General features: G+C 45.1%; 5 protein-coding genes across 6 annotated transcripts; 1 reads left to right on the top strand and 4 right to left on the bottom strand.

The window, feature by feature from the left end:
• Positions 1-10,879: 10,879 nt before the first annotated feature.
• Positions 10,880-21,447, bottom strand: CHAF1B (chromatin assembly factor 1 subunit B). Its single transcript, XM_062515237.1, has 13 exons — positions 20,564-21,447; positions 19,229-19,361; positions 18,979-19,096; positions 18,476-18,579; positions 17,507-17,603; positions 16,285-16,369; positions 15,300-15,393; positions 14,224-14,293; positions 14,037-14,128; positions 12,872-13,034; positions 12,161-12,613; positions 11,364-11,455; positions 10,880-11,001 (listed from the first exon to the last, which is right to left on the bottom strand). Exons 1-13 carry the CDS (start codon positions 20,714-20,716, stop codon positions 10,880-10,882), a joined length of 1,776 nt encoding a protein of 591 aa, XP_062371221.1. The 5' UTR covers positions 20,717-21,447.
• Positions 21,448-24,454: 3,007 nt separating this feature from the next.
• Positions 24,455-44,846, bottom strand: MORC3 (MORC family CW-type zinc finger 3). 2 transcript variants are annotated; one of them, XM_062488199.1, is made up of 17 exons: positions 44,802-44,846; positions 39,606-39,678; positions 38,271-38,403; positions 36,417-36,631; positions 35,972-36,119; positions 35,544-35,691; positions 35,325-35,456; positions 34,968-35,087; positions 34,470-34,567; positions 32,409-32,513; positions 32,182-32,304; positions 31,996-32,070; positions 31,416-31,458; positions 30,300-30,484; positions 28,962-29,796; positions 28,683-28,846; positions 24,455-26,115 (listed from the first exon to the last, which is right to left on the bottom strand). In XM_062488199.1, the coding sequence occupies exons 1-17, from the start codon at positions 44,838-44,840 to the stop codon at positions 25,962-25,964; spliced, it is 2,790 nt and encodes a 929-aa protein (XP_062344183.1). In that variant the 5' UTR covers positions 44,841-44,846; the 3' UTR covers positions 24,455-25,961. The 2 variants fall into 2 exon arrangements, with proteins under 2 accessions (XP_062344183.1, XP_062344184.1); XM_062488200.1 differs by lacking the exon at positions 44,802-44,846 and adding an exon at positions 44,510-44,548.
• A 3,807-nt stretch (positions 44,847-48,653) lies between these two features.
• On the bottom strand, positions 48,654-95,284 carry DOP1B (DOP1 leucine zipper like protein B). Its single transcript, XM_062488201.1, has 37 exons — positions 94,851-95,284; positions 92,347-92,513; positions 85,494-85,675; positions 85,168-85,338; positions 83,020-83,209; positions 82,414-82,512; positions 81,299-81,422; positions 80,705-80,805; positions 80,152-80,266; positions 78,395-78,515; positions 77,846-77,965; positions 77,184-77,289; positions 76,912-77,103; positions 75,118-75,811; positions 73,639-73,907; positions 73,315-73,467; positions 72,623-72,723; positions 70,529-70,719; positions 63,887-65,453; positions 63,390-63,501; positions 62,848-63,036; positions 62,575-62,700; positions 61,945-62,079; positions 61,497-61,552; positions 61,058-61,162; positions 60,911-60,977; positions 60,047-60,188; positions 59,759-59,841; positions 59,381-59,490; positions 58,560-58,706; positions 58,210-58,271; positions 57,416-57,544; positions 56,370-56,506; positions 55,996-56,051; positions 55,366-55,515; positions 54,123-54,252; positions 48,654-51,301 (listed from the first exon to the last, which is right to left on the bottom strand). Exons 2-37 carry the CDS (start codon positions 92,482-92,484, stop codon positions 51,044-51,046), a joined length of 6,828 nt encoding a protein of 2,275 aa, XP_062344185.1. The 5' UTR covers positions 92,485-92,513; positions 94,851-95,284; the 3' UTR covers positions 48,654-51,043.
• A 910-nt stretch (positions 95,285-96,194) lies between these two features.
• Positions 96,195-104,948, bottom strand: LOC134041421 (carbonyl reductase [NADPH] 1-like). Its single transcript, XM_062488202.1, has 5 exons — positions 104,849-104,948; positions 103,443-103,762; positions 101,104-101,211; positions 99,880-100,312; positions 96,195-96,735 (listed from the first exon to the last, which is right to left on the bottom strand). The coding sequence occupies exons 2-5, from the start codon at positions 103,726-103,728 to the stop codon at positions 96,732-96,734; spliced, it is 831 nt and encodes a 276-aa protein (XP_062344186.1). The 5' UTR covers positions 103,729-103,762; positions 104,849-104,948; the 3' UTR covers positions 96,195-96,731.
• Positions 104,949-106,144: 1,196 nt separating this feature from the next.
• Positions 106,145-113,473, top strand: SETD4 (SET domain containing 4). Its single transcript, XM_062515239.1, has 10 exons — positions 106,145-106,214; positions 106,658-106,753; positions 107,548-107,585; positions 107,810-107,898; positions 108,617-109,046; positions 109,837-110,011; positions 111,123-111,204; positions 111,462-111,542; positions 112,679-112,802; positions 113,067-113,473. Exons 1-10 carry the CDS (start codon positions 106,145-106,147, stop codon positions 113,199-113,201), a joined length of 1,320 nt encoding a protein of 439 aa, XP_062371223.1. The 3' UTR covers positions 113,202-113,473.
• The last annotated feature ends 28,008 nt before the right edge of the window (positions 113,474-141,481 follow it).

The raw sequence follows: 141,481 nt of genomic DNA on the forward strand, positions 1-141,481 counted from the left end.
ACTTTCCTGAAACTTTCCTGAAACTTTCCTGAAACTTTCCTTTCCTTTTCCTTTCCCCTTTCCTGCACTTTCCTGAAACTTTCCTTTCCTTTCCTTTCCTTTCCTTTCCTTTCCTTTCCTTTCCTTTCCTTTCCTTTCCTTTCCTTTCCTTTCCTTTCCTTTCCTTTCCTTTCCTTTCCTTTCCTTTCCTTTCCTGAAACTTTCCTTTCCTGAAACTTTCCTTTCCTGAAACTTTCCTTTCCTTTCCTGAAACTTTCCTTTCCTGAAACTTTCCTTTCCTTTCCTGAAACTTTCCTTTCCTGAAACTTTCCTTTCCTGAAACTTTCCTTTCCCTTTCCCTTCCCTTTCCTTTCCTGCACTTTCCTTTCCTGCACTTTCCTTTCCTGCACTTTCCTGCACTTTCCTTTTTTTGATATACTAAGAGACATTATCCCTTCCTCACACACCTCACTTTGCCATATAACATGAGAGATTTTTTTTTCACCTGTTTTCTTAAAACTTACAAATACAGCTCAGTCCCCACATTCCTATTATCCACATTTTCTATTCTTATCACTAAAGGGGCACCTGGACATGTTGAGTCCCAACTTAATTCGGATCATCCTTTCCACTTCTTCAGTCCATGGCATCAGAAATCAGGTTTAAACCGTTCAGTGAGAATCCTGACAGTTCTTCAGACAGTTTCTCATAAACTCAAACATCTGAATGGGTTTAAAATGCTCTATGGACAAGAAAGGCAGGATAGACCCAACATCCCTCCCTTTTCCTGGGGGAAAATGTGGTTAATTTTATTTTCTGCTTTGAGCAGGAGGAAAATACATTACTTTCATTAGCTCACACTTCAAAGATGTTTGGTAAGCAAAGTGTTGGAAAGTGGAGTGAATCAATGCAGAGATTTGACCTGTTGAGAGCACATGTACAGACTTCATAGAGATGTGTGGATATTTAAAATGCTGGAATTCCAGCTCCATTGACTTCCCCGAGGTCACAATTTCACCCATAAGCTCATTATTATTGTCAATACTCCCAAATCTATTAGAGAGCTTTTAACTAAAAGGCCTCCAGAGCAAAGAGAATCAAAGTCAGGGGGATTTTGCCCCCTCAGAGGGATAGGGTGGCAAGGAAAAGCTTTTGTTGGCCATTTCACAAAGTGTTTGGTATTGAGCAGAGCAGCTGCAACCCGTGGGATGTATGAGGGAGTTCTCCCTTCCACTGGAGTCAAGGACAAGCAATTTTATTTTAAAAATGTCGTAATCACTGGTATTGATCGGCAGGGGTGCTCCCAAACCCATCCAGCCTCGGGCTATCACCGCTATCCCTGGCAATTCCAGCCCAATTAATGCCTTGCTAATGAACCTCAGCTGCTTTTCATGGCTGTCTGTGGGAGAAAAGGGCTCACTGACAGAGCAATCCCAGCCTTCCACCCTGCCCTGAGCTGCCTCTTTGTTTCATTTGGTCACATTTTATCATTTCGTGGAAAACACAGAGAGCAAAAGTTCAGAAGCATCAATAAGCCCTGAAAATCAGAGTTAGGACTAAAGTGCTTGGGAGAGGTTGTGGCTGCCCCTGGATCCCTGGAATGTTCAGTTCCAGGTTGGACACTGGGGCTTGGAGCAGCCTGGGACAGTGGAAGGTGTCCCTGCCATGGACCTGGATGATCTTGAATGTCTCTTCCAACCTGGATAATTCTGTGGAAAACATGGTAAAGAGCAGATAAAATAACTGCAGATTTGGGTTACATCACATTTGCAGTTAGATCATTTAAAGTCCACTTACTCTCAAAAGGAAGTTGAAGATGAAGAATCTGGAAATTGGGACAGTTCAGGAAAATATTTTTCTTGCACTGAACAGTATAAAGTCAGGGAATCAGCTTTGCACTTGTTGATGCTTTCTGGAGTTTTGTGGAATTGGTATTTGCTTCCTCTACAAGGGAAAACCATCAAGTAAGTTGTCAGCAGGAGAAAAGCAGGAACAAAGACAAGGAATTCCCATCCCCAGTAATATCCAAGTGTTCTTCAGTGACCTGAACACAGAACAAACGAGGCTGTGCTGGATCCAGACCCCCACAGAACTCCTGGCACCATGGGCTGGCAGATGCCCCACCAGAAGTGCCACTCCCTTACCCCTGGGGTGGAGCTCTTTGGAATTCTCATCTCATCCAGGCTTTGGAATCTGGATCCAGGCACAGGGCCCTGTTTGGGATCTCTGGCATGTGGTGGTGATCCCATGTCCAGCAGCACATCCTGAGCACTGCAATATGCAGTGCAACCAGCAGAACCCCAGTGATGGCACTACAGCCTCAACTCCTCCTCTCCCAGAGTCCCAAAGCAACCTGGGCTCTTCCAGCTGTGCTTTGGCACCTCCTGGCAGAAGTTACGTGGCAGGCACGAGCAAACTGATTCTTAAAAGCAGAAATGGGCTGTGAACAGAACTTCTGAAATGTCTCGTTGCTTCCAAGGCCCAAATAGGAGAATACTGGTCTTTAGAGAAGCTCACACTCCATGGACACAACACCCTCCCTTCCTCTGGAGGTTTTATGGTCCTGGGGCATCAGCTCCAGCTTTCCCTTAGCGTGACCAGACCTGCAGCAATTTCTCTTGACCCAATCTACTGCAAGATCTGCTTCTGTTTAACCAGCCAAAGTTTCCTCTACTCCTCCTGCAACACATTTTAAAGGTGTGTTTTGGCCAACTTTGTCGTATTCTTTGTTTTCTGCTTAATGACTTCCATCACCTCCTGAGAGGTGTCCCTGCTCATGGCAGGTGTTTGGAATGAGATGACCTTTAAGGTCCCTTCCAACCCAAATAATTTTGTGATTCCATGATTTAACCTCAGAGCACACTCGGAAGGGATGCAAGGATTGTTATCCCTCCTTTTTTTATGATGACTACCAAGAAAAATAAGAGTTCAGTGAATGCTGCCAAGTCCACTAGAGGGGTTTTAAAAAGTGGCCACTGTTCAGCACTAACAAGTGACCCCCAGTCCCTTGTGGGTTGGGATGTGGCTGAACCCTCTCATCCCCCAAACCAGCCTGAGATGCCAGAGCTGACTGGGAACAGCAGGGGCCAAACAGGGAACCTCTGGAGCTGATCCCAGAGTTCTGCCTGGCATGGGAGACTCAGGGAGATTCACCCTCAAAGTTCACACCAAGGACTCCTGGGCATCTCAGCTGGGGCACAGCGGCCTGAGCCTCCCTCCTGAGTGCAGGAATCACAGAATCCCCAAATCCCTGAGGCTGGCAAAGCCCTCCCAGCCCCCGGAGTCCCAGCTGTGCCCCACGGCCACCTTGTCCCCAGCCCAGAGCACTGAGTGCCACGTTCAGGTGACACCTCCCCCACCAGGGGACATCAAACCTTCCTGGGCAGTTTTTCCACTGCCTAACAACCTTTTCCATGGGGAAATTCCCCCTGATGTCCAACCTGAACCTCCCCTGGCACAGCTTGAGGCCTTTTTCTCTCTTCCTATCCCTTGTTCCCTGGAAGAAGAATCTAATCCCCCACCTCACTACAGCCTCCTGTCAGGCAGAGTGAAAAGCCTCCTTTTCTCCAGGCTGAGCCTCCCCAGCTCCCTCAGCTGCTCCTCACAGGATGGACTCTCCAGAACTTCACCACCCTCACCAGGAAAGATCCATATCTAGAACAGAGGCAGAGACTGAATCTCCATCCCAGCTCCAGGTTGTCTCCAGCAGCTCCATCTCCCCTATCCAAAGGAAAAGCTCATTTCAGTAGAGAAATTATTTCAGGATGAGCTGAATTATCTGCAACGTGTGATTCCAACTTCACTTCACTCCAAGAGAGCCAACTCCCATTCATGTTTCACCTGAAAGCCTCTGGAAAAAGCCACCTCCAGCTCCCTGTGGGTTAATCACACAATCCCAAAGGATGCAGCCAATAGCTCTTTCCCTATTTAAACACAGTCTGAATTGGGTATTAACTACCTGCTGTGTTTGGCAGCTCTCTTATTCCAAAAATAAATAACTGTATGAAAAGTAATAAACTCTATATTGGACTTTTTCATTAAAAAAAAAAGAAAAAAAAAACAGAAAAAAATCAAAGCACTGTCAGGATTTTAGCAGCCTCACTTCTTGCAGTAAATCTGCTTCCACAGCTGTTCCTGCTGTACTGTGTCCTTCAGCCAAGAGTAGCTGCAGTCCAACATTTCCTTCTTAAGTTATTCCTTACCCAGAGCAAAGCCAAGGGAATTTTGGACAGGGCTCGCCTGCTCAAAATTATGAATGTGCTCTTATTAGAGCAGGTTGCATGTTTTATATTAAATTTTCATTCAAATAACAATCCAGCAAAATGTTTGTTGGGACGAGAGTTACTTTGGATGAAAGGACACATTTTTCTTCCAGTCTCCACCAAAACTCACCCATATTTATCATGTTCAGGATTTAAGGGCATTAATGAAGATCTTACTTAAGTTTGGTTGAGCTCCTTCAGCAGTGCCAGATCCTGTTCTCCTGTTTCACAGTTGCACCAGTTCAGGAATTGCTTGGTTGTCACTTGGGAAAAGCCTTTTACAAGTTACACTGCAGCTCATAAAAAGGGGGGGAAAGAAAAAAAGGAGGGGAAAAAAAGAAAGAGGAAAGTGGCATTTTCTCCTCCTGTCTCTTAAAAGCCTGCCCGTGTTGAGCTGAGAGCCATGGAGTGTCTCATAAGGTGGTTTGATTTCACGGAATCATGGAATGGTTGGGGTGGAAGGGACCTCAAAGATCATCCAGTGCCAGCCCTGCCATGGCAGGGACACCTTCCATTGTCCCAGGCTGCTCCAGCCCCAGTGTCCAACCTGGCCTTGGGCACTGCCAGGGATGGGAAGTCCACAACCTCCTGGGACACCTGTGCTTCACCACCCTCATAATCAAGAATTTCCTCCCCAAATCCCATCTGTCCCTGCCCTCCCTCAGCCAGAAGCCATTCCCCCTTCTCCCATCACTCCATCCCCTGTGAATTGTCCCTTTCCAAGTCAAACCACGAAAAGAAAGGTTTCCTCTAAACCCCCGAGAACTTCAGAACTCCACACCTCACTCTGAGCCCAAGCACAGCTCCGGGAGCTGCCTCCATGAACAAAGTTAAAGATTAGCAACGTTGCCATCATGTGGCTGCTCCCAGCAAAGGCTCAGGCATGAGCCTGAATTTATTAATCTGAAAGCAGATTCCATCTGGATGCTGCTGTCAAAGCTCAGAGACAATGCTTCAAGTTGTTACTATTACAAGATATAATTAGAGTAATTATTTTTATAGCAAGAACGTGTGTGCAATGGATAAGGTGATATCACACCTCTGACTGTGCTCCTTATTCTCAGGGATTTATAGATCATATTGAAAACCTCACTCCAAAATTCATCTTGAGTTATCCAAGCAGAAATTCCAGGAGTAAAAATCCTCTCTTCCTGCAGAAAGGAGAAGGAAGAAAAAAAACAACAAGGTATCAGTGTCAATACTCCTCATATTTGACACGGGTTGAAAGTGAAATTTTAACGTTCCAACTCTTGATTTACTTTATCCTGACTGCTAGAATAATTTGTGATTTTCAGTGGGTTTATTATATTTTTTATTATATTTTATTATACTTCTCTGCAGTATCGCACCAAGTTCTTCTACACTGATAAGAAAAATCCAAGGGCAGGAACTCCCACAGTCACATCAGAGCAGCTGTGGCTGCCCCTGGATCCCTGGAAGTGTCCAAGGCCAGGCTGGACATTGGGCTTGGAGCAGCCTGGGACAGTGGAAGGTGTCCCTGCTCACTGGATGAGATTTAAGGTCCCTTCCCACCCAAACCATTCCATGATTCCGTGATTTATTTGGAAAATTTCTTCCCTCCTTCTGGGAAGCCGAGAGTGAACAGAAACAATGGTGAATTTACCACCCCAGCTGCTCCAGGAACCAGCACATCCCAGGTCCTGGCAAAGTTCTCCAATTTTTTTGGTGGAAAACCTTGCCTGGGCATAAAGTGCAGTTGATTTATGCCCACCCTTTCCCACTCCCCAGGGTTTCCCATTCCAAGGAATAACTGCCATGGACAATAACCCAGCTTTTTCCTGGACTGCCTTCTCAGAATTACATTATTTTATCCAGTAAAATATTGCAGCAGGAAAGTGTTTTGTGCTATTTCTGCTGATCCAAGCAAGGAACTCTGATTTGGCTGTTCCTGGCTGTCAATTTTTCCTTCTTGTAATAATCCATCCCACAGCAGAGATGAAGGTTTTTTTAGGGATTTCAAATTTCCAATATTGGAGCACACTGCTAACACCTCTTCTCCTTGCAGAGTAAACCCACACCTTCTTCCCTGCCCTGCTACTTATCTGTAAGCACATCCAGTGGTGCAACCCTACTGGAAAAGGGAAAACAAAAACATCCTGAGGCTCCTGCAGCTCCTGGCTTGCAGGGGGAGCACTCAGTGAGCTCAAAGTACCATTTTGAACAAGATCAACTGAACAGGCTGAGAACCCACAGTCATTCCCATTCCAACCTGGCCTGTTTCCATTTCCCCCAGCAAACAACACTTCAAAATTCCTTATTTCAGCTTGGCAGAAATCAAACAAAAAAAAAATTCCTGCCCAGCTTATTTATTTACTTTTAGTGGCTGAAGGGGAGAAATTTATGCTGAGACAAAACCTGACATTATCTAACATCAAAATTTAGCATTATTGTGCTTAAAACTCAAATCTCGAGAAGGAAAAATGCAGAGAAATAATTCCCTTCAAAATGACGCCTTTCTGCAAGGAAAACATTTTAAGTGGAAAACACAAATAATTGGAGTACAAACAGGAAGATTTGGGGGTTCAGCCCTCCCAGAAAAGAAGGCAACAACTTAAAAGACACAAACGGGTTCCTCTCCTTTCAGGAGCACCAGGATCAGGTTTTTCCAGGCATTGAAAGAGCCCAGATTTGTGCCCAGTTTCCAGACAGAAAGAAATCTGTGAACCTTTTTAATTATTCATGCTCTGAGAGGCAAATGCTCTCGGGTTGCAGGCACAGAGGCCTCCAGGCCGTGGCTTTTCCTGGGATTTTTCAGCTGAGGGAATAAGCAGCAGGATCCTCAACACTATCAATGTCCTTGGACTGGAAATTTGGCAGCCACAGGAGGGAAAACTGCTCCCAGTTTGCCCATTCCAGCTTTTCTGCTGGTGTTAGAGATGATGAGCATGGAAAAGCTTCTCCCAAAGGGATTGGGAAGGAGGAGCAGCCTCAGCATCCCTGGTCCTCTCTCTCTGGAAGAGGAATGGCAGCATCCCAAAGTCCCACACCTAAAGAACAGAGCTGCTGTGTGGGGTTGGGGTTGCTTAGGGAAAGGGATAATTGGGACCAAATGTTGGGATTTGACTTTGGAGATTATTGGTAAAAGCACTGCCGAGCGAGGGCTGAGATCTCCTGAGCAGAAACGTCCAGAACGAGCAGGGAAAAATCCCTGGGAAGGACAGAGGGGTTTAAAATTCAACTTATTCCAACACAAAACATGGGCAGGGACACCTTGCACTGTCCCAGGCTGCTCCAAGTCCCATCCAGCCTGGCCCTGGACACTTCCAGGCACCCAGGGGCAGCCACAGCTGCTTTGGCCACCCTGTGCCACCCTCCCAGGGATGAATTTCTTCCCTTTATCCACCCTAACCCCACTGCTTTGTCATTTCCCCTTGTGCTGTCACTCCTTCTCCTCTCCCGTCACCTCCTCCAGGCACTGAACTCTCTTCCCTTGGTGGACTTTTTTCCATAACCCCAAATCCATACCAGTCTGTCCATAAAGGCTGCCAGGACCTCTGTGGGTCGTTCCCACAACCAGAGCTTCTGCTGGATGTGGAGTCCTGGGAATGAATCTGTGCCAGCTCAGCCCATGGCTAAGCCAAGGTCTGTGTTTGGAGACTCTGCAGTGCCAATTCCTGCTGGAAAAAGCCTCTGGATTCGCTGAGCAGGAGAGGCTGTGCTGTGTTCACCTCTTGATGGAAGCCATCCTGCTGTGTTTTCCTCCTGCAAGAATTCTTCCCTGTAGAATCCTATTTGCTTCTTCACCATGCAGAAAGAAGTTTGAAATTATGATTGTAGAACAAAAAAAAAAGTAAAGAGGATGAAGAGCATCTGGAAGGATGGAAGTCTGGAGTGGAGGGGAGTTTCTTCTCTGCTTGCTTTGCTTTAGGGAATGCTGTCACCTGCTGGCAGGAGAGTAAGAAATCGGAGTTTTCTGGCAAAAAAAAAATTAAAAAAAAAAATTTCTCCCATTCCAGAGAAAAAAAACCCACAAAAAACTTCTCAGTTAAAACCCAGCCTGAAAAACGAGGTGTTCTTGGTTGAGAAGGATCCTCATTGGGCTGAGGGTCCTGCACAGGAATTCCCAAAAATCCCAGACTCCCTCCCATCCAGTTCTGTCCCTCAACCACCACTTTTGTCTCCTTCTGCAGCCTCTCTCCACATCCCATCTCCAATAAATCCATTCCTGCTCCTTTTCTTCTCCCAGCCACCTCCATTTCCATGGATAACCCTCCTCCTTTCCACGAATTTCCCACTTTCCGCGTGGCCAGAGAAAATCAGGAGCTCCCACAGGGCAGGAACATCTCACACCTCCTGACTTCCACGATTTCCATTTTTCACTGAGAGATTTGGGAGTGCCAAAAATTGTCCCTGTGCTGGACACTGCAGGGCTGTGGCCACTTGAGATTGGATATCAGGAAAAATTCTTGCCTGGAAAAGGAAGGATGCCCAGGGAAGTGGTGGAATCACATCCCTGATGAAAATTTAGTTCCTGACATTTTGTTAGCACATAATTCACCTGGCCTCTTCTCCAGGATCCTGCAGAGTTCCCAGAAAAGTCTGGTTTTTCTTGATTAATTCGATGGTCTTTATGGTATTTATTTGATAACAAAGTTCATATAAAAACAGGGAATTTGCAGACAAAATGGAGAAGTTCTGTCTGGAATCCATGGGCAAAATTTTGACCAGGAGGCAGTGGTTAATGAATGACAAGATAAATTAGTATTGACAGCTGGTAGCTAAGAATTAAAACTTGAACAGCACAGGAGTACAAGGTCTGGCTGTCTAAAAATTAACCATTAAAGTCTTTTCAGGAACAAGACAATCGTGAATCCTCACCCAGCTAAAATGTTACAAAACCTGTTTGAAAGCCATCTGAAAAACTGCAATTTCTATTTGAAACCCATGTAAAAAATGATAAATTCTATTTGAAACCCATGTAAAAAATTATAAATTGTATTTGAAACCCATCTGAAAAACTGCAATTGCTATCTGAAACCCATGTAAAAAATTATAAATTCTATTTGAAAGCCATCTGAAAAACTGCAATTTCTATTTGAAACCCATGTAAAAAATTATAAATTGTATTTGAAACCCATCTGAAAAACTGCAATTTCTATTTGAAACCCATGTAAAAAATTATAAATTGTATTTGAAACCCATCTGAAAAACTGCAATTTCTATTTGAAACCCATGTAAAAAATTATAAATTCTATTTGAAACCCATCTGAAAAACTGCAATTTCTATTTGAAACCCATGTAAAAAATTATAAATTGTATTTGATACCCATCTGAAAAATTGCATTTTCTATCTGAAACCCATTTGAAAAATTGCAAAAGCCACTTGAAACTCACGTAAAAATGACATATTCTGTTTGAAACCCATCTGAAAATCACAAAATCCACCTGAAACCCATCTAAAAATTACAAATTCTATTTGAAATTCATCTGAAAAAATTGCAATTTCTATTTGAAACCCATCTGAAAAGCTGCCAATTCTATTTGTGAAGATGTTAAAAAAAAAAGCAGAATGAGGATAGAGAAATCATCTTTTGAAAAAAATCTATAAGCAAGCCAGAGAAATAAATATAAGAATTAACTCTTTATAATTCTTCACTAGAAGAAAACCCAAGTTTAATTAAGATGGATCTAATCAAGATCCATCCTCATCACAGTGAGAAAACAAAGATCCCATCAAGTTTCCTACAACTTTTTGCTTTATTAATTGTTGAAATTTAACTGGAGGCAAGAGTTCACTTGCCTGAAGGACTGACAGAGGTGTTTGTTAATATTTCCTCCCCGTGAGACTTCTGTGAGTCACTTCTGGAACATTTGTATTTCTGCTTTTATGAAGTATCAAATGCTAAAAAGGAATTTCAGGTGAAGAAGTTTCCCATCCACTGGATTGTGTTTTATTGGCTAAGGGAGTTAAGCTGGGGGAAAAGGAAAGGGGAAATTTCAATGTACACACTCAAATCCTGCTGCCTCAGGAAAATCTCCCACCTGCATTTCTTTTTTAAGTCCAGAAATGAAACAATAAGAACTTTCTGCTGTTTCATTCTTACAGCAGTTCTTCAGAGGATTTCTTCTTTTTGCTTTCTCCTTTCTTGCAGTTCAATCTTCCCATTTCTGCTTCCACATCCAAGTCCTGAGCTTTGCTGCTGCCTTCAGAGTGAACCAGCTCCACCCCACAGCTACTAGAGAGCATTATTTTACACAAGAAATAAACCAAAATGCTGCAATGACACAATTTCCTCCTTTTTTTTTTTTTTTTAGGTCTTGGACCAGATCTAATCTTATGAATGCATTTGATGCTTTTTGCCAGACAGTTCCTGGAAGACATAAGGCTTTCTAAACATGGATTTAGTGACTCTGATGGAGACTCACATCTTACTGGAGGGATTTTTAATCCCCAGATTTCCCTGATTTCATTATTCTTGAAGTCACTTCCCAACTACTTCTCCTGCTGCAGAACCACATTGCTGAAATCTGGGTCTTCTACTGTCAGTTTCTTCACAGTTCTACATCAAACATGCACAGGGAACTTGAACTGGGAATTGAGGATGGAATTTTTGCAACAAGAAATGCACTCAGACATGGCTGCTTTGACTTCAGGCTGTGAGGGCTCTGCTCAGCCTTTATTTGTTGGGTTCACAGCTGGTTTGGTCTCCAGCAGGTGCAGGAAGGGACAATTCCTCAATCCTGGCACGTTTTGGTGCTGGGGGAGCTTGGAGGCTCTCATCAGATGGCAGTGGCCTCTCTGGAAGAAGCAGACAGGAAAATAATTTGAAATGAGTAATTCAAATTTAAAAAAAATCCCAACCCTGGTCTGAGAGAGTCCAGCACCTGCAACAACGATCAGCTGGAAGTACAAAGGAAAAGCTGGAAAATTTATCCTTGGTTTCACTGGTACAAAACTGGAGGGACAGTCACCATCTGCTGCCCCAGAGCAGGGAGAACACATTTCATATTGCCCAAAGCACCCTTCAGACACACCAAAACAACAAAGAAGCTTTAGAATTTGCAATTAAGAGTGAGGATTTTTTTACAATACAAATCTATAATGGAAAAATCTGTCTGGGAAGAGACTTGGCTGGTATTAAGAGTTCTTGTGGAACTCACCATGTTCCTGTTCTGAGGAAGGAGGGATGGGAGCTGGGTCTGGATATGCAGAGGCTGGGGTGTCTGGCTTCAAGGAAATCAAGTTTATTCTCCTTTAAAAGAGCAGAAAGAGTTCAACTGCTTTACAGACATCATTTCTATGAGTACTTCACATCAAGATTAAATTCATACAGAATCAGTTAACTGCAAAGGTAGTTCAGATTTTCACGTTTTACAAGTTGAATGGAGCATTATCCACTTCAAACCCCCTGCCATGGGCAGGGCCACCTTCCACTGAAGCAGGGTGCTCAGAGCCCTGATACAGTCAATACCTGGATTATTGGCAATTTCTAAAAAATTACATCACCTAATCAATGCTTTAAGTCCCACACTGAGGGCCTGTCTAGACTTGCACTCTTCTTAAAATCCTCTTTGGCAAAAGGCGTTTAAACAGTTCTTGGCAGCTGAAGGCTTCAGGTACCATTTTTGTACAGAAAACTGCACCCGAAGACAGAATCACAGAAGGATCTGAGCTGGAAGGATCAAAGTCCAACTCCTGGCCAAGATACCTCAACTGTGAAGGATCAGGTGTAATTGCTGCTTCACATTTCAGGCAGAAACCTAAAATTTAGATGTTTTGACCTCTCATTTGCAGCACAACAACAACAACAAAAAAAAACAACTCCACATCAAGAGAGTTTCAACTCAAGAGCCAGGGCTGGGAATTTGTGTGCAAAGATCAGCCTTTAACTGTAGCACAAGTACAGCTTTTTCTTGGCCCCTGTATTTATGACTGGAAAGGGCACCATAAATCTCACCTGGGTGTTTTGAAACAGGACTGCAGAGTGGTGAGGGTGACCCTCCTGGGCTGGGGGGCTCTGCTGCTCTGGGTGCTGGCCTGGCTGCTTCTCCTCTCCTCTGAGGGTGGCACTGGAATGGTCTGGATGCCAGCAGGGGAGGAAGGGGATGACACTGGAGTGGTTTTGATGCCAACAGGGGTGGAAGGCAGCTCCTTCCCAGCAATGTTGGGGGTTCGGGCTTGGAGTGGGGGATCCTTGCTGGGAGGGGTCCCCTCTGCCAGCCTGGAGCCTGGGGAAATCACTTTGTGGGATTGGCTCTTCTTGGCTTTCTTGTCTGCTGCTGCACCAGGAGTCCTGACATGGATCTGGGGCTTTTCCTTCAGGGGCACTCCCAGCTCATCCTCCTCGAAGGTGACGAAGGAGCAGTAACCGTCCGTGGAGGAAATGGCCAGGAAGGATCCATCACTGGACCTGTTTGGGATTTATTTATGTCCATTAAAGGCCAAGATTTTATTTCAACCCTCACCCAACTGATTAAGAGCTGTAATTCTCTAATTTACTCAGCAAAAAAAAAAAAAAGGGATGGATTGCTGCTCAGACACTGAGTGACCAATGTGTGTCATAAATGAAACAGAAACCCAAAGCAAGACCCAAAGTGCTGTGCAGAACTGGACATGGAAAAAGGACATTTCCCTCATCACAATAAATCTTAGGAATACAATTCCTTACCATGAAATGTCACTCAGGGTGTGGTAATGGATGTTGGAGACATAACCAAAGGGGAAGGACTGCTCAGTGTCATAGAAAAGCACAGAATCTTCAGAAGCAACAGCAAACACCAATCGATAGGGGAGGTTAAACAGGGCAGGGGGGGATTTGGGACTGATTTCATCTGCAAAGAAATGAACAGTGAGAATTCTCTTGTATTTATTGCAAGGTGGTGACTGCACTTAGCCATAAATTTGAATAAAATTACATCATCAATCAGTACGAACACTGAGCAGAGAGCGCTTGCATAAAATGTAAAATTTAACATTTCTGAATGTTGTCTGAAATTTAGTCTTTATTTTCTTAGTTGGAAAAAAAATTGGCAGCTTTCTCCCTCTGGATTGCTACTGCTTTGTTTTGCAATTTTTTCCCTCTATTTTCCAGCTGAAATTTTTCAGCACATTTACATGAACTTTAATATTAAAGTCTCCCTTTAGAGGAGCTACAGAGACCAAGTGCAGACCCTCATCTCCTTCCTTTGCAACACCACAGATTTAAAATCATGATGGAAATAGAACAGGTAAATCCTGTAAGGAATACTACACATTTAACCTTTGAAGAAAGGAGCCAAGCTCTGCCTTCCCACCTGACTAATGCCAGTGTTGCTAAAACATAAACACTCTTGGACCCACAATAAAGCTGGGTTCAATAAATAAAAAATAAATTCTCGTGCAACTTCACACAGTCCTGTCCCCAGCTCAGAATTCCTGTTCTGCCCAGTAACACCAGCACTGCTTCCTTGAATAAATACCAGTGGTTGTGGCAAACTGTTCCAACTCTCTGTGATGTGGCCAGTTGAGACTAACAGGAATTACTTCACTGCATTGCTCCTCTGGTGCTAAACCAGATTATTTATTTTGAACACAAAATGGTTAACAGTTCAAGGAAAATATTTCACAGCGTTTCTGCAGCCTGAGAGGCCAAGGAACAACATTTATCCACTCTACCAAAAGCCACTCACGAGGGACTTGAGGTGAACTCAGGACCTCAGAAGCAGGAAACAGCTTCTCAGATGTGGTACAGCACTGTCTTAGAGGAATGCTCAAAGGCTGGGGCATTAAATATTGTCCAGCCACATCTTTTCCCAGATTTGCTGGGATTTCCCAGTCCCTGAAGCTTCCCATACCTTTAGCAGAGGCTCCTTTCAGCTCGAAGTACACAGGACAGCAGCGAACAGCCAGAGTTCCCTTGCCAGGACAGGGCAGGTGACCCACGGGCCTTCAGAGACATCCACGAGTTCAGAAAACAGATTTGCACTATTTGAATCCTTGGTTTTTAAATAAACCCAGATTTTTATCTCACTAAAGCCCTACCTTTTAAGATTGTTTCTGCAGAAAACATAGGTGGTGTTTGTAACGTTCTCTCCTGATTCCACACAGCCAGCTGCAAAAACAGAGGTTCCAACATTACTCATCACCTCAGAGAGCTCCTGAGCACACACCCTGTGTCCAGAAACATTCCAGCTCCTGGGAATTAGGCTTCTCCAGGAACATTCTCATTCCCACGAGTTAGGTTTGTCAGTTGGGCAAAAGCAGAATACGACTTTAAAAGGCATCCCAAATATTTATTTAGGGCTGGTTTTGCTTCCCTTACACACTTCTCTGTTCAAAGTTGCTTTCTGATGTTGCCAGACATCAATAAAAGCAGGGTTTGGCCAGGCACACACACTGATCCCTCCTTGCAGAGATGTTTTTACTCTGAATGCAAAATGTTCTGAGGGAAGGACCCAAAGAGAGACCAGTCAAAAATAAAAAAAAAACAAAAAAACCAAACCCCCATTGTCCTTCCTTTCTATCTTAGGACTTCTGGTGTTGAAATTTATTCAGCAAAATGCCATAAATATAATTTCTATCACAGGAGAAAGTTGATGCTGTGGATTGTTGAGTATTAGGGAGTTTTGTATTTTCTTCAACAGAGAGAATAAGGAATGGCTTAATTAGGATAAATCAGCATTCCTGAGATGTAGGAAATACTAAAGAACATTCAAATTAGGATATAATAAATTTAGGGAGCTGGGAAAGGGGCTGAGCCTGGAGAAAAGGAGGCTCAGGGGGGACCTTGTGGCTCTGCACAACTCCCTGACAGGAGGGGCAGGGAGGGGGGGTCGGGCTCTGCTCCAGGGAACAGGGACAGGAGCAGAGGGAACGGCCTCAGGCTGGGCCAGGGCAGGCTCAGCTGGGACAGCAGCAGGAATTTCCCCATGGAAAGGCTGCTCAGGCCTTGGCAAGAGCTGCCCAGGGAGGTTTGCAGTGCCCATCCCTGCAGGTGTCACCTGGATGTGGCACTCAGGGTGACAGGGTGGCCGTGGGGCACAGCTGGGACTCCAGGACCTCTGGAATCTTTTCCACCCTGAGTGACACAGCCCTAGTCCCAGGAGATGTCCCCACACCTGGAGTGAGCAGGTAGGAGCCATCAGGAGTGAAGCTGAGCCTGCGGAAAAACGACTTCATGCTGTCGTCGTGAAACATCCGAAAGCTCCTCGCCTGCAACACAGAAAACAGGATTGTGGAAAAGGCCAGGAATGTCCCAGAGAGACAAAACATCCACTTGGGCCCTCCAGCCTGATGGAACTTTTCAAATGAAACCTTTTAAAAGCCATGGCTCCTTCAAGATCTCTATAAATTCTTCACAGCTAAGGAAAATAGCTCCTTGATCCCTCTCGAGCTGCAAAGGAAAACATTCCCAGAGCTGTCACCTTAAACCAGCCACCAAAAAAGTCATAACCTGGAGAACAACATTATTTAACACCCAGTGCTGCTCAGGCAGCTCGTTCTAAGCCCAGGATTAGAGGCTGAAAGAGAACTTCTGAAGAACTTCTGTTCTTCAGTGTCTATAAAACTCTTAAAAATATTTTTCCCCCCCAAAAGAAAAGGAGTGAATAGAAGGAATTAACAAAGTTATAGCCAGCTTGAAGGTGTTATTTTACTATCACTTAAAGCTGCTTGGGAGGGAAAAAAAAGCTCTTTGTTTTCTCTCTTAGGGTTAGAATTTCCTAAATTATCCCTAATTCATATTTTTCTTCAAAATCTAACTACCTTCTTGAAAATTCTAGGCTGTTAACTTTCAAATATTATTACCCTGTCACATCTATCAATGAACTCCCAGCTACTGCCAGTCATATTTGAAGTTTTTCCTGTTAGGAACTATTTTTTTCCCCACACTATTTTTAACTTTTACAACTAGGGGATTGTGCTACTGCTTTAACCAGCAAGAAGTTTTGGGGGCGATGATGGTGGGAGTGGATGAGGGCGAAGGTCACTTCCAACCTTGATGATCCTGCAATACAGGAATTATTTGAATGGAAAATATTCCATCTTTTGGTTTCATGGAACAGAAAAGTTGAGATAATGAGAGCTCCCAGCCTCACCACATACCTCTCCCTCAGCTCCTGAGCCCGATGGCATCTTGGTGACATTGAAGGCCACTCGCTTGGTCTGGGTGCTGTAAACTCGCAGGACCCTGTGTGGGAGAGCAGGCTCAGCCAGCAGGGAATCATGGAATGCTTTGGCTTGGGAGGGACATGAAAAATCTGCCATTTCCATAGGCAGGGACACCTCCCACTGTCCCAGTGTCCAACCTGACCTTGGGCACTGCCAGGGATCCAGGGACAGCCACAGCTGCTCTGGGAATTCCATCCCAGCCTCTCCCCACCCTCCCACGGATGAATTTTTTCCCCAGTATCCCATCCAACCCTACAATCTTTTAGTCTGAAGCCATTCCCTGTGTCCTGTCCTTCCATCCCTTGGCAATTGTCTCTCTCCATGTTTCCTGCAGCTCCTCCAGGCCCTGCAAGGCCACCCTGAGCTCAGCCCAAAGCTTCTCCTGTGCAGGTGAACAATGCCAGCTCTGCCAGCCTTTCCTATGAAGAGCTTCCTTCCACTTCAGGTCTCCCAAAAATGCCCCAGCACCTCCCTCCTCAGTCTGCTATAAATCTGGACCACCAATTAACCATTAATTAAAATTCTCCTCATGAGACACCACCAGAGGGATGTGTTTTAATGACTAAAGAACCAATGAACCCCTCGCGATGCCTGGACTCCACAAGGTTTGGGAAGTCCCAGCACATGGATTTATGGAGGAATAAGGGAATTAGGAACCAGGGAACTGCCAGGCTGTTCCTTCCTGCACTATAGGTTCTCAAGAGTGGGAACTCACCTTAAAAATAAACTACATCTCCATCAGTCATATCATCATGGAATGCTTTGGGTTGGAAGGGACCTTAAAGATCATTTAATTCCAGCCCTGCCAGGGCAGGGACACCTTCCACTGTCCCAGGCTGCTCCAGCCCCAAGGATGGATTTATCAGCTCATTAACACAACCATGCAGCACTCTCTTAGCAGTGTCAATAGTGATCACTAACATGAAAACTTAATTCCTAAAGGAACATTCCTAAAAAAATTTATTTGCTGCTAAGTGAGACTGCAGGAATCGTTTACCACAAGCCAAAAAATGAACTAAAATATCATTTTACTTTCAGATCAACTTGCTTATACAACAAAAAAACTAAAACCTCATGTTTATCTGGTATCCTTCCTTCTAATTCATCCTCCTGGAAAAAGGAATATTCAGGGCAAACACTCAGAGCAAGAGCTCACCTGTCACAACTCAGGGTTGCAATATACTGGCCTAGAGGATCCCAGGTTACTCCTTGGACATAACTCTTGTGCTCATTAAATATTGAAACTTTCTGTCCTGAAATTACAAATAGGTTTCAGATCATAAGTTCAAATGTGTCTCCAAATATTTCAGACATAAAACAAGACAAAAAAAATGCTTCAAGACAAAACAAGAGAAAACAGACATAAAAAAGACAAAACATACATTAAAAACAGACATAAAACAAGACAAAAAAAACCAGATATAAAAAGAAGACCAAAAAAGGACCAAAAAAAGGGAAATAATTTTTAAACATAAAAGTGTTAATTGGATGGTGGCTTATAAGAGTATCAGAAAAAGTTGCTTTTCAAGTGCTAGTTTAAGGTTTGTTCACTGCAAACTTAACAATTAATGAGAATTATTATTAAATTAATATCAGAACTCAGCTAAGCAAAGGCAGGAGCTCTCTGACCCCACTGATGTTCCACAAGGGAAGGTCTCAGAGCCAAAACATTGATGAGGCAAAGTTACAGAGAATTTCAGAAACATTTTGGTGAATACCACAGGTGGGATTTTTCCTATTATTTAAGTGTTGCCTTCTTGCAAAGAATTACCAGAAGCTGACAAGTTTCAAAGAAAATAAACAGCTTTTCAAAAGGAAGACCCAAACAGAGCTGAGGCCATGCTGCACCAAAAAGTGGAGTAAGGAATGTAGAAGATGTTTGTGCAAGTTTTTGGGGGTAAAAATGTGTGAAGTTATTTCCTAAATACTCCAAGGTGAACAGATTCCTTAGGCATAAATTTTGTTGGCCTGAGAGAATTTTATATCCATTTATAGAAGGGCCTCATAAACCCAGAAAATCACACAGGAAAACAATCACAGAGAAAGATGCTTCCCATTTTTTGGGAGGGAAATGCCATGAGACACTTGCAGCAGATCTGGAATTCCAAGGAACTGCAGCATTTACCTTTATTGACATCCCACATGATTGCTGTGTTATCCACAGAAGCAGATGCCATGTAATTTCCATCTGAGGTCCAACAAATATCATACACATCTTCCAAGTGGCCTCTAGAAGGCAAGAGAAACCAATTGTTAATTTGAAAATTAAAAGCTACGTGCAAATGCGAGTTTTGTAAATCCTCAGGTTAAAAACAAAATCAAGAGGCAAATAAAGGCTCCTGTTGGTGCTTCAAGCACTTCTGCAAGTTTCCTCACATCAAGGTCAGCAACTGCCAGGAACTGCTCCTTCACTTAAAACCATTTTCCTTTGTCCTGTCAGCACCTGATTATTTAAAATGTCCTTCTCCCTCCTTTTGCTGAGTCCCATTAACAGGGAATTCAAAGGATTAGTATCAGAGCAAGCAAATTGGAGACAGCACTGGAGTTGTACACACAATGAAAACTGCACCACATGATAAAAGCAACAAAAACAGTGAAAAGAAAAGCAAACTCACCAAAATAAATTACCTTAAAGTTTTAATGACTGCCCAGTTCTCCTTGTTGAGCTGAGCTTCATCATCATCCTGAAAAACCAAGGGCTCCAACTCTTTGCTGTCATTCAGCTTCCACAGCAAAATGACAGCATCTGTGGAAGAAATCAGAGGAAGCTGCTTCACTTCCCACTCCCTTTCCTTCATGCAAAACATAATGCAGGTGGATTTCATTTAGTTTAACTTCAACAAGCTCCTGGATGAGACAGAGGAGAAGCAGCTCTCACCGTCCCCTCCCGAGGCCAGGATGTCCCCGCTGGGAGAGAAGCGCACGACGTTCACGGCCTTGGTGTGGCGTGCCAGGTTGGACAGGAATTCCACAATGGCTTTTCCATCCGGGCCTTTCTCCACTTTCCAGATCTAGTTAAGGGCAAGATGGGATGTCACAGGATCATCAAAGTGGGAAGAGCCCCCCAGGATGAGCCAGTGCCAGCCCAGCAGCAGCAGCATCACCCCAAACCCTGTCCCCAAGGGCCACATCCAGACTGCTCCTGAGCACTCCCACAGACAGTGACTCCAAACCTCCCTGGGCAGCTCATCCCAAGGCCTGACCGCTCTGACAGGGAAATTTTCTTTGCCAATCTCCAACCTGAGCCTCCCCTGGTGCCATTTGAGGCCATCTCCTCTCCTCCTTCCCTTGGAAGGAGGCAGAAGAGCCCGACCCCCTCCTCTCTTCACCCTCCTCTCAGAGAGCATCTTTTACATCAAAGAAAACTGACATTTTTCTAGCCCTAAAATATGTATTAAAAAAATCCCTGAAACATGCACTATCAGGGAAGAAGAGGTCAATTTGCCAGTGAGAAAGGAAACAGCTTTATACTGTACAAAAATAATACCACAATAGGCTTGTGCTAAATGTATTTAAATCCTTTGCATTTTTACAGTGAAGCAAAGTGGTGGACTGAGGTGTGGTCATTAAGAATGTAAATTATTTCAATTCATATAATTTATTAATGGTCTCTAATGCTGCTGGAATGAGCACACAGCATTTGAAAGCATTACTTGAATATTGGAGCAGGCCATTTTTAAAATGCTGGTGTTCATTTCCTACCTATCTTCAACAATTTTTAAGGATAATCTGAATACTCAGGATGGTTGGGTACTTTGCCTTTCAGTTTCCTGCTGGTTGCATCCCATACTTGGATATTTCCCTTAAAATGCTGAGAAAGGAGAGTTAAGGTTAGATGGGATGTTGGGAAGGAATTCCTGGCTGTGAGGGTGGGGAAGAGCTGGGATGGAATTCCCAGATTTGCTGTGGCTGCCCCTGGATCCCTGGAATGTTCAGTTCCAGGTTGGACACTGGGGCTGGAGCAGCCTGGGACAGGGGGAGGTGTCCCTGCCATGACAGGGGTGGCACTGGATAATTTTCCCAACCCAAACCACCCAATAATTCTACAGACAGCTGGATAACCTCACACTCTTCCCTGAAACCATCCATTCCCCACGGCACGTACCTGCCAATAACCCAGTATTTCGGATAACAAAACCAGCCCGATATTCTGGATAACAAAACCAACCCGGTATTTTGGACACCAAGCCCCCAGGCCCTGGCCATAACTCACCCTCACGGCCGTGTCCACCCCAGCCGAGGCCAGCCGATTGATCCTCCCATCCGCTCCATGCTGGAAGTCCAAGCTGTAAACCGGCTCCTTATTGTGCCACACTATTTCACAGGTGATGACCTTCATGTTTCCTGGAACAAACAGAACAAACATCAATTCTTGTTCCTCACGGCTCGGGCGGACAAACTTTGTGCAGGCACCGCTGGCAGAGCCTGGAACCGCCCTGTAGTCATTGACAGGATGCTTTGAGGAAGGCTGTTTCTAAAAGTTGTGGTTATTACGGCTGAAATTCCTGTTAGGGGATTGCGAGAAGATGGTATCAAGCCCTGTGCATCGCTTTAACACTTGAGAGAAAAATTTATTTTGGGGGTAACGACCCCATCCGGAATCCAAACAACGAGCGGGCACGGGCGGCCCTGCGCGGGCTGGGGAAGGGTAGAGGAGCTGCTGGTCGCTCCCGGAAACCCGGGGATCCCTAATCCCGCTCTTGAGACCGCGAGGACCCTCAATCCCACTGCCAAAAACCCAAAAAAAAAAAAAAAAAAAAACACAAAAAAAAAAAAAAAAAAAACCAAAAACACCGAGGCTCCCCCAGTCCGGGTCCCCCTCCCCTCACCTGAGCAGCTCCCGCGCGCTCCCGCGCTCCCGCTCCGCGCATGCGCGCGCCCGCCCCTCAGAAGCCCTCAGGGACTGCCGGGGCGGGGGAACCGCAAAAACATCCAAATAAATCTGAAATAAAGAAAAGCCCAATGCTTGCGCCTCCTCAAAAGGGTGCTTGGTTTCCGTTGTTTGCTTTTTTGTTTTTTGTTTTGTTTTCTTTTGATTTTACAGGCATTGCTGTGCTTGACCGGCGGAAATACATAAGTAAGTCTTAAAGGGTAAGGTATCCCCAAACTTCCCTGTTTCAAATGCAAACATTTTGCCTGAAAAAAAAACAAAACCCAAACCCATAATAATATTAATGAGAAATTACACTGTGAGAAAATGAGTTGCTTTCACTTCTTGCCCAGGGGAAGAAGAGCTCCTGGGCAGGGGGTGAGGCCCAAAACGGAGCCCTGAGAGCTCCTGGGCCCCAGAGGGCCTCACACAAAATAAGATTAATTCTGTATCACAGCACTGTGGGATGCTTTGGGTTGGAAGGAGCCTTAAAGCTCATCCAGTGGGCAGAGGCACCTCCCACTGTCCCAGGCTGCTCCAGCCCCAGTGTCCAACCTGGAACTGAACATTCCAGGGATCCAGGGGCAGCCACAGCAAATCTGGCAATTCCATCCCAGCCCCTCGTGTTATAAATGAGAAACAGAAAGTCTTGATATTCAGCAAAGTTTCGATTGTTTTGTTTGATACAGACGGAGCAAGCAGCGCTGGGGAACGTGAGGGGTCACTGCCCGCTCCAAGCTCCATGCACTTTTTTATTTGTGTAACTCACTCAGATAATAGTGTAAAATAACTGTCTTAATTCAATATATTTATAAGCTATCTTCTTCGAATTATAAAAGCAACAGGAACCAAGACACCAAGAGAAAAATTTATTACTGACTCTCCAGTTACCAAGAAGTGTCAAAACAACAAAACAGAACCTCAAGAAAAAAATAAAACAGGATAACAGGGGGATGTTACAGGATAACACACACGCAAGTCAAAGGTTAAAAGCAAACTAAAGAATTCCCAAAACATGTAAACTCACAAGAATATTTGAATATGTGAATCCTCATGAGTATGTATTTAACCAATATAATGAAAAAAATCTAAAAATTGTTTTAAGATAATGGTGTGCTTTTTGGCAGATTGCCAAGCACCCCAGCACTAGATTTTGTCCCTTTTATGCCTTATTAAACTGCTAAAAAAATTAAAAAGTGAACTTCAGTTCTCACCCCAGGGAGTCCCAGTCCTGCTCCCCACACCTTGACCCACAAACCCCTGGATGGAATCCAAGCCTTCCTTATCCATCTCCTTCCAGCTGAGGGAGGAGGATGTGTATGGACAGGGGATTTTAAAATGGTTTCTACGGAAGTGCTGAGAAGCTCCATGGCAGTAGGAGCTGCCTGAGAAGCCAGGATGGTGCAAGGCCACGAGCTCAGTGAACTTCTGAAGGTGAGGAGACGCATCCCTGTATGGAAAGCAGAACTCGCTGCAATTCAGCTGCATTCCATTAACACCCTGGATTGCACCAGTGCTGCTATTTTTCCACATGCCCGCCATTCCCACCCCATTTCCGTACTGGTGTGCCCAGTCCAACTCCAGACTGAGCCATTCCCACCCCATTTCCATACTGGTGCGCCCAGTCCAACTCCAGACTGAGCCATTCCCACCCCATTTCCGTACTGGTGCGCCCAGTCCAACTCCAGACTGAGGCATTCCCACCCCATTTCCGTACTGGTGCGCCCAGTCCAACTCCAGACTGAGCCATTCCCACCCCATTTCCGTACTGGTGCGCCCAGTCCAACTCCAGACTGAGCCATTCCCACCCCATTTCCATACTGGTGCGCCCAGTCCAACTCCAGACTGAGGCATTCCCACCCCATTTCCATACTGGTGTGCCCAGTCCAACTCCAGACTGAACCATTCCCACCCCATTTCCATACTGGTGCGCCCAGTCCAACTCCAGACTGAGCCATTCCCACCCCATTTCCGTACTGGTGCGCCCAGTCCAACTCCAGACTGAGCCATTCCCACCCCATTTCCATACTGGTGCGCCCAGTCCAACTCCAGACTGAGGCATTCCCACCCCATTTCCATACTGGTGCGCCCAGTCCAACTCCAGACTGAGCCATTCCCACCCCATTTCCGTACTGGTGCGCCCAGTCCAACTCCAGACTGAGCCATTCCCACCCCATTTCCGTACTGGTGCGCCCAGTCCAACTCCAGACTGAGCCATTCCCACCCCATTTCCGTACTGGTGCGCCCAGTCCAACTCCAGACTGAGCCATTCCCACCCCATTTCCGTACTGGTGCGCCCAGTCCAACTCCAGACTGAGCCATTCCCACCCCATTTCCGTACTGGTGCGCCCAGTCCAACTCCAGACTGAGGCATTCCCACCCCATTTCCGTACTGGTGCGCCCAGTCCAACTCCAGACTGAGCCATTCCCACCCCATTTCCATACTGGTGTGCCCAGTCCAACTCCAGACTGAGGCATTCCCACCCCATTTCCGTACTGGTGCGCCCAGTCCAACTCCAGACTGAGGCATTCCCACCCCATTTCCATACTGGTGCGCCCAGTCCAACTCCAGACTGAGGCATTCCCACCCCATTTCCATACTGGTGCGCCCAGTCCAACTCCAGACTGAGGCATTCCCACCCCATTTCCATACTGGTGCGCCCAGTCCAACTCCAGACTGAGCCATTCCCACCCCATTTCCATACTGGTGTGCCCAGTCCAACTCCAGACTGAGCCATTCCCACCCCATTTCCGTACTGGTGTGCCCAGTCCAACTCCAGACTGAGGCATTCCCACCCCATTTCCATACTGGTGCGCCCAGTCCAACTCCAGACTGAACCATTCCCACCCCATTTCCATACTGGTGTGCCCAGTCCAACTCCAGACTGAGGCATTCCCACCCCATTTCCGTACTGGTGTGCCCAGTCCAACTCCAGACTGAACCATTCCCACCCCATTTCCGTACTGGTGCGCCCAGTCCAACTCCAGACTGAGGCATTCCCACCCCATTTCCGTACTGGTGTGCCCAGTCCAACTCCAGACTGAGGCATTCCCACCCCATTTCCATACTGGTGTGCCCAGTCCAACTCCAGACTGAGCCATTCCCACCCCATTTCCGTACTGGTGTGCCCAGTCCAACTCCAGACTGAGGCAGGCTTTCTTCCAACACCCAACATTTCAGCCCTTCTGCACAGGGTTTATTTAGAAACAAACACATGTTGGGATCCTTCAAACTCCGATTTATATCTTTATTTTTTACAAAAAATACATTTTAACAAGTAAATAGAAACCATTTCCAGAAGTCCACCGTTGTCCAAAGTGTAAATGTACATTGTAAATTTGCCATTTTTAATATAGACATGTGCTCTATTTTGCCAGTTGGCTACAAGAAATTCAGCTACAGTCTGATGAAACGTAATAAATAATGATTAAGAAATGGAAAAGCTACACACCAAGAAATGGGAAATATAAACTTTGCCAAAATCATACGTAGTTATATTACAGCCACCTCTTCCCAAATCAAACATTCAATTTCTCCTTTATAAAGTACAACAGTAGTGCATTCCTATTATTGGCATAGAGATCTTCCATTGAAATATTGTCCATGGAAAGAATTCCACTGAACTACAACTAAAAGGGACACCAAGGCATTAACTCAGGACAGTAGCAGTGCAAAAGCCAACAAGATTGGCTTTATTGAAAAAAAAAAAAATAGATACTTCCTAAGAATTAACATATTAAACATTAATTAAATTATTCTTTAAAAATTATTTTTTATATTTAAATGCAAGAATCATTTTTCTGGATAGCTCTTTGGGTGACCAATCCCACAGAGGCAAAGATGGATTTGCTGTCTTTGCCACCCAGTTGGTCATTCCCAATGACTCGGAAAGAAATCCCTGCAGCTACCTGGGAATTTCTCTTGGTACCATTGCTTCCAGGTTTTCCCATGACCATGGAGAAATGGGAAAATTTAGAGCACACAGCTCTAAAAGGGGAGATGTGAAAAAGAGAAATTCCCTTTTTTTGTCTATAATAAAAACTGTCTATAAAGCTGTTGAAGCTGAACATTTTCAGCTCTAGCTTACCCTGTAGTTTACACCACAGATAAAGAAACATCCCTCCTCTTCCAACTGCTTCTATCCAACTGGTCCACCCCCAGTTTTCAAGAAAAAAAAAAACCTAAAGAAGCCTTCTTTTGGTAGTACCACACAAATATTCCCCAAATATGGCCCAAATTCCCACTACTTACATTTCTATCCCATGAATGCAACACAGAACACTGCTGGGAGCAATGGAACAACACTGTGGGATACAACAGCTCTGGGAAGGAAATCAAGGTAGGTTTTTTTGGTTTGTTTTTTTTTTTTTTTTTTTCTTTCATTTCTAAGATATTCCACTACTTCAGAAGAGGAAATACTCACAGGTATTAATGCTTATACAAGATCCAAAGTCAACCAAAAGGTGTCTGTAGAAAAGTATTAAGATTCCTAATAGTAAAAATATCTGCAAATTTAATTACAAATACATTTCCAAAGCAAAGTCCTTAATTAAGTACATCGGGGTGGGTCAGTATTGACAGTGTTCCTCGAGGAGGAAGTGAACAGCTAAATGTGGAATATTTACACTGAGAGATCCACCTATGTCAAATACATAAAGTGAAGCAGCCCTATTTACAGTCTGGAACCTACAGGTTATCATGGAAGAGCAATAAAACTCTGCTAAAACATTGAGATTTTTTTTAAGTGCTGCTGATTTCATGCATTTGTTCTACCACTTGCCCTAAGATCTCATCCACCACATCGATGTCATAGTTCACTTGCTGCAGGTCCAGGTCAGGCATGATGGTGGCCAGGAGCTGTCCCACGTTCACACGGAGAGAGCGGAGCTTCAGGCTGGGGAGAGAATGGGACAGGATTAGTTGGAGATGGAATTCTGTGTTCAGAGTCCACCTAACAAAGCTGCACTGGTAATCCAGACTGGAGATGCTCCATCACTCCTAAACCAATAATAATAATAAAAAAAAAAATGGATGCAGGTAAAGCTGTATGAAGATTATTTCTAAATCTACCGGTTTTTCCAAGCTTTTCTTCAGCCTGAAGGGGAATATCCCCCCCAGTTTCAAAAACTGAATTGCTGTCAGAAATATTTCAGAGTAAGCACTGGTACAATCCTTAACTCCACACTACCTGGATTACTCAAAGCAATATTAAGCCCTGGTGTTTTTATCCATTGGGAAACCCAAACTACCACAACCCATGAGAACAAAAGGAGAGAAAAGGAGAGGAGAAGGCAAGAAAGAGGAGTTCGTCCAAAGGCTTTAGAAAAAATAGGAAATAAGAGTTATAGCCCAGGGAAAAGGCAGTGCCTCCTTTTTTTTGGTTTCTTTCCTGGATGTCCTTGCTGTGTCCTCTTCCTGATCAAATTGTTTTGCCATGAGCCATCCCTTCAGTGGCCCATTTCCTTCTACTCTCAGATCCTTTATCATCTCCATGACCAGTTCTCCCAGTGCTGCCATATCTCCATCAACCTGTGGGGGAAGTTACTTCCAAGTCCTGCATTGATTTGCTAATTCTTTTAGTAAACACAAGTCAGTGCTATAAGGAAAAATAAAATTAAATGCTGACAGATCATTTTTAAAGCGGCTAAATTTCTTTTTTTTAAGACTGAAAGGGGTCTCTGGAAATCATCCAGCTCCTTCTCCACTCCCCTGCCACCCTCTGCCGGGGTGCCCAGAGGCAGATCCAGCACTCCCTGGCTGGGCTGCCGACGCCCAGCAGCAGGGAGGAGTCACTTCCCCAGGGCAGCCCAGCAGGAGCGGGTTTGTGGCACCAGCAGAGCGCACTGCTGGCTCACATTGCACTGCGGCTCCCCCGGCACCTCCCTCCAGCTGCTCTCCCAGGAGCTGCCTCCTGCTCGTGCTCCTGCATGGAATTCACAGGTGCCCTGGGAGAAGTTTCTGGGGCTTTTTTCCAGCCCGTTTGTCCCAATGGTCAAGGTCCCTCAGCAGCAGCTCTGCCCTCCTCAGTTCCCTCCAATTTGATGGCGTCAGGAAATTATTGAGTTCATTTGGCTCTGTCACCCAGGCCATGAATCCCAGAATCCCTGGGGTTGGAAGAGAACTTTGGGATTAACCAGTCCAACAATCAGCCCAAAATGACATCCCCAGGGGCCTGCTCCACACTCCTGAGCACTCCCACAGACAGTGACTCCAAACCTCCCTGGGCAGCTCATCCCAAGGCCTGACCGCTCTGACAGGGAAATTTTCTTTGCCAATCTCCAACCTGAGCCTCCCCCGGTGCCATTTGAGGCCATCTCCTCTCATTTTGTCCTTGCCCCTCCTGTCAGGGAGTTGTGCAGAGCCACAAGGTCCCCCCTGAGCCTCCTTTTCTCCAGGCTCATCCCCTTTCCCAGCTCAGCTGCTCCTCCTAGGATTTGTTTTCCAGCCCTTTCCCAGCTCTCTTCCCTTCCCTGGCCACACTCCAGCCCCTCTTTTAAAGTGCCACAGGACTTGAGGTGCAAAAGCTTTTTCTATTCTTGGCCTTGCTGCTGATCCCCCATTTGCCCTCAGTCACCCCCATGCTGGTTGTCCTTACTCCCTTTTGACTCTCATGGGGCTGCAGGTGGCTTCCAGGTAGATTTATTCCATGTTTTCCCTGGGCTTGAGGCTGCAGTGCCAGGATGGAGCTCTGGCTGTCCTAAACATGGGAGAACAACTGCTTTTTTCCAGAAATTTTAACTTTTGGAGATACTACAAGGCCCTCAGCTCCCTCTGAAATGCCTCTCATCTGGTCCCAAGGACCAATTTGCTAAATTGCTGCCTTAACTGAGTCCCCTTTGATCTCAGGTGATGCTTCCCCCCTTGGATCTCCTCTGGCAGGAACCTCAGGTCACTCTGCTTCCACCTGCTCTGGGCTTTTTTGTGTGTTTGCTATTCCCACTTCCCAAGAGCTCCAAGCTCTCCAGCTGGAAGTTTCATGCCTTGTTTAATTCCAAGCCTGGACCCTGATTCTACAGGATTCGCCTGCAGCAAGGAGTTCTTAAAGAAAAGTTTTAAATCCAGTCTCTTCAGTTGATTCAAGACAGAGAAACAGATTCTCAAAGTGCAGTTCATTACACAGCAGGAAATAATGATCACCCTCTTTCCTGCCTCCCTTTCCTCTCCTTGGTTTGCTAGTTGTGCTTAGAAATCATACAACATTTTGGATATTTTAAGAATTATCAGTTTGCCATTCTGCTGTGCAATGTGGCCAATCCTGCTTACACAAATACATCATAAATCACAAACATCACTCGGTTGAAAAAAAGAACATTAGTTAGGAGTCACAAAAGGCAGTAGAAAAGAATTCTGAGCATCACATTTTATTATACAATTATCAGACATAACCTTCACCAAAACATTGAAAATACAACCAGCAAGTAAAAACCTTGCAATAATGTCTAGAAAGAACAAAACTGATACCTTTCTCCATCAGAAAAATTTACAGAGTCTTCTACATTACTGGTGGTAGAATCATTTGCACGTGCTACAGCCTGTGGGATTGAAGCTTTTAACTGAGCCAGCTCTGCCTTGAGCTCCTCACACTGACAGGCCATTTGATTCTTCTCCACTTCAAGGACTTCAATCTGCCAATCGAAAGAAAAATAAAGCTGCAAAAACGACTCAAAACACTGTGCAGCAGAAGTGCTATGAAACAGGGAGTAAAAACCAGAGAGAATTTCAGTGACAGGAGTGTTTTACCTCGCTTTTGTATCTGTCTCTCTCAGTGGTGCACTTGTCCAGCTGCCTGAAAACATCATCCAGCTGCACTGCGATCTCGTCCACCTCGCTCCTGCTCTCACCATCAGCACATTTGCTGCACTCAGTCTTTAGGTTCTGCAGGGTGCTGCACTGCTCCTTGAGCGTCGCTATTTCCCCCAGGGCCTGCTCATAGAGAGCTGTCACCTCTGCCAAGCTCCTCCCATCAGTGCTTCCTTCTCCAAAGGAGGGCTCTGTCTCCGTTGCCTGATGGCACATTTCCTTTTTTACATATTTATTATTCATCTCCAAAAGCTGCTGTTCCAGTGTTTCCACTTGTTTGGTTAACGCTTCACATTTGCTTTGGTACATTTCTTTTTCCCTGTTCAATGATTGCAGCTGATTTTTCAGTTCATTTTCCAGCTCTGCAGGTGTCTCAGGAACGCCATTGACCTTGTGCTGTTCCTTTTCAGTCTCTTCCCCAGGAATCTGCACTGGGATGTCTTCCACCTCTTCCTTTTTCACCACCAGGTTTGGGAGCTCTGTCTGTGTTCCTGAGCTCAGCTGTTCACTTTTTGCCTCTGAAGTGCTTGCACTGCAAGGCTCCCCCACGGGAGTGTTTCCCTTCTGCTTTTCCTCCTGGTCCAAATTGATACATTCCATTTTTACCACAGGAACATCAGCATCTGCTGAAGGCTTTGGAGTGCTGCTCTCCTCTAAAATGATGACATCTTCATCATCATCATCCTCCTCCTCGTGGTTGTTGAATGTTCTGTCACTGATCCGAGGTGTCTTTAGGGACACGGGTGTCACACAGCTCTGTGTCCTCCTTTTGAGACTGAGGAGGAAAATATTAAAACAATCAGTTTATTGCAAAAATGCTGCCAAATCATTTGTTTCCAACCGTGTGCAGTGTTTCTCTGAACAACTGTTAAAAATTATCACTCCAGAAAATCTCCTGCATGGGATTTGAATTTGTGTAGCCAGAGTAAATTCCTGTAAAAACAAGTGCCTGACATCCACACACTCCCACAGCATTCTGAAACAGACCCAGAATTCCCAGGAACATCCCCACAGAGCTTCAGGAGAACAGCCTGTGGAGTGTGGAGAACACCAACTCTGCTCCTGAGCAGACCAATCACTAAAAATGCTCCTTTGTCATTTTCTTGCACTCACTTTTGTACTTGACAAAGTCTCCAGGTTTCTTTAACCTGGAGCTTCCCATGCTTCCAAAATTCCCACAGGAATTTTAGCAGCTGAAGCTGCCCCTAATACCATCATTTTCATTAAGTTCTTAATTTTAGGAACAAGCAGCAATCTCCTTTGTACACGTCCACTCACCTGCTATCAGCATCCAAATGAGGGGAAGGTACTTTAATTAAAATAGGCAGAGATCTTCTACCAGAAGCATCTGATGATTTTGGTAGAAGTAACCTTGGAAGAGCTTCCTTTGTATTCGGAGGTGAGAATGTTTTGAAGTCTTTACTTGAAGAAACAGATGTTTTTAAAAAGATTTCATTATTGATCTACAAGACAATGTAAGTTAAGAATGGAAATAAACAGGTATTAGTAGATTATTCAGGAGAGATTGAAGCAGTTCTTTATATACCAACACCTACAATTCTGACATTTCCATATCCAAGTACCTCCTTGAACCCAGGCTCAGGATTCTGGGATGAAAAAGCCTGACCAGACTAAACCAAATCCCAGTTTTTCATTTTGAAGTGCTGTGCAGAATCCCAGGCAAGAGCTTTTCCCAAGCTGTGGCTCTGTCAGGAGTCTGCCCATCAGACACAAACTCCAGGACAGACATCCCTGGGAAAGCTGCTCAGGGTTCACTCAGCTGGCCCAGAATGAGCAATTACTTCACTTTCAGAAATTTTTTTGTACTGGGGGAGATGTAAGGGCAGGGAAACAATAAAATGAGATAAATAGGTTAAAACAGCACATGCAGCATCTCTTCTCATGAAAAGAAGTGATCTTAGGTCAGAAACTGACTTTCAATGCAACTGAAAGTAAATCCCACTTAGAAAATTTGATTCAGAATTACAACCCAGACATTCCCATCAAACACCTTGATCTGCTACTGGGTTTAATCTGAATTTGAGTGTCTCCTTGCACAAGTGCAGCCATTCCACCTCTGTGTTAAGTTCATTTTTACTTTCATATCCTCATCACATCTCTCTCCAACAAACCCCCTTTCAAGAACTGGCTGTCCTGCCACAAAAACAGCCACGAGTGACTGACATCTCTTCTAGTTTTGGCCAGAGACCTCTGTCCTCTCAAACTCCTTCCTAAGGAGAAAGAAATAGTAGATTTTCCATCATTGGGCAGCAAAAAACCATGGATTTTGGATTTCCTCATGGTAAGCAAATCCTGCAGAGCCATCAGAGTAAAACTGGGTGTTAAAGCAGACACTGGAAGCCAGGGCAGGCTCCTGCCAGCTTCAGGAGTTACCTGGTGGCTGTACTCCAGTCTCCTCTTCAGTTTTTCCCTGTCCCTGCACAGCAGCGAGGAAAAATTAGAAATTAAGAGCTTAGATTCAAGCTGTTCATTCATTATAAAAACTAAATGTAAAAGCAAACATGATAGTCCTCATCTCAGCTACGTACAACAATCCAAATATTCTTGTTCATTGAATGAAAATTTCCTCAGGAAGCTGTGAGCTTGTCTGAAGTTAGTTTAACTTCCGACAAATTCCCTCCAGATTATTTATTAAAATATTCAAAACAACCCCAAACTCCCACTCCTAGAATGTCAGACAGCATCACAATTACCCCAATCAGTTTTTTCAGCTACGAACCCTTTTATTTCCTAAATAAATGTACTGATCTTTTCAATATTCTTCCACGCGGACCTTGAAAATTACACAGCCAAGGTCTCCTAAAAGCCCTCAGAGTGCTTCTGGGATGTCCCAAACTGCCAGATCCTATGGAACATCATCCCTCTGGGAGCTGGACTTCCACCCCAACTGCTGCACAGCTTTCCTTGGTAGCTTTTAGTGCCGAGAGCCTTTGCAAAAGCCTCCAGAACTCACTTTTTCTTGTAGGTTTTCTCGTATGTGGGATGTATTAAATCGTCATCCTCTGGTTCTTCCGGCACGTTACAATTCCTGAGGGAAGGAAAGGGACAGGAAAAAACCCACAACAGAAGGAGCTGAAGAGCCCTGCTGCTGCCAGGTGATCAGCAAGGAGCGGGAGGTGTCCCCGGGCCGTGTCCTTACCGGAACTGGGGGTCAGGGTTGAGGGAGCAGTACCACTTCTCCGGCAAGTGCTCGATTCCGTCCGGGAGCTTCCGCCACTTGAGGCAGGCGTCACACTGCACCCACGTCTGGTCAGGCTGTTTCCTGGGGAAAAGCCAAAACCCATCAGGATCTGCACATCAGAGTGCTCTGCTGCCAGTAAAGCAGTGCCTGCATGTGCAGCTCTCTGCTGTCACAGTGGGACTCACTGGATCTCCTCCACGGGCAGAGCTAAGGGGTATTCCTCGTTTTTCTTGGTTTTCATCTCGTTCCAGTAATCGTTGAGCTTTTCTCCCAGGGCTGCTATCGTGAGTCTGCAAAGAAAAGAATTTAAGGCCACCGTGAATAATCCAATTCTAGCACAGTAAGAACCTTCATAAACTCCAGTGACAGAATAAGTGCATGAACCACTTTAATATTTCTAATTGCACAAGAATGGGAAAAAAAGCTTTTCTGAAGTATTTTCCTTTTTTTCCTTTTATGAAGTTTTTTTTTTTATTTAGAAACCTGTAGAAATGAGGAATTGTATGAAGTCATGTTTGTCAGCAAAGGAATTCCTGAAAATACGAGTCACTGAAAAATCAAGAGTGTCGGTGATGGACAGAGCAAATCCCAGAGGGACTTCACCAGTTCAGCCTCAACCAGAGAATTTTTAAAAGCACGAAACCAATCCAGCACCTCGCCTTGGCTGTTCCTGTACATCCCAAGTGCAGGTTCATGGCTACTCTCAGCTGACGTCCAACCTTACAACAAGGAGCTGGCAAACATTCGATCACCTCAATGTTATACAAAGCCTGCACGCTGATAACGGGAGCGGGTAATTTTCAGTTTTGATTCCTGCTGCTGGTGCAGCTCAGGGACTCCCAGAGCTGGCACAGCCAGAAGGAAGAGGGAGGAACAACAACAAAGCCCCCGGGTGAGCTGGAGGAGAGGACAGCCCCTGCCAGCCTGTGGAATTCACCTCTGAGCAATGCAGTGCATGAGTAACCAGGCCCAGCCCTCCCTGGGCTCAGCACCTGACACCGCCCCGGCCTTGAACCAACACAAATGTTTGTGCACTGAACTCAGTGTGACCCAGAGCTTGCACCCAGGTCAGCTCTGAAGCCCAGGCACTGCTGAGCCAGGGGCTCCAGAAGGGCAGAAATGAGCAGTGAGGCATGGATGGCACCACATCCCTTTTCTGGGGAGGGAAGGAGTGCAGGGCACTTTTCCATCACGTTCATGAATTTCCAGCCCAGACCAAAAGCATCCTGTGAAGCGTGGAGGACACCTGGCAGAAAAAGCAGCACAGAAGATGCTTCAATTTCTGTGCCCACCCACATTCCAAGTGCAGGGGAGGGAAGTGGCTGGAAGTTGGGAAGTTACATTCCCGCTGTGACAGGACTGAAATCAGAGGTGAAATGCAGCTGCTGCTCCCTGGAATGCAGCTGGCATGCAGGGAATCTGTTCCTGGGTGATAAACAAATCAACAAGGCAGCCGAGGGGAGACACCACAGCCAGGTCCTGCTGGAATCCCTGCAGGAATGGGAGCTCCAAGGGACCAGGAGCTGACAGAACACAGAGCAGCCAAGACAGGAGAAGCTGTTTTGCTGCTGAAGCAGCAGCTGGGGTGAAATTCCTCTCCTCAGATGAACTTGGTTCATTATAATTTAATTCTAATATTAACTCATACTGCCACCCCAAAGTTATGTCCAGGAACAACTGGAAGTGGCACTCAAAGGTTTGGAGGTCTTTTCCAACCCTGATGATCCTGTGGTTCTCCCCACTTCTCTGGATATTGACTTATTTATAAAAGTTCCCAGATTTCCTGGGGTGCTGACAGATAAACCAAACCCAAAGGATTGAGGAAACCCCCCTTCCACGTGATGTGTTCAAAAAACCCCAACAAATGGAAACCATTCCCTGCTCGCTGTGCCTGCCAAGGACATTCCCAATCAGGTTCACCAACGTTTGCAATCCATGCCCAAAATTTCCACATTAAAATCCACATTAAAAGCACTGTTGGGAAAATGCCTCCTCCTGAACAGCCACAAAAGAATATCCAGAGAAAAATGTGGGAACAAGGATGGCGTGGATATTGTGGGAAAATATTTATAAGGAAAGAGACAAAGAGGGGGCAGACAAAAAAGGGTCAAAAGGAGCTGTTGGCATTTAAACCAGGTTTGGCCAGAACACCAGAAACTTTCATTCTTTCCTATTAAAAGGAGCAGCTTTTTCAAGCAATTCCCAGGAAATGGTAATATGGGAGAGAAAATGCAGATAAAAAATACCTGTATTCATTGGTGTAGTCAAAATCTTGTTTGTTGTGAGTTGGTTTTAGGAAGTTGCATTCAATAATCCCAACAACACCCACACCCATGTTGTTTGCCTGCAAAGAATTAAAGTTTATCAAGAAAACCAACACAAAATCCTTGCCAGTACTGCAAGAGTTTGCTGGAGGTAATTATTAACTGTATCTACATTGGGTAAAAAGGATTTTCTGGCTTGTGACTCCAAGGAGAGGATCTTGATACAAACCCCCTAAATAACAAATCCTCTGTTCCACCCCTCTTTTTGTCCTGAAAGATGTGCTCAGATTCATATTTTTCTATCAAACAGCCCCAAAACCAAACAATTTAATACAATTTTTAACTGCTGCATACAGCACAAAAGGTGATTTTATAAAGCATGCATCAATATCTTGCTTTCCATCCATATTCTTTGTTAAAATCAGTGTTTGGAGGAAATTTGTCAAGGTGTCAAAATATTTTGAAGCCTCAATCTCTTACCTTTAACTGACAGCCAACTCTTTCATAAGCTTTGATGAGTCTGTTTTTGTGGTACATCATTATTCCATAATGATCTTTGTTTCTGCAGTTAAATCCAAAAGTAATTCTGACTGTTTTGGCCTTTGAGCAGATATTAAGGAAAAACAGGGTGACCCTCATGGAACACAAAAAATAACAGATACTCTCAGTGGGTCTTAGAGCTTCATTTTCTCATAATGACATGATTCCTTCAGCATGACTAAAAAAAACAAACAAACAAACAACAACAACAAAAAAAATAACCCCAAATTCATCAGTGTAACTGCAACAGAATCCAGTCACAGAATTCAGTTCTGCAATGGAAATATTAAAGGATACATTGAGAAATTTGGGTCTGTAAATATCCCTCTCGATGAAGGCCAAACTTTTGGAAACCAGCTGTGTTTTCACCTTCTGTCCTCTCAGGATGATCTGCATGGTTGGCTTCAGGTACAAAATACTGCAATAAGCCTACAAAACACACATTATATTAAAATTAAAACATTTACACTCCCCAGCTTCCAAAAAGAAATCAAATTTTCAAAATCCAACACGTACTCGTAGCGAGTAATCACTTTCTGGAACAATCTGGTCCAGTCTCTCCTGTTTTTTGTAGCCTCTTTTTCCTGTTTCATCCAAGTCTTCTGGAATTCTAATGTCATATTTATCCTTGTCAAAGTCAAATTCTGGTTTGTTGTTTTTATCTCTAAGAATTAAGAAGGAAAAATGTATTAATTATAGGGGGAAAAAAGCAAATATAAGAGGAGGTGTTGTGGTGGAGCTAGGAAAGAAGGGAAAAAAGGGGAATTCCTCAGAGATTTGCTAAAATTCACATTTGAGTCCAGCTTCCCCTTTTTTTTTTTTTTAACTGCACACAGCTTGTTCCAGTTATTCCACACACAAAGAACCCCCAAATCCTTCTATGTTTGCATACACTGAAAGAAAATGTGAAATTAATGAGAAGTAAGAGACTGGATTTATCTTACTTTCTAAGATTCCAAATGATAATCCTGGTGCCTTTTTTTCCTATGATGGCATCCAGCTCTGCCAGTAACTTCTCCTCAGTAGAGAACAAGGAATGCGTCAGGATGGCCTTGAGGCTGTTCTTGGATTCTGCTGGATCACTGATCAGCCGTGGGCACTGTGTTAAGGAGAAGGACTTGGAATGCAGTCAAGATTTCAGAACATAAGCAAATTTTTGGACTCACTTTCCCAACTTTTCATTCCACATCTCAAGAACTCCTACGAAGTTAAAAGTTTTAACCGGTTACAGCACCTCAGATGTCATTTTCTGGTTTGTAACTCCTCCCCAAGGAGAGAACATGGACACAAACACCCACAAAAAGCAGCCGGGGATTTCCTCAGAGTGACGCCGTCCCCCAGAATTCGCCACGTACCCACAGCTTCTCACGGGGAACGCTGAAAGGATATGCTGGTTGGTGAATGTCACGATGGGAACCATGACATGCTCTGCTTTGGTGACTTCCAGGAAAGTCTGGGACAGCAGCCCCACGCTCATGGTGTCCCCATTCTTGGTGAAGACGATGGCATCCTTGCCCAGGCGCATGGATCCCGACTTGAAGCCGTTGCCGTAGAGCCCCACGGGAACGCGGCCGTTCATCACCGACTTCTCGCTGAAGCCAAAGCTGCAGCATGGAAAACGTGAGGAGGGTGGGCTTCAAAAATGAAAAAAATCCCTGGAAAACTTGAGGCATCCAGAGGTGCAAGTGCAGGATTTGCTGACTTACTTAACCTAACTTTCTTGTTTTAGAGCTTTTTTTTTTCTTTTGCCTTCGCTCAGAGTCAGGATTGAATGCTCGAGAGATGGATTTTTTGTTGTTTATTAAAGGTTATTTCAAGTACAGAGAGTTCTTCAGCACTTGTAGCTCTCAAGCCAAAGGTGAGAAAATTGAGGTGTTTCAAGGTCACAAGGTCTTTTAAAGGCTGAATATCTAATTAAAAGCTAGCATTTACATTATTTGTACTTTTGACTCAATAACCAAACACCTGTGATCCTCAGTGCAGCACTAACTATCCAACCAAAAACTACCTGAAATTATGAACAAGAAGGAACAAGAAGAAAGAAAGAGACAACACCCAGGAACCTCCATACCTCTTGTCCCATACCTACGACTACATTATAAAACCCCACATTCCAAATCATTCACCACATGAAATTACACATTTTTATTTCAACTACACACCAGTGATTTTAACTCCATCACTCAATTTGGGAATCTTTCTCCAAGGCCTCAGGTCAAAAGCAGTGTTCTCCTGGAGGTCAGCATCAGAAAGCACAGAAAGCTCAAAAATCCCAGGTTCAGGGATCCAACAGTCAGGGACTCCTGAACAATTAAATCCTAAAATCACCTGAACAACGTTACTAAAACCACACAGCAAAACCATGGGAAAATCTACTTCCAGCTCTTAAATATGGAATAGAAATATCAAGTCTGGAATGAGGTGGAAAAGTATTCTTATGGGATACTGATAGTTATCCTGTAGTTTCACAATAAATATTAATAAAAAGCCCCAACCCTGTCTTTTTCCCCTCTCCACTTCCTAGAAAATGTTTGATCCACAAGTTTCCCATTTCCATATCACACTTCAAGTAAAACAGGCAACTGCATATAGAATTTAGGAAGCTATTCATTATGGTATCCAACAGAAAAATAACAGTTTGAATTCAAGCTTGCTCAAATTTAAATCTGCAGGCAGAGCAATTTTTTACACTAAGAGAGAAATTGCACAGAAAGATTTTTGGTACTGTAGAAGTAAGAGAAAAATCAGTTCCAACCCTACAGAATATTTAAAGATAGATAGACAACTATTTAAAAAATAGAAAATTCATTAGTATTTCTACAATCCTACTATTTCTACAATCCTACTATTAATATTCCAGTGGGTTTGAGGTGAATCTTTCTTTTTCTCTCATTCACTAACTAAACTAAAGCAATTAGTAATGATGATTATGATGACAGTAAAAATAAAATATTTGAGTTTTCCTTATCTCCACTGGCAGGCACTACAGAGAGTTGCCACAGCATAAAGGGAAGGCTGAGAGGAAGGGTAAAAGGAAATTACAAGGTAAAAGTTCTCTGACAAAGCTACAGGGAAGCTTTAGCAGCATCTGCCCGCTCTGGAGTCCCACCTGGACATTCAGCACCTTCAGAAATGCTGAATTTCTGAGGAAAATCAATCAATGAGAGATGAGAAACAGGAATAAAGTGAGCACTAACAGAAGCAGGGCTGGAATTTGTAGAGGACAGTGCAGAGGTTGCCCACCTGAGCATTTTGTGCAGCTTCTCCGAGTTCATGCCGTTGCCGTTATCCGTGAACGTCAGGCAGATGTTGTCATTGATGACTGTTTTGTCAATCCAGATCTGTTTGGCACTCACATCTGGATCATAGGCATTATCTGAGGGCAAGGAAAGCAAACAGTGTGGGAGACGTGAAAACAAACATTCAACTGAGTGCAAACACGCTTTAAAGTAAATGAAAGGCCTAGGATGGAACCTCACCCAAAGCAACCCCAAATTCCCCAGATTATCACTGACAGCAACACAGACACCAAGAAGGTAGCTGGGGGGGAGCAGCTCACACCAGAACAGAAAATGAAAGCAAGCCCCAAGCCAAGGCTCCAGTTGCATTTCCTGCCTGCAGAGCAGCTGGTGCAATGTCTGCTTTCTCCCAGCCCTTACAGAGGGGAGCAAAATGCTTCAGACTCAGCTTCCTATTGACAGAAGGTGAAAGAGGCAAACACGAGTGAAAGAGAAATCAGGGCTCCACAAAGCCCTCAGCTGCCTCAGCAGCACTTGGTTCCATCTCTTCCCCTCATCCCCTGGGATTTGGGAGGGGGAGGAAGGCTGGGATGTGATGGCACCTCTGCCTCGCTGCCTGTCCCGCAGGTTCAGCTGAGAGACACAGAACAGCTCAAGCCAAGAAAAGGAACCACAGCTTGGCAGGTTTCTTCCTGTGAACTTTAGATCCAAATTGCAACAGAGTGAAGTATTTCATAAAATGTATTTCAGCATCACAAAAGAGGATGCTGAAACAACTGAAAGTTTGGAAGTATTAGGAGTGTGAAAAGAGCAGAGATGATTTAACAGATTGTGGTCCCAAAAGAGCCTTTCCACAGCTACAGGGCTCTGGTTTCCTCCTTTGGGACAGCTTTGGCCTTCTCCAGCTGAAAAATCCCTGTTTTCTTCTGTTAGGTTAATTATCTGAGAGAAAGGGGACAAAGGGGGGAAGGAAGGGGGAAAAGGGGAGGGGGAAAAAAAGGGGGAAAGGGGAGGGAGGAAAAAAAGGGGAAAGGTGTATGAGCAGAGGAGTTTCTCCCTTTGGCAGCAGCAAAGTGCTCAATCAGCTTGGCTGGGGTCCACACCCTTACTTTGAGGAACCAGCTGACTGTGGAAAAGAGGAACACTGGACATGTCCAATGAACTCCTGCTCCAAATCCAAGGCAAGATGACCAACAGGAGCTAATAAACAGATGCACAAGGTAACAGGACCAGAACCAAGAACAAAACTCCAAGGATGGGCAGCCAGGTCCTCCCCTTCCTGAAGGAAAAAGGGTTTGTAACAAGAAACAAGAATTATCCCGAGCTACTGATCACCTACCTATGAGTTCTGCAATTGCACTGAAGGGCCAGGTGTGACTGGTGGAGTTGGTGTGCAAGAACTTGGGACACAGCTGGAATAAAGCATAAGCAGGAGCATTAGTTTGTGCTCTCCAAGGCAGAAACCAGCCTGTTAAATAAAGGAAGATCCCACAAAGTTTGTTTGGACAACGCTAGCAAAAGGCTGTAATTAAATTGATTACTGGGTATTAGCAGGGAATATTAATACAACTCTTAATTCAGCACAGTCTGAGCATGGGTTGTCATCCTAACAGTATTTATAAAAATGTAGGGAACTACTGCTATCTAATGATGCCAGAGGTTACAGAAAACATCAAAGCTGAGGTTCAAACCCAGTAACAGAAGCTCTCAGACATTAAAAACTCACATCTCAAACTTCACATGAAGCACCCAATACCCTCTGTGGTCACTGTCTGTGCTCACAGTGACCAGAATGCCCTCTCAGGAGCTGCTTTGTGCTTTTAGCAGTTGGATCTCACACACCCAGAGGCACAGCCACTGCCTGAGTTAGATGAAAATATGCAAATAAAGCACCTCCTTATGGGATGGAACTTGGAGATGTCAGTGACAGAAGAACTGCCAAGCAGCCCCAGCCTAGGCTCACACATACTCACTTTAAGACTTAACCAGAACTAAAGATCCATGTAAGTGAAGGACCTGCCTGTACAACATTTGGAGAAATTTTAACTGCAACTGATCCTTGTGATTGCATTATCCCAGAGGAAATCCATGACTACACTCCTACGGAGCCTTTAACACAAACCCCTGCACAGATTTGCTCAAGCCCCCCTGCCAGAGTTGTGGTGATGGCAGAAAAAGCAGCACCATGAACACCTAACACTGAAAACAGCCCTTGTACCAGTGTGTTACACAAAAACCAGAACACAATCCACATTATTACCCAGAGAAAAACTGAGAGATATTTTAAAATACCGTGTACCTATCCATACTGCATAATTTTTACAGAATTACTCATTGACAAGCACTTTTATAAAGGTATGAAGTGCAAATAAAAGCGCAAATAAAAGCAAGCAGCCACTTCAGACCTCCAAGGTGAAAAGGAATGATGCTAAAAGCAAATCCTAGAGCCACAAACCAGGCACCAGAGCAGGAGAAAGGCACAGGGAGAAGCAGCAGCCCTGGCTCAGAGCAACAGAAAGTGCCAAGAGCTGTCACCTCAATCCTCAGGTCACAGCAGCACATGACACACTTCCAAGTGCAACTTAATCCCTGCATTTCTCCATGGAGCACCAGTGGGAACAGAAACCACGTTCCTCGGTGCCATCTGTGCTTCAGAGCTTCAGGTTTGCAAAATCTGGTGCAGGGAACCAGGCTAAGTCAGGGTGCTCCCAACAAACACTTCCAAGTAATTTTGAATCCAAAAGAAAATTCCTCTGGGTTATTAATGGAAATCTCACATGTGCCATAGCACATGGGCAGAAGGATCTTTGGATTTCTCTCTCTGCTGCAGAGGAACTCAGGGGATCCACAGAGCCCCAGGTGAGACTCTTCACCTTCACAGAGCTGGCAGCATCTGCTCCTTTGTTTTCTAAGCTTTGGGATCAATATCCACCAGAAACAACTCGTGGGGCTTTACCTACCTGAATCCCTCCCTGGCAAAACAAAACCATATTTAAAAATCCCAGGGATGCACATTCAGAGATTTGGCATCTGCTCACTCCCTGCTGAAATACTGAACAACTCCAGCCATACAGGAGGCTGCAAGTGCTGGATTCCCTGGAATCTCAGCAATAGGGACTTGGCAAGAAGTCCTGACTGTGGTTTTGACAGAGGCATCAACTCACACTAGGGAATCTCATGGAATTGCTGAGGCTGGCAAAGCCCTCCCAGCCCACGGAGTCCCAGCTGTGCCCCACGGCCACCTTGTCCCCAGCCCAGAGCACTGAGTGCCACGTCCAGGTGACACCTGCAGGGATGGGCACTGCAAACCTCCCTGGGCAGCTCTTGCCAAGGCCTGAGCACCCTTTCCAGGAAGAAAATTCCTTCTGAAAAGAAGAAACACCTCCCCTGACCATCAGATAATGCTGAGGAAGGACAGAAAGAACCTCAGTGTCACCCAGAGTGACATGATCATCATCAATAAATGTCCTTTTTTTGCCTGTCGTTTGCCACAAAAATCATTCCGTGCGCACAAAAATCAAACCTTGCCTGTGTAACACAACAGCTCCACCCCTCACTTCCCTGTTGTGAACCACTGGGAATTCAGAAAACAACATGACAGGAATTGTGCCCATGTTCTCTGGATCACTGCTTTGGGGAGGGCTTGAGAAGGGCTGGAAGGTGATTCACAGGACTGGGAATTGTAACAGGTACGGAAAGGGCTGCAAGATGGGAACTGGAACAAATGGGGTTTTGGCTCTCAGAACTCCCATCCCTCAGCAAAAGGTGAGCAAGTATGCCATGGGGAATTCATGGCAAAGTTACCTCGGAGCAGACAGCAGCACCTGATCACAGAATTCCAGACTGGTTTGGGTTGGAAGGCACCCCAAAGACCACCCAGTTCCAAGACTTGCCACCAGAGCAGGATGCTCCAAGCCCCATCCAGCCTGGCCTTTCTCATGCCAGGCATTGAAATAAGGGCACAAAACCAGATTAAAGAACAGCAGAACAGTGGTTTAAGGCTGTCAGTTTTGTAGTTTCCTCCAGAGCAACCCAGCTGTCAGCAACCACTCCCTAATTCCTGATGAACTCATCAGGAAATATTTAAGTCGCACTTCATTCATCAATGCGCCACTTTAATTAGCTCATAATTAATTGAGATTCAGTAAGAGCTGAACACTCGCTTTGCCAATCCAGCTGTTTTGCTCGCTCAGACAAACATATTTTGTTACTAAGTGGGTTTTGTTTAGTAATTTCATTTTTTCAGCCGAGACCAAGCGCAGCCAAATACAACTCAAACCACCCACTTCTTCCAGCTGGATGTATCTGAAACTAAACTGTCCTGAGAGCAGCACCTCCTGCAGTTACAACCAGCAATTACTGCAGAATAAAGCAGTTTATCCCTCAAAAACCACAGGCAGCTTTGGGAATTGCAGATTTCCAGGCAAACCTGAACTGTTCCATCCCTTGCAGGTCATAAAGTGCACAAACGCCAAACCCCTGCAGAGTTTGCCTCATCTTAGGAACTTATTGCTTGCACATAATCAATTTTAGTTGTGTTACCCATCACCACTACAGTAATTCATGCATTTGAGTGGAAAACAAATCTTGGTTTATCCTGCATTTATTTAACAACTTCTTGGGAACAACACTGTGATTTTCATGGAATTGCTGAGGCTGGCAAAGCCCTCCCAGCCCACGGAGTCCCAGCTGTGCCCCACGGCCACCTTGTCCCCAGCCCAGAGCACTGAGTGCCACCTCCAGGTGACACCTGCAGGGATGGGCACTGCAAACCTCCCTGGGCAGCTCCTTTTGATTCCTGAGCACCCCTTCCATGGGGAAATTCCTCCTGAAACTTCCTGAAATTTCTCCTCCCAGCTACACAATCCCAGGTCCATGACTGTGCAATGAGCCACGTCAAGGGACTGATCCAAATTAAAAACCACTCTTAAAATACTATCCTGGATCACTTCCCCGAGCTGCTTCATTCTTCAGTTGGACAAAAATATTGCCAGAGCAGCAGCAGGAGATAAATTACAGTGTGGGAATGAGTTCCCAGGCCCTCCCAGTGCTTCTGAATCCACGGGAAATACTTTATATTCCCAAAGAACCAGCTCTCCCCACCATTCTGTGTGTTACAAAGACTTTTACAAACCTGGTCAAAACTGCATCAGCTGCTTCACCTGAGCAAAAAAAAAAAAAACAACCCAAAAACAAAACCCTGCAAAAAAAACCCAAAAAACAAAAAAAAACAACAAAACCCACAGGTTTCACTAGAAAGCCACTGAAAGCAAATTCTCAGGTGTTCCTGCAGCAGACAACACCAAAGATCAGCCTAAAAATAATTCAGAAAGTTACCAAGTGAGTCTTGTTTCGTTTGTGCCTCTGACAGTTCAGCTTGGCAAAGTGACTTCAACCTGAGAATGATTTTAAACTCTGAACTGACAGATTTTTGATACTTTTTCCTCTCAAGAAGACAAATAATATGTCCAAAATGTAATAATAAACCCAAATCTTTATCTAAAGAAGCAGACAACGCTGCTGCAATAAAATATCACACAAACTGTGGATTTCAAACACTTGCAAGAATTAAAGGCCTGAAATCAAAATTAAAATGCAATTTTGGAACTGGAAGGAGATGAGGTTTAGGGCTCATATCTAAAGTCATGCCAACTTTTATTAGGGTAATAGAAATTAATAGAAAGGCAACAGAAACTGATATTGGGGTAACATAAATCAGTAACAGCTGGTAAAATTTCAGCTAGAGGTTGGATTCAATGATCTCGGAGGTCTTTCCCAACTTAAATTATTCTCTAATTCCAGCCGTACTGAGCATATTCGAACACATATTTTTCACTCAATTATTTCATAAATTACTCATCGTAGTGCCCCTGCTTCTTTTCACTGTTCTAAAGCAAGGTGATGAGCCAGGTGTAACTCTAGGTGAGGTTTAGAGGCATTGACTTAGTAAAAACCCTCCTGTTTCACCTGAAAAAGCACCTTTAACTTCATTTACATCAGCACAAATAAACGACCAATTGCCACAACAGCCCAGTAACAATACTACGACCGAAAAGCAAAACAAAGCAGCATTTACCTGCGTGAACACTCATTATCGGGCGCAACTAGGGTTAAAATCTAATTAGGCCGCTTGCAATAAAAGCAGTTAAGATTGGAAGTTATGAGTTGGCAATTAGAGGTCACGTCGCTCACCAGAGGCTGGGAAATCCCTCCCCCAACACCGAGCCCACCCCCAGCCCTCACCTTCCCCTCGGCACAACCCGGCAGGACCCAGAGAAGTTAATTTTCCAGGATTTGAGCCGGGATAAGGGAATAAAGCTCCGGCCCCACGTCCCCCCCCCGGGAGAGACGAGGCGGCGCTCCCCGCCCTCACTGAGGGAGTGACCCCGGCAGAGTCCAAGGCCAGCTTGGACGGGGCTCTGAGCAGCCTGGGCTGGTGGAAGGTGTCCCTGGCCATAGCAGCAAGCTGGAAGGAGCCGGCCCCTCAGGTGCCTTCCCCCGGCCGGCCGCGGCCGCGCCGCCCCCTCAGACTCACCGCGCTCAGGCGGATCCCGCCCTGTGTTTTCGCCGCCATCTTCGGGCCGCGGCCGCGCGCGCGCTTCCGCCTCCCCGCGGCCCTTTCGCGCTTCCGGCACCGGGCGCGCGCACGGGGCGGGGCTTGAGGTGAAGCCACGCCCCCTGAGCGCGGGGGGCGGGGCTGGGGGCGCTGTGAGGGGAGGGCGGCGGAGCGGAGCGAGGGATGGGTTGGATGGGAAAAGGGTTCGGAACCGCCCGGCTCAGGCTGTGATCCGTCCCCGCCGTGTCACCCAGCCCGGAGCACTGAGTGCCACGTCCAGGTGACACCTGCAGGGATGGGCACTGCAAACCTCCCTGGGCAGCTCTTGCCAAGGCCTGAGCACGCTTTCCATGGGGAAATTCCTGCTGCTGTCCCAGCTGAGCCTGCCCTGGCCCAGCCTGAGGCCGTTCCCTTTCCTCCTGTCCCCAAGGGCCACATCCAGACTGCTCCTGAGCACTCCCACAGACAGTGACTCCAAACCTCCCTGGGCAGCTCATCCCAAGGCCTGACCGCTCTGACAGGGAAATTTTCTTTGCCAATCTCCAACCTGAGCCTCCCCCGGTGCCATTTGAGGCCATCTCCTCTCATTTTTCCCCTGCCCCTCCTGTCAGGGAGTTGTGCAGAGCCACAAGGTCCCCCCTGAGCCTCCTTTTCTCCAGGCTCAGCCCCTTTCCCAGCTCCCTCAGCCCCTCCTGGGGCTCCAGCCCCTTCCCCAGCTCCGTTCCCTGCCCTGGACACGCTCCAGCCCCTCCAGGGCTCTCCTGCAGGAGCCACAACTGGACACAGCCCTCGAGGGTCTCTCAGTGCCAGCACAGAGGGACAATCCCTGCCCTGCTCCTGCTGGACACACAATTCCTCATCCAGCCCAGCTGCCAGTGGCCTCTTGCCCACCTGGGCACCCCTGGGCTCGTGTCCAGCCCCTGTCACCAGCACCCCCAGTGCTTTTCCCACTGGGGCACTTTCCCACAGCGTTTCTGCTCTCTGGGCACTCTGAGTGTTCCTGTCTGGCTCCCCCTGGAAATGTTCTAAAAACTTGTGGATGTGGCATTTGTGAATCAAGGGTCTAAAAGAATTAAAGGGTTAAGAGTTCAGTTAGGGGATCGAAACAATACATATAATGATTAAGAATTTAGCAAGGAGAGTAGAAGCAATGTAAAAAAGTTAATTATTAGCAGATGGAGCTAGCTAGAACTAAGACAATATATCATTTGCTTGGCTTTGTTGTGTCAGGATGGGAGGATAGGGCATTGTAAAGATGAAAAAAACATAACTGCACCTGGGCCCCAAAACCAGCCAGAACCAGGTTGGGGAGTTTGGACCATGGCCAAGGGACCAGAGAGCCTGGAAACAAGGCAGAGGTGAAAAGTTGACCATGAGGAAGACATCCCTGACTTCATCGTAGAAACGGACTCATTTCAAGACCCAGCAATTCATCTGGAGGAAAGAACTGGGCAAGCATGAAAGGCCTTTGAGCTCATTTTAATACAAAGCAGGGTAGGCAGGGTTAGGTAATGCATATATATAGGTGTATGGGGTCAATCTATGAATATGTAAGATTTTTGGGAATAAATGGAGAGCAGGAGCTCTGTGAATTTACCTCTCGCTATGTGTCATAACCATACCACTTTCTAACTTCAATTAGTTGGACAGTCTTTGTTCACACTTCAATTTAATGCTGGTGGTGCTGGGATCATGAGGAGCCTGCCAGGGACTGAAATGATTCATGCCCTGAACATTGTTATGAAAGGGTTTTGCCCGTTATAACAAAAACTCTATAAAGAAGCTACAAGCACAGAAGCCTCCCTAAGGATGCCTGACTGGGACTTTGTAAGTTAAAGCCCTGGATGTGCTATTGTTCAGTCATCCCAGCCTAGGGATAAACAGGACTGAGGGAGAGGAATGCACCCACAAAAGAGCCAAACCCAGCAGAGATCCTTCCCTGGCAGGGTTTGGGGTGTGGAGACCACAGCCCACAGTGGCCAGGTTTCCACAGCCTCCCCTGACATCAGGAAGGGAGAAGGTTTTGGGTGTAACCTCTGCTCAGAGGCACTGAGCACGCAACCCCCAACCCCAGAGGCCACATCCACAGGACACTTGCATGAGGGACACCTCAGGGGGTGTCAGAATCCATCCAAGACCCCCCAGAATTGTCCCCCAGAGTCTGAAGCCTTGCACCACAGGACTACAGGGGAGGCAACAGATCCTGAGTCTGCCACAAGAGACAGTCCTGGGATTCCCACCTGGCCCAAGCTACATTAACCCATGGGATTCTGTGCTTTTGTGGGACCATCAACACCAGGAGCAGCTGGAGAGGATCAGCAGAACATCACTGGCATCCATGGAGTGGTGATATTTTCTTTATTCTGTCCCTGTCACTCTCTTTCCCCCACCCTATTTGCTATCTCTTTGTTTTCTCTCTCATATTTACTGTCAAATAAAACCCATAGTACTGTCACTGGCATATGGTCTCGTTTGCACCTTAATTCAGGCAGAGGCATTTTTATTAATAACTGGATCTTGACAGAGCCTGAAGGTCTTTGACAGCCTTGATGATGCTGGGATTCTCTTCTTTGGCCCCAGCAGCCAAGGCTGTCTCCTGGAGCAGAGCAGGATGACCCTGGGGGAGCATCTGGGAATCCTGTCGGACACTCTCTGACCTCATCCCTGTGCCTGTGCTGATCTCCAGGGGCAGAACAAGGACGTTTGTCCCAGGAACTGCTGCCCCACCTCCTCACGGCCCCTTCCCCAGCCACATCCTGTCTTTGTCCCAGCGTGTCCTCAGCAGCAATCCTTGGATGGCTCCACAGCCCTCGGTGTTGGGCACATCCACATCCATCCCTCACACAAGGCTCCAGGGGAGCCCTGGGCGCAGGGAAAGGTGGAATGTGAACTGCAGCTTTCCCATTTTGTCATTTAAACCACACTCCTCAAGCCTGAGGTGTTAAAGCTCATGGACAGAAGAGTTTTTCTTCCTGCTGGATGGAAAGCAGCACTTCCAGGGCATTCCCTTGGATAGATGAAAATGTTCAGGTTGCAGTTGTGCAGCAGCAGCTCCTGATTTCCTGGGAAGTCTCTCCCTCCATCCAGTGTCAACCCATGATCCCTGCAGCAGCAGCTGCTTCCATGTTCCAGACACAACTCCCCAGAGCTTGTCCCAAGCAGGGACAGGGATCTCAGTGTGGGAATTCAAGGGATGTAAGAGCCAGGGATAGAGGAGGTGGAGCAGCAGGGCTGTGGATGAGGGGAAGAGGAGCAGCAGCACAGCCTCTCCCAAGGCAGGGGCCAGCAGTGGGTCCTGCTGCTGGAATCCACAGCCCTCAACCCCTGAACTGGGATTTTCGGCAGGAATTTCCTCCTGGAAAGGGTGGTCAGGGAGGAATTTATCTCCTGCTGCTGCTCTGGCAATATTTTTGTCCAACTGAAGAATGAAGCAGCTCGGGGAAGTGATCCAGGATAGTATTTTAAGAGTGGTTTTTAATTTGGATCAGTCCCTTGACGTGGCTCATTGCACAGTCATGGACCTGGGATTGTGTAGCTGGGAGGAGAAATTTCAGGAAGTTTCAGGAGGAATTTCCCCATGGAAGGGGTGCTCAGGAATCAAAAGGGGCTGCCCAGGGAGGTTTGCAGTGCCCATCCCTGCAGGTGTCACCTGGACGTGGCACTCAGTGCTCTGGGCTGGGGACAAGGTGGGACTCCATGGGCTGGGAGGGCTTTGCCAACATCAGTCACTCTGTGATTGAATTTGGGAGCTTTTCCAGACTCAGTTAAAAATTAAAGTTGGTAAATCCGCAGTGAAGGCAGGCTGAAAAATAAGAGCTGCATTTGAAAAGGTATTGCAAAATAACATTTATTATTATTAGAAGAATTACATTCATGTATGGTACGGGATACACAACCACCACTTAATGCTCTACACTTCAAGTCCTGCTGCTCTTCAGCAGTTTCCCTTGGTTGCACCTCCTAATTTTTTCTTTCAGGAAAAAGAAATCCTTTGGATATTTCAAAGTCTCCCTCTGTGCACTGTGGCTCTGCTGATAAAGCTGAGCTTGGTTAGACTGAAAAGCAAAAACACAGCAAAGTAAAAGCATTTTTTTCTCCTGGAAAAAGAGACAAGAGAAAGTTTGTTCTGCTTTGGTAGGACCAACTCAGAGCAGGACAGCCCTCAGTGGATTTATCAGTAGGACCAAAAAGAGAAAACAACCACAGTTAGTCCCACATGGAGAAGTAATAAAGTTATGAAATAAAGGAATAAAATATTCCCCTTTGGGCCTGTGGAACTGTGTCCCTCCAGCACAGTTAAAACCTCCTTTTTGTTAAAGCCCTTTCCCCCTCCTTTTTCATGTTATTTATGATTATAAAAGATCTGCTTGGATATTACATTTTAAAGAACTTTTTCTTCTGAAGTGGAAGGAATACACCACTTCTTTTAAATGGCTGAGGCCACTGAAAGCAGTTTAATAGCAAAAAGTTGTCTAAGATTTTAACAACCACTTGACAGGATCATGGAACAACAGAATCATGGAATCCTGGAATGGTTTGGGCTGGGAAGGACCTTAAATCCCATCCAGTGTCACCCCTGTCATGGCAGGGACACCTCCCCCTGTCCCAGGCTGCTCCCAGCCCCAGTGTCCAACCTGGAACTGAACATTCCAGGGATCCAGGGGCAGCCACAGCAAATCTGGGAATTCCATCCCAGCTCCTCCCCACCCTCACAGCCAGGAATTCCTTCCCAACATCCCATCTAACCTTAACTCTCCTTTCTCAGCATTTTAAGGGAAATATCCAAGTATGGGATGCAACCAGCAGGAAACTGAAAGGCAAAGTACCCAACCATCCTGAGTATTCAGATTATCCTTAAAAATTGTTGAAGATAGGTAGGAAATGAACACCAGCATTTTAAAAATGGCCTGCTCCAATATTCAAGTAATGCTTTCAAATGCTTTTCAATGCTTTGTGCTCATTCCAGCAGCATTAGAGACCATTAATAAATTATATGAATTGAAATAATTTACATTCTTAATGACCACACCTCAGTCCACCACTTTGCTTCACTGTAAAAATGCAAAGGATTTAAATACATTTAGCACAAGCCTATTGTGGTATTATTTTTGTACAGTATTCCAGTAGGAAAGTAAAGGATGTTTCATTATTTTAGTTTATAAACCCAAGACGAAAATCTCATCCATCTCTACCTAAAACCCACTGCAGAGAAGCCTCCCGTGTTTGTTATGGGAATTTGGGAAAAGGAAATTCCTGACTCCCAACCAAATATTTCCCATGTCCTTTTTAATTTAGGAAAAGCACTGGGATGTTCCACCTACCTCTCTCACCATCCAGGAACAGCCAAATACATTCTTTTGTACAAAAAAAAAAAAGTTCTTACCAAAAAATATTTTTAGTTAAGTAGTTTCTAATTTTTACAGCATTATCTTCATTTAGTTGCATTTCAGAAGCTGCAGCCACCCAAGTCACTGAAAGAAGTTTTAAATTTAAAAAAAATATGAATTTAGATCTTTCAATCGATTAATTAAAATCAATCCCCCCCTCAAGTAATGCTAATTACAAAATGTTCCTGCACAGCTTTGTGTTTTATGCACATTTCTGATTTATTAGGAATTGCTAACCCTGAAGATACTGTTCTAGCAGAGCTGAAATTACAGCCAGGGCAAAGCTGCAGTTCTTTGCACAATGCTGAGACTTAGAAAATCCATCTGTGAGGAATCTGGAGGATTTGTTCAGAATTTGATCAATTTAGGCCAAATTAAGGGGCTTTCACCTCAGGAAACGACTCACTGCAAACTGATTGTACACTGACATGCAACATTGGATTTTCCTTCAGTTTTCCTTCAGGACACAGTTCCAAAAGCACTTTAAAGTACTGGAGAAATCCCAGGGCAGCTGCTGCTTGCAACCAAGTCCAAAATATTCTTCCCTTATTTACAAAATATCTTTAATCCTCATGGAAATCAAATAAAACACAGGAACTCTGAGAAATTCCCACCAAACTGCCCTTTTTTTCCCCACCACAAGAACTGGAGATTCTTGCTTTTTACCACCAGCTCCTGAATAATTGAAGAGCACTCTGCAACAGCAGGGAGAAATCCCAAAATGCAGCTGGAAATCTGGGAGGGAAGGGAAAAAAAAAAAAAAAAAAAAAAGGAATTTCAGCCAAGCTTTCCCTGTGTTTGCTGTTGGTCCAGCAGGAGTGTCCTAGGTGAGGCTCAGGTTTCCATATTTTCCAGGAAATCACATTCCACGCTGTCCTCCAGCTGCTGCAGGATCCTGATGCTGTTGCTGCCAAGAGAATCCATGGAGGGAATTGCAGAGGGATGGGAATTTTGGGAGTCACTGCCACGGGCTGTGAATGCCCAGCACAGAGTCTGGAAGAAAGGAATCAGCTGGGTGATGCTGGACACGGAGCGAAGGCTCAGCAGGGGGAATTTGGGATTCCTGGGAATTCCCTCGGGGTGCTTCGGGTCCTGAAAGGAAAAAAAAAAAACAAAAAAAAAAACCAAACAAACAAAAAAAAAAAAGCTGGGATTTACTACAGGTAAACATTGGGATCCTGGTCACTGAGAATTTGAGAATTTCTGTGTTTTCTGAACACCGACCCCCAGCAGAACACTGCATTTGACCTGAGGCCGTGGAGAAAGCTTCCAAAATTAAATAATAAAACTGAAATGATGAGCGTGTAGTTGGAATAAAAGTGTGTAATATCACATAGGGGAAAACTCAAAGATTAAAGTATAATAATATATACAAAGCAAACTAGAAGTTTTAAAACAAAAACTGGTCCTTCTTATTCATAAATTTAAGTAATATTATATAATTAGATAAAATCCACATTGCAGACCACAAATAGTTAATTATTAAATTAAAAATAAAAATAATTTAAGTAACATTTCTTAATTAAACAGTTTATCCTTAAAAAAACCCTGTAAAAATAAAATTCTGTTTTTAATTTGTTAACTTAAAATACTGTAAAACTTACAGTTTGTGAAACTGTAATATAAAAAAAAATAAACTTCCAAATCCAAACAAAAAATACCTTTTCACACATTTAATCCCAATCTTAAAAAGAAAAAAAAAAAATAGAACTTAAAGATAAATGGTGGAAAAGACCTTAAAAATCATCCAGCTCATCCATGAGCTCTGCCACTGTCCCAGGCTGCTCCCAGTGCCCAACCTGGCCTGGGACATTCTGGGGATTGGAGCAGCCTTTCCCCCTTCCTCACAGGGAATACCTAAAATTCCCTTGTACAACATAAAACCTTCTGTTTGGAAAAGTAAATTAATGGAGGGAAAGGAGAGGGGAAAGGGAAGGGGAAAGGAGAAAGGGGGAAAGGGGGGAAGGGGGAAAGGAGAAAGGAGAAAGGAGAAAGGAGAAAGGAGAAAGGAGAAAGGAGAAAGGAGAAAGGAGAAAGGAGAAAGGAGAAAGGAGAAAGGAGAAAGGAGAAAGGAGAAAGGAGAAAGGAGAAAGGAGAAAGGAGAAAGGAGAAAGGAGAAAGGAGAAAGGGGAAAGGAGAAAGGGGAAAGGAAAAAGGGGAAAGGAGAAAGGGGAAAGGAAAAAGGGGAAAGGAAAAAGGGGAAAGGAGAAAGGGGAAAGGAGAAAGGGGAAAGGAGAAAGGGGAAAGGAGAAAGGGGAAAGGAGAAAGGGGAAAGGAGAAAGGGGAAAGGAGAAAGGGGAAAGGAGAAAGGGGAAAGGAGAAAGGGGAAAGGAGAAAGGGGAAAGGAGAAAGGGGAAAGGAGAAAGGGGAAAGGAGAAAGGGGAAAGGAGAAAGGGGAAAGGAGAAAGGGGAAAGGAGAAAGGGGAAAGGAGAAAGGGGAAAGGAGAAAGGGGAAAGGAGAAAGGGGAAAGGAGAAAGGGGAAAGGAGAAAGGGGAAAGGAGAAAGGGGAAAGGAGAAAGGGGAAAGGAGAAAGGGGAAAGGAGAAAGGGGAAAGGAGAAAGGGGAAAGGAGAAAGGGGAAAGGAGAAAGGGGAAAGGAGAAAGGGGAAAGGAGAAAGGGGAAAGGAGAAAGGGGAAAGGAGAAAGGGGAAAGGAGAAAGGGGAAAGGAGAAAGGGGAAAGGAGAAAGGGGAAAGGAGAAAGGGGAAAGGAGAAAGGGGAAAGGAGAAAGGGGAAAGGAGAAAGGGGAAAGGAGAAAGGGGAAAGGAGAAAGGGGAAAGGAGAAAGGGGAAAGGAGAAAGGGGAAAGGAGAAAGGGGAAAGGAGAAAGGGGAAAGGAGAAAGGGGAAAGGAGAAAGGGGAAAGGAGAAAGGGGAAAGGAGAAAGGGGAAAGGAGAAAGGGGAAAGGAGAAAGGGGAAAGGAGAAAGGGGAAAGGAGAAAGGGGAAAGGAGAAAGGGGAAAGGAGAAAGGGGAAAGGAGAAAGGGGAAAGGAGAAAGGGGAAAGGAGAAAGGGGAAAGGAGAAAGGGGAAAGGAGAAAGGGGAAAGGAGAAAGGGGAAAGGAGAAAGGGGAAAGGAGAAAGGGGAAAGGAGAAAGGGGAAAGGAGAAAGGGGAAAGGAGAAAGGGGAAAGGAGAAAGGGGAAAGGAGAAAGGGGAAAGGAGAAAGGGGAAAGGAGAAAGGGGAAAGGAGAAAGGGGAAAGGAGAAAGGGGAAAGGAGAAAGGGGAAAGGAGAAAGGGGAAAGGAGAAAGGGGAAAGGAGAAAGGGGAAAGGAGAAAGGGGAAAGGAGAAAGGGGAAAGGAGAAAGGGGAAAGGAGAAAGGGGAAAGGAGAAAGGGGAAAGGAGAAAGGGGAAAGGAGAAAGGGGAAAGGAGAAAGGGGAAAGGAGAAAGGGGAAAGGAGAAAGGGGAAAGGAGAAAGGGAAAAGGAGAAAGGGAAAAGGAGAAAGGGAAAAGGAGAAAGGGAAAAGGAGAAAGGGAAAAGGAGAAAGGGAAAAGGAGAAAGGGAAAAGGAGAAAGGGAAAAGGAGAAAGGGAAAAGGAGAAAGGGAAAAGGAGAAAGGGAAAAGGAGAAAGGGAAAAGGAGAAAGGGAAAAGGAGAAAGGGAAAAGGAGAAAGGGAAAAGGAGAAAGGGAAAAGGAGAAAGGGAAAAGGAGAAAGGGAAAAGGAGAAAGGGAAAAGGAGAAAGGGAAAAGGAGAAAGGGAAAAGGAGAAAGGGAAAAGGAGAAAGGGAAAAGGAGAAAGGAAAAAGGAGAAAGGAAAAAGGAGAAAGGAAAAAGGAGAAAGGAAAAAGGAGAAAGGAAAAAGGAGAAAGGAAAAAGGAGAAAGGAAAAAGGAGAAAGGAAAAAGGAGAAAGGAAAAAGGAGAAAGGAAAAAGGAGAAAGGAAAAAGGAGAAAGGAGAAAGGAAAGTTTCTTTACCCCGTATTTCATGTGGAGCAGATCCATGATCCTCGTGATGTGTGGTTGGCATTCCTGGTGGTTTTCCACCAGCTGAGAGGTGACAGGAGATGATTCTGTGTCCACCTCTGGCACAAAGGCCCATTTGTACCTGGAATAAATGGGTTGGTTCTTTAAAAAGATGAAAATCCTTGTTTGGATCGTGCCTAGTTTAGTACAGCACTGGATGTTTCTACAAGAATCTATCATCAATGTTCTCCTTTGCTACTAATGAATTATTACATTACTAATTTGTTAATATTTAAATACAACCAGCTCCAAAACATTCCCAAGTGTGTGCAGAGGGAAGAAATCTCCACCTTTCTCCTCTCCCAAATTTCCAAGTTAAGGAGTCCCCTAAAAAGGATGGTGAAATCCTCCCACACCCCAAATTCTTCTCCCAAACCCCATTTGTCTGAACATCACCACTCCTAAAAGGAACTGAGGGAAGGCAAAATGAAATCTTGAGGAAAGCAGAATTCTTTTAAAGGATAAGGGAACAAGGGGATTGTTGGATCCCCAAAAAAATCTGGGTTTTTTTGAGCTTTCTGGCACTGACTCCCTGGAGAACACTGCTTTTAACTTAAGGCCTTAAGAAAGGCTCCCAAATTTAAGTAATAAAGTTAAAATCACTGGTGTGTAGTTAAATAAAAGTGTGTGATTTCACATGGTGAAAGGTTTTAAATTAGAATTTTTTTTAATACAGCAATAAATATAGGACAAAATGGAAGAATTTGGGTGGTGTCTCTTTTCAGGGCTCATCTTCCCTCTTCTTCATGGTTTCAAGTAATTGTTTCTAGTTAGTGCCACACTTAAAGTCACCAGAATTTAGTTACTAAATTAAAAGTATAAATAATATAAATGTTATTTCTCTGTTAAACTGTTTAGCTTTGAGAAACCTTGTAACTAATTGGATTAATCTCCATTTTGCTCACTTCTAGCTGGTGGCTAAAAGTGTTGCTAAACTTTCTATACTTTTAATAAAGTATAAAATAATAAAATAGTCTACAATAAATATAAATACATAGTAAATAAACAAACATACAGTAAAACAGTTTATTTTTAATAACATTTAATAAACAACCAAGCCCAAACACAAGAAAAATCCATTTCATTCGTGGATTTTTTTAATCCTAGCCCTAAGTAAAGCCAAAAAAACCTCCAAAGAAACCATTAATTAAACAGTAGAAAACACCACCTCTGTTAGAGGAGGAGAGGGACTCACATTTGGAAGAGCTGCATCCTGTCAGGGGGGAAGGAAAGTGCAGTGTCCAGGAATTTGCAGGCTGCCAGGTACAGGCACAGCTCGTTGGGCTGGATCTCAGCCCCACTGCCATCCCCTGAGCCTTTGCCTTTGCTGATTTTATTGTTGCTCCTGGGTTTAAATTAAAAAAAAAAAAAAAACAAATTAAAAAAAAATCCCATTAAAACTCCAATCCGCCCAAGGTTTTTCAGTCAGCACAAGAGGAATGCCCACATTTACACAAAGGAGTTCTTGGGCAATTATTTTTTATTGTGTAGGAGCAAAATAATCTAAAATACACCAAAAAATGGCACCATGTTAAAACATTCAGCTGGTGACTTAGCGTTCGACTTTCTTTTTGTACACAACTAATAATTAGTGCTTATGTTTTAAAGTGTATCATTATTTTAGCTGCTAAAAAGATCCTAAATTACGATTTTTTTTTAGTACCAGAAATATAAAAGTGCAAGAGCAAAATGTCCTGTTGGCTCCTCCATATTCCAGAGGATTAGTTAGTTAATTTTAAAGAACTCTCTCAAACTCTCCTTCCTATCCCAGAGAGTTAATTAAATTAATTAATTTTAAAGAAGTCTCTCAAATGGCAACTCTTACTTTGCAGGTTCCTCTTCCTCAGTTAAATCTTCCTCCAGCTGTAGAAATGTCTGGATCTTTAAAGAAATAATGTTGGAGATGCTGAAATGTTCACAGAACTCAATCCCAACTAAAAGTGATGATGTGCATTGAAAAGGAACCTTTATGACTTGCAACAAATTAATAATTCATGCAAGAGATTCCATTAACAACACCAAAGTTCATCCAAAAGGAATTTCCCAATGACAACTTTTTTTCCCCCCCAAAATTATCAGCTTAATGTAAAACTGGGGAAACATTTCCAAGCAGGGAAGAGAAAAATGGTTAAATTGGGGAAAAGCACAAAAACGCAGGGTGATTTTATTTCAAGTTCAAGTTCAAAACTTCTTTCTTACCAGTTCTGTGACCATGATTGGCCACAACGAGGTGAGATGTTGAGGGGAAATCCTCAACAGAAGAACCCTGAAGAAGAGAAACATCTGGGCAGCCACCAGGGAGGTCTGGCCCACACGGAGGTTCTCAGTCAGGCGTTCTGCAGCAAACATAAAAAAGGGAAAAAAAGCAAAATAAAAGCAGCATTTCCCTGAATTTGTGTTGTTTTGGGAATTAAAGTGTGGAATCCCAGAATGGTTTGGGTTGGAAGGGATATTAAAAATCATCCAAGTGCCAGCCCTGCCATGGGCAGGGACACCTCCCACTGTCCCAGGCTGCTCCCAGCCCCAGTGTCCAACCTGGAACTGAACATTCCAGGGATCCAGGGGCAGCCACAGCAAATCTGAGAATTCCATCCCAGCCAGGAACATATTCCTAATTCCCAAAATCCCATCCAGCCCTGCCCTCTGGCAGTTTAATGCCATTTCCCACGTCCTGTCATTCCATTCCTTGTGAAAGGTCCCTCTCCACCTTGCAGCAGGTGGCAAAACACAATTTTTAACTTAGCATCAGTTTTGGGCCGAGTTCCTTGCGTTGTATGAACTAAATTGTAATTCAGACATAGCCTGGGTGGATTTACAGTGCACAAAATGTAATCAAAACTGACATTTAAGGGGAACAACAACAGGTCAGGAGTGGCTGGAAGATTGCCATGAAATAATCACATCTCCAGACCAAAGGCCTTGAAACCAAGATTCCTGTCTTTCCTTGCTGAGATCATTTATCTGTTAGAATTCAGAGATTCATAAATTTTGTTCCAAATTAAAAAGAAAAAAAAAAACAAAATCCAGAAGCATTTGTTGGAAAAGAGGTGACTTTGCTTTCTTACAGAATTTGTAGCATGGAATGGTTTGGGTTGGGAGGGACATTAAAATCAGATGGGCAGGGACATCTTCATCTACCCCAGATTGCTCCAAACTCCATCCAACCCGGCCTTGGACACTTCCAGGGATCCACAGCTTCTGTGGACAAAGGGATTTGTGTTCCAGCTGCAGGGATGAAGGCTCACCTTGGATCAGGGGCAGGTACAGGTGGTACTGGTCGAGCTCCCCGCTGAAGACAGCGAACGCCTGGCGCTTCAGCAGCATGGCCTTCTGCTCAAAGCTGGGGTACAGCTTCAGGGCACTGCTCTGCATGGCTGCAACACACAGCACCATTATCCACCCCACTAAAAACTGCCTGCCTTCGGGGCTGCAAATAATCCCTGTGTCCTGGAATCTTCCACTAAAAAAAAAAAAAAAAATAAAAACCAACTCTCTCTGGGTCACCGAGCGTGAATTCGTCTTGCGTGATAAAATTGGTTTTGTTGAACAGTTGTAACTGTTCAATTATTGTTTTAGAAAGGTTGACAAAGAGACTGAAGCTGCTTGAGGCCACTTTAAGGGGTCCTATCCTATCCTTCTCCCCGTGATTTGCTCTTTCACACTCTCCTCAAGCCTGAATTAGAGGTCACAGCACATCAGTTGAAGGTTTGCTGCACTGCTCATGGCAGACACCTGCAGAGTTTGCCAAAGTCTCCTCCTGGGAAAGGCCACACTTGGACAACTCAAAATTAGAGAAGAATGTGAATGTGGGAACCCAAGAGAAGCACCTCTACAGCAATACCTCCTCTGATGTGTTTCAGACACAACAAAAATCCAGATTTAATTCAGCTTTAGCTGGGAATGAAGTTCCCAAAATGGCCAGTTATGCACAGTCAGCACTTTATGGATAAATCAGCATAATAAAAATGCACCCAAACGGCTCAAATGCAAATAGATCTCAAACTGAGGAAGAAATAAGACATCAGCAGCTGATACTTACTCATCAAATCCTTAAACATGGTTTTCTCATGTGTGAGGAGATGATCAATGATGGATCTCCAGCTGCAGGAGAGAAAGAAGGAATTAGATATCCAGGGAAAGATGTGCTCTGGATTCACCTCAGAAATGATTTGGGTCAAACTTTTCATATAAGGAAATAGTTTCCAGGCAAGATTTGTGTGCAGACTCTTGTCTGGAGCAGAATTAGTGGTGAGACCCATTTTTAACATTAGCCCATTCCATAAGAAAGCACTAAATGTAATTTTCTTCCCAATGTTACTCTTCTCCCTTTAAAGCCTTTCCTGGCAAGTTCAGAATACAAGCTTGGAGTGCTGCAATTCCATGTCTTACTGAGTGCAGGAAGTGTCCATCTGGAAAAAAAATGGATCCATGTACAATTCCAGCACTTCTTTTTTCCAGGCTCTCTTGGTGTAGGCGTATCCACTCAGGGAGCTGAGCAGCTGAGCACCAGCACGGAAACTGGGAACGTTGTAGGCACTGGGGGAGAGGACAAAAGTCATCAATATGGGCTTTTTTGAAGTTCAGGAATAGATTCCAACTCACAAAAAGTTTGGTTTGAATGAGATCTTTAGGAAGGAACTGTTCCCTGGGAGGGTGGGGAGGGGCTGGGATGGAATTCCCAGAGCAGCTGTGGCTGCCCCTGGAGCCCTGGAATGTTCAGTTCCAGGTTGGACACTGGGGCTGGGAGCAGCCTGGGACAGTGGGAGGTGTCCCTGCCATGGCAAGGGGTGAGAACAAGATGATTTTTAAGGTCCTCTCAACCCAAACAATTCCATGATTTCAGTGTCTCCAAGGATATCAGCATTTGGAATTCATAACCCAGGCAGGGGTGGCACCGGATGGGCTTTAAGTTCCTTTCCAACCCAAGCCATTCCAGGAAGGGAAAGGGACAGATGATGCTTCTCCTGCTCCCTGGTGGATCCTGGGACCTGGCCATGCTCTGCTGCCCCAGCCCCATTCCCTGACAGGCACGGAAAAGGGGAGATTTGAGTAAAACCCAAAATCCCAGGTGGGGAAATCCCCACAGCAGAGCAGAAACTGAAACAACAACAGGTTGAAACACTGCTTAAACACATTAGAATGGGAGCAGAGAATGGAAAAAAAAAGGGAAAACAAAAGCAAAAAAATGCCAGGAGCAGAGAGAGACTCGCCTGTGGTTCCGCAGATAGGGGAACACGAAGTAGAGCAGGCGGGAGATGAGGGGCACTGCCTTCTCCTTCTCATCACTGCGGTAAACCACGTCCAGCAGGGAGGCCAGCACCTGCAAAATGCACAGGAAAACCCTGCAAAGCCACAGCTGCAAAAGGGGAAAGCCTGCCGTGTTTCAGGCTGGGAGTTTGTGCGATGGAATAGCCCCCCCCCCCCCCGCCTCAAAAAGATTTCCAATCCTGTTTAAGCTACCAGGAAAATGCTCCTCGGTTTAATAACCCCCAATCACCCTGTGGTGATTGAGTCAACTGAAATTGGAGATAAAGCTGAGATCTGATTCCATCACCACATCAACCCACAGGTGAGAGGGCCCCACTGACCTCTGCAAGGAGAGAAAGGGCTTGGACACTGTAGATGGAAGGAGCAGAGGCAGAAACCATTGAAGACGGTGCCACTGATGTATCTAAAAGAGGCAAAATAATCGAGTTTTCTCTTCACACAGGTTTAAATGCTGCTGTTTCCTAATCTGCTGCCCAAACAGAATATTTATCTGAAAATTGGTGTTACACTGAAATATAAAATCATGCAAACCACACATCATCAAACCCCTTGTGCTCTTCACTGCCTTCAGCAGAGGAGAGGGAGCAGCAGGAGTCAGGGGAAGTTACCATTCACATCCTCCACATTGAATTCATCTGGTAGAATCTGAGGCTGAGCTTTCACTTCCAAATTCCTGCTCAGCCAACTGGTCTGTTCCAGGGAAGAGCCAGCAATGGTCCCCACAGCCTCCAGGATCTTCTGAGTCACCTCCTGCAATGTAACCAAAGTGGCATCAGATATTTTAATTGGTATATTTAATTCCCAGGGAAACGAGGAGCTGCAATGAAACCAAATCTCATCCAAAGCAAAGCAGAGGCTGTAAAATGACATTTTCTGTCATTGTTGGCATTTTGCTGCAAAGACTCTGCAGCAGAAGGAGAGATGGAACTTCTCTGTTGGCACATGCAAGTCAAAACCACAACCCAAAAGGAGCCAGGTGAGCAGTGTTCAAACTGTCCTGGTGAAATGAGGCAGTACAGGAGGAGAATCCTGCTCTGCCCCTTTCTTTACACAGCTGAGCCCAGAGTCATTCCCATTGCCAAACCCAGCTGGGAGCTCCAAGGATTAATTCATTTTCCTAGAGAGCTTGGAGATTTCAATATTCACACACAGGATGTGAACTCATGACATCCCACTTGTGTTAGGAGCTCAGTCCTGAGAAAAATCATAATAGTGCACAGAAAAAACAGCTTGGAAGAGATTTCAAGCTTTGGGACTTGAGCTTTCAAAGCTTTTGGGACTCGAGCTTCAAAGATTTGGGGCAAAGTTGTGTTTGTCTCTTATGTCTGAGTCTCCCCTGTTCACCAGGCCTAAACATCCAGGCATTCCCAAATGGAATTCTGTTCCAATGGACAGATCAGGTGATCTCCACTTTTCCTTACACGAACAGTGCCAGGCTTAGGAACTAAAAGGTGAATTTGAACCCTCTGTACCTGCAGGTCTTTCTGGTCCTTTTTGTTTTCCAGGGTTGGTGTCCTTGTCACAAAGTCATTCAGGGTGCTGTGAGGAGAGCAGAGCACTCTCAGTCAGGAACTGCACAGTTAAAACCTCAGTGAAACCTCTCCTCTCTCATGCAGTACCTGAGGAGAAGGAAGTGGCCAGGAGGAGCCAAGTTCAGCTGCACAGAATCTCTGAGGAGCCCTAGTAACGGCTGGAAGTTCTCCTGCAGGGCTGGGACAGGGAGTCTGCCAAAAAGAAAACAAAACCCCAAAAACAAAGCACACCTGAGCGAAGGTAGAGTTAAGGAAAGAACAAAAAAACAACAAATAAAAGGAACTTGGTGGCCTAAAAGCTTTGAGGTCAGTCCTGCCCTTCCTGATTTGTCAGTGCCACTTCCCCTTCCAGTGTCACAGCCCTGGCACTCTGTGTCCATGTGTCAACAACCAAGGGACAACACATTTCCTGCAGAGAAGTGTTCTGGGACATGAAGATCAAAGGAAAGCAGAAGTGGCAATACTGGCTGTTCGCTCACAGCCAAACAAACAGAAAATCAATTCTCTTTTAGAAGGTCTGAGTTACCTCTGAATGAAAGCATAACTGAACTGCAGCACTGGGATATCCATGAGAGAGGATTTCTGGAAAAGAAAGGCAAACCCAAACTTATTTTCCATCAGAAGGAAAAGGAAAATCCAAGCTGGGTTTAGACATTTCCAGGGCTCCAGGGGCAGCCACAGCTGCTCTGGGAATTCCATCCCAGCCCCTCCCCACCCTCCCAGGGAAGGATTTATTCCCCAAATCCCATTTAACCCTGCTCTCTGATAGTTTAAAACCATTCCCTTTGTCCCATCACCATCTGCCTGGTATATTTTAAAGAATCTACTTATGGTGGATCAAACATAATCTGGATACCAAAACTTATTCAGGAGCAAAGGACAGTCTCACATTTAAAAAGCAAACCCTTCAAAGATACATTGAAACAGATCCAGGCTGGAATACATTCATAAAATGGAATTATCTTCCTGCTTACCTCTTGCCCCTTGATTTGTGCTGGTTTCTTGACCACCTCTTTGACCAGATATAATATGGTGTCAATTTTCAATGTGTTCAGGGCACAAATTAAGTCCACGAGAATAAGCTGGGATGCACTGGCCACTGGGAGAATCTGACAAAGGAAAACAAAACAGAAGACACACCCCTCAAAATTCAATGTAAATTTTAGAGGTTAAATCAAACACAGCCCTTGCCATTTAAAGATCTTCTCCCAACACCTTATGAAAACAACTGGATTCTGCTCCAACAAAAGCAGCAGAGGAAAAACTTCTCCCCAGAATAAATAATGAGTTCCAGAGAACACAGCTCTCATTTTCTCCAGAAACTGAGCTGATTCATGGGCTTTAAAACAGAATTGTCCAACTGCAATCCAAGTATTGAATACAAAATGGCTTTTACTCTCAAATTTAAACCCACTCTGTGGGTTTTATTTGCTTATTTATTGAGGTTTAATTGTAGTCCAGATGCTTTTTCTAAGAGGATTTCACATTTTTCAGTCCTGTTTCTAAAACCCCAAAGAATTTACAAACAGAGTTGAGAACTGACCATATAAATGCAACATTTGCCTTTATATAGGAAATAAAAGGGTGCCTTTCTTTAGCTTCACCTTGGTTTTACTGTGACTCCTGTGAGGTTTCTTGCTGTTCCACACTGCTGCAACTGCTGCCATCAGCTGGATTCCAAGTTGTGCTGTCAAGGGATTCAGGAAGTCCAATATTTTTGTTCTTAGTGTCTGTAAAGGGGGGAAATAATTATCAATGTAAGGCAAAGAAATAAAATATTTCTTTTCCCAGAAAATAAACAACAATAAAAGAACTCCATGTAAAATGCACTGAGGAGGATGAGGAGATAAAAATCAGCATTTTAAAAGAGGTCCTACTTTGGTTGCTTTAAAATAGACTGAAGAGGAGCCTTTAGTTGTCCCAAAGAAGTCAGTTGGTCTCTTTTGGGAGTCTTCCCTCTTAATGACACTCCAGAGGAGGCTCATGGTGTTCATAATTCGGGGCAGCTCCTCCAGGATGGCATTCCTGGCATTCCTCAGGTTGGCAGGTTCAGCTGAACAGGATGACTGGGGGGAAAAAAAACCCAACAAAATATCAGTGTTAAAATAATTTCTTATGCACAAAAGCCTAAAAATTGTAGGGAGCACATCAAAACATTATTGACTCGAAAGAAAAGAAAGGAGTTAAGGACAGAGGATTGATACTTGCATCACCAGGATCTTCTTGAACAAGGATGTAAAATTCACTTGGCAGGCTTCAAATACAGAAAAATGAAGCTCAGACCTTTCACTTTGAGTCAGTTCAGTTCTTTGGGTGTGCCATGAGGCCTCTTTAAGGTTATTTTCTTGTACAATTCACTGTTTGTAATGACCTGGAAGGAAAAGGAATGTGACTCTGCTGTCAGGGCATTCCTACATACCTTTTTTGTTGGACTGGGATGATCCAGAAGGCAGAAGTGCCCGATGGTTGTCAGCCCTTCCAGAAGGGTGAGGGGGTAATCAGGAGTCACATTTTCTCTTTTAGAAGTGAAGCTTTGGATGGGGAGGAAAAAAACAAACATGTTAATGAGCCAAGTGGTATTTTCTTGATTAAAAATTCCTGCTTCTAATCCATAGCTAAAATTGGAGTGAATATCAGGAATATCAGGTCAGGAATATCAAAATGAAAGGATCCATAAAACTGGGAGCTTTTTTACTTGGAGGAAGGCAGAGGGAGCCAGGAAATAGCAGAGCTGCTGCTCCTCTTCCTCCAGCTGCTGCAACAATCCTGTCTCCAGCTCACTCCAGGGACATGTGCAGCAGGAATTAAGGATCAAACTCTGGGAGCCACAGTGCTGACCCAGGGAGTTCCTACACACTCCCTGCTCCGTGGAAAGGGGAATTTTCAGGATAACAAATCCCCCTTGGTGCCTCTTACCTGGCAGATGTCTTGGCAGACACCTTCACAGCCTCGTTCTCGTACTGCTTGACGAGCTCATCCAGGTTTTTACAGATCTGCACCACAAATGGGGCCACTGTCCAACCTAAGGACTTCCCAAAATAGGGCAGGGAGCTGGTGACCAGTGCCACCCACGTGGGATGCATCCCATGGCCGTACTCGGGCTGGAGCCCCCTCACCACGGCGGAGACAAAGAGTCCCTGGGAAGTGATGGGGTGTGGGTACACGTACTGCATGGCCCCAATGGACTGCTGGAAGTCCAGAGCCTGCTGCCACTCCTTGGAGAGATCTGCCTGGTTCTCCTGCTCCTCAGGGCTCTGGCCCAGGTGGTGCTCCAAGACTATCAGCACCTGCAGCAGCTTCAGCAGCTCAATCTGCAGCGGGTGCTCGCTCCAGATCTGATCGTGGCCAAAATTGATCAGGCTCTCCTCCAGGAGCTCCTCCTCAGCTCCGTGCTCGGCCCCATCAGCCAGGAGCAGCTCGTAGCGTTTGTGGCTGACGTACATGGAGGCCGAGAGCGAGAGCAGCACGAACTCCTGCACTTTGCACCTTCCCAGCAGCTCACGGATGAACTCCGCGCTCTTGGGCTCGGCCGCCTTGGCCGTGCTGGCCAGCTGGGCCATCATCCTGATGAGCACCTCCACGCTCTTCACCTGCACGTCCCTGTTGGCCAGCAGGTCCCTGTGGGTGAGCTGCAGGCAGCAGGGGTAGTAGGAGCGCAGGAAGCTCAGGCACAGGTAGGTGAGCAGCTCGATGAGCACCGAGTGCGGACACACGGCGGGAGACTGAGGCTGCAGCTTCCCGTAAAAGCTCTGCCCTACCAGAGCTTCCTGGTGGCGAGCCAGGAGGTTGTAGATGAGGTTCAGGTGCGCTGTGGAGCTGGTGTCCATGCCGGTGGTGGCCACGGCCTCGATGAATTCCTTGGGGTTGGTTTTGAGCACGGCTTCCAGCACGGAGAAGGCGTAGAGCACCCGCCGGGAGTCGTAGGGCTGCAGGTACAGCAGCATGTGCTTGAACAGAGCCTCTGCCATCTCCTGCTTCTCCTTCTGCTGCTTCAGCAGCCTGCAGTGGGCGATTTCCTGCAGCTCCAAGTCCACCTCCTCGTCGCTGGACAGAGATTCCGAGGCCTGAGTCCTCTCGGAGTCGGCCCTGACGAGGTTGGGCCCCGCGCTGGATCTGGAGCTCTCGGAGAGGGAGGCACTGAGGGAATTGCCCTGCCCTGGGGCCTCTCTGCTGTCCTCCTTGTCCTCGTTGCTCACGTCCTGCAGCTCCAGGGAAGGGGAGAAGGAGGAGGTGTTGTCACTGTCACGGCCCGTGCTGGTGTCCGCAGACTCCGTGTGCTCGCTGCTGTCCTGCTCCGATCCGGCGTTTTCAGGCCGCTCGGATTTCAGCTCTGCTTTCTCTGGATCGTTTTCCACTTCTGCCCAAATTGCTTCTCTGTCCACAGTAGTGAATTGGCTCAGGGGAAGGTTTTCCTCAGAGTTGCTCTCAGAGATGCCAGACTCTTTCAGAGTCTTTTTCTTGCAAAGCCACTCACGAACATAGTCTGAAAAAAATATTTTTTTCATTTAATTTCTATTTCACGCATAAATTCGTATTATAGTCTGGTTTGGAAGGGGTCTCTAAGGGTCATTTAGTCAACACATTGTCCTTTATATTCAAGAAATCATTTTTGAAAAGTTTATAAAGCTACTCCGCTCCAGTCCAGTATTAATTGTAATGAGTGAGGCTAAAAAAATGGGCAAGAATTATTTCTGTTTTAAAGTGGTTAAAGAGCAGTGCTAACCTCCTGCAAAAAGAACAGGATCAAAACATAAAACACTTTTGGGCTGAGACTCCCTAGGAGTGACAACTGTCTGTTTTTATGCTTCCTGAATATTAAATATTTGTGGAGATCAGGAGGTAACAGGGGAATTGACTGAAAATCAATCAATTAAAGAGCTAATGTTTTCCTTGATTAAATGCTGTGGAACAAGGAAGGAACAGATTAGCTCTGTGTTTCTATAGCAGCCCTGTGGATGCTGTAATTGTGGGACATTTCTTTGTCAACTGACACCAGAAAATGCTGCTGAAAGCACAGCTTGGTGACAGGAAATTCCTGTATATAAAACTCCCAGAAACTTCTCCACTTTCTCCTCTGCTCCAGGAGAAAAAAAAACAAAACAAAACAAAACAAAACAAAACAAAACAAAACCAACAAAAAAAACACCACACAAAACAAAGAGAAATCCCCACACTTGGATATTTGGGCCAAATCACAGAGTTGTTTAAAGTTGGAAAAGACCTTCAGGAGTCCAACCACCACCCAGCACCAACCCCGTGGTCACCAAGGGCCACATCCACACAGTTTTCAACACTTCCAGGGATGCTGACCCCAGCACTGCCCTGGGCAGCCCCTGCCAATGTTTTATAACTCTTTCCATTGAGAAATTTTTCCAAATATCCAAGCTGAGCCTGCCCTGGCCCAGCCTGAGGCCGTTCCCTCTGCTCCTGTCCCTGTTCCCTGGAGCAGAGCCCGACCCCCCCTCCCTGCCCCTCCTGTCAGGGAGTTGTGCAGAGCCACAAGGGCCCCCCTGAGCCTCCTTTTCTCCAGGCTCAGCCCCTTTCCCAGCTCCCTCAGCCCCTCCTGGGGCTCCAGCCCCTTCCCCAGCTCCGTTCCCTGCCCTGGACACGCTCCAGCCCCTCCAGGGCTCTCCTGCAGGAGCCACAGCTGGACACAGCCCTCGAGGGTCTCTCAGTGCCAGCACAGAGGGACAATCCCTGCCCTGCTCCTGCTGGACACACAATTCCTCACCCAGCCCAGCTGCCAGTGGCCTCTTGCCCACCTGGGCACCCCTGGGCTCGTGTCCAGCCCCTGTCACCAGCACCCCCAGGGCTTTGCCAGCCTTTCCAGCCCCTCTGCCCTGCCTGGAGCTCCACGGGGTTGGTGTGACCCAAGGACAGAACCTGGCTGGTTAATTCTCACCCACTTGGCCTCATCCCATGGATCCAGCCCGCAAATGGTTGAAATGTCTCACATCCATTCCACTTCCAGCAATCCCAAACCTTAAATCTGTGTGGCTGGATCTCATCCACTATTCCAAAGATTTTGCTTCCATATCCTAGCTCTGTGATACCTCTGCCACAAATTCCCAGCTCTGCTCTTGAACAGAAACAGATCTGGTCTGTGGAGACAGATATTGGAATCTGCAGAAGCCAGCAGGATGAGGAGGGGCTCGGTGTGTTGTGTGCCTAAACCAGTAGGACATTCCTCACACAGTCACCCAGCTGCTCCTGGATTCCTTCTGGCTGCAGATCTAGAGGGGATCCTGAACACAGTGAACAGTTTGCACTATCTGGGAATGAAAGAAGTGTGGGACAAGATCCCAGAGCAAAGCAGGGAGCAATCCAAACTAACAGGGAGGGAATGATCCTTCAGCTGGAAGGATTTAGTCCTGAACTCTGCCTTAGGCATCACTACAGGGATCAGAGGAGCAGAAATACACAGATCTGAGCCAGGGAACAACTGCTGCCTTCAGAAGGAGCTCAGGGCTGTGGAGGCACTCCCAGTTTGATGCCAGCTTGTATTGGTTTGGCAAAGCCTGGTTTTAAGTAGCAGGGGGGACAACAGAGGTCCTGGAAGCTGCTGGTTCCACAGAAGCTGCTGGAAGCTTTTACCATGTCCAGCAGAGCCAATCCCTGATGGCTCTGAAGATGGACATGCTGCTGGTCAAGGCTGGGCCTATGAGAGAGGCTGGTAACACCTCTAAGGTAACATATTTAAGAAGAAAAGAAAAACAAAGTGAGCATGCATATTTTTTCCTAGCCAGAGAAAAGGAGGAGGTGAGAACATGTGAGGGGAACAATGTGGTGACACCAAGGTCAGTGGAGAAGGAGGAGTAGGAGGTGAACCAGGGGCCAGAGCTGAGATTCATCTGCAGGCTGTGGGGATCACCATGGTGAGGCAGCTGAGCCCCTGCAGCTCATGGGATCCACACAGGATGGAGAGATCCATGCACAGCCCATGGGATCCATGGGATCCATGGGGATGCAGAGATCCATGCACAGCCCATGGGATCCATGGGGGATGCAGAGATCCATGCACAGCCCATGGGATCCATGGGGATGCAGAGATCCATGCACAGCCCATGGGATCCATGGGGGATGGATGCAGAGATCCATGCACAGCCCAGGGGATCCATGGGGGATGGATGCAGAGATCCATGCACAGCCCATGGGATCCATGGGGGATGGATGCAGAGATCCATGCACAGCCCATGGGATCCATGGGGGAGGGATGCAGAGATCCATGCACAGCCCATGGGATCCATGGGGGATGGATGCAGAGATCCATGCACAGCCCATGGGATCCATGGGATCCATGGGGATGCAGAGATCCATGCACAGCCCAGGGGATCCATGGGGGATGGATGCAGAGATCCATGCACAGCCCATGGGATCCATGGGGGATGGATGCAGAGATCCATGCACAGCCCATGGGATCCATGGGGGATGGATGCAGAGATCCATACAGCCCAGGGGATCCATGGGGGATGGATGCAGAGATCCATGCACAGCCCATGGGATCCATGGGGGATGGATGCAGAGATCCATGCACAGCCCATGGGATCCATGGGATCCATGGGGATGCAGAGATCCATGCACAGCCCATGGGATCCATGGGGGATGGATGCAGAGATCCATGCACAGCCCATGGGATCCATGGGGGATGGATGCAGAGATCCATGCACAGCCCAGGGGATCCATGGGGGATGGATGCAGAGATCCATGCACAGCCCATGGGATCCATGGGGGATGGATGCAGAGATCCATGCACAGCCCATGGGATCCATGGGGGAGGGATGCAGAGATCCATGCACAGCCCATGGGATCCATGGGATCCATGGGGGAGGGATGCAGAGATCCATGCACAGCCCATGGGATCCATGGGGGATGGATGCAGAGATCCATGCACAGCCCATGGGATCCATGGGATCCATGGGGATGCAGAGATCCATGCACAGCCCAGGGGATCCATGGGGGATGGATGCAGAGATCCATGCACAGCCCATGGGATCCATGGGGGATGGATGCAGAGATCCATGCACAGCCCATGGGATCCATGGGATCCATGGGGATGCAGAGATCCATGCACAGCCCATGGGATCCATGGGATCCATGGGGATGCAGAGATCCATGCACAGCCCATGGGATCCATGGGGATGCAGAGATCCATGCACAGCCCATGGGATCCATGGGGGATGGATGCAGAGATCCATGCACAGCCCATGGGATCCATGGGATCCATGGGGATGCAGAGATCCATGCACAGCCCATGGGATCCATGGGGGATGGATGCAGAGATCCATGCACATTCCAGAGGGAAGTGCTCACACTGGGGTGGGTGGGTCCCTGGAGGAGGCTGTGATCCAGTAGGACACAGTGGGGAGAGAGAGCCTTTGCTTCCAGGCTGGAGCAGCCTGTCCTTGGAGAACTGCACCCCTTGGAAAGAGAGACCCACAGCACAGCAGTTTTGGGAGGACAGTTTGCCATGGGGGGAACTCACATTCCAGCAGTTCTGTCAGGATTGCTGCTCCTGAGAGCCAAGCTGGAGAAGTTCATGGAGAACTTCTCCTGTGGGAGGGACCCCACGGTGTCACAGGGAAGGACTCCTCTCCCTGGGCAGTGGAAGAAAATCTCAGTGATGAACTGACCAAAGCCCCCATCATGTCCGGTCTCCCTGCACTGTCAGTGGCAAGGAGAGAGGGGCTGGGGATGGAAAGGTGTTTTCAGATCTTATTTTAATTCTCATTATCCTCCTCCAATTCTATTAGCAATAAATTCACAACTTCACCAGAGCTTATTTTGCCCTTAAAACATTTCTCCCTATCCTTACCTTACTCATGAAACCTTCACCGATTTTTCTTTTCCTTTTCCCTCCTCTGCCCAACTGTAGCAGGGGAGGGTGAGTGAGTGGCTCTGCTGTGTGCCAGTGTGAAAGCAGGGCAGGGCTGCACCTGGGGAGCTGCAGGGCTGTAACCTGGGGAGCTGCAGGGGCTGCACCCTGGGGAGCTGCAGGGCTGTACCTGGGGAGCTGCAGGGGCTGTACCTGGGGAGCTGCAGGGCTGTACCTGGGGAGCTGCAGGGGCTGTACCTGGGGAGCTGCAGGGGCTGTAACCTGGGGAGCTGCAGGGGCTGCACCCTGGGGAGCTGCAGGGGCTGTACCTGGGGAGCTGCAGGGGCTGTACCTGGGGAGCTGCAGGGCTGTAACCTGGGGAGCTGCAGGGGCTGTAACCTGGGGAGCTGCAGGGGCTGTAACCTGGGGAGCTGCAGGGGCTGCACCCTGGGGAGCTGCAGGGGCTGCACCCTGGGGAGCTGCAGGGCTGTACCTGGGGAGCTGCAGGGCTGTAACCTGGGGAACTGCAGGGGCTGTAACCTGGGGAGCTGCAGGGCTGTACCTGGGGAGCTGCAGGGCTGTAACCTGGGGAGCTGCAGGGCTGTAACCTGGGGAGCTGCAGGGCTGTACCTGGGGAGCTGCAGGGCTGTAACCTGGGGAGCTGCAGGGGCTGTAACCTGGGGAGCTGCAGGGCTGTAACCTGGGGAGCTGCAGGGGCTGTAACCTGGGGAGCTGCAGGGCTGTACCTGGGGAGCTGCTGTGCTTGATGTAGGTGATGGAGGTGCGCTGGGTGCGGGGGTGCAGCAGCAGCAGCAGCACGGGCTCCAGGATCCGTGCCACATCGCTCAGGGACAGCGCCCGGATCAGCCAGCCCTGAGCCGCCGCCCCGATGGCCCCGTCCGAGCACGTCAGGCTGTCCAGCACCACGAACAGCGACCTGAGGGACAAACCAGTGATGCTTCAGGGTTTTGGCTTTTATCTCTTTCAAATCCTGTACTGCATTAGTGCATAACTCTGAACTCGTTACGATGCGTGGAAAGGCTGAGCTGGAACAGAGACTAGGCAGAGCAAAAGGGATAAAATAGATATAGTTTATTCAATAAATAGGTATTTATTGAAGGATACACCTTGGGCAGTGCAAGAGTGTGGTCGGGGCTGCACCCAAATGAAATCCAAGACGGATCCTGGTCACGAGTTTTTGCACTTTGTGAGTTTTGGTTCCTCTCCACCTTGGGGTCAGTTATCCAAGCACAGCCCCAGGCTATGCAGTCTCAGCCCCTTGGCTTGCCCCTTTTCCCTCGCTGCTGTTTCTGCTTTTTGGGTGTCCTTGATCCTCCAGCTACAAAGGGATTGTTTTGTCTCACTACCCTGTGAAGAGAGCTCACCAACACCTCCTATGAAGTTTCAGAGTTACACACTGAGCAGCACAGAATCTGAAAAATATAAAAGCTAAACCCTGAGGCATCACTCATAAAGTGTTAGTTACTGTTCATGCCTTAGGTTTAAGTTTTCATATTTCCAGATTCTGCACTGCACTGGTGTGTGACTCTGAACTCCATATGAAGTGTTCCAAGTTCTGCTCACAGCTCAGTCACACAAACCAATCCTTTTCCAGCCCCAGAACCAAGGACACTGCTGCAGCTCCAGCCCCAAAAAGGTGCAAACAGCAGAGAATTGAGGAGAGAATCTGGGAGGGTGGGACTGCAGAACCTGGAGCTGGGATTGGACAATGAACCCCAATGTGGAGATGGACCCAAACTTATAAAAGTGTGACAACTCCTGACCCATCGTCCATCTTGGGTGTAGCCATGGCCAGGCTCCTGCACTGCCCAAGGTGAATCCTTTAAAGGTTTTTAATAAATCCCTGCTTTATTCCTTTAACTCTGTCCAGCCTCTGTTCCAGCTCAGCCTCTCCAGGCATCACTGTCCTCACATTTTGGTCACACAAAACAATCCCTCTGGGCCTGAGATCCAAGGACACCCTACAGCCTGAGGCCCCAAAAAGGATAAACAAAAGTGAGTTAGGGGAAGCAAACTGGGGGTGAATGACTTCGTTAGCTGGAGCTGTAATTGGAGGATGAACCCCTGATACGTAAATGGAACAAACTTTTAATTGAGTGAAAAGCTCGTGACCATCATCCATCCTGGGTGTAGCCTCTGGGAGGCTTCTGAGTGCCCAAGGTGGATCTGCTGAAGGCCTTTACTAATCAATACCCACTTTATTCTCTTAATCTTGTCTGGACTCTGTTCTAGGAGCCACTCCGAGGCACCACCAGCACCAAGGACAGCTGAAATCCCTAAAATAAAGTTAAATCTAGCAATAAAATCCTGGCAGGGAGCACACCCTGTGTGCTCAAGAGAAGCACCAGCCAGTGGCTCAGCTTTGACCAAGCAGCTTTTCCTGGACTGAGTGTAGGAATTGTAAAAGCAAGGCCACACAAATCCTCCCAGCTTTTAACTTCTTTCTTATATTTATTTGCTTTTATCTCACTTAATCCCACAGGAAGTAAAACTAAACTAAGATTTTTATTTTTACAAGGAGCTGGTGTTATTTTCTTTGGAAAGCAAATTTAATTCACTCCAAGATAAAAAAAAATATCTGCTCTCCAGAAAAGCTAATCCTCCTTTATGAAGCTCTTTCTATTTTTAGAGTGACTTCCTTCACCCAAAAAAACCACAGCATGTACAGGGTTCCCTGCAAAGATAAGCTCCAAGGAAGTGGAAAATGTTCCTTTTGTTCATTTTTTTCACTCTCCCTATAGAGAGCTCCTTCTCCACTCAGAAATGAGAATAAAGCATGATATAATTCAATATAAAAATGCAAATGGAAGTGGAAATACCTATCGAAGGAGCGATTGTGGGAAGTCACTCTGCTGCCTTGGATCTCTCTGGTCAGGTGCCATAGGACAGAGAATCTGAACAGAGCTTCCAGCCTTGTCCCCTTGGCAAGGAAAAAAAAGGGAGATTTAGGGTGGTATCCAAGTTGGATGAAAATGGGAACACATTTGTATCCAGACAGTGGTTATTGGTGGAAAGCTTTAAAAAGGTTTGCAAATTTTTATGTTGGAAAATTGCCAGGACAGGAAAACAATAGTAAAGACTATTTAAAATTTTATGGTGCAAAATGTACTGTCAGCTGTTAAAGAACTGTGCTGTCATTATATGAGGGAAGGAAAACCATTAATAACTGGCTCACTTAAAATACAGCTCATTGTGAAACCAAATACTAGAAAATCAAGCTAAAAAGAAGTGATTTTACAGATATTGGTGGAGCTGGGGCAGTGGGAAATACCAAAAATACTCCAGGATTTGGGCTTGAATTAAAAACTTTAGCTAATACCATGTGATAGATTTTGTATCCAGGGATTAAATCCAGGGAACAAATCCCAGGGAATTCTAAAAGCACAGTCAGACTGTTGGAGAACACATCAACCACGGGAATGAAGACACGGAGAAAGGACCAGCAGGAAATTTGGGAAGCACTGGAACAATTCCACCCTGCTGGAAGGGCTTCAGTAAATGCAGGACTTACTTTATCCCGATGCAGAAGGGCCTGGCAGATGATGTCCTCACAGATATTTGCTGAGGGAGCCAGGCAGTGAAGTCTGTAGAACAATTCCACACAGGCAATGTGGTGCTCCCGAGTCTCTTTGTTCAGCTGATTCCAGAGCACACAGGCAACCCTCTAGGGGAAAAGAGCAAACAACTAAATATAATTATACTAATAATAAGAGCCATTTCTTTCCTGGCTTCCTGTTACCAGAAGGAATTCCCAAATTGCCTCAGAATCACAGGATTCTATGAATCAAAGGGTCAGTGTAGCTGGGCAGTAAAAAAAGGAAAAGAAAATGGACACCTGGTAGAAATCTGTTTTCTCTGAGATCATCTTCAGGACTGCAGGAGCAATGGGAGGAAGGGTGACCATCTGCAGCTTGCCAAGGAAAGGGTTGTGGCCAGACACTTTGTACCTCTTCATCCTGTCCTCAATCACCAGTGCCAGGGACTGGGAGTGGTTGATGACCTCCAGCAGGGTGAAGATGGACACGTTCTGCACGTAGCAGTCCTTGACACAGCAGCAGATTGTCATCAGGGACCTCAGCCACAGAGGCAAGCTGGGATCACCTCCTGCTCACGAGAGAAGGGACAGAAAGGGCTTGAGACACCCTCAGGGTTGGGGTTTTACTCCCAAAAATCCTTGAAGCAAGGTCACAGGACCAAAATGACTGCCCAGATGCCATCGGCAACAGCTCATGGAATCACAGAAGGCTGGGGTTGGGAGGGACCTTGAGGATGGCAGGGACACCTTCCACTATCCCAGGGTGTTCCAAGTCTGGCCTGGAACATTTCCTGGCATGAGGCAGCCACAACCTCTCCACGTTTTCCCTACTTGTCCCAGCAGAAAGCTCTTGCAGGATCCTGCAGGACCCAAATACCTACAGGATTTCTGCTTTCCCCGTGATGTTTATTCCCAACAACTGTTCAGAGCTGCTGTTCTGTTTTCCAGCTGCCATTGGCACAAACAACTCCATGGATGCTCTTCCAGTAGCACTGATGCCCTTTTCAGGATTTATAAATCCATTTCAGGATTTACAGATTTCTAACTGAAGTGGCTGACAGCAATCCCAGCCATCTTTTCCTGAGGGAGCAATGGAAGTATTCCATGTCCGTGCCATGCTCAGCCATGGAGATGATGGGAATATCATCAGACAGCAGGAATATGGAGTGAGGTGAGGAACAGAACCCAATTTTCCAGTTTCCCACCTCTCCATTCCCCACAAATCTATTTAAGAATTAACCTTCAGGCCAATAACAGCTCCTGCTAAAAGCTAAGAAATCAACTGGAAATCCAAGAACAGGCCTTCCAGTTAAACAAAATTATTCTTATTTGTTACATTGAACTCCTTTGAATCCTGAGGGTTTGGGATACGAGATGATTCTGCCTGTTACTCAAATTTTCTACCTACACCCATCTTCCTCTAAAACATCATTTTTTAGGGACATAACCCATGGAAAATAGGGATGGATATCCAGAAAATCCTGAACCATTCAAGGCTGGACAGGTCAGGAGGTCTTTGTATTCCCTTCAGCTCCAAATTTTCTAGTGGAATTTTTCCAAAAAGTTTAAATTCAAATTTAGAAAGCTTGACAAAACTCAGCTGCCAGACACACCTCAGATGCCGAGGTGGATGAGGCTTTAATTCACAATTTAATTCACCCTGCCCAAGGGTTTTTACTGGCTCTGGTATTGAAAATAGCCATTGAAAATAGCCAAAATATTGAAAAAGCTCTCACTATTTGCACCCTAAAAACGCTAAGGAAAGGAAGCTTTTCTTACCAGGCCCCTGAAACAGAGACAGGTACAAGTGTTCCATCTCCTCCTCAGACAGGTACACTGGGAATGTGGTACAGTCCAGCAGCAGGTGACAGGCTGCAGAGAAAGCTTCCTTGCAGTCACCTCTGAGGGGTCCCAACACCAGCTCCAAATCCCACTCCTCCTCCTCCTCCTCCTTCTCCTTGTTGTGACCAGAGCAGTGTTCAGAGAGGAGAGGAGTGGAATTCTTGCTCCTGAAGGGTGAGCCCCTGGCTGAGAACAGCTCTGAGAGCATCTGTTTGACCTGAGGCACAGTGATCTGCCTGGCATCCCAGGGACTCTTTTTCTTGTTGCCACTCTCAGCTAACCTGTAGCCATTCTCCTTTTTCTCCTTCCCACTCAGATTTATTGCTGCAATTCCTTCAGGATTCATTTCTTGGAGCTGCACCCCAAAAATGTATTTGCTGGAAAACTTAGCAACCAGCTCCTGGATGCAATACAGAGTTTTCTGGATGCTCCCTCCTTTTTTCCAGACATCATCTCTCTCCAGGGTGACCGTGGGCACCCCCAGGTGCTGGGACAGCTCTGGGGAGGAGGCACTCAGGCCAATGCCACTGTCCTCTGACTTGAGGGGAGGGAATGGAGCCTCCTCCTCCTCCTCCTGCAGCACAGATCTGGTCTCCAGGGTTATGTCCACGTCTTCCTTTGGCACTGGGCTCTGCAACAGCAACAGGGATGTGGTTAATGTGGCATTGCCAACAGAGATTTCACTTGCAGAGCAGCAATGACAGAAAAAGGAAAAATTCCTGTTTGCGGTTTCCAGTTCCAGGATCGCAGTTGTTTCTAAACAGCTCCATTCAATTCCCTTTAAAACCCAACACATATCTGTGTAAACCTCACACACTGACTCATCAAACAGAGGGATGTGCTCCCTTAAAACCAGTTTCCCCCCCAGAGCAGTGTTCCATCTGTTGCATTATTTCTGCTCAAATGCAGGTATTTGTTCTGCTGGCACATTTTGGCAGGCTGTGCTCGTGGGGTTGCTTTATCCCATTTATTCCTCATTCCTCAGCATGGTCTTTGCACACCAACAATGCCCCATTGTGTCCCACTGAAATATTAATTGAAAGCCCTGCAGAGCTAACCAGCTATGAAGCTGGGCTGCATTTGGCAACTCCAGTTTTTTGCTACTGCATTCTGTTTCCAAAACCCTTTAGGTCCCATCCTTCTCAGGGGCTGACAAGATTAAACCCCTTCAGTGCCACAAATAATTTAAACAGGCCAGAGTTGAACACCCAGTGAGAGTAACAAGGCAGCAGAGTGCTCTGAAGAAGATAAAGAAGGGAAGTTTAGAAATATCTTTATTGTTGTACTTAAAATTTTCATAGAATTATAGGTTTGGGTTGGAAGGGATCTTAGAAATGATGCAGTGCCACCCCTGCCATGGGCAGGGACACCTGCCACTGTCCCAGGCTGGTCCCAGCCCCAGGGTCCAACCTGGAACTGAACATTCCAGGGATCCAGGGGCAGCCACAGCTGCTCTGGGAATTCCATCCCAGCCCCTCCCCACCCTCACAGGGAACAATTCCTTCCCAATATCCCATCCAACCCCACAATCTTTCAGTTTGAAGCCGTTCCCTGTGTCCTGTCCCTACATCCCTTGGAAATTGTCTCTCTCCATCTTTCCTGTGACTCCCTTCAGGTGCAATTGTCACCTAGACTGAAGGAGAACTAGCATTTTAAATTCTTTCCCAAAATGATTTAAACCGAGAATTTTAAAGGGTTTTACCCATGTCTGAGGGGTTGAAAATCACCTACCCCATTGCCACTCCCTGTCTCCATGTCCAGGTAGGAAGGGGGCATTTGCACCTTGCTGAGCAACTTAAAGCAGGTTTTTAAGGCATGAGTGAGTTCTGGCAGTCCCAACACCTCCATGTTCTCCAGGAGAGACTGCACCACGTAACTGAGCATCTGGGGCAGGTACTGAGTCTGCACCTCTGAGTAGAGCTCCTGAAATAAATAAGGAATGTTTAAAGGAGTTATCCCACCTCAGCCATCACTGAAGCAGGGATTGATAAAGCCAGCATTACCAAAGGAATCACATCCAGCAGGAACACCAGCAGCGTGCAGAGCTCTGAAATGGTAGGAGGAGTGCTCACACTTTCCAGAGGATACCTCATGCCTGTGGATTTGTTTCTGGAGTGAAAGACACATTCTTACATAAGGTTTTTTCATCATGGGAAAATTCTGGTTACAAGCAAAAAGCTTCATTAAAATCAGCACAGAATACTGAAGAGCTCTGAGGCAAAGGGCTTCTAACACAGCAGGAGAAAATATTCTGTCAGAACAACCTCAGCTCTGTGTGGTATGAGGAAGAGCTGCTAATTTTCAGATTGCAGAACCTTCTTCCTCAGAGTGAGAAAATGATAAAAAGAGAGATATTGTAGAATCAGAGGGCTGGAAGAAACCTTAAAGCCCATTTATTATCTTGATTTTTCTTCTTTAAAGACCTCTCCACCTCCCCTCCCAAACCCTTTTCCTTCTTCTGTTGATTTGAAAGGAATTTCTTTTGTTCCCAGGCTGAAATTTCCATCTAATGGTTTACCTGGTTGCATTCCTGAATTACTTGTGGACCCAACTTACAGATCTGGCTGGTTCTACCATGTGTGATGTCCCTTAAAAGTTTCAGTAAATATTATTATCCTGAACACACAGCTCTGAAGTGGCATTTTTGAGAGCACAACATAAACACCTGAAACAATCTTCAAAGCATTTGGTCAGGTAATCCCAGAGGAAATCAGTGCTTAAGGATGTGATCAACAAATTCACTGTTTTGACAATTTCTGAAGCATTTTTGTTCTCTTTGATTGCACTGGAAGGGAAAGAAAAGGAAAAGAAAAGCAGATGTCAGTGAGGATTCACATCACATGAACTCATGGACGCTAAATTCTCTTTTCCCCCTTCTCTGCGAGCTAAAAAACATTGATTTTTTTAAAAATCCAAGTCTAAATAATTCTGGACTATCTTTCAGATGATGGAAATCTCAAGGCTGACCTCTGTCAGCAGCCTGATGTCACAGTGGTTATTCAACACCCATCACATGCAGCAAACTTCATTTCTTCTCTGCTAATCCAAAAAAAATTAATTGTGTGTGGGAAAAGGGGAAGCCAGAGAAAAAACTCATCCTCTGTCCAGAAAGTCACTTTGTTACAATCCAAAACTTCATTAAACTCCTTCATTTTAACCATTTAGCTTAAAAAAAAGGATGCAGTTTCAGCTCAGAGTTGGAAATTTGTCATACCTTGCCAGGGTGTTGCCACTTTGACTGTAGCTGAGCTTGAGATCAGAACCCAGGGTGTCTTTGCAGTAGGAATAAAAAGCTCTAAGAACTTCTAAGAACAGATCCCCAACAACCTGGGGCCCTGCAAGGAAAAGAAAAAAAGAATCCAGGAATTGTCTACAGAGGAGGGGAAAAATTAATAATTTCAGTGCCCTAAACTTGGAATAATTAAAAAAAATGTAGTGTATAAAGCATTGCAATGAGTGCTTTTAAAAACGAAAATAGAACAGTTTAAATGACTAAGTAGCAGAAAAGGTTAAAGTCTGTGATGTTTGATTTGATACCTTTAAATAATTGTTGCATTGTTAAATCCACTTCTAAATGGAGTGAAAGTCTTAATGTCTTAAGGCTCAAGAGTCAAACTTTATTGCTGACTGGAAAGATTAAACTGGAAAACGCAGTTGAGCTAAATATCCCTGATTTAAAAGGGATTTATTATCCCTTTATTTGTACTTTGGATTAATGCAAATTGTCAGGCAGCCAAGCAGCACTTCCAGCAGGGCAATGTCCCTCGTTTAGTTTCTAAATTAGACTAATCAATGCATTTATACCAAAAACAACATCTTCAGCAGCATCACTCCCCACCCAAAATATTTTAAAAGACTTGCAAGTCACTTTGGTTTGATTCTTTAGTGCAGAAAGGTAAATTTGCTCTGGAAATAAGGATGGGCAGAGCCTCATCCTTGTGGTGCTGCACAGACACAGAGATGGGAGAGGGAAGAGCAGATAAACTCCAAGGAACAAACTGAGCTGAATGCAGACAAGGGGGGAAGTGCTTCTTGTTAAGTGTCCCTCAGATGCCATTCAGGCACAGAATCCCTGAATTTTCAGAGTGGGAAGAGCCCCCCAGGATCAGCCAGTGCCAGCCCAGCAGCAGCAGCATCACCCCAAACCCTGTCCCCAAGGGCCACATCCAGACTGCTCCTGAGCACTCCCACAGACAGTGACTCCAAACCTCCCTGGGCAGCTCATCCCAAGGCCTGACCGCTCTGACAGGGAAATTTTCTTTGCCAATCTCCAACCTGAGCCTCCCCCGGTGCCATTTGAGGCCATCTCCTCTCATTTTTGCCCTGTCCCCTCCTGTCAGGGAGTTGTGCAGAGCCACAAGGTCCCCCCTGAGCCTCCTTTTCTCCAGGCTCAGCCCCTTTCCCAGCTCCCTCAGCCCCTCCTGGGGCTCCAGCCCCTTCCCCAGCTCCGTTCCCTGCCCTGGACACGCTCCAGCCCCTCCAGGGCTCTCCTGCAGGAGCCACAACTGGACACAGCCCTCGAGGGTCTCTCAGTGCCAGCACAGAGGGACAATCCCTGCCCTGCTCCTGCTGGACACACAATTCCTCATCCAGCCCAGCTGCCAGTGGCCTCTTGCCCACCTGGGCACCCCTGGGCTCGTGTCCAGCCCCTGTCACCAGCACCCCCAGGGCTCTGCCAGCTTGAGCAGCTCTCAGGACACTCTGTCCCCAGCCTGTAGGGTTGGGGCTGGCACAACCCCCAGCCTGGGTTGTCCTGACCCTACAGGAGGGCACAGATTTGCATTTCCCTCCTTGGGATCCATCCATGCTCTGCAGGGTCTGTGGGGCAGCCAGAGAGAACCTGGAGAGGGAATTTCTTGCACAGCTGGACCAAAGCAAGGAACAGCCTCCTGCACACTCCCACAGAGAGTCAGGATTAGGATTCTGCAGGGTTTTGTTAAGTCCTACCCAGATTTGGGACAGACACTTTACCTATTTCAGGTTTGTCCAAGAGGCTGATGAGGATCCTGAAGGGTTTGAGATAAGCCTGGTGCCGTTCCTCTGGGTCAGACTCTGGGAATTTCTGATGCAGAATCACAATCAAACTCTAGGAAAAGAAAAACATCACAGTGTTATCCATCAGAGACAGACTGCCATCTTATGAAGAGCTGATGTGTTTCTAAGTTTGATTTTGTTTAGGACTGACTACAAATGAACTCCACTTTTCCCTCCAGGGTAAACAAATCAATTCCATCTTCCCATCATCTCTACTCAAGGGCTGATCTTATCCAGAGAAGCATTTTAAAATAATTCAGGTAGTTCAGCCAAGATGCTTCCCTTTGGTTTCCTTAGATTCCATAGGCAATCCAATATTGGGATAAATACAGCACAGAGGCTTTGAGAGAGATGGAAATGGAACCATAGGGACAGAGGGGGAAGGACAAACCAATATGTGGAAATAATTCTGGACACAATTTTAGTTTGAGTTAAAATTTAAAGGATCATGAATTTATCTGGAATATATCTGTATAAAATGAACACCAACCTCAACCAAAAGATCTTTAGAGTATTTTCCAAAGAAATAAACAGCCTGGTCTTCAGAAGTGGTGGAGTCTGGAGCAAAAGTGCCACCTTTAATATCAGATCCTACAAGAAAACAGAGGCAGGAGGAGCTCAGAGAGCAGCACTGAGGGGTTTATAAGGAATTTACACTGCATTTTTCATCTTTTGTATTTCAACAGCCCACAGGTCCCAGTTTGAGGGCATCCAGATGTTCAGCACAACACATAAATCTAAACCAAGGCCAAATACAGTGGGGATCACTACTTCTTCCAGAAAAATCAGGTTAAAATAGTAACTTTTAGTCCTTTTAGTCCACTGAACCTCTTCAAAACAAGGTGTAGGTGAAACCAGAATTAGTCAGATACTCTGGGATTCAGAGAGAAATAAATTCACCTCTAAGAGAAGCCCTGTTTGCCAAATATTTAATTGTATTAAGGCACTTAATAAATGCCCAATAAACACCACTTTATCATCACTCATTAACAGCTAAAGAAGTGTACTTGAATTTTAAACACTGATTTTTTTTTTTCCTCTCAAGTATCCAGAACACTGAAAATTCCTGGATTTTGCACAGTACCTAGCAGCCATGCATACAATCTCCTGTTGAGGGACATGTCTCTCCTCAGCAGTGTCTGAGTGGCTGCTGACAGGATATAAACCAGATCAGCCCTTCTTAGCAGGATGGTGCTTTCCTTGCAGTCCTAGGGTGGAAAAGAAAGATTTTTTTTTCAGCTGTTGGTGAGCGCTGAAAGGAGTCAAATTCAAATTGGGTTTTTGAACATTCATGTTTTGGGCAAAAGGTAACAAAGCATCAACAGGAAAATAGTTTGTGGGCTAAAAAATGTCAAGAAATGGGATAGAATCTCAAGGGATGTGAAAAAAGTGGGATCATGGAGGGACAGGATGGGTTGGGGTGGGATGGATCTTAAAGATCCACTGCCAGCCCTGCCATGGCAGGGACAGCTCCCACTGTCCCAGGCTGCTCCAGCCCCAGTGTCCAACCTGGAACTGAACATTCCAGGGATCCAGGGGCAGCCACAGCAAATCTGGGAATTCCATCCCAGCCCCTCATTACCACCCCAGGGAACAATTCCTAATTCCCAGTATCCCATCCAATGCTGCTCTGAAGCCATTCCCTGTGTCCTGTCCCTGCATCCCTTGGCAATTGTCTCTCTCCATGTTTCCTGCAGCTCCTCCAGGCCCTGCAAGGCCACCCTGAGCTCAGCCCAAAGCTTCTCCTCTCCTTAACACTTAAAAATCCTTCCTCCATCCCAAACACTGCCTGTCCTACAGGGAGGTGAGGAAACAATGGCAACAACTTTTATTTTAAGAGAGATTTTCTCCCCTGCTCTTTATCACAAATAACTTCATGTGGACAACTTATAAATTCTAAAATCCTACTTGAATAAACTCCATATTCTTTCCACACAAGTTGCTCAGACCTGAACACTTCAAGCACATCCCAAATATCCCCCAAAAACCCCTGTGAAATAATTTCTTCAGCCCTGGAAGCTCTAAAGACTCTGAGGAGCAGCAGAGTCTCCTCCACTCCTCAAACTGATGTGGCACAAGAAAGCCCAAAATTCCTGGATTTTGAAGGCTCAGAATTCAGCCATTTGGCAGTAACAGAGGTGGGAGCTGGGCTGCTTGCACAGAACATTCCATGGGACAATCCCATAATAATCCCCTTACCAAAGCTGTATAAAATGGGAAAAAGAAGAGGATTGCTTCCAGAGTGTTCCTCTGCACAAGGACATTGGAATCCAGCACTGACACACACAAAGACTTTATCTGGAAAAGGAAAACACAACATTTTATTTGATTTTACTGTCAAATAATCACAGGAAAGAAGGAGGTTTGGCTACCTATGAACAGTATTTTGTTTAAAAAAGAGGATAATTACAATTTAACTCCTGCACCCAAAGTGAGTTAAAACAAATTCTGTGGATATTAAAAGAATTATTAATATTGGGTTTGTAACAGAACAGAATGTCCCAGAGTTACAAGATGTAAAACCTCCCAAAATGCAGATATTACTGTAATTATCCTTATTCCATCACTCAACATGAATTTCTCATTTTACTGGAAAAATAAAAGGACACAAAATTTCAGAACAGCAAACACTTTGGGAACTGCACATTAAACACTGAAACCAGAAAAGCTGCTCCTCAAATTAACTGGATGAAGCAATTTCAGAGCATGGACTTTTCAGTCTCTCATCTCAAAACATCTTTAATTGCACGGCATCCTAACTTACTCCAGAGAAGGCTGGGATTATGGGGTGTAAAATGAACTTACTGTGAGTTTATAATCAGTGCCAAGCATGAATTTCTGCTGTTTGCCAGAGAGTTCCCTGTTGATGTGGCTGACAACAAAGAGGGAAGCAGGGAGCCTGATGGAGGGGCTGCCCAGGACACTGCCCCACAGAGCTCCATAAAACACCTCCTGGCCCATCAGCAGGGACAGCTTCACCAGCAGAGCATCTGTTCTGTACACAGGCAGAAAAAAAAAAAAAACAACCAAACAAAAAAACCCCACATTTGTTAGCTGATTTTGTACCATAGAAATGGAATTATAGAGCGTTGACATAATTTATTTGGTATTTTGCAGTTCTGTGTTATCAATATTTCCCTTTTTCCCAGAATCTCAGGGTGGTTTGGGTTGGAAGGGACCTAAAAATCATCTCATTCCATCTTCTGCCACGGGCAGGGAACCTTCCCCTATCCCAGGTGGGGATGGATGAATCTCACTGGACAAAAATAATCAAACCCGCTCAATTCTTTGTCACTGAAACAAAGTCTGTGTTCACACACTGGAAAATTCTACAGGAAATAGCTACAAATATTTAGCTCTGGCCAAACAACTGCAGCACCTCTGATTGCAGAATATTTATTGTCAGAGGTGTGAAAAGCTAAATTGGAAGTCATTTAAAGATGCTGAAGTCTGAAAGCCAATTTTATCAGTCTGGGAGCAGGAGGTTATCTAAAAAATTCCTACTTTCAAACCAACAGGGTTAATTGTTAAGGCACTGGATGAAGAAAAACAAGAGATGTGAAGTCCCCTGGATCCCTGGAAATGTCCCAGGACAGGCTGGACACTGCGGCTTGGAGCAGCCTGGGACAGTGGAAGGGGTGGCACTGGATGGGCTTTAAGGTCCATCCCATCCCCTTATCCCATCCCCTTATCCCATCCCCTTATCCCATCCCTTTATCCCATCCCTTTACCCCATCCCATCCCTTTACCCCATCCCTTTACCCCATCCCTTTACCCCATCCCATCATTCCATGAGATAAAACAACAAATTGCACACAGGGACACCCTGACATGAATTCCAGACCATCCCACTGAAAATCCTGTGACTGGAGCACATTCCCTGCACTGGAATCCTTTGGTATTTTACCAGAAAGGAAGAATTAAAACCTCCCAGGAGGAATGCAAGACTGAGAAAAGAGGAAAAAGCCCAGCTCAGAAGAGCAAACACCCTCCCAGCGTGATGTTCCTTCCATTTCTTTACAAAAAGTCCCTCAAAGCAGTTTTCCTTTTCCATTTTCTGTGTGAGTGCACAAAGTCAGGGAAATTTGGAGCTGGAAATGGTGTTGAGGCTGAAGCACAACCTCAGCACTTTGTTCACTTTCAGGAACAGCAGGAGATGGATTAATTTTAGCCCTCAATACTGAAGGTTCTGAAAACACTCAGTGGAGAGCCTCTCATGAAAAAAGAATTGAAAATTAACCTAACACATCTTCTGACAATAATTCTGTGATATTCCTAACACAGAATCATTGCAATGAGTAAACAAAAGAAAAACTCCCTCGTGTAAACTCATATTTCCCAAAAAAAACCCCTCCATTAAATTAATTTTAACATAAATATTTCCCAAGATTGATGAAATATATGTCAGTTCCTGTTTGTTCAAGGCAAAGAGGAAAATGATGCCATCAAAAACAGGGCAAAAAGGTGCAAAACCAGAGGTCAGATCTTGGAAGTTCATCTGCAGCTCCCATTAACTCCCTGCTGCATATTTTGTCAGATTATACAGAAATATTGGAAAGAATTCAGCTGCTCTCTCATGTTACAGAATTCAAATAGAATTTATCTCCACAGCAGTGGTTTTGGGAGTCAGGTGAGTTATTCAGGAGTCAGAGGAGCTTTAAGAAATTTTTTATTCTTTTCTCTCAGCATTTCCATTTCTAACCCTCCTTGCCCTCCTCTCTTTTTCTAACCCTCCTTTCCCTCCTCTCTTTTTCTAACCCTCCTTTCTTCTCCTCCTGGGATGAAAACAGAGGGGAAAGGTTTTTTGTACTTCAACATCTTTCCAGGCACCACCATTCATTCCCTCCCTTAGAATCTCTTATCTCTAAAAATCTGACAGAAATTTCTTGAGAATTCCCTACAAAATCAAAAACCTGGATATTGCTTCAAGGAATATGGAATTATAAATATTACCTGTCATAAATTTCTGATCCTTCTTCCAAGCCAGGCAGCAGCCCAATTACAAAGGCCTGGAGACCAGGCAGGAGGGACTTTTGGAGAGGGAGAAAATATTTCTCATACAAGCCAAGGAGAACAGGTCTCACTGACATTGCTGCATTTGCCAGCAGAGGAAACAATCCAGAGCTTTGAATCCAAAAGAAAAATAAAATAAGAGTTAATTAAAATAGATTCAGATTGTTATGCCTTAGGAAAAAAAAAAATTCAAATTATCTGTACAAAAATAAAACCCTGGCGAGTCATTTTGTGCCTTAGGAAAAAAAAAATAAAATTCAAATTACCTGTACAAGAATAAATCCTTGGCAAGCCATTTTGTGCCAATGATTTTAAAGATTATTTCATAGGTTTCTAAAGCCTTTAAGTGCACCCCACTGGGCAGGGCTGGGTGCAAGCACTGGGATAATCTTTTACTGATGATCAATCTTCTGGGCAGCAGAGAATATTTCAGGTTACTCTGTAGAGCCTGGGGAGAAAGGAGAGGAGAAGAAATAGTTATAATGTGAAATATAAAATATCTAATGGCTGTTTATTGAAGGTTGAGGAGAACGCTGAGGAGAATTTTAACTGCTAACTGCATTTTGTTACAGCAGAACTCTGCAGCTGAGTTTTTATTTGAAAAATTTAAACTGGTCTGAGTCTGCTTAGAGGAGGGAAAAGGAAATCAAAAAACCAGGACTGGGACAGGGTATCCTTATCCCATCTCCAGGGGAAAAAGGGAAGTGACAAGAAAAGCATCTCAGCTTTTAGGGAATGAATAAAGAAAGAATTAAAGATTTCTCTTTCCTCATCAGTTCTCACTTCATGTATGGAATCATGGAATGGACTGGAAGAGACTTTAAAGATCATCTTGTTCCAACACCTTCCACCAGCCCAGGCTGCCCCAAGCCCTGTCCAGCCTGCCCTTGGACACTTCCAGGGATGAGGAATCCACAGCTTCCCTGGGAAACCTGTGGACTTCCCAAACCAAACCTTCCAACCAAAGCAGAGGTGATTAAATGGGACAAACCCCTCTGACCTGGAATTCTCTGTGGCTACATGCACCGAGTTGAGTAACTCACTGCATTTCATGTACAAGTAAAAGATGTTCAGGACAGGAAATATTCAATAAGATTTGCTGCTGGGCCAGGTTTTAGGAAAAACTGTGCCTCCCTTCCTGGGAAAGGGAACTCCTTTCCTTGAGCCACCAGAGCATTTCAGCAGGGGAATAAATAAGTTTTCTCTTCAACTCAGACAATTAAAAAGAAAATTTGCAAGTCAAGGGCACTTCAGGCTTTGCTCCATGTGCAAACACAAACAAATGCTCCAGAGCAAGTGGACATTTGGGATATTTTCAGGATCAGGCAAATTCTTGTCTCTTCCCAAGATTAAATCATGGTCTTATCCTATGGAATTATTTTCAACTCGAGGTTCTTCTATTTTACTTGGAAAAGCAGCAGGAAGTGGAACAACCCTTCCTGGAATAAACCTAAAGCAGGTGACTTAACCCTGAGCACTCCTCAGCAGGGAGGGGAGGAGATAAAACCCTCACCTTTTAGTGAGAACAACTGGCTGGAAAATTACTTGAGAAGAAAAAAAAAGGCTGAGAGTTTATAACAACAGCAAACAGAAATGTCACCCCCTCCTAAGTGACACACAGATGTCACTTAGAGCCACCTCATTTCCTTCCTTCCCTCCCCCAGCATGGGCAGAGCTGCACTTAGTGGATGAGAAAAAAAACAGAATCTAAAAATAAGACATTATTTCACATATTTATGGAGTTACCTTTTTTGTATTTCAGCCATTTACCCACGTGTTACATGAGGAATATTATTCCAACATCAAAATCCTTAGGAGTTATAAGAACTTTGAAGATTTCTGGAAAGCTGGACTTTGAAACTTTCTATTTATACTGCTTGGCATGTATTTGCCCACACCCTCTCTGCATATTTATAGCTATAAAAGGAGTTAATTACAAAATAAAAAAAAAATCAGGCCAGTGGTAAATATTTTCTCTCTTGGTGTTCAGACTGAACAGATACCATCTTAATATTCCAACAGTTAGAATTTAAATATCAACCAGGCAGAAAATGGAAACATTCACTGTTTATTACACAGAGAATCAGCTCCACCACAGAAATAATGGCACCTCAGCAAATGTCTGGTTTGGCTCCAACATTTCCTAAGGATTTGAAGGAAATAAGAACTCCTTTCCCCAAAGAGCAGGGAGACATAAAGGGAATATTTACAATCATGGAATGGTTTGGAAGGGAATTTAAAGATCATCCAGGGATATAGGCAGGGAAGTTATTCCACTGTCCCAGGGTCTAATGGATTAGCTGCACCACTTAATCATTGGCTTGTCTTCATTTTCCTCTGTCTTCACTCAGAGCCAGGATTAAAAACACAAAAGAGATGAATTTTCTGGTGTTTGGGCTGGGTTGTTTATTAAACCTCATCCAAAGCACAGAGAGTTCTGCAACACTTGTGGCCACCAGCTAAAAGTGAGAAAATGGAGCTGAACTGAGCTGGTGACAAGGTCTGTTAAAGCTAAACGGTCCAATAGAGAATTAACACCAATATTATTTATATTTTTGACCCAATGACCAAACAGCTGTGAGTCACAGTGCAGCACTGTCCAACCAAAAACTAAAACCTGAAACCATGAAGAAGAAGGAAGATGAACACCAAAAGAGACACCACCCCAAATCCTCCACCTTGTCCCACACCTATCACTGCATTATAAAATCCCCAAATTCCAAACCCTTCACCGTGTGAAATCACACACTGCTATTTAATACACACCAGTGATTTTAACTCCATCACTCAACTTTGGAATCCTTCTCCAAGGGCTCAGGTCAAAAGCAGTGTTCTCCTGGGGTCAGTGTCAGAAAGCACAGAAAGCTCAAAACTCCCAGGTTTAGGGTTCCAACACCATCCAAAACACTGTGGGACACTTCCAGGGATCCACAGCTTCTCTGGGCACCCTGTGCCAGGACCTCCCCACCCTCCCAGCCAGGAATTCCTTCCCAATATCCCATCTTATTCAAAATTCCCAGTTGTCCCTGATCTCCCAGCACATTCAGGGATTTAAAACCCCATTCCAACATTTTAGAAGGCTGTGGTTGCCCCAAGAGCCCTCGTAGCAAGCCCTGGCTGCTGCTTTGCTGGAAGGGTCAGGTTCTTCCCAGCTTCCCCCAGAATTGCAGATCCAAGGATTTCAATAGGTTTGAAAGGCATTAATTAGCAGAGGGATCCCAAAGTGTTCACTGAAATATGACTGAGGTGATAACAGACAGATTTCTAAATGCTAATGAATCTCCTCGAGCTCACAGGCAAAGCTGAGAAGTTGGATTCTTAAATATCCTGCGATTCCACAGGAGAAAAAAAAAGAACAAAGAATCAGGATCCAGGGGTGCTGGAATTGTAACTCTGGCTGGTAGAGGTGAATAAACTTGAGATCCCACCCCACACTTTTCCCAACACTAACACCTAAAGATGCTCAGAATTTCCTGAAATTGGGCTATAAAAATATGGAATTGTCTGCAAAAGGAAAATTTGCTATTTTTTGCACCCATGCCTTCAAATTAAACCACACGTGCAGAGGAGTATTTGCATTTTCTCAGTTCCTGGTTTAATTCCTTCTGCACTAGAAATCTGTTTAAAATAATGGTAAAAACTCCATGCAAATCAAGTAAATATTTTTATTTCTATCACTAGAATTCCAGGAAACGGCAGCATCAATTTCTAAGATTATCTTCAAATAGGAGATAACATAATTCTTGTTTAAACAACAGTGGCTGTGAGGAGAGGGGGAGGAGAAGAACCTGTGATTCTATTTTCCACTGATTCATTTTCCAAGTAAAAAAAAAAAATCCAAAGAATTTAAAGAGCTCCAGCATCCATAGAAATACCACAAATAGAATTAATTTTAAAGTGGGAGAATTAATTTTAAAATTGGTTTTAAGGAAAGTAGGAGCTGGAGTTTTATTTAAAAAGGAATAAAAGGTGTATAAAATATCCTTCATCCTGCATATTGCATTGACCACTGGGTTTGGGGAAAAAAAATAAAGGAACTTCTCAGAAGTAGAATAAGATTTGTCTTCAGCATAAATCTGTGACTGAGGCAGCAGCTGGAATAAAGCCCTGGATGTCTGAGATTTCATATGAAGCAAGGGGTTAATTAATGGCTGCACTCATTAAATCCCTTTTCAGAAGAATCCTCCTCTTCTCTCCCTCAAGAACAGCCAGATTGTGACACTCAGTGTTGCTGTTCAAACAGTGAATGTGCAGCTGCAAGGACTTTTGGGGTTTGTTTTCCTTTCCCCTCCAAAACAGAACAAGGATTTGGCTGAGATCAGGTTCACCTCAAAGTTTCTTCAGAACCAAAAAAATCCCATATCTATTTTCTGTTGGGAATTTGATTTTTTTTTTTTTTAAATCGCTTTGAAATTGCAGAGTACAGATTAAAACTTAAGATTTATGGGGCTGTGTTATATCCAAAGATAAAAAGCAGTTTGAAAGTGCTCCTTTAGAGCAAATCATACTAAAATTCCTGAATGGATTGGGTTGGAAGGGATCTCAAAGATCATTTTGTTCCAACCTTTGCCATGGCAGGGACACCTTCCACGGTCCCAGGCTGCTCCAGGTCCCATCCAAGCTGTCCTTGGACATTTCCAGGGATCCAGGGGCAGCCACAGCTGCTCTGGGAATTCTGTGCATGGCCTCACCACCACAAATTTCAGGGTTTTTTTAAAAAAAACACTCCTTTCATTACTTCCTTACAAAACCAAAATCCGATCATTTCTATTTCTCAGTTCTTCATTTTTGGCAACTGTGCCACTTATCTACTACTTGCCCATACCCAGAGTTGAAATTCATGGAAAACACATGCCTAGGAGCTGGATGAAACATCCTAATGCACACTGTGCATTTGGATTTTCCCAACTTCATCATATTTTCATCCTCTTAATTGCCTCAAGTTCCCTGTACATGAGGATTTTAAATATATATTTGCTATTTGTTTATACTCTGAAACAGCATTTTGGATATAAAAACAATGTTTCATTGTTTTTCTGTTTCATTGATAAACCCACCTGCACTCTACCACCAGCTGTTTAAAAGGCAACATCCCTCCACCCCAGCAGATTTTTAATCAAAGTATGAAAGTGATTTCTCACTGAAAATGAAGCTGAAAGCTCTTTAAAACATTGACATCCATATTTACTGCCTGTTTCATCCACCTGTTTGCATCTTCCCATTTATATTCTCATTTGAAATATTACTTTCCACTGTTTCTCTTTTCCCATAATGATCTATTACACCCACATTATTCAAAATAACCCCCCCACCCCCCAAGATCTTTCCCTTTTAAGTTTGGGGTGTAAAATAAACGAGCAAATTCTGCCAATTCTCTCATGCTCACACCTGGTACCTGCAGTTTTTTAACTCTGAAGGGGAGATTGAGCTCTCCTGACCTCAGAAACCCAAAAAACAACCCAAAAACCAGGTAAAACTGCAGTAACTCCTCAGGCTCCCCATAAAACCCACGAGGAGAACACACAAACTTAGGAGAACATTCCTCTGACCTACTTTAAGCAAGAGATGAGTCACAAAACAAGAAAATAAACCCCTTTATTCCTCTAAGAGCACTTCAAGGTGAAGCTGTCTGTGCTGAAGTCGTGTCAAATCACATAAAGCTCATCTCCCTTAAATGAGAAAATAAAATCTCTGCAGAACTGAATGTTCAGATGTTGCTTCCCTGGTTCTGCAAGAAAAAAATTATTTGGAGCTGTAGAAGCAACAGAGAAACTCTGAAACAACCTCCATCTTATCCCCAGTAGAATCATCAAGGCTGGAAGAGATTTTAAGATCATCAAGGAACAACAGAGAAGCAGCAGAGTTCTTTCTCTTCACCAAGCTCCCTTTTTTTAACCTCATTTTTGAGGAGTACTTGTGTCTCAACAGTGCCTGCAGGAGAAAAAGTCTCAAAAAATATTACACCTGTATGGGCATGAACAGATTTCACACTGCTCTGGAAAAAAAAAAAAACTTCTGAACTTCTTGATTTCTTGTGTTTTGCCCTTCCTTTTCTGAGCATGTTCATGTGGGATTAATCTCAGTTATCCCTGCACACAAGTGACCCCCGGGGTCTTTAATATAACCTCGTGTGGTTTGTAAAAACAATTTTATCACTGATCTCCTTCCTGCTCATCCACCTCCACCACTGACTGCAGGAAAAAGGAGGTTTTTCTGTCAGAAACACCTCCCCCAGCCCTGATAAAACCCAACAATAATATTTATATTTGAGGCTGTTGGAGACCAAGCAATCCCAGGAGTTCAGGGAACATTTATTGACATCTTCTTTTCCTTTTTGGCAACACCTGCCCCTGCCACATCCACCCTGATTTTCAGATAACAGACACGGCATGATTTGCTCCACCAATTCCTAAGCTCCTAAAAAGATTAAATCCATAAAACCCCCCAGCAGATGGGCTGCTGGATCAGCTGAAAGCTTTTCCTTTGGTTTCTGCTCTGCTGCCACAGATTTTGGCAACTGTGTGCCTGAAGAAGAGGCTCAGGTAGGTGCTCAGCAGTTCAGTGTTCATCTAGGTCAAATTAAAAGATCAAAGCCTACCTCTCATTCTAATTATTTCATATTTTCCCTTTTGAGAAAAACATTTTCAGAGCCAGAATCATGATGAAAAACTGAAGGCAGAAATGCAGAACTCCTGCTCCAAAACAAAATTTCTGTCTCTCTCCGTGGTTGTACAAAAGACACCAAATTTCCCCAAATCCAAGGGAAGGGAACAGTCAAGCAAACGTTACCTTTAAATAAAAGCTTTGAATCAGAAAATTTTCTAAAACTTGTCACTTTCCATTTTCTAGAAAAGCTTTTTAGCTGCTCTAGAGTGAGGGTTTCTTTGATGCAAAAATTATATTTACTTAGCAGCATAAAGACAGCAAATACCATTTGCAGGAAAGCTTTGCTGGTTTCACCAGAATTTTTCACATTTATATTAAAAAAATACCAACTTAGCTCCATCCATTCTTTTTCTTGAGTGAATTTTCAATTTTTCCAAGTGCTGGAAGTGACAGAAAAGTTCATAACAATACAAGTATCACAAATAAATGAGAACAATTCCCCTCACACTGTACCTTATTGAGTTTGCCAAGGGAAGAGATCAGATCTGCCCATTCACTGGATGATTCAAAATTCCTCAAAGCTTTCTCAATTGCTGAAGAATAATTCCTGTATCTGTAATCCCCAAGCAAATCCTGCTCTTCTGGATCCATCTTGGCTTCTCATAGCAAGGTGGGACCTCCTGGGAAACTCAAACATGCAAAGAGTCACAAAAAAAACACCTAAATTTCAGTTCTGTCACAACTGGAATAATAAATATGGAGAAGCACTGACAGCACAACAAACAGGTCACCAGAGCAAAATTTCAACACAAAGTTAAAAATAATTCCCTGGGCATGACTTTGACTCCCCACTGCCTCTTCTGAAAGATTTTCAGTCATTTTTTTCCTATTTCTGGAAATGTGTTTTTCCCCTTCCACGCATGTGGATATCACACAATAACAAAGGGGGAGATTCCAAAGCCTCCCTCCAAAGATTTGGGGAGCTGGGAATCGCCTCCATAACTCATTTCCTGTGCTCTGCAAAGTCACCTGGAGCATGGAATGGGAAATATTCCCTGTGCAAGCACAGCTTTCCAGAGGAATCCTGCTCCAGGGCTCTCAGCCCCCAGCAGAAGGAGCTCTCAGAGCTCAACTTGGCAGCAGCAGATGCTCAGCTCCAAGTCTGAGGTGTTGTGCCAAAATGCCAAGCCACGCATTAGAATCTTCCTGTATTTCAACAGAACATAGCCATATATTTTTATATTTAAAAATCAGCTGTTCACACCTGATTTTCCTCTGTTTTGCAAGGCATTTGGGTAAAAAAATTCAAATACACCTGGTTTAGAACAATGGAATCTAAGCATGGTTGGATTTTCCCTACTTAAAAATCCTTCCTTCTCTCCTTTGCTACCTCTGACACCAGTTGTGTTAGAAAATATTAAAAAATTCTTCCAGAATAGCATAAATATGCTTAGGTTTACGTCAATCCCTGCTGCATCACTGATACAGAAGAGAAATCACAGCTCTTTAACAAAATATTTTACATTTCTGAAGGACATCTGCATCCAGTCTCCTGCTGTTAGGACACAAAAATAAACCCAAGCCGTCCTCCATGTCCTTTAAAGCATTAAATATGTTGCAATGAACAATTTTAACTCCATCCATGGAAGGGTTTTGGTAGGAAACTCTCAAAAGCAGAAAAATGCTGGATAGAATGAAAAAAACATAAAGGATTTTAAGTGCAGGTTTAAGGCACCTATGCATTCCTGTGAGCAGGACTGAGGCATTGCCAATAAAACCACGCTGTGCCAGCCAAGCCAGATCCACCTCCATGGAAAAATAAAATTATCACACAATGTCATCAGGGCCAGATTGGGTTGGTTTGTTTGGCCACAGAGAGGATTTCATTTCGACTTTATCAGGATGATTGCAGTGCTTCTGACAGCAGAGAGAAGGAAATCAGGGAATCACATTAACCTGGGATCCAGCTCTCCTTGTTCCAAAAAAACAAAAAAAAAAAAAAACAAAAAAAAAAAAAAGGAAGTCAAACCTCCCACAAAGCCCAACAACGTGGAAAAGCTGCAAGATACTGTCAGCAAAAATTAAGAGTAATCTGATACAAACGCTGGGCAAGAAATGGAACCCTATTTCCCTCATCTCATCTTAATCATGGGATTGTTTCTATGCCTGAGACAAAGCAGGAGCTGGGAAGTTTTTCCAGCAGCTCTCTGCCAAGTCTGGGCTGCTGCCACCTCCATGAAGAGGAGATTTCTCTGGATCACTTTGAATCAGGCAGCTGGTTTGCTGACAGGACACATCAGTTCTCAAGATATTTAATTTGGATTTTTGCAGTGAGAAGACGGGTGAAAAGTTGATTTCCACTCAGGAAAGCAGGATGGAAGTAATGATTTGGTGTGGATTGATATTCCTGCACCTCAGCTGCCAGATGTCAGCAAGGTTTGATAAAATCCAATAACGTAAATAAGGCAAGTTTGTGCTTGGACACAAAGGCAGGAAAAGAAATAATAATATAAAATAATTTAAAAGCCATACAAAAGCCACTTGCCAACGACTTTTAGGCACATAACCCAAATCCCAGGTCACAAACTTCCTTAGCAAATCCTGATGTAAATAATTATTCATCAACTCCCACCACTGATGGGGCCAGGCTCTTTTCAGTGGTGAGGAACAGGAGCAACGGCCACAAATTAAAACAAGAATTTCCACCTCAACGTGAGGAAGAGCTTCTTTCCATGGAGGCGGCGGAGCACTGGAACAGCTGGAATATGCTGGGTTGGGAAAGATCCATCAGGATCATGCAGACCCCCCAGTAATCCCAATCCCTGGCAGCGCTGTCCAGACGCTCCCGGAGCTCTGGGAATGCTGCGGATCTCCCATTCCCTGGAGCCATTCCAAACCCGCCTGTGTCACCTGCAGAGGCTGGAGCGGGGTGATCCCTTCCCAAACCCGGCCATCCCGGGATCCTGGCACTCCGTCCTGGGGCAGCCGGGTCCCCTCCCATTCCCATTCCCATTTACCTGCGCAAGGTCCCCGCACCTCCCGGGGCGCCGCGGCGACGTGTGGGAGCCGGGACGGGAGCGGCTCCTCCAGCCCCTATGGAGAGCCCGGCCCTATGGAAAACCCGGCCCTATGGAGAGCCCGGCCCTATGGAAAACCCGGCCCTATGGAGAGCCCGCCCTGTGGAGAGCCCGGCCCTATGGAGAGCCCGCCCTGTGGAGAGCCCGGCCCTATGGAAGCCTTGCCCTGTGGAAAACCCGGCCCTATGGAAAACCCGGCCCTATGGAAGCCTTGCCCTGTGGAAAACCCAGCCCTATGGAGAGCCCGGCACTATGGAAGCCTTGCCCTGTGGAAAACCCAGCCCTATGGAGAGCCCGGCCCTATGGAAGCCTTGCCCTATGGAGAGCCCGGCTCTATAGAACGCCGCCCCCGCCCTCGCGGCCAGGCCCGCAGCAGGACCGCACCACCGAGCGCCGCGGGGGAACGCCAAGGCATCGCGGCGCGGGAGAGCTCCAGCTATCCCTACAAGCCGAGGCCGCCGGTGTTGTCACCCGCTGTCGTTGTCACGCGCTGTCGCTGTCACCTTTCTCCCGGTGTCACCCGCTGTCGCGTCGCGCCACGGCCCGCAGCGCGTCACCTGCTTTCCCCCCCCCTCCATTGTGGGGAGATGGTACAGCCCGGCGGGTGGGCCGGGGCGCTGAGCGCCCTCCGGCGGCGCGGGCGGGGACGGCAGCTCCGCACCGGGACAGCACCGGGAAAACACCGGGACAGCACCGGGAAAACACCGGGAGAACCCCGGGAAGCAGCGGAGCTTCGGCACCACGGCCAAGCCTCTCCCCTCTCCAGCTGCTCTGGAAACAAGGACAGCCTCACCTGTCCCCGCCCCACCCTGCAGGTGAAGAAGCACAAGCGCTTCCAGCTTCGCTTCCGGTCCAGCTGGATTTAGGAAACAACAAAAAGCGGTTTTGGGAAGTTTTTATGGTTTATAAAAGAGGTCGGATGTCGCGTTTATAGAGGGCTCGAGTTTGATGTAAGGAGCCAAGTGTCTGCTTGGAATAAAGTGATTGTGCTGGAAGGTTTTTAGTGCTCTGACAGCAAACCAAAGGAACAAACAAACCAAACAAAATCGAAATACCCACGGGACGTAAAATACAGGATCCTAAAGGGTTCGTATACTGTGGAAATATAGAATTTAGCCTCGGTTTCTCTTCCCCTTCCCTTCTTTTTTTTTTTTTTCCCATTGCAATCCCTTCCCCTCTTCCCCTTTGCCCCGTGTTCCCCCCCCCCCTTTTTTTTTTTTTTTTTTTTTAAACATGCAGGCAGAAATTTCTGGTTGTTCAAAGCAGCTGGGGATAAAAAAAAAATCAAGAGAAACGCATTTATTCAGCTTTTCAAGGTGAGAGAAGGGAAACTGTTCAGATTTGCATGGATACTTTTTCAGCACGGAGCCCTGAGAAGTTACATTAAGTATTAAGTAACACATTAAATAATTAACATTACATTAGGTACAATAAGTACATTAAGTGTAACATTAATATACTGTTTTGTTTTCTTGGTGCCACCTGCCTCTCCCCTCCCTAGCAATGTTTTAGGAATTTAACCTTTCTAAACTGCCATGGCACCATTTCAAGTTTCAGTTCCTAAATTTTGGAATTATTCTCGACAATGCTGGCCAGAGGTTCTAAGCACGTACCTGACCGAGAAAAGAATTGGTATTTTTAATAATTTCGTTAAGACATAAATATTATGTCCTAAAATACAGTGTATTTCTTAGGATGTTTTCCAATTGCTTTCTCAGGGGGTAGAGCTGGATGATCTTTTAAGTCCCTTCCAACCCAGATATTCTGTGATTCCATGGTTCTCCTTCAGTGGTAGTGACATGCCATGAAAACACCAGTAAATCACCTGTGGAAGTGTTACAAAGGACAACAGTCCAGGATTATTTCACAATTATTTCACCCCTTCCTAACCCTTAAACCTCACACTCAGCAAGGGGGCCAGAATCTGGGAGCAAAAAAATTCCCACACCACAGACCTGAGAGAGACGTGGAGGAGGCAGTTAAAAAGAGAAATAAATAATTGATAAATTTGGGATGGACAATGGGAGCTCTGTGCTCTGCAAAGCCCTGCCCTGTCCCAGGGCACATTCCCTTTTCCAGGGGCAGCAGGGAATGGGTGCACACCTGTAACAGTGGTGGAGTTTTGCACCACTTAATACGTGGGTTTGTCTTATGCTTCGAGCTAGGATTAAAAAATTTACGAAGGAAACGGAATTTTTTTGTGTGTTTGGGCTTATTAAATTTAATTTCAAGAGTACAGAGGGTTCAGTAGCACTTCCAGCTGCCTGCTAGAAGTGAGGAAAATGGGAAAAGATTTAGTTGTTACTAGGTGGGGGTTTTTTTAAGTTAAACAGTTTAATAGAGAATTAACACTTTTATTATTTTTACTTTTAACTCAATAACTAAATTCCCATGACCTTCAGTGTGGCACTGACTGACCAGAAACTGTTATTTGAAACCCATGAAGAAGGAAGATGAACACTGAAAGAGACACCACTTAAAATTTTCTGTACTGTCTTATATCTATTATTATATTATAAAAACCTTAAATTTGAAGCTCTTTACTATGTGAAAGCACACACTTCTATACTTCCATAACCCTAACTACACACCCATTATTTTAACTTTATTACTTAAATTAGAAGCTTTTTCCAAGGCCTCAGGTGGAAAGCAGTGTTCTCCAGGGGGTCAGTGCTAGAAAGCACAGAAAGTTCAAAGACCCAGATTTCTGACATCCAGAACACACTCTTTCCTGACTGACCCACAAATTCTGCCTCTTCTTCCCACCTCCAGCTGCTGCTTCTCCTTCCCTGAGTGCCCACCACAGAGAACATCTGCCCCCTGTCCTTCCTTCTGTCCATCCCACGGGAAGTTGTTTATGATTATGTTTAAGGTTTATGTTTATTCTGTGAGGAATGACAGTGACTCTGCATCCCTCACCTCCCACTTTGCTTCCTCACCCTGACCCAGAGGAAGTTGGTTTAACAAAGAGCTTTATTTAAGAATTTGAAATGCATGGAAGTATCACAGAGAGGCTTGGGATGGAAGGGGGTGTTAAAGATGATCTAATTCCAAGCCCTTCCCACAGGCAGGGACATCTTCCACTATCCCAGGTGGCTCCAAGCCCTGTCCAGCCTGGCCTTGGACACTTCCAGGGATGGGAATTTATGATCTCTCTGGACAGCCTTTGCCACCCTCACATAGAGAGTGATAATATCACATAATATCCAATCCAAACCTGCTCTCTTTCCAGTTCAGGCCATTCCCCCTTGTTCTGACTCCATGGTCCTACAGAAGTCCCTCTCCAGCTCCCCTGGAGCCCCTTTAGGAACTGAAGAGCTGCTCTGAGGTCACCCCAGAACCTTCTCATCTCCAGGCTGGGTTCTACACAAACGTTTACAGCTCAACAAAGCTCTCCAGGATGAGCTTAACACCTTTGGTAAAACTTGCAAAGCTAGGTTTTGGGTGAAGCTAAAACTCAAACCAACAAAGCAGATCCTGAATTAGACTTAAGCAGGAGCTTTACAGATCCTAGGGGATACCTCAACACTAATCTGTATTTAGCACTGGATATTTCCTGGCTGTGGTCAACGTAGCCACGATTCTCCCAGTCTGGTCCCTGCACAGAACAAAGGCCAAGGTGTGTTTGGAACACGTGGAGATGCCACACAGATGGACACACAGCTTTTGAAGCTCAGTGACTCAGGCAGCACTTGAGGGATGAAGAACTAGGCAGGATTCCCCACTGCTGGATTCAATCTCTTAAAGCTCTGACTAAATCCAAGAGCCACGTTGTGTTTTGCTGAGATCCCAGTAACACAACTGGAAGGGCACGTACAAACTGGTTTCTCTCTGTGGCACATCAAGGAAGGTTGAGTTACAGTGCAGCAACCAAAATTTCACCCAGATTTTGTAATTTTTTTCCCCTAAACCCAAGCCCTCTGAGTTTTTTTCTTCCCAGAGAATAGAGTAGCCTGAGAACTTCTGGCCTTCCCTTGAAGGAGCTCCGAGGCATGACTGATGAGGTAATTCTTCACAAAAACAATGCTCCTGTATGCTTCAAAAACCGACTTATAACCAGCCCTTTGTTCTGTGCTGATAAGCAATTTAAACCCCCCACAATATTTATTCCCAATGCCTTCCACTCCAAAGCTTCCCAACCCAACCTGTTCTGGGGGGAGGCCAATGTCAAAGGCAGTCAGCATCACCTCCCTGACTCCTGATTAACAATTAACAAGCCCATTATTGATTTGTCATTACTAACAACAGCTTTATAGGCAATTGTTTCCAGCTCCTTCAGCCTCAGAAGAGGCAATTTTTCAACTCTGAGAGTTTGAAAGGCAATAAGCAGCATTTAAACAAGTGTAGAGCTCCCCACATCACTTTTATATTGCTGTGACTTAATTCAAAATTTATTAAGGAAACTTCTGGCTCTGCAATAAAGGAACTGAGCAACACTTTGCTGTGTCAGGTGTGTAGCTTATTTTCTCTGTAGCCAGTGCAGACATCACAAATCCCAGCCACAAACGTAGCTGCAGAAAATAAATATCTATTTTCCAACTTTATAAGTTTTTAGTATCAGAATATAAATCAGTAGTTATTTATTGATATATTAATAACACCAACCGATTATGTTTGGCTATAAATGGTGAATCAGTGCTATTTTTTATTTTCACCTAATTCTATTTAGTTCTGACAGTAAGGAATGTCTGTCCAACAGTGATTCTGGTCTCGAGTCCCTCCCCAGACAGATCACAGCAGCTCTAAAACAATCCCATCCTCTTCAGAAAACCCTGTGAAGCCTCCAGAACAGCTCTGGTTCCTGGAAAATTCTACTGTGATGAGAGAGAAGGCACCTGCTTCCTCATCCTAGCTCCATGTCCCAGATCCATCCCAGAAGAGTAGGGAAAGGGCTGGCAATGAAGGAATTAGGAGTGAAATCAGGAAAACCAGCTCAGGCCCCTTTCCATGCCCCCCTCCCTGAACTCACCAGGGTCTGACAGTTTTGTCACTGACATATTGGCCATGAGGAGCATCAGCACTGGAAGGCAAAAGGGCCAAATAAACGGGGGTCTCAGCCCCCTCATCTGGGGACTTGGTGGCTTTGGGACCTGCCATGTCTGTCCTCACCCAGCCAGGGCAGCAGGCATTGAGCAGGATGTGGTCTCCTTTCCTTTGCTCATTTAACAGCCGGGCTTGGATCCTGGACAGCACGGTGACCCCGATTTTGGACACCCCATAGGCAGTGTTTGGCCAACCCTCTTTCTCGTGGACACCTTTCTTGGTGTCTTCCACGAATTTGGTCATGAGCTGCACCAGCTCATCCTCAGTGATGGTGTCACTGCGGAATTTCTGCTGGAGCTCCTGGCTGCAGCGTCCCAGGGCTGAGCTGCTCACCATGCTGGAGACATTCACCACCCGGCCTGAAAAGAGAACAAAACTTGATTATTTTCACACATTTTAAACCCACACTGAAGTGAGGATGTTCTCCAGTTCTGGATTTACTCCTCAGGGAATACCTCTAAAACATTTTAGGTAGGTTGTTTTGCAGAGCTCGTGGAAAATCAGATTAACTCAATGTTTGTATTTCTAGTAAATGCCATGAGAGGTAATTTAAGGTGTGAACCTGCAAAGTTTCAGATAAACCTTCAGGAAACAACTTCACAATCAGCAAGTACACTCTTACTACAGTAGAAATAATACTTGGAGATTTACAAATTTAAGGATTTATCTCCCAGCACTTCAGTAAGAGAAACAAGTCAGCTGAATCAGTAAATCACTCATCATCTCCAAAATTATGTTGCACTGTTTCCCTTCTTTCCTGCCACTTCACAGCCATTCTGGTGATGAATTTGGGTATTTAATCCTAAAGGCCACAGAAAATAATCTTAGCAGTCATCCTTCACTGTAGTATAATAGGACTAGACTGCAACTTTGGTACTGTTTCCCCTCTCCCCAAAATTCATTCATTCTGTTTTTCCCTTCTTCCCCAAGAAACAAAAACCTGCTTTTTTCATTTACTTTTTTTTTGTTGAAAACCTCAATTTATTTATATATTAGGAGAGACTACATTTCATTTATAGCAGCAAACACATCACAGCACCACATCAAACTCTGAAACACTGGTGAAGTGCCTGAGACTGGACAGGATTTCCCATTTAAAAGGGCCAAAATTCAAATAAAACTCTTTCTCTACTTGTTATGTTTCACTTACCATAAGGCTTCATAAGAGGCAGCAATTCTGTGCAAACATTCCTAGTTCCAAAAAAGTTTGTCTTCAGTGTAACCTCAGCTTGGACTTCAAACGGAGCAGTGTCATTAACTGGTCATAAGAGGTAGGAAGAAAGGGGGAATAAATAACAAAAATGAGAACTGTAACACTGTCTGGATAGAAGTTACCAAACCCCAAAAGTTCAAGTCCCAGCATTGCTTCTCTGCTGCTCCAGGCTCCATCTGTGCTGGAATGGAGCCACCTGCACGGACTGGGCAGGTGTTCACTTGTCTCCAAACCCATGAGAATCCAAAAGAGAAACTGTAACAGCTCATTAGTTGGTGTGGGTTTTATTGCAAAATACATTTAATGACCCACACTCATTTGCAAATCACTCACTTGCATTTAAATCTCACACATGAGGGCAGATCATGACCCATGGCCAGGGTTATGGCAGGGGGAGAAGTAAAATCCTAGAGAGCCCCAAACTCCTGCTTCCATATCCTCCTTTCCCTACAGTCCAAATCCCACTCATGTGTCTAACAGGATATATTGTAACATCCTGAACTCCTCTGATTTAAGAAGCTTTATTAATTAGACAACTTTTCCCAGAGAAGCTCATCCAGATGACAACCACAGCTCCACCACCATTTGATACAGGAAGTTTTTGCTGGATTAAAAGCTTTGCTGGACAAATGCAGCACAAAAACAAAATAGCAAAACGTAACGGCACATCTAATCTCTGACAGACTGCAATAGCACATAATGCTACAACTAAGAAAGGGAAGCATAAATTATGGGATGGCAGCAAAACCTTGGTGAGGCAAGAAGCAAGCTTGGCAGAAATACCAATCTGGGAAGCAAGAATTAAAACTACGAGAGAAGCATCACAGCAAGTTCTTACTCAGATGTTGCACCCTCCGTGCTTGATACTCACAGCAACAGCTCCAGGAGGGTCCTTTATCACATCCTAAACTGTGTGACCTACTGCTGACTCAGTTGTTGTCAGCTTGAGGAAAGTCAAGGCAAAACATCTGGAAGTGAGATTTTAACTGCTGCTGGACTCTTTCCTGAGCACACCCTGAAGCTCAGACAATTCTATTAGGAGCTGCCTCCTAATAAGATGATCTTAAGCAATTTTCCTATAAAGTAACGGGCAAAAGAGTGACTGAGCTGCAGAATATCCTCACTGCATTCCCACTCCCTGAGAAGTTCCCTACTCTCTTTCAGTGTGAAGCCATTCCCCCTTGGAAGGCACCAGTCAGCTCAGCCCAAAGCTTCTCCTGTGCAGGTGAACAATGCCAGCTCTGCCAGCCTTTCCTCCCAGCACAGCTGCTCCATCCCTCTGCTCATCCTGCTGCCTCCTCTGGGCTCTCTCCAGCAGCTCCAGCTCCTCCCTGTGCTGGGATCCAGAGCTGGGGCAGCTCTGCAGGTGAGCTCTCACCTGAGTGAGGGGGCTCAGGGGCACAATCCCCCCCAAAAACCATCAGCCAGATCTGTGATTTGCTCTGTCTGGAGCTAACGTGATTCTGGATTTCATACACACAACAAAAATGCATCATTCCACCTTGAAACTGCTGTGTCTTTGTCACATTCCCTGCCTCTCTGCCCACTGGAAGGTGAATGGGTTAAATTCTTGCTCAGCACAGCAGGATTTGAGTGAACTGGTTTAGAAGTGACTGAAAGGCCTGATAGAGCTCAGGACAGCAAAATCCACCCAGGGACAAAGGTGCTTCTTCATCAGCTGGAATCCCTGAGCAGATATTGCACAGAACAAAGCACGGTGGTGGAGAAGAGAGAAACCACAGCTCCCTGAGGAGTGTGTGTGTGTGAGGCACAGTGCAGATATTCCCAATGGTGACCAACCCCCACTCCCTGGTGGAACCCTGGGCCCTGAGGCAATTAACCCAACCCAGCTCACCTGCCCTGGGCACCTCAACATTTCCCTGTGCTGCAAACACAACCCTCCAGGGAAGCATGTTTTACAGAATCATGGAATTATTAAGACTGGAAAAGCTCTCCTAGCCCATGGAGTCCAGCTGTGCCCCATGGCCACCTTGTCCCCGGCCCAGAGCACCGAGTGTAATGTGCAGGCCTTCCCTGGACACCTCCAGGGATGGAGATTCCAAACCTCCCTGGGCAGCCCCTGGGAGCAGCCTTTCCATGGAAAAGCTCCTCCTGATGCCCAACATGACCCTCCCCTGCCACACTGTTCTCACATCATATTTAAGATGGGAAGCCTGCCCAAGCAAAAATGCAGCATGGCACTGGCACAGAAGTGTTGAATGCACCCACTGCCCTCTCCACAGAACACAGGACTATCCCAGCAGAGCACTTCCTACCTTTGAAAGCGATGCCAGCGTTGTTCACCAGCACATTGAGCCCTCCATATTTCTCCTTCAGGAAGTCTCTGAGCGCTCGGATGCTCTGCAGGTCATCGATGTCCAGCTGGTGGAAGAGTGGCTGCAGCCCTTCCTGCTGGAGCTGTGCCACGGCAGCCTGGCCACGGCTGGGATCCCGGGAAGTCAGGTACACATCCCCTGGGAACTGTTTGCACAGGGCCCTGACGATGGCCAAGCCAATCCCTTTGTTGGACCCTGTCACCACAGCCACCGGCACGTTGGACATCGTCCCCTTGGAACGCGAACCAACGTCACAGGAACTGCCAACAGCAAAGGAAAATTCAGTCAGACACACAAAATGGCTGTTTGTAAAGGAATTAGAATAACTAGAATTGTCATTAGGATGGTTTGGGTTGGAAGGGACCTTACAGATCATCTCATTGCCATGGACACATTGCACTATCCCAGGTTGCTCCAAGCCTCATCCAACCTGGCCGTGAACACTTCCAGCAATGTCAAGTTCACAGCCTGAACAAGTGGGCTCAGGGTGAAGTGGGCAAGTGGTTTTTTTTTTTCTTTAAAATACTATTTAAAATTCCACCTTGGATTATGTGAAACTACATTCCTGTGCTAGCTGTGTAAATTCCTAAGGTAGCACGAGTTATTCTCAGAGAAATCTGGTATTAAGTGTTCTGAAGAAAGGCCAGCAGGTGAAGGGTAAAAAGAAGGGTCTTGACTAAAAAATGTCAGTGATCAATCTTTAGTACTAAATGAACTTTTTGTAGGGGTGAATTCTTTTGCACTTACACCTCACAGAAAGACTTTCCATCTTTTGGGAATATTCAATTGGTTCATCTGAAGTTTTGCTGAAAACCTCAGGCTCAAAACCTGGTCTAAGTGCAAGGTATCCCTGTCCATAGCAAGGGTTGGAACCGGATGATTTTTAAGGTCCCAAACCATGAAAAAAAAAAAAAAAAAAGGGATGGAGGAGCAATTAGAGCCTATTCGGAGAAAACAGCAGACCACAGGCTGACTACAATGCTTGGTTGTGTAACACAGCATCAGAAAACCTGGCTTACTGCTTTTCTAAGTGTATTGCAAGAAGCCGCACTTCCCCCATAAAAGCAAGTTTAAACGCTGCCTTTATTCCCTTTTGGCAGCATTTACCGCCTCTCTTCCAAACTTACTCGCAACCCTAAGCAGGGTTAACCCTGTAACACTCCAAGAATACCCAGAGTGACTTCCCAGGAACAGGAGCGCCATTCCCTCCTCACCGCAAGTCTCCCTCTCTCCTCTTGTCCCCTCACGGGGAGGGAGCCCGAGGGCCGCCATGAACCCCGACACCCTCAGGGGGGAGGCGAGGGTGAAGGGTCCGGGGGTGACACACCCAGCACCCCATCACCCACCTCCAGCACGGCGGACACCTCTCCCTGCTCCCTCAGCTCCACACAGCGAGGACGGCACGCCTTAGACCCGAGGAACAACCAGCGGGGCAGGGAAATGGCGACGCCCCCTAAGATGGCGGAGCAGCCCCGCCTCAGGGGCGGGAGAGCGGGGCGGGAGCCGCGGGGAAGGACGGCGAGCAATGTCGGTCCTTGTGTCCCTTGAGCAGGTGAGTTTGGGATAGCGGGCAGCGGTTCCAGCCCGGGAGAGACTCGGGAATCACCATCTGGGTTCTCAGGGGAGGATGCGGTTGAGGCTCCCCGGGAGAGGTCGCGGTCCCTCGGCAAAAGTTCCGCAGCGCTGCCGGGGCCGTTTCGCTCCCTCCCGTGCCGGGAGTTTGTGCCGAGCAGGGGACGGGGATCTGGTTAGCACGGGGATGGGTCATGTGGGATGGGATTTGGACTCAATCATATCTGAGGTTTTTCAGCCCGACGGGATGGAGGGCCGGCCTGTGGAGGAGCCCGAGCTCCTGAGGGTGATCCCGGCTCCCTGCGGCCCTCCCTGCTGGAAGGGAAAAGCTGCGCTGTGAGGTTCAGCTCAGGGCAGTTTTGGTGAGAGGAGGGAGATCAGGGAAAGGCTCTGCCCTGTCCCAGAGGGTGCTGGCACTGCCCAGGCTCCCCAGGGAATGGGCACAGCCAGAGCTCCAGGAGCTGCCAGGGATGCCCAGGCTGGGATTGCTGGGGGGAATGGGCAGGGACAGGATGATCCCTGTGGGTTTATTCCAGCTCAGGATATTCCATAATTCTATGACAGATCATCCCTTTATCCCATCCCTTTAGCCCATCCCTTTATCCCATCCCTTTATCCATCTCATCCCTTTATCCCATCCCTTCATCCCATCCCTTCATCCCATTCCATCCCTTCATCCCATTCCTTTTTCCCATCCCATCCCTTCATCCCATCCCTTCATCCCATTCCATCCCTTCATCCCATTCCTTTTTCCCATCCCATCCCTTCATCCCATCCCTTCATCCCATCCCTTCATCCCATCCCACCCCATCCCATCCCATCCCATCCCATCCATGGCAGGGACACCTCCCACTGTCCCAGGCTGCTCCAGCCCCAGTGTCCAACCTGGAACTGAACATTCCAGGGATCCAGGGGCAGCCACAGCAAATCTGGGAAACCTCTGCCAGGGCCTGCCCACCCTCCCAGTAATAAATTTGAAAGTAAATATTTCTACATCAGTTTTTTTTTTTTTTTTTTTTTTTTTTTTACAAATTCAGGTTGTCTAAAAAAGGCAAAATCTCTCGCTTAATATGAAGAAAAGCAGAGGTCGGACAGGTCGAAAGAGAAAAAGAAAACACTTGAAGAGTTTTATGGATGGAGGTATCATCACACCTGGAAGTTAAATAATAAAATAACCAATTTTTCTCAAGGTGTCATTTTATTATTAATATTTTAAAAAGCCTTCGTGCTTGGAAAATTACATTCATAAATGTTACTTTTTGTATATGCAAAATTCTGAGCATTAGTTTAAAGTCCCAAGCAGAGCACGGTGAATTTTCTGAGCTCTCTTTTCTGTTTAATGGCAAAAATTACATTGTTCTAAAATTCCTTGGATATGCTGAATAACCCACACATTTCTGAGACCTCCCACTGCCCAGAAACCCAAAATTTATTTAGTTCAATGGGTGAACTTTCTTGCTATTCTTTTATGCTTTAAAATGTCCAAAATACTCTTTTTCTAACTATGCAGTAAAATGTTTATATTTCTTAATTGTCCAACAGAATGCTCTTGAATAGCATTAATTTTTTTTTTCTACTTTTAGTCAGCTGCAGTCACAAGCTGGAATATATTAAACTTAAGAAGTGGCTAAAAGAGAGACAATTTGAGGACAGTAATTTAAGGCCAGCAGAGTTCTGGGGTAATGCTTTAATTATTTTTTGATAGTACAAACTTCTGAATCTCCTCATAATTTTAGATTTCTGCTTTCATTTTGAATTATGCACTTATCTGGCATCAGGAAAAAAAGCAGTTACTGATACTTTTCCAAGGATTCTTGGAATGTCAATTTAACATGAAAAAGTAGATATGGAGGCCTGAAAAAGCCAAAATGTGAAGGGTTAATAAAAGAGGTTTTTGGAACTTAACCTGGTTAAGTAACAAGTTTATAACTTACATAATTTGTTTAATAAACAAGATAACTTGTTTATCTCTTTATTCCCTCAGCAGAGAGCTGAGGTTCACTTAGTAATGTTTACAGTAAAGAATTTATACTTACATTTTTCTCTTTATGTAGGCTATATTTAAAACAATTTGTGATATAATAGAGCAGAAGGAATAGATCAGAGAAAAATATTGTGACTAGAAATGCTGAAGTTTAGTTAAAACTCTGAAACCCAAGATCTGCAGCTGGTGGTGAAAGATGTGTTTGAGGAAAAAATGGAGAAAAAGGAAGGTGAACAGTTGCTGTGGGTGGGACAAAAAACTCTCTGAATAATTGACAGAACTGGACAGCAAATGCTGCAGGATATGCAGGGGAAAGATCCTGAAAAATAAAAGAGAATTGGAGAACAAAAAATGAGATATATCTGGAACAGTCCATAATTGAATTTATGTTTTGTAAGACACAGTGTCTGTTCCTTTGGAACTGTTCCTTGCTGACCTTGTTTTTCCATCTCTCCATTTATTTACTCCTGCTCTTTGTTCCTTCTTCAGAGACAGGGAGAGGATTGATGACAACAAAAGCTCTTCAGGTGGGTGATGTTTCTAATGCAGGAGCTCTTCAGGTTTTTCTTGAATTTTAATGATTTTTTTTTCAACAGGCAATGCTCAGAATTCTGTTGTGAATGTAATTTCTGACTTTTAGGCTGCTGCAGCCATAATGTGAAACCACCAGTCCCTACAGTATTTAGATGAATCCTTTACACTTGATTTTTACTTTTTTTGTGTGTAATTTTTTTACCCTCCTCCCTCAAAGACAGGAGATCTGATTATTTCCTTGCCAGAGAAGTGTTTGCTCACCACAGACACCGTCCTCAGCAGCTGCTTGGGAGGACACATTGTGAAGTAAGTGACAAGTGACACTTTTGATGGCCTCTAGTGGGTTTTTTTCAGCAATAATGAATCCTCTGAAGAGCTGGTGGAGCTTTCAGTTGAATATCTAGAGTGGTGCCAGCATTTCAGGGATGTGGAATGCTCAGATAGGGAAAAAGTTTTAATACTGAACATCCCCTTCTAGCTTGGCAGAGCTGGAGAGAGAGCACAGGCTGCAGCTGGGGCTGCCTCAGAGCCTGCTTGGCCCTAAATGTCAATTAGGAATGGTTTTTTGGGAATCTGGGAGTCAGCTTCAATAGAAGAAGGAAGATAAAACTGGGCTGCAAAGCCAGGGCCTTTTAGAAAATTTGGTACAAACTGGAAATCTGGAAAATTTGGAACAAAACCCCATGCTGGGCATTGAATACTTGTGTGTCCTTAAAAAAAAAAAAAACCATCCCAAGGGGTGAACCTGGTGTTATTACAAACCAGCTTTTATTGCCCCTTTGGAATCAACCAAAGGACTTGGAGATGAACTACAAAGAAGTTTTAAATAGAAGCTATTTTTACCTTCCAGAGAGCTCTGAGAGAGGTAAAACATTTCCATGTCCATTTCCCATCTCACCTCTGCGGGTCTGCTGTGTTGGTATTTTTATTTTTCATTTTTTATTTTATCTTCTTATTTTTATTTTTAATTTTAATTTTAATTTTAATTTTTATTTTACTTATTTTAATTTAATTTTTCCTATAGATGGAAACCCCCCGTGTCTCCTTTGCTGGCACTGTGCACGTTTTTGATAGCAGAGAAACACGCTGGGGAGAAATCCCCATGGAAGCCCTACCTGGATGTTCTACCCAAGACTTACACTTGCCCTGCTTGTTTGGAGCCTGATGTAATAAATCTACTCCCAAAACCCTTAAAAAAGAAGGCTCAGGAACAAAAAATTATGATCCAAGAGCTGTTTAGGTCTTCCAAAGCTTTCTTCTCCTCCTTGCAGCCTTTATTTGCTGAGAACACAGGAACTATTTTTAATTACAGTGCTTTGGAGTGGGCTTGGTGCACTATAAATACCAGGACAATCTACATGAAACATCCACGCAGGGAATGTTTCTCCCTGGAACCAGATGTTTATGCATTGGCACCATATTTAGATTTATTAAACCACAGCCCAAATGTTCAGGTAAGAAGCTCAAAATAGATCAGTAAATTTCTTTCTTTTTAAGTGTGCTCTGTCAATGCCATCTGCATTTATGTGATGGTTGAGGAGTGTGGGGAGGTCAGGGAGAGATCTCACAGAGGGGAAAATGTCTCAGATCCTCAGGAGCTGGAGTGCCAGGACACAGGGAATGGCTTCAAACTTCCAGAGGGCAGGGTTGGCTGGGATATTGGGAAAACATTTTGCCCTGGGAGGGTGGGGAGGGGCTAGGATGGAATTCCCAGAGCTGGAAGTGTCCCAGGCCAGGTTGGACGTTGGGGTTTGGAGCAACCTGGGACAGTGGGAGGTATCCCTGCCGTGGCAGGGGGTTGGAATGACATGTTTAAGGTCCCTTCCAAACATTCAGTGATTCTATAATTCAAATATTTCAGATTATGCAGCAAGGCCAAGGTACAGGGAGAGCCCACAGTGCCGGGGGGAGATTTACATCTTTTGGGAAGAGCCATTTGTAAACACCTCCTAAAGACAAAACAAATTCCTTGTCCTGACACAAATTCCAAGTTCCCTGCTTCCTGTGTTCCTTCACTCTGCTGGAGCCTCAGAGGGGAGAGCAGAGAGAATTTCCACCTTCTGTCAGGCTCTGGGTGCCAACACTGAGCTGGGGCAGCACAGGAGGGACCAACTCTGTGTTTGCAGATTTGGGCTCTCTCCAAGAAATCCTCACAAATGAACAAGAAGTTCAGTTCTCTGGCATTTCAAAATTCAAAGGTTTGTTTCCTTTTTCACCCTACCTTTTATTTTTCACTCCCTGAAGGTGAAAGCTGAATTTAACGAGCAGACGAGGAGCTATGAAATTTGGACAAATTCACAGTGCAGAAAATACCAGGAAGTTTTTATCTGCTATGGACCTCATGATAATCAGAGGCTGCTGCTGGAATATGGATTTGTTGCCATGGACAACCCTCACAGCAGCGTTTATGTCTCACCAGGTGAGATTTATGGATTGTCTGGGCATTGAAAGGCACAAGAACAGAGAACTGTGTAAATTCTCAAAGAGTGGAAAAGGGTTTGATACCTTCCAAATCCCAGAAAAACCTACAAAAAAGGCCAAATCCCCACAAAACCCCCTCAAATCCCAAAAAAAAACCCAACCAAAAAAAAAAATCCCAAAAAACTACAAACCCCAGGAAAATTCAAATCTGAGGAAAAAACCCCAAACTGCCAGAAAATCCCTCAAATCCCTAAAATACCTCAAATCAAAAAAAAAAAAAAAAAAAAAAGCCCTGAACCCTAAAAGCCCCAGATCCTCACAAAGCTCCCCCTGAATCCCCAGGAAAACCCAAAAATCCCCAACCCAAAAAACTCACAAATCCCAAAAAGAAAACCAAATCCCACCCCCCCCCCCCCAAAAAAAGCCCCAAACACTGAAAAAACCCCAAATCTGAGAAAACCAAATCAAAAAAGCCCCAAACCCAAAAAAGATCCAAATCCCTAAAAACCCCCAAATTCCCAAAAAAAAAAACAAATAAAAAAAAGCCAAATCTGAGGAAAACTACAAAATCTGAGGAAAAAAAAAATCCCAAATCCCAAAAAACCACAACCCCAAAATTCCCCAAATTCTCACCAAAGCCTTCTTAAAATCCCCCTAAATCCTCCATAAATCCTCCCTTAAAATCTCCCAAATCCTAATTAAACCTTCCTGGACTGTCCCAGAATTCTGGGATTTTTTGGGAATAACGTGATAATTGTGATTATCAAAAAATTATCAAGTGTGAATAATAATTGTGATTATTAACAACATCTCTGTAGAGATTCCAGCTGGGTGTCAGAGGTTGCACCATTGACCTCTGGATTGAAATCCACATCTCCACAAGCTGAACTTGCTTGGAGTGTTTTATAATTTCAATTAGAGTCAGGATTTCTGTTATAAGGACACAATCCTGGAGATTGCTGATAGCTTGTGAGGATTGTGAAAAGTTCTCCTGAATTTAACAGGTTTTGATCTTAGCCCTGCGTGGTTGAAATCTTATTTCAGAATTGATGGTTGTGGTTTCTCTTCCATACAATTTATTTAAGTATTTAAATTGTATTTTTCTGCAGATACTCTCATCAAATATTTCTCACCACTGGACAAGCAGAGAAAGGCCAAAGTTTCCATTCTAAAGGATCATGATTACCTAGAGTAAGCATATGGGGATTTTATTTCCTGGTGAGATTTTTATTCAGTTTTTCTGGGAGTCAAATTTTGCTTCTAGTATCAAAATCCAGCAAAAAAAAAAAAATAGAATTACTTGTTTTTTAGCAAACTGCTTGGGAGAGATGGAGAAGTTGTAAACAGCACAATCAAAGCTGGAGATCTTGCATGGCTGATGTGTCTCAGGAAGAAAGCTGTCACTCCAAAGCTCAGCTTAACTCCATCTGCTCACTTTGACTTTGTAGGAACCTGACCTTTGGATGGGAGGGACCATCCTGGAGACTCCTCACAGCCCTCAAGGTGCTGAGTCTGGGAGCAGATGAATTGTAAGTTGTAGCACCCTGAATATTTGGTGGACGTGCAGGTGCCTTTTGCTTTTATTTCATGGAATCACCAGGGCTGGAGGAGCCCCCCAGGATGAGCCAGTGCCAGCCCAGCAGCAGCAGCATCACCCCAAACCCTGTCCCCAAGGGCCACATCCAGACTGCTCCTGAGCACTCCCACAGACAGTGACTCCAAACCTCCCTGGGCAGCTCATCCCAAGGCCTGACCGCTCTGACAGGGAAATTTTCTTTGCCAATCTCCAACCTGAGCCTCCCCCGGTGCCATTTGAGGCCATCTCCTCTCATTTTTGCCCTGCCCCTCCTGTCAGGGAGTTGTGCAGAGCCACAAGGTCCCCCCTGAGCCTCCTTTTCTCCAGACTGAGCCCCCTCAGCTGCTCCTCTCAGGATTTGTTTCCCAGACCCTTCAATATTTTCTGTTTCCTTCACTCTTTCCTCTCTCCTGGCTGTGAGTGACATCCTGGGACAATTTTTGTGTCTGTTTTATTGAACCCAGGTGGGAAGTGAAAAGAAGAAAGGCAGGGAACACCATTCACTGGAAATTCCTTGCCCTGTTGCTGCTTTGGTGATTTTCTTCCTTGTGTTGTTTTCCATTTCTATTTCAAGATATTCCCTCACATTCAGGCACCAGGTCTTTTTCCTGTTTGTTTGATGAAATTTTAAATGCTCTTGACCTGGCTTGATTTCCTTGAGTCATGTGTTCCACAGGCTGAAATTCCAGGGCCAAGGAAGTTGCTGAAATTCATCTCCAGGGGCTGTCGGTGCACTTGGAACATTTATTCCAAATTGCACATCTACCTCAAACATCAGAGATGGAAAATGGTTACTTTGCTTGGAATAAATGAAATGAGGGAATCAATTAATGAGGAAAGGGTTGTTCAGAGTTGTTTGTGCTTTGAAGATTCATTGCTGAGTGGAATAAATTGATCTAAGAACTAAAAAAAAATCCCTGGGATAGGTTACAAGCCCAGGTGAGGGGCAGGGCAACAGAGCCATGTTTGGCATCCAGCTGGGGAGTGCAGCAAATAGTTCTGTATTCTTCAAACAATGCAGCAAATAGTTCTGTATTCTTCAAACAATGCAGCAAATAATTCTGTATTATTCAAACATTTTGGTTCCAGTGCCTGCTGGAAGAGGATCCTGCTTGGTGATGTCACTTCAGCCAGGAATGAGCAGCAGGCTTTGGGTACAGCAGCAAAAATTTGTCAGTTTTTAATAGAGGAGACCCAGCATGTCCTTCTCCAGGTAATTTAGAAAAACAAGGGAGCTCAGATTCCTTTCTCTGTCAGAACAATGTCATTATCTGGGTGAGAATTTTGATGATTTTTCCCTTTCCCTCTTTTTTTTTTTGTTCCTTTTTATTAGTAATGTTTCAATCGTGGAATTAAAAAAACCCCACTATTTTAACATAATCAACAAAAACCTTACAGATTTCCACAAATTTTCTCTTCATGTCCTATTAAATAATCAAAATTTTGAATAATTTCATCCCATTTGTCTCAACTGCAGATCTCCCAGTTGAAAAGGGACAAAGAGAACCTCAAACCCCACCTGGCTTTGGTGGAAATGCTGCGCTCAGAAGACCTCAAGATCCTTGAAAAATCAGCTGAGATTCTTTGCAACTTGAATTTAGGAACAATTTGAGCCCTCTGGAGCTGTGCCAGATTTTATTGGTCAGGGATTATTGACAGATTATTACTCTTCTAATGGACCTGAGCAAAGAATACTTTCAAAATTCACCAGAATAATTTTGTTCTTTGCTGACCTTCACACAAAAGGCTCTGCTGAAGTGGAGAGCTCCTTGGTTTGGAGAAAAGAGAATTTTTATAAAGGGAATTTCAGGGCAGGACCCTTACTTACAGAAACTTCATTTGGAATTGTTTTTCTCTTGTGATTATTTTCCATGATGTGATTTTAACAAGTGTTTATTTTTTTTGTAAATATATTGCTTCATTTTCTGCAAGACTTGTCTGTTTTATTTTCCTAAAATCCTTTCTGGAGCTGGAACTCCATTTCTTACATCCTTGAGGCCAGTTTACCTTCAGACTTGCCTAAATCATGTTTTTAAGTCACTTGCCACCATATCTTAGACTCTAATCAATCCCATTAAGCCCTGATCAGTTTAGATTGGATGTCAGGAATTGTTTTTTCATGGGAAGGGCTGTAAAACATTGGAACAGGAGACCCAGGGAAGAGCCACCCATCTCTGGGAGTGTTCAAAAATGTGGATGTGGCACTCGAGGACTTGGTTTGATGGTGACCATGGGGTGATGGTTGCACCTTGAGCTATTCCAGCCTTAAGGATTCTGGGATTTTCTGGCTCTGAAGTGCCTCTTGAGATTCCTTTGGATTTGGGACTGCTGTTCTGTAGGGAATTCTCACCAGTTTACCTCCAGGTCCTTCTGTGCCACTGACTGGCTCAGTCCCTGCCCCATGACTGACCTTCCTTTAATAAAAACCCCTTTTCATTCTCTAACAGCAGCTGTGGTTCTAAATTTATCATTTTATCACGAAATGGTGCCAGAGTTAAAGGAGGGAAGAATGTTTGGCTGGTTTATTTCTCTTTTTTCCTGAGGATGGTTATTTTAAGAGCAGCTCCTGTACAATGTGTCTGGCGAGGTGAATACGAGCTCCACAGAAGCTGATTTGCTTTTGCTGGAGGCTGCCCATTTACTCCAGGTGGTTTGGATATGAGCTCTGCTCCTGGAACTCCTCCACACCCTCCAGGGAGAGCAGGAAAGGGGTCTGCAAGTGCTGGAAAGAACACAGCACAGCAGTTTATGTGGATATATAAAAATATACCTTAAATTTAAGCTTCAACTTTTATTGGTTCTACCTAAACTATGTGCAAGATGTCCTAAGCTGGGCTGAGAGCTGAGGTGCCAGAGGAAGCAGCAGCTCCCCGGGGAGTGCTCTCCACATGTTTTAAAGGACACTAAATCAAGTTTTCAGAGTGAAAATTCTCTCTCTTAGCCTGTAGTTTGAGCTGCAAACAGCATCTCAGTGGTGTGCTGTTAACATTTCACTCTGGCTCTCTGTTCCCTGAGAAAGGATTGGGCTGGGATCTTACTGTGGGGGAAAAAAAAAAAAAAAAAAAAAAAAAGCAGCTTGATTTTCCACTTGGTATAAATTCCCTTTCAGATTGAACCTGTGAATCTGAGCAACAGTGGAATAAACTCAGCTTCTGCCCAGGAGTGATACAAACCTGGCCCAGAGCAGGGCAGGGAGTTGGATTCTCTTCCAGCTTGTGCAGTGTTACCCAAAAAATGACATTGAGGGGTTGGACATTGGCCAGAGAGGGGCAAAAAAAAATCCTGGGAAGGGGCTGGAAAACAAATCCTAGGAGGAGCAGCTGAGCTGGGAAAGGGGCTGAGCCTGGAGAAAAGGAGGCTCAGGGGGGACCTTGTGGCTCTGCACAACTCCCTGACAGGAGGGGCAGGGCAAAAATGAGAGGAGATGGCCTCAAATGGCACCGGGGGAGGCTCAGGTTGGAGATTGGCAAAGAAAATTTCCCTGTCAGAGCGGTCAGGCCTTGGGATGAGCTGCCCAGGGAGGTTTGGAGTCACTGTCTGTGGGAGTGCTCAGGAGCAGTCTGGATGTGGCCCTTGGGGACAGGGTTTGGGGTGATGCTGAGGTGGCACTGGCTGATCCTGGGGGGCTCTTCCCACCCTGGTGATTGTGGGATTCAAGGAGAGCTGAAGTGGGAAAGCACTCGGTGCCTGCAGCAATGACACTGGGTTTGTTTAGGTAATAAAAGCCAGCAGATTTCGTGTGATAAGAGCACGAGGCAGAAATAGCACAACTTGGTTTTTTATTTTTTGAGACGTTGATTTAGTGCTGTCACTGAAGTCATTGAAAGCTATAAACACGAAATCTCCTGACAAAATCTTCGCTGTGTCAATTTATGTCAATAAAACATGGATTTTCTTTGATCTTCTGCAGAAAGTGGCTCCCAGTTGAGAGTTTTATTTCTGTGATGTGTGGAGCTCATCCATCACTGCTGAGTGCCCTCAGGCCTGTCTGCTTTGGGACAACAGAAGGGAGTATCAGCTTCATAGCCTGATAATTAAAGCTTTTAATAAGCCATGAAAACATTACCAAGATGCCATTCCCAAAGAAAGAGCTTTCAAAAATGATGTTGGCCAAAAAGTGCCACACTTTGGTAGAATCTGAAATGTTTATTTGCACTCAGAGCATCTGTGATTCCTGTGATGGATTTAAGGATCTCTGGGACACAGGGAAATATCCTAACAAAATTTTATGGGTTTCTTCAAACTGTAACAGGATCAGGATTCTCCTTGGATCCCCGCAAGTGTCCAAGGGCAGGTTGGATGGGATTTGGAGCGACCTGGGATAGTGGAAATTGTTCCTGCCCATGGCAGGGGGTGGAAAAATTTGTAATGTCCCTTCCAAGCCAAACCATTCCAGGAATGGAAAGTAAAAATTACACTTCTAGGTCATTTTACTGTATGTTCTAGTGGATATCAATAATCCCAGAATTCAGGTTGAGAAAGAACTGCAGTGAAATGTATTCAGGGGAAAAACCAAAGGTAATTAATCCCAAATCAATTGTATAAAATGAACAACCAATGCAATCTCTGTGCTGTCCACTAGATGATGCAGCTGTACTGCAGAGAAATAAGGAATTACAGGAGATCCACATCCAATTATAATCCTATTTACTGCATTACATTTTTAACAGTAAAAAGTATTATATTCAATGTTACACCATAACTTAAATAGTTCAAAATATCATTTTATTTCTGCTGCTTCCGAGTGAAACTTGAAGTTTTGTAGCCTTTTGTCTTCTCTCAATTTTGATGGATTTTAAGTTCATTGGAGTTGTTCTTCTCTCAGGTTTAATCATTCTGTTTGGAATTGTCACTGAAGACAGAGTTTAAATCCTTGGGCTGGATGATCTTGAAGGTCTCTTCCAACCCTAATAATTCTGTGATTTCATGAATTCCATTCTGATGGTTTCATCAGTGGGATTGCAGTGAAGAAATGTCTGCTCTTGTGTTTTATTCCTTCAGAATCAGGGGCTGGATGGATCTTTGGCACAGATCCCTCTCAAAAATGTCCTTGCATGGAGTAGATTGAAACATTTCCTCTGACTGATTTTGGAGAAGAGAAACTTAAGGGTGACCTCACTGTGGCCTTCCAGGGCCTGAAGGAGCTGAAAGAAAGATGGAGAGAGACAATTCCCAAGGGATGGGAAGCACAGGACACAGGGAATGGCTTCCCACTGTCAGAGGGCAGGGAGAGATGGGATTTTCATGGGAACTTTCAGCCACCTGGAATTAAAGAGATCAATAATGATTCAATGAGTTGTTCTATGAGAGGGAAAATTACCCATGAAATAGGAAATAATGGAATTAAACATTCACCTGTTGAGACTTTTGAAGCATGGTTTGGGAGAAACAGGGTGGATGATTGGCACGAACCCCTTGGTGGATGGAGAGCCTGTGGAACTTCTGGAAAGAGGGATGGAGCAGCTGTGCTGGGAGGAAAGGCTGGCAGAGCTGGCATTGTTCACCTGCACAGGAGAAGCTTTGGGCTGAGCTCAGGGTGGCCTTGCAGGGCCTGGAGGAGCTGCAGGAAACATGGAGAGAGACAATTGCCAAGGGATGGAGGGACAGGACACAGGGAATGGCTTCAGAGCAGCATTGCATGGGATACTGGGAATTAGGAATTGTTCCCTGGCAGGGGCTGGGATGGAATTCCCAGATTTGCTGTGGCTGCCCCTGGATCCCTGGAATGTTCAGTTCCAGGTTGGACACTGGGGCTGGGAACAGCCTGGGACAGTGGGAGATGTCCCTGCCACGGCAGGGCTGGCACTGGATGGGATTTAAATTCCCTTCCAACCCAACCATTCCATGATTCCATGACACCGGAGTTGGGCTGGAGGAATCATCAGCTGAGCTCTGCATTCCTTACGGGCACATTCCAGAGGCTCTGGATGTGCTGCTTTAGAGCTCCCCCCTGCTGGGGCAGCTGTGTCCTTGTGACCCTGGCACCAGCGATGAGGGGACAAGGGACACTCTCAGCACGAGGCTGGTGCCACTCCTGGCTCTACCAGCCTGCCCGGGCTGGCATCCAGGACTTGTCCAGAAGGAGCTGAAAAGGAATTGTGGGGAGTTTGGCTGTCCTTCCCACGGGATGATCTTTTCATGGACAGGGATAGAATTTTGAGGAATTTGTGTGTCCTTCCCAGAAGATGAGCTCTGTTGGACAGGGATGGAATTTCTGGGAATTTGTGCATCCCAGGGATGGATTTTCAGGGAATTTGTGTGTCCTTCCCAGAAGATGAGCTCTGTTGGACAGAGATGGGACTGTGTGTCCCAGGGATCGACTTTCAGGGAATTTGAACGTCCCAGAGATGGAATTTTGCGGAATTTGTGTGTCTACCCATGAGATAAGCTTTTCATGGACAGAGATGGAATTCTGGGGAATTTGTGCATCCCAGGTATGGACTTTCAGAGAATTTGTGTGGCCTTTCCATGAGATAATATTTTCATGGACAGGGGTGGAATTTCAGGGAATTTGTGTGTCTTTCCCAGAAGATGATATCTGTTGGACAGGGATGGACTTTCAGGGAATCTGTGTATGTCCCAGAGATAGAATTTCAGGGAACTTGTGTGTGTCCTTCCCATGGGATGAGCTCTGTTGGACAGAGATGGAATTTCATGGAATTTGTGCATCCCAGGGATGGAATTTCATGGAATTTGTATGTCCCAGAAATGGAATTTTGGGGAATTTGTGTGTCTACCCATGAGATAAGCTTTTCATGGACAGAGATGGAATTTCAGGGAATTTGTGCGTCTTTCCCACAAGATGAGCTCTGATGGAGAGAGGTGGAATTTCTGGGAATCTGTGTGTCCCAAGGATGGAATCTGTGGGAATCTGTGTGTCCCAGAGATGGAATTTCAGGGAATCTGTGTGTGTCCTTCCCACAAGATGAGCTCTGCAAGGACAGAGATGCTTGGTGGGGGTGGTCTGGCCTGCAGAGGATGTTGGGGAGGGAATTTTTGGCAGTTTTTGGCAGCGCTGGAGCCTTTTAGTGACACATCTGCATGTGTCACTGCTCCTTGCACAGATGGAGATGGACGTGGATCCCAGGTGGGAAATCTCTCATTTCCCATTCTAGGTTTCTGTTATATCAGTGTCTCCCAGAATTCCAGAATTTTTTGGGTTGGAAGTAACCTTAAAGACCTTAAAGCAGGAACACCTTCCACTAGAAAATTCACTCAGGCAGTTGTGGAGAGCAAGAAAAAAAAATAATGGAGAAGCAACGCTGAAAAAACAAATGGTTAAACATTCCTAATTTCTAAATAAAATGCTTTTTTTTTATTTTTTAAGAGAAAGTGGGCAGAGAACTGTGAAACAAAGAAATCACAGACCCTTGCAAAATGAAAGAGTGAAAAATGTTCTTAATGCACCCACATTCTCTGGAGCTTCCCCCCCTCCTTTCCCCACTGGTTGAAGAGTTGGATTTGAGTCAATAACAAGATGCAACTGTAGAATGTCAAGGAGGGGGAAATGGGAGCATTCCTTGGATAATTCACAAAGCAGCTGCTGCTGTTGGGTCGTGTTAGTTAGAAAAAGATGCTGCTCCCCCTGGGAGGAAGAGACAAATTTCTGCTAATTTGGTGTTCCAGGGGCAGCAGGGCTGTGATGCTTTGTGGGTCCAGCAGGCAGCAAAGAGGACACGAGGACTGAGACAAACACTCCTGACAGTTTAGACATAAATGTGCAGCTAAATGGACCCAAATCCTCTGTCTAAAAAGGAGAAAAGTCAAGAGAGAACAAACAGTGAGTTATTTAAGTCATTCTTTAAACACAGTTGGAGGGCCTGAGCTATTTTTACCTGTCTTGAAGCTCTCCGTATTAATAAATAATTTGAAAATATGGAATATTCTGATTATTGCTGGCTGCAGCTGATCCATAAATCAAGTGCTGGTGGCAGAAAGCTCCAGCCTCTTTTGCCCTCTGCCCACTTCAATATTGGGGGATCAATCCCTCCATTAACACACTTAGATTTCTGAGGAATGATGTGGAACAGAGGTCCCAGCAACTCCTCCTTTGTTTATAGCCAGAAACTCTCTGGCTGTTTAAAAGAACATGAAAAGCAGTTCCTTTCCTATTACTGTCAAACAAACCTCACCTCCCCGCTCGCATCCCTTGGGATTTGTCACCGGCAGGAAGCACAAACCCAAGCCTGTGAGTACAGAACTTCCAGTCACTTCAGAGGGAGGAAAAGAACCCTTTCATCATGTTCAGTTTTCTCCACTGCTTTATTTCACTTAAAACATCACTCACTACCAAATGGTCTTTGTCAGGAGTAATTGGCAAATGCTGGAGGCGCTTTTTCAAGGCTGTCTGGATGGAAAATCTCAAAGCTGTTGTCTGCACTGAAAGAAAATATTGCATTTGATCTTTTTATGATTCCTGCAGACATGATGTATGTCTGCATTCCTCCGCCTGAGGAATTCTTGCTGTTTGGGTTTCTCTGCCTTTCAGTGACAGGAAGTAGCACTTCACCCTCATTTTGCAGTATTGTCTAGGAATTAACCACAACATAACAGTAGTGTACATTTTCTTTTTGTGCTTCACAGACGCCGGTTTTTATTAGCCATTTATTGAGGTTTTCTCGTTGGCAAGTGGCAGATTGTCTCAGTGATAGCTGTGGCTATGGCATTTCAGCTGGGTTTGTATTTAAAACGTGGATTTCTTCTGGTAGCCCCTTCCTAAGTGATGTCCTGCTCTGAGATTCCCACGCCATAAATCAGCTTTTCCCTATTGCAGTTGTACAGATGTGGCACTGCCCTGGTCACCTCTGCCCCTGAGTTTTTTGGTCACCCAGAGAAAAGACAGACATAAAGTTTTCATTAACCCTGTGGATCATGACTGCAGAGCTGGCATAGAATTATGGAATCGTGGAATGGTTTGGGCTGGAAGGAACCTTAAAAATCAGCCAGTTCCATGGCAGGGACACCTCCCACTGTCCCAGGCTGCTCCAAGTCCCAGTGTCCAACCTGGAACTGAGCATTCCAGGGATCCAGCTGCCCGGGGAATTCCATCCCAGCCTCTCCCCACCCTCATGAGAAGAATTCGTTCCCAAAATCCCATCCAGGCCTGCCCTCTGGCAGTGGAAGCCATTCCCTGTGTCCTGTCCCTCCATGTCTTGTCCTCAGTCCCTCTCCAGCTCTCCTGAAGCCTCTTCAGGTCCTGGAAGGGGCTCTGAGCTCTCCCTGGAGCTTCTCTTCTCCAGACTCTTGGGAATGGCACAGAATCATCAGAGGTGGGAAGAGCCCCCCAGGATGAGCCAGTGCCAGCCCAGCAGCAGCAGCATCACCCCAAACCCTGTCCCCAAGGGCCACATCCAGACTGCTCCTGAGCACTCCCACAGACAGTGACTCCAAACCTCCCTGGGCAGCTCATCCCAAGGCCTGACCGCTTTGCCAGGGAAATTTTCTTTGCCAATCTCCAACCTGAGCCTCCCCCGGTGCCATTTGAGGCCATCTCCTCTCATTTTTTCCCCTGCCCCTCCTGTCAGGGAGTTGTGCAGAGCCACAAGGTCCCCCCTGAGCCTCCTTTTCTCCAGGCTCAGCCCCTTTCCCAGCTCCCTCAGCCCCTCCTGGGGCTCCAGCCCCTTCCCCAGCTCCGTTCCCTGCCCTGGACACGCTCCAGCCCCTCCAGGGCTCTCCTGCAGGAGCCACAACTGGACACAGCCCTCGAGGGTCTCTCAGTGCCAGCACAGAGGGACAATCCCTGCCCTGCTCCTGCTGGACACACAATTCCTCACCCAGCCCAGCTGCCAGTGGCCTCTTGCCCACCTGGGCACCCCTGGGCTCGTGTCCAGCCCCTGTCACCAGCACCCCCAGGGCTTTGCCAGCTTTTCCAGCCCCTCTGCCCAGCCTGGAGCTCCACGGGGCTGGTGTGACCCAAGGAGAGGACTCAACACCTGACCTTGTTGACCTCACACCATCCCATGGATCCAGCCTGTCCACATCCCTCCCACATGCCCTGGCCATATTGCAGCCTTTTCTTCAGGAGTGGATTTACCCCATTACAGATTTATTCTTCACCTGAGACACTTTGAAGTTCACTGGCAAATTTAATTTGGGCATTTGGCTGCCTGCAGGGTAGCACTGTCACCTTGGGGCAGTTGGATTGAGGTGGGTGAAAATGCTGGTTCAGTGCTTAGCAAAATCCTAAAACAAATGAACAGAGCATTTTTTGTGCCCTTTATAAATCATGGATGTGCATCCTTTTAGACAGGAAGAATAGAATAGAATAGAATAGAATAGAATAGAATAGAATAGAATAGAATAGAATAGAATAGAATGCATAAATAATATAATAGAAATATAAAATGATATAATGGAGAAATATACTATACTATATTATATTATGCTATAAAATAATACATAAATAGAATAGAATAAAATAGAATAGAATAGAATAGAATAGAATAGAATAGAATAGAATAGAATAGAATAGACAAGTAATATAATATTAATATGACATAATCTAGAAATAGAATATAATATACACAATAAAATTTAATATACATAATAAAATATGATATAATAAAATAATGTAATACAAATAATATAGCACATGCTGCTTTGATCATCACTTCTTGAACCCAGCAGAAGTAAAGAGAGGAGCAGAGATTGAAGTGATCCCTGCAGAAATTAATATTAAAAATAGGATTTTCTTTAAGGTTGGAAAAAGATTAAAGATAGACATTTCCTTAAGTTTGGGAAAATGAGCAAATGGGGTAGGAAAGGGTCACGATGGGTGCCTATAAAATCCTGAATAGCACAGAGAAGGCAGATAGGGAAAGCTGAAGTCTTCTTTCCCAAAACACAAGCAGTGGGGGGTGCCTGGTGGGATTATAAAGCCAAAACCAAAAGGGAAGAACTTTTCCCAGCAGTGTGGAATTGCTTCATGGACCTTTATTGCCTCAAGATGTCCTGGGGGCCAAAAGGAGAAACTCTTTCCAAAAGGGTCGAGACAAGGACAGCGCCAAAGGTCTGGATGCAAACTGGAACAAGAGCATCACTTTGTTCTCTGATTTAGGCTTTTCCCTGGAGTCCCAGCCCTGGCTGGACACTGGGATGGATTCTCTCCGTTCCCACACGGAGTTGCTGCTTCTCTCTCTGTTTTGGGAAGCTGCTGGATGGTTTCCTCACCCCTGATGCTTTTGCTGTTTGCTCTCTTCGAGTTCTGTCCCCACTAAAGGTGTGTGATGTGATCTGGGAGCCTCAAATTGGGCACTGGCTGGGATTTCCACTTCCTGAACTGAGAGAATTATGGAATGGTGTGGGTTGGAATGGAAATTAAAAATCATCTTCTTCCAACACCTTCCCCGATCTCAGGTTGCTCCAAGTCCCATCCAGCCTGGCCTTGGACACTTCCAGGGAGGGGATATCCATAATTTCTCTGGGAATTCTGTGCCAGGGGCTCCCCACCCTCACAAGGAATTTCCCTGTACAAATCCCTGGGTCTGCTTTAAGCTCTCTGACTTTGTTACTTATGGCCAGGTTTAACAACTGCTCAGCACCTCTGTTATTTCAGTCTCAAGGACCCTTTCTTGGGCAAATCCTTTCTGGGTTTGCAAATTTGATTTAGTCATGATCAGCTTTAAGGGAAAAGCACTGACACTGTGTCCTACTCCTTCAACTGCACCTCATTTAAAATCCTGTAGGGTTTAAAAGGAAAACATGATCTGTTTAGTGGATTTTAGTGGCATTTCAGGACCTTAAGACCCCAGTCATCCATCTCAAAACCAAGTGGTGTTTTATTTCTCCCTTATAATTCTCCAGATGTGGCTCAGTGTGTGTCTTACATAGATTTTTTTTTATTCCTTAATTTAATATTTTTTAAGAGTAAAGGCTAATGAATATTTGGGTTAAAATTCTTGGTGTGCATGGCTTGGATTTGGTGCTTCAAGACATATCTGCAGCCAAGAATATTTTTAAGAAGCTCTTATAAGGCTTGCAGGAAATGTATGTGAGCTTTAAATGTCAGGTCTGGAGGGAGTTGAGAAATATTGCAATTGTTTTAGGGTTTGGACTTGTGTGATTCATGACGTGAGTGGGGGTTTGTGCCTTTTCCTGCTCTTCCCAGGATCCTTTTGCAATTTCTCTGAAATAAAACTCTCCTCTTCGTGTCGTCCTGCTTTTGTTTTAAGGCAAAAATCAAACCATCAAATATGGGATTGTAACTGGGATGCTGGAGAGGGAACTAAACAGGGAATAGGATCAGAAAAGCTGACTTTTTCATGAAAAAGCAGGTTTCTCATGAGGAATTCACTGTGAGAATTGGAGCAAAGCTAGTACAGGATCCTCTGGATGCTGTTATGGCTGTGGGCAAAATGAAGGCCGGGAGAGCATAATCCATCAGCATCATCCAATCCCACCACCACCACCACCACCATCATCATCATCATCACCCCAAACCCTGTCCCAAAGGGCACATCCAGACACCTCTGGGACATTCCTCACTGCAGCACCTCCCTGGGCAGCTCATCCCGGTGCTTTATGGGTGGGAATAAAAGCCCTTGGAACACCTTTTGTGGTGTGAATCACCCATTACACAGCGCTGTTTGCTCTCATCAAATATCCATGATGCAAGAGGGGTCACAGCAGATATTTCCTTATCTTTGGGCTTGTTTGAAGACCAAACCACAGCCGTATTGGGATAAAACAACTGAGGTTTGATAGCGCTGTTAACTCCTCTCCCAGCTCACCACGAAAACCTCAGTGCTGATACGCTCCTGCAGAGGAATTAAAACAACTCCTTGGCTCTCACTGAGAGCTCTAAAGGAGCTGCAAATCCATGCTGGAAGATTTTTCCAGCATGGTCACGCTCCCAAGAGCATGAATCTGCTTGGAAAAAAAACCAAACCAAAACAAAACATAAAAAACCAACAACTACAAAACAAAAACAAAAACAAAACCAAAACAAAAACAAAAATAAAAACAAAACAAAAACAAAACAACAACAAAAACCAAAAAACCAAACCCAGATGTAGTTTTCAAAGGTGTGCCCAAAAAAAAAAAAAATATTCAACATTTCAAGTGCCTGATTGCCTTTGGTACCGTGGAGAGCCCAAAACAAAGGTGATATCATGGGTAATTCTCCAAGCATCGGTACAGAGCCAAAGAAATGTCTTAAAGACAAGAATTTTACAGCTTTTTCCCTGTAAGGATAATTTTTTTTAAAACTTCTGACTGATTTGTAGAGAATTGTATCAAGGGAATAAGACAGGGGATGTGTGTTGAGACTTTTCTGCAAATACACCCAGGGAAAGCATCCTGCAAGCACTGTTCTGGGATGCTGGTCCTTTCCCAGATATTTGGGATATTCGTGATCTCATGGATTTGCAGGAGATGCTGCCTTGAGCCCCGCACTGCCTCGTCCAACCCGTGCAAGGTTCAGGTGTGCCAGGTGAGGAAGGATTATCCAGCCTGGGGAACTGGTGGCATCACCATTCCTGGAGGGATTTAAAGCCATGCAGATGTGACACTTGGGGACGTGGGTTAGTGGTGGCCTGGCAGTGCTGGGGAATGGCTGGGCTCGATGGTCTTGGAGGGTTTTCCCAATTAATCATTGCATTGCATTGCATTTCCGTGTTGCACACACCCGGAGCTCTGAGTGAATCACAAACCAAACACTTCAGTGGCTTTGGCTTTTCCAGAACATCTACATTGTGGGAGAGGTTTCAGTGTGAAGTCTGCAGGATTTGGGCACTCTGAATGTTCAGCTGGCATTGAGCACTGCATTGGATTAACACAGCTGTAAATCCAGCTGGGCTGGATGAGGAATTGTGTGTCCAGCAGGAGCAGGGCAGGGATTGTCCCTCTGTGCTGGCACTGAGAGACCCTCGAGGGCTGTGTCCAGTTGTGGCTCCTGCAGGAGAGCCCTGGAGGGGCTGGAGCGTGTCCAGGGCAGGGAACGGAGCTGGGGAAGGGGCTGGAGCCCCAGGAGGGGCTGAGGGAGCTGGGAAAGGGGCTGAGCCTGGAGAAAAGGAGGCTCAGGGGGGACCTTGTGGCTCTGCACAACTCCCTGACAGGAGGGACAGGGGAAAAATGAGAGGAGATGGCCTCAAATGGCACCGGGGGAGGCTCAGGTTGGAGATTGGCAAAGAAAATTTCCCTGTCAGAGCGGTCAGGCCTTGGGATGAGCTGCCCAGGGAGGTTTGGAGTCACTGTCTGTGGGAGTGCTCAGGAGCAGTCTGGATGTGGCCCTTGGGGACAGGGTTTGGGGTGATGCTGCTGCTGCTGGGCTGGCACTGGCTGATCCTGAAAGGTTCTTCTAACCCTGATAACTCAGTAATTCTCCTCCTTTAACGTCTGCCAGGGCTCTGTTGCCCTTTTCTGCAGGACCTGTCCTGTCTGTGAGAAGGTGCTGTGCTTTTCAGGCTGTCTCTGGCAGCAGCTCTGACCTGGGCACTGTAAAACCTGAACTTCTTCAGCCTGAGCTGGAAGAAATAAAAACCCTGGCCAATTTTTCAAGCAGCAGCAGCCACTCCTGTGGCCCACCCAGCATTTCAAGCCTGCAGAGCACCTTGCTGTACATGTGTCAGGATGAGGAAAAGCCACTCTGGCCAGAGCTCCTCTTCCTGTGCTGGGTTTCCATCTGTTTCCACTCGTTCTGCAGGAATATGGGCACCACGCCTCCTGAATATTTGAAGACAACTGCAGGCTTCCACTCTGAAGAGCAAAAACCTCCTTGATGATAAGATCTTTGATGACACATGGGGGTTTTCTGCACTGGAGGATTGCACGTATCAGCTCTGCACATGGAGCAGCTGGAAATGGCTGAGGAAATGCTCCCTGGATGGGACATCCTCCTCTGCAACCAATCCTTTGGACATCCTGTGCATCCCAGTGCTGAGGGGAGCAGCAGGAGGGGGCAGGGAATGGGATCAGGACCACACGTGCAGTCCACAGTGGCGTTGAGCTGACAGCAAGAAACCCCCAAAGAGATTGCAAAGGGGCAGCAGGATCTGTGTGTGGGCAGCAGGAGCTGACCTGGGTTAGGGAGGAGCATCTCTGAGCCACCAGGATGAGGATTAATTTGTGCTTACAGGTGAGATTATCCTGGGAGAATCACACAGAATTACAGAGACATCAAAGTGGGATGATGATCCAGCATCACCCCAAACCCTGTCCCCAAGGGCCACATCCAGACTGCTCCTGAGCACTCCCACAGACAGTGACTCCAAACCTCCCTGGGCAGCTCATCCCAAGGCCTGACTGCTCTGCCAGGGAAATTTCATTTCTAATCTCTGTTCTGACCCTTTAGAAAATTATCTTGTTACCTGTCACCTCTCACATAAATGCCAGAAGTTCAAAGAAACCTTGAGGAGCACAGCAGCAGCTCTGACCTTAGTCCCAGCACTGATTTACTCCAGGATCTGCTCGAGCCAGTTCTTTATCCTGTTTTATATTGCAGCAGGTACAGAGAATTGTGCTGACGCACAGGGAGGGTGTGTTTGTTTTGAAAGCTCTGGTAAATACCACGTTTAACACGACAATAATAATAAAAAAAAAGGTGCTCTGCCCCTCTGAGGGAATAGAAACAAAATATGGGTAGGAAATCCTGACAGGAGGGGCAGTGAGAGCAGGTCAGGCTTTGCTGCCCTGTCCCAAGGGAAAGGAAGAGAGGAGATGGCCTCAAATGGCACCAGGGGAGGCTCAGGTTGGAGATTGGCAAAGAAAATTTCCCTGGCAAAGCGGCCAGGCCTTGGGATGAGCTGCCCAGGGAGGTTTGGAGTCACTGTCTGTGGGAGTGCTCAGGAGCAGTCTGGATGTGGCCCTTGGGGACAGGGTTTGGGGTGATGCTGCTGCTGCTGGGCTGGCACTGGCTCATCCTGGGGGGCTCTTCCCACCCTGGTGATTCCATGAAATAAAAGCAAAAGGCACCTGCACGTCCACCAAATATTCAGGGTGCTACAACTTACAATTCATCTGTTCCCAGACTCAACTCCTTGAGGGCTGTGAGGAGTCTCCAGGATGGTCCCTCCCATCCAAAGGTCAGGTTCCTACAAAGTCAAAGTGAGCAGATGGAGTTAAGCTGAGCTTTGGAGTGACAGTCTGGATGTCTTGGGGACAGGGTTTGGGGTGATGCTGCTGCTGGGGTGGCACTGGGTGAACCTGGAGGGTTCTTCCCATCATGAGGATTCTGGAATCCCAGGATCAGGGGATCCCCTGCTCCACAATCGCTGCTGTGGCTCTCAAACCACAACGTGGGACAGAGTTCAAAGGCACAGAGTCACCTTTCCTTGCTCCCTTTCCTTTTCCTTGAGCTTCAGGCAGAGGGAGAAACCATCCAGGTGCATTTTCATTCCCACACTTGGGAAGGAGCTGTGGTAGCTGAGCAACAAAAGCTGGAAACACAAAAGATAGGGAGAGCTCCCAGCCCGCTTGGTAAACCCAGCACAGGTGGTGGAAATCAAACCTGAGCAAACATCCCCACTCTGTGCTGAGAATTTCTTTGTAGGAAAATTTGCTGTAGGTGGTTCACACATCTCCTGGAGTTTGCTTGGCAAACAACCCCCTCTAGAACAAAAGGAAAAGGCTTCCCAGGAATGATTATGCATTAATTAACCTCACAGATAATGTTATCGGTGTTATTTTTTTCTGTCATTATGAACTTCTATGCCTCTCTCGGTTTTAATCTCAACATTGACACAGCCTCAGGAACTTCAGGCTTTAAAGGTGGTGATTTTCTGGACCTGCAGGTTTTGGAGACTCCTGTACTGGTTTGAAAAGCAAAACCAGTGAGACTTCAAGTCAGTAATACAATTTTTAATAGGGAAGAGAAAAAGGAAAAACAAAATACATGCAATAATAAAAAAATAAAACCACTGACAGAGTCAGAATACAACCTGATACCCTGTCAGTCGGGGGGCTGGTGCAGTTTTCCTCCAAAGGGTCCAGCGATGATGTGGAAAAAGCCTGGTTCTTCCTCTGGAATCCAGTGGAAAAAGGCTGCCTTTGGTGTTCTGAACTTCAGTTTTTATCTAGGTAGGAAAGGCTTGGCTGGTCCTCATGGCTGGAGCATCTCCCAATGGGATGATGTAATCTTATCAGTTATACAGTAGGACTCAATGGCCCATTAACAGAAGATACTTCCCACAGAGATAAGGATGATCACCCTTATCAGTGATGGCCATTAACAGGAGACATTTCCACAGAGATAAGGATGATCACCCTTATCAGTGATGGCCCATCAACAGGAGACATTTCCCACAGAGATAAGGATGGTCACCCTTCTCAGTGATTGGCCATTAACAGGAGACATTTCCCACAGAGATAAGGATGATCACCCCTCTCAGTGATGGCCCATCAACAGGAGACATTTCCCACAGAGATAAGGATGATCACCATTCTCAGTGATGGCCCATTAACAGGAGACATTTCCCACAGAGATAAGGATGGTCACCATTCTCAGTGATGGCCCATTAACAGGAGACATTTCCCACAGAGATAAGGATGGTCACCATTCTCAGTGATGGCCATTAACAGGAGACATTTCCCCATAGATAAGGATGATCACCCCTCTCAGTGATGGCCCATTAACAGGAGACATTTCCCACAGAGATAAGGATGATCGCCCCTCTCAGTGATGGCCCATTAACAGGAGTCATTTCCACAGAGATAAGGATGATCACCCTTATCAGTGATTGGCCATTAACAGGAGTCATTTCCACAGAGATAAGGATGATCACCCTTATCAGTGATTGGCCATTAACAGGAGACATTTCCCCAGAGATAAGGATGATCACCCTTATCAGTGATGGCCCATTAACAGGAGACATTTCCCACAGAGATAAGGATGATCACCCTTATCAGTGATGGCCCATTAACAGGAGACATTTCCCACAGAGATAAGGATGATCACCCTTCTCAGATGGTAATAGAATATATATCTTGTATTGTAAACTAGGACAACTCCTCAGCAGCTTCCCTTTTGCCCCCAAAATTGCATTTTGCAAAGGAGGAAGAATTTAGTTGGTCAGGCAGCAAACTGAGCACTCTGTTCAGCTCCTTGCTTTTTCTCCATGGATTTTGTGCAGCCTTTTAGTATTTTTGTGTCTCAGTTTTCCCCTGTAAAGCTGGAAAAGTCCATTCTCAGGGCTGCAGAATTGCCCATAGAAAAATAAATTTATTGTAGATGGATGTTTCTTTCTGTAAGTGGGTTTCATTCTAGGAAGGAATACAAATTTTACAACATCCCACCAGCCTCACTCCAAAACCCTGTTCCCAAGAGCCACATCCAGACTCCTGACCACAGAGACAGTGACTCCAAACCTCCCTGGGCAGCTCATCCCGAAACCTGACAACTCTGGCAGGGAATTTTTTTTTTTTTATCTAATCTAGTCTAATGTAATCTGAACCCCCTTGATGCTGTGACCCATTTAGGGAAAAAAAAAAAGATGGTTTGAAATATTCCTTTATTTTAACTAAAGGTACAGCAGATATTTCAGAACATTTAAAAGTCATAAATGTGTCTTACTACCCTTGGAGGGGCCTGAGGTGACAAGGACCCCTGTAGGATCCAAACTCCAAGTCCCCCTTCCCTCTTTTCCACTCACACCAGAGGGAAGGCGCCACCCCTGCTCTGACCTGTGCCACACAGTTATCCCAAAATCCACAAGGTCCCACAAAATGCTGCTCTGCCTTTCCAAGAACTTTGTTCTCCCTCTGCCAAAGAGCCCGAGCTCCCTGCTCACAGAGGTGAAAAGCAAGAAGGTTTCAACAGGAGAAATGGAGCTCCCCTGGAGATAATTCTTTGGATAATTGCTTGGGCAATGGAATTGTCTGCCCAGGGAGGTGATGGAGTCACCGTCCCTGGATGGTTAAATAAGCCTGGATGTGGCTTTAAATAAGCTTTAAATAAGCTCAGTGCTGTGGTTTAGTTGATGAGGAGGTGTTAGGCTGGGTCATAGGTTGGACTTGATGATCTCAAATCTTTTCCAATCGATTTCATTCTGTGATCCTGTGAATTCCCTCTCTGCTGGCTGAGGCACTGCTGGAGCCAGAGTTCAGAGATGCCCTCACAGCCTTTTTTAGATGGAGAAAATCAGGCTCCTCAAGCCTCTTCCCCAAAGCACTTGGGCCCTCAGGGCTCTGCTCATCTCACTGATTAATATTTCAAAGTTTGAGCTTTCTCCTGAGAACACATTCACAGGAGCAAAGGTGGAGCTCCAAGCACAGCAGATCTCATTTCAGAGCACCTCAACAAATCAGTCTGACAGCAACAACAGCCCCAGGAACCAGAACATCCACAGGGCTCCAGGAAGGTGTTGACCACCCCTGAACTCCTTAGTGGAACAAAACCCTTTTCTTTGCAGGATAAAATGTGGATAGACTCTGCAGCCCCATCAGCTTTTCCTAGAAATGGCATGTTAATGGCGATGAAGGGAATTTTTTGGTGGAAATCATGATCTGACCTCACTGTTACATCTAGAGATAACAAAAGATAAGAGAAAAGGAGGGGGGAAGAGAGAAGAGGAGGCTCAGGGGGGACCTTCAGGCTCTGCTCCAGGGAACAGGGACAGGAGCAGAGGGAACGGCCTCAGGCTGGGCCAGGGCAGGCTCAGCTGGGACAGCAGCAGGAATTTCCCCATGGAAAGGGTGCTCAGGCCTTGGCAAGAGCTGCCCAGGGAGGTTTGCAGTGCCCATCCCTGCAGGTGTCACCTGGACGTGGCACTCAGGGTGACAAGGTGGCCGTGGGGCACAGCTGGGACTCCATAGGCTGGGAGGGCTTTGCCAGCCTCAATTGAAAATGAGGAAATTCTGTGAATTCTGTGAATTTTCCTGATGCTCTCACTCCTGCCGGCTGATCCCATGTGTGGACAGGGCTGGGTTTGTCACAATCATCCCAAAGACATCCCAGCAAACACGGAGCCTGAACCAGGAGTTTCTCCAGCACTGGAAATCAGCGCTGAGCCCTGCAGATCCTACAGCTCCTTCCTCCCTGACCTCAACCCAAACCCTCCTTCCTCCTGCAGAGGTGCTGTTTGTGCCTTGCATTGTTCCCTATTTCTGCCCTATTTGCCCAGCTGGTGTCAGCTCCCAGCTCTGTTTGGATTGCTCCACAGAAAGATTTGCCTGAAAGGTTTGCATATTCCAAGAAACCACAATGATTAAGTAGACGTGAAAGAAAGCATGATGATGAATAATCAGGGCATAATCAATGATCCCATTTTTGCATTATAAATGATGACGCTTGTACTCCACAGCTTTTAGGCTGAGCGTGGGTGTGACAGCTTGAAAAACAGTGTCGAGTATGACATGAGACCTGTCAGCTCTTAAATGAGGTAATTAATGACCTGCTAAGCATGCAGATTTTAAATGTCAGGTTTTTTTTTTTTTTTTTTTTTTTTCCCCCTCTGTGGAAATAACTCGGGAGTAAAAAATTATTTGCAATTTATCATTCCGGGAGGAAAAACTTGGAGTGAGGACGCACGAGTGTGGTGAGAAATAACAGAGTTATGGTAAAAATGCTTTGTGCTCTTAATAGAAAAATAAAAATCAAACCTCCCTCTGAGATTCCTCTCACCCCACATCCTCTTCACATCACGTTAGAGGCTGACGACTTTATTTTTGCATACGTGGACATGGTGGATTTTAGGATCTTGCCCTCCAGGCCAGGGCCAGCTGCTTAAAACTAAGGCTCAGAAGAAAAGCAGGAATTAATTTATTCTGCCAGATGCCTGTTGCTACTCCTGCAGTATCTGAATTCATGTAACCCTTCTCCCCAGGGCTCGTGGTCTAAAAAAGCAGGACAGGTTTCAGTTTTAAAGGAAGTTTTTGAGGCATCAGCTTTCAGGTGTTTTCCAGCTGAGACACTGAGATGGGCATCACCCCCCATTGCAGCTCTGAGATGGTTTTAGCTTTTTATTTTTTGGATGCAAGATGAAAAATGGATGATTTTGTTCTCCACAAAAGACTTCTTAATATCTTCTTTTACTTCATGAATTAAACCCAAACCATTCTGCGATTTTCTGATTTTTATGATGTTGTGTCTGAATGTGGAGATAAAACTCTGACCCTGCACACCCCCCCAAAAAATACACAACAACTGAACCGTGACAGCTCTTGGAAATCTGCTCATATAGGCTTCTGATGGCAGAAATAAACACATGGAATAATTCCAAATTAGGGTTCGTGTGTCACTGGCAGAGTGTGCAAAGATTCCCTGCATTGTCTCCCTCATCCAGCCCTGAGCTTGTGTTTTGGTACAGTAAATCTCACCTTTGATATGGGTTTGGAGCCTGAATGTTGAAAACAAACAGGGCACAGGAAAGGAACACCTTAATCTCCCTAAGGACAGCCGGAACAGAGAGAGAAGCTCAAGAGATTAGAACTGAACAAAGGCTGGTTCCTAAATGCTGTCTTAAGGTTGTGTTTACCCCGTGCTGGCATGGTGAAATCTCATTTTGATGCCTTAATAAGTGAAAGGGAAAAATATCTGAGGTGGTGTTTGGAGCACTCTGTGCCAGGAGTCCTCATCACTGAAAACCGACTTGAATCCTAGTTTAAAAACCAAAATGTTCAGTTTTGTTTGCACATCAGTCTTGCATTGTTCATGCAACCAATAACAGTGGCTTTGCCAGATCATTATAATCAGATTTTCATAAGGGTTGACACCCATTTCTTGCACGGCTCCAGGGATATTTCCTCCTCAGGGAAGAGGAAAGGGTGGGAATGTGCTTCTTTCATCTCTTCCCATAATTTCTGTCTGGGAGGCAGAGCTGCCCTGATCCACCAGGACAGTGAGATTCCTCCAGCTCCAAGCTTTTGTCACCAGCACGGAGTCAGTTCATTGGCTTGAGTCACAGAGCAGAAAAAAGCCCCAGCAGTAAAACAAACCACAAAAACTATGAAAGTAGAGGTGTCCCAGAAGAGATGTGATATGGTAAAAAACATTTCAGAGGAGTTGTGTTGGCCATTAATTGTGGAAATATAGGAATTTTCAGCTATTCCAATGCATGATATTCATTCACTGTGAATTCCTGTCCGCTGCAGACACTTCCAAACTTCACTGAGGTGAAGAAGAGAATTCCCACTTCCTGCTGCATCCAAACCTGGAGGAAGCTGGAGGAGCTGGAGCTGCTGGAGTGAGCCCAGAGCTGCAGGAAACATGGAGAGAGACAATTGCCAAGGGATGGAGGGACAGGACACAGGGAATGGCTTCAAAGTAGGATTGGATGGGATACTGGGAATTAGGAATTGTTCCCTGGGATGGTAACGAGGGGCTGGGATGGAATTCCCAGAGCAGCTGTGGCTGCTCTGGATCCCTGGAAGTGTCCAAGGCCGTTAAAAACCTTTGCCCTTTGTCCTGTCTCTCTCTGCCGCTACTAAAAAATCTCTCTCCCTCCTTTGCACAACCCCTTTGAGGTTCTGGAAGGCTGCAGTGAGCACACCCTGAAACTTCCCCTTCTTCCCCTGGTGCTTCCAAGCCGAATTATTTGAGATTTCTTTCTCCCAACTCAGCAGCAATCCAGCAGATCATCATTAACAGCATAATTAGCTATAAAACGTGACAACCCCGCCAGACAAACCCTTGTCATGTTCCAGGCTAAAAGGACTCAGCACAGCCAAGGCTGTGGCATCAAAAAGTGGCTGAAATCTGTGGAAGAACCAGTGATTTTTGGCGCAGTGGGCTCCTCCTGCTTTGTGGTAAGGAAAGAATGAAGTGAAATATTTCTTTTGCATTGTGAGTTTTGTCAATGGCACATTGAACTGTGGTGGAAAAATGGGACATCATGGAGTGAGCTCATGTGGAGCCTGGCAGGACCCAGGGATGGCACCAAGGGTGACTCCCTGACCACCTTGGTCACCTAAATGAGCTCTACCTATTTATTGCAGCACCTAAAGCAATGTTGTCTGGAAAATGATGCTCTGGAGCATCTCCCCAAAGTGCCTGAGAACCCCCTGTTGCCCCTTTTCAGCCTCAAACATTTGGGAAGAAGTTTGAGCCCCACCAGGTGCTTCCAGTTTGAAACAGATGCTTCAATCAATGTCTGATGTCTTTGGATAAAGCAGGAGAAGCATCTTTGCAGCAGATTCCAGCATTTTCTGATAGTGCTGGCATTGAAAATTCACTGTCTCAGCTTTTTCTCTGCATCACCCTGCCACAGCTTCTGTTTGGTGCTTCCTTGCTGCTGTCTTTGTTGGTTTTTCTGTTTTTCTCTGCTGTAATTCCTAATAAAACAGCAGAAGGAAAGCCGGATCTGTTGATCAGTAGCCCAAGTTATCTTTTATTTTTTTTCCTCATATTGAAACCAAATGCTTTCCAACCAGATGGTTTCTCCTCAGGATTAGCTCTGTGCTGGTGCTTTGATCAACTGTGGGGGCTTCATTTTTCAGTCACCTGGTTCCCTAAAAGAGTTTAATTTCTTCTTTACACTCTTCTGGTGAAACGTGGGCATTAACTCCACTTACCACAGAATTAATCTCTAACACCATTTGTTGGCATGTCAGGGATTTTAACAAGAGCACGTTTTCTCCTGCACTTGTTGATGCTGCTGATGTACAAATTGTCTGGGAGCCATTTCCTACCCTGATTTCCTCCACACAGATCCTGGTTCTGTTCAGGCAGAGATCCCAGGGCTGGGGTTGTGCTGCTGTCAAAGTCAGAATCATAAAATTGTGGAAAATTTTGGGTTGGGAAGGACAATAAAAATCACCCAGTGCCATCCCTGCCATGGCAGGGACACCTCCCACTGTCCCAGGCTGCTCCCAGCCCCAGTGTCCAACCTGGAATTGAACATTCCAGGGATCCAGGGGCAGCCACAGCTGCTCCGGGAATTCCATCCCAGACCCTCCCAGGGAACAATTCCTAATTCCCAGTATCCCGTCCAGTCCTACTTTGAAGCCATTCTCTGTGTCCTGTCCCTCCATGCCTTGTCCCCAGTCCCTGTCCAGCTCTCCTGGAGCCCCTTCAGGCCCTGCCAGGGGCTCTGAGCTCTCCCTGGATCCTCCTCCTGTATATATATATGTGTTATATATTATTACATTAATGCTTACTATTACATTAATGTTTATAATTATATGATAATATATTCTATATACTTTATATACAATATATATTACATAATTTATATTGCATTTTACATTAAATAATATATATGAAATATTATATAATATATAATACATATTTTAGATGTTATATATTATATATATGTATATATATATATATATATATATATATATATATACTGTAAACTATATATATTCTATTATATATCACATATATAATTATATATTCCCAGAGTCTCCCAGGGTTCTCATTTCCCTGCTGGAACTGGGCTGGGAGAAAGAATCATCCCGGGAGAGCTCCTCGTCTGTCACACCAAAGGATTCTGCATCCAGCTGTGAGATCACCCAAGGAATAATCCAACCTTTACTATGGAATATGATAAATTTTCAGGAACCTGAGGCATTTAAAGTGGAATTTAATCCCAATTCCACAAAGTTAAACTCAGGGAAATCACAGGGGTGGCATCCCATGGCCTGGATCCTGCTCAACATCCAGGGATGTTTCTAAGAAAGAGAAAATTGTGATTCAGTCCTAACATCTGCAAAATTGTCCTGGATCATGCAGGAAGGTGTTTATGACTGTATATATAGTTATATATAATATATGTTATACAATACAGAATATACAATATACATAATAGATAATATACTATGTATAAAATATATGCATACAATATATAGAATATATACATTATATATCATATATATGGATATTTATATGTGATATATAATATATGCACTATATATGATATAACATATAGTATATTGTATATTATTTATTGTATACTATATAATATACTATATAACATTATAATATATATAATATATAATATATAACATATTATATGTAATGCATTATACATTATATATTATATATGTATAGTTATACATGATATATATCTAAATATTTCTCTCTCTCTCTCTATGCATATATATATATATATAAATAGTATATATATAGTTTATAGTATATTTTTATATATGTAATTTTTCATCCAGTGGAATAAACAGCACCCCCAGTGTGGCCAAAACACCCCCAGCACCTCTTGCTTCTGAGGATGCCAGCAGAATCTAATTTTTTTTCCTGTCTTTTTAAGCAGCCAAATCCTTGTGTAATCCTTACCTGGGGGCTAAAAGCCTTTCAGGAGAGGTGCAAAATCAAACAGGAGGGGGCTGTGCTGCAGAAATCTCCTGCGAGGGTGCTCTCAGATGAGCAAATGTGACACACGGGTGTTCTGCAATAACAATCTCCTCAGTCAAAGGCATCAGCTGCACTCATGTGTGCCACACCTGACCCCTGAAGGCTTTCAAAGAACCAAAATTGGCACATGTGGACTCAAAACGGTGCTTGCAAAGGGTGGGGAGTGTCCTCATGTTGTCAGGAAAAGCATCTGGCTGGGAAAATTTGAGATGTTTCACCTTCCTGCCCTCAAAAATCATAATAATTAACTTTTTTTTTTTTTTATCTTTTCTGGGTGGAGAACAATGCCTTTTTGTGGCAGATGTAGTATTTAAATAGGTGGATTACTGGAGAGGTTTATAATAATAGATTCATAGACCTCAGATGCTTCTTTTACCTGAATTCTTAATTAATTTTTTTCCCCCCTGAACCTAATTTTTTATAGTTGGAGTTTCTTCTGTTCTGGCAGACAGATCACCCTTTGGATTTGAGGGATTTTCAGACAAAATCATAACAGAAATCCCTCAAAACAGCTCCTTTCCCATGCTTAGGGATTTCCAGATGTTGGGACAACCTGGATCCCCAAAATATCGTTCATTTAAATGAATTCCTTTAAATAATCAGATGAATTTTCATGGGAACTTTCAGTCACCTGGAATTAAAGAGATCAATGATGACTCAATGAGTTGTTCTATGAGAGGGAAAATTACCCATGAAATAGGAAATAATGGGATTAAACATTCACCTGTTGAGACTTTTGGAGCATGGTTTGGGAGAAACAGGGTGGATGATTGGCACGAACCCCTTGGTGGATGGAGAGCCTGTGGAACTTCTGGAAAGAGGGATGGAGCAGCTGTGCTGGGAGGAAAGGCTGGCAGAGCTGGCATTGTTCACCTGCACAGGAGAAGCTTTGGGCTGAGCTCAGGGTGGCCTTGCAGGGCCTGGAGGAGCTGCAGGAAACATGGAGAGAGACAATTGCCAAGGGATGGAGGGACAGGACACAGGGAATGGCTTCAGAGCAGCATTGGATGGGATACTGGGCATTAGGAATTGTTCCCTGGCAGGGATGGAATTGCCAGATTTGCTGTGGCTGCCCCTGGATCCCTGGAATGTTCAGTTCCAGGTTGGACACTGGGGCTGGGAGCAGCCTGGGACAGTGGGAGGTGTCCCTGCCATGGCAGGGCTGGGATGGGATGATCTTTAAGTTCCCTTCCAACCCAAATAATTTTGGGATTCTCTAAAGGGGTTTTCCAGAGGTCTCTCCTGTTCTTAGCACCCCTTTTTTCAGGGAGCCACCATCACCAATTCCCATAAAACCCCTTCCACTGACAGCTCTGCTCTCTTCCGTCCTTCCAGGGGCCACAGGGATTTTCTTCTGGAGCTCTGGGTGTCTCTCCCAGCATCTTTCCAGGGGAGAGTCATGGAATTGAAATTTCCTCTGGCTTCCCACTGCCAGAGGGCAGGGCTGGATGGGATTTTGGGAATTAGGAATTGTTCCTGGCTGGGATGGAATTCCCAGATTTGCTGTGGCTGCCCCTGGATCCCTGGAATGTTCAGTTCCAGGTTGGACACTGGGGCTGGGAGCAGCCTGGGACAGTGGGAGCTGTCCCTGACATGGCAGGGGGGGGAATGGGATGAGCTTTCCGTTCCCTCCCAACCTAGATCCAATATAATTTTATTATTCCTGCTCTGATCCTTCTGCCTTTTCTTTGGGATTTTAATTCTCTTCTCTCAGGACTTGCTTCCTGTGTCCAGGTCCCTATGGAAGAGCCACCCTTGATAATTTATCCCTGTCCAAACCCTGATTCAATGAATCACAAAACCACTAAAGCTGGGAAAGACCCCAAAACCATGGAGCGTGAAGAAAACACTGCCCCAAAAACCTCTCCCTGAGCCCCAAATCCACAAATTCCTGCAGAATTCCTCCCTGAGCTCAGAGTTCTACATGTGGGGTGAGACCCGAGGAGGAAAATTCTGCTTCAAACTCCCACCCAGTCGTGGTTGGGATGAATTTTTCCAAGATTTGTGGATGTGGATCACATTCCAAATTATCCCCCAGGGGTTTCGATCTGGAATTGCTGATGTCCACAACCAGAAATTTGCCACTTTGGTCTCTTTGCCTGCAATTTGTTTACCCAAGGAATTGTGAATTTTGCCCTGTGGGTCCCTGATTAAAAAAAAAAAAATCATCTGGGAAGCAGCTGGAGCATGGAAGTGCTCAAAAAAAAAAAACCCAAAAAACCAAAAAAACCCAAAAAAACAGATGGAAATGTTCTGCCTCTGTTGGCTTTTCCCGTGGAATAAAAGCAATATTTAAAAGTGGAAAAAAAAAAAAGGAAAAATTAATTCTGCTGAAGTAGAACTTAATCCACTCAGGCAGGGAAGGCTCCAATTGTTAAATATAAGTATTAATTAAAATTCTTAATTTCCTGGGTTTTAATAGGTTTTAGACTGATTTCTGAACCCTTAAATAAAGACACAAACAGTTCTTACCCTGCAGCACGGAGATCTCAATGGTTTTACACCAGTTTAAAAGCAGGGTGTGAAATTCAGATTTTTTTATTAATACAGAACAGTTCCCAAGAATTTCACGTTCCTTTTCTGACCATTTATTCGATGTGTAGGATCCAGGAAAGTTATTCCTTTTTGTTTGTTTTTAATTTTATTTTGAGGGGAGAGAGATTTTCATCTAGTGGATTTTTTTTTGTCGGAATGGGTTAATTTTAAGCTGGATGAAACAAGGGAATAAAATCCAGTTTTTTAGCTTATCTTCAGATTTAAATGTGTGTATAGGAGCTCATTCCCAAATTTTTCCTGCCTTATCCTGCTGTGGTCGCTAGATGTTGCTGCATGTCTTTGTTAGCAGTTGGTTTGAGGGTTTCAAAGGTGTAAGAAAAGAACATTTCTCTCCTTAACCACACAAAGAAAGATTTCACCCAATTTATTAATTCCATGAATAAAACCAGCCCCCACTTCCTTCATTTCAGGATAAACCCTTCCCTATTCGTGGACTCTACAGAACAAAGCAGCTTTTTCTGTCGCTCCAAAATGGATTTTTATTTTTTTCAACACTTCAGGTATTTAGGAAAATCCCATTTTCCCCTGTAAAAAACAAGGATTTAAGCAAACAGCCACTGTCACTTAGGCATGACCTTGCCCTGGCTCTGCAGTGGGAACAAGGGAATTCTCCTCTTCCCCCCAGGCTCTTGGAGAGTCAATTTTTCCTCCTGGGATTCCTCCTCAGTGGCTTCCCAAGAAATCCCTGTTTAATATTCCCAGGATGAGAACTTCTGGATAAAAGCAGATGAAAAGAATGAATTATATTAATATTAAAATAGGTTTAAATTTTTATAAAACTATATTCACATTGTTAAAACATTAAAATATCATTATAAAAAGAATAATGCGCAATAAACGTTACATAAAATAATTTAATATATTATTTCATAACATACAATAATTATTATAGAATCTATTTTAATCTCTTGTATATAATATAAAATAATAGAATATATATTTTAACATATAGTATATATTATAGCTAATAACAGAATGTAATAATATTAAATGTATATAAATTAAATATACTGAGCAGTCTCTTTAATTCCTGATTGTTAAAAGAAAGGGGGATTTTATAGGAATGCTGTGGGTTTTGGGAGGATTTAGGGATAATAGGTGATGGGCACATAAAAAAAAGAATCATCTTTCACCTGACTATTCCATAGGGAAACCAAAAAGATGATCACCTTTCCCTGACCAGACACCTGTAGGGATAAAATTCAGTTATTCCCAGAAAAAAAATCCTTAAATCTCAATCAAAACTCAGGATCTCAGTCAATATTTAAGCAAAGCTCACCCTCCTGTTTGGTAACTCCCCTAATATTGAATTTACAGGTGACAAACAGTTTTTATTGAAATCCTGGACATGCCTTTTCCTTGGAATATTTGCCATGTCCTCACTTTGTAGATGAGAGGCAGGGCTTGGAATCTGTGGAGGATTTCAGTGGATAATAATTATTCAACAGCACTGGGCAAAAGTGAATCGAATTTCACCCCAAATGTTGAACTCTCAGCCTTAAATTTAATTTCAATGTGGAGATGAAGATTAAAAAAAAATAGGAAAAGTTCAGAACAATTTTTAAAAGTTAGTCAGTGTGGAGTGGAGAATTAATGGAAGTAATTTTGGATTAACGACAGGAGAAAAGTTTGAATGCCCACATCTTCTGCTTAAATGTTGTTTGGGTCAAACCCCAGTGAATATTCACATTTTGCATAATATTCTCTGGGGGTGAAAATCCTCCTGAAAAACTTTGATTATCTCGAGGTTCAGGCCTTAATCTAAGGCAGAAATTCGGCCTCCCTGGCTCTGGGTTCATCCCATCCCAGGAGAGGTGAGTGGGATTGGAGGGTGAATCCACCTGGGACCTGCCTGTCCTTATTGATTCCAGAGGAATCCCGAAGGGCTGCTTCACGTCCAACTTCTGGAAGGCTGGAATTGAAATTTTTCCTTCTTCCCTGCACTAGAAATGTGTTTATTTTAAATCCCTCTGAAAAGCAAAAAGCTCTGAAATCACATTCTTTAATATTTTTTTTTTCTCCTAAAATCTGTGATTTACAGAAGTGCTAAAAACCAGGAGATGGGAAAACTTCAGTAACAGAAGTGCTAAAAAGAG

The sequence above is a fragment of the Cinclus cinclus genome, chromosome 2 (assembly GCF_963662255.1).
Source record: "Cinclus cinclus chromosome 2, bCinCin1.1, whole genome shotgun sequence".
NCBI lineage: Eukaryota > Metazoa > Chordata > Aves > Passeriformes > Cinclidae > Cinclus > Cinclus cinclus.

Excerpts from the sequence above, each read along its gene's own strand:
- CHAF1B (XM_062515237.1), bottom strand. The coding sequence starts at position 20,716 with ATGTTTGTTCTGTTTGTTCCAGGAAACATGAAGGTCATCACCTGTGAA. Across the intron at positions 14,129-14,223 it reads TGCAGAAACAATCTTAAAAG|GCCCGTGGGTCACCTGCCCT; the intron begins GTAGGGCTTTAG and ends ATGTCTCTGAAG. Across the intron at positions 11,002-11,363 it reads TTCCTCAGAACAGGAACATG|AGAGGCCACTGCCATCTGAT; the intron begins GTGAGTTCCACA and ends TGCTTCTTCCAG.
- MORC3 (XM_062488199.1), bottom strand. The coding sequence starts at position 44,840 with ATGGCGGCGAAAACACAGGGCGGGATCCGCCTGAGCGCG. Across the intron at positions 36,120-36,416 it reads CGTGACATTCACCAACCAGC|GGCTGATCAGTGATCCAGCA; the intron begins ATATCCTTTCAG and ends CACAGTGCCCAC. Across the intron at positions 26,116-28,682 it reads AATTTTTCTGATGGAGAAAG|CCTGAAGCTCCGCTCTCTCC; the intron begins GTATCAGTTTTG and ends TTCTCTCCCCAG.
- DOP1B (XM_062488201.1), bottom strand. The coding sequence starts at position 92,484 with ATGGATCCAGAAGAGCAGGATTTGCTTGGGGATTACAGATACAGGAAT. Across the intron at positions 85,339-85,493 it reads AAGGATTTATTCTTGTACAG|CTCTGGATTGTTTCCTCTGC; the intron begins GTAATTTGAATT and ends TTGGATTCAAAG. Across the intron at positions 55,516-55,995 it reads GAGGAAGAGGAACCTGCAAA|GAGCAACAATAAAATCAGCA; the intron begins GTAAGAGTTGCC and ends ATTTAAACCCAG.
- LOC134041421 (XM_062488202.1), bottom strand. The coding sequence starts at position 103,728 with ATGTCCAACGTGCCGGTGGCTGTGGTGACAGGGTCCAACAAAGGGATT. Across the intron at positions 101,212-103,442 it reads CGCTGGCATCGCTTTCAAAG|TTAATGACACTGCTCCGTTT; the intron begins GTAGGAAGTGCT and ends TCTTATGACCAG. Across the intron at positions 100,313-101,103 it reads GCCTCTTATGAAGCCTTATG|GCCGGGTGGTGAATGTCTCC; the intron begins GTAAGTGAAACA and ends TTCTCTTTTCAG.
- SETD4 (XM_062515239.1), top strand. The coding sequence starts at position 106,145 with ATGAAGAAAAGCAGAGGTCGGACAGGTCGAAAGAGAAAAAGAAAACAC. Across the intron at positions 110,012-111,122 it reads CAGCGTTTATGTCTCACCAG|ATACTCTCATCAAATATTTC; the intron begins GTGAGATTTATG and ends ATTTTTCTGCAG. Across the intron at positions 111,543-112,678 it reads AGTCTGGGAGCAGATGAATT|TGCCTGCTGGAAGAGGATCC; the intron begins GTAAGTTGTAGC and ends TTTTGGTTCCAG.